The 144,179-nt window shown below is 35.7% G+C and overlaps 5 protein-coding genes, 1 long non-coding RNA gene, 1 other non-coding gene and 1 pseudogene across 12 annotated transcripts; 3 read left to right on the top strand and 5 right to left on the bottom strand.

The window, feature by feature from the left end:
• The first annotated feature begins 28,995 nt into the window (after positions 1-28,995).
• Positions 28,996-29,102, top strand: LOC125608499. Its single transcript, XR_007339389.1, has one exon. It is a non-coding gene; the product is annotated as a small nucleolar RNA R71 (small nucleolar RNA).
• A 21,813-nt stretch (positions 29,103-50,915) lies between these two features.
• LOC106383360 lies at positions 50,916-51,537 on the top strand (annotated as a pseudogene).
• Positions 51,538-52,335: 798 nt separating this feature from the next.
• On the bottom strand, positions 52,336-58,188 carry LOC125608142. The gene is made up of 2 exons (XM_048778088.1): positions 54,145-58,188; positions 52,336-52,412 (listed from the first exon to the last, which is right to left on the bottom strand). Exons 1-2 carry the CDS (start codon positions 57,671-57,673, stop codon positions 52,336-52,338), a joined length of 3,606 nt encoding a protein of 1,201 aa, XP_048634045.1. The 5' UTR covers positions 57,674-58,188.
• Positions 58,189-66,320: 8,132 nt separating this feature from the next.
• On the bottom strand, positions 66,321-69,855 carry LOC125607860. 2 transcript variants are annotated; one of them, XR_007338899.1, is made up of 5 exons: positions 69,414-69,855; positions 69,191-69,336; positions 69,020-69,110; positions 68,892-68,950; positions 66,321-68,467 (listed from the first exon to the last, which is right to left on the bottom strand). It is a non-coding gene; the product is annotated as an uncharacterized LOC125607860 (long non-coding RNA). The 2 variants fall into 2 exon arrangements; XR_007338900.1 differs by having other exon boundaries at positions 69,191-69,276.
• A 1,001-nt stretch (positions 69,856-70,856) lies between these two features.
• On the top strand, positions 70,857-73,409 carry LOC106445802 (3-hydroxyisobutyryl-CoA hydrolase-like protein 3, mitochondrial). Its single transcript, XM_013887444.3, has 10 exons — positions 70,857-71,179; positions 71,405-71,506; positions 71,613-71,677; positions 71,785-71,919; positions 72,001-72,097; positions 72,183-72,312; positions 72,470-72,648; positions 72,753-72,880; positions 72,974-73,075; positions 73,186-73,409. Exons 1-10 carry the CDS (start codon positions 70,951-70,953, stop codon positions 73,285-73,287), a joined length of 1,269 nt encoding a protein of 422 aa, XP_013742898.2. The 5' UTR covers positions 70,857-70,950; the 3' UTR covers positions 73,288-73,409.
• Positions 73,398-76,126, bottom strand: LOC106445801. Of its 2 annotated transcripts, none has more exons than XM_048777305.1 (6): positions 75,824-76,126; positions 74,748-75,611; positions 74,470-74,670; positions 74,304-74,395; positions 73,916-74,211; positions 73,398-73,824 (listed from the first exon to the last, which is right to left on the bottom strand). In XM_048777305.1, exons 1-6 carry the CDS (start codon positions 75,965-75,967, stop codon positions 73,481-73,483), a joined length of 1,941 nt encoding a protein of 646 aa, XP_048633262.1. In that variant the 5' UTR covers positions 75,968-76,126; the 3' UTR covers positions 73,398-73,480. The 2 variants fall into 2 exon arrangements, with proteins under 2 accessions (XP_048633262.1, XP_048633263.1); XM_048777306.1 differs by having other exon boundaries at positions 73,398-73,800; positions 75,824-76,022.
• Positions 76,127-90,705: 14,579 nt separating this feature from the next.
• Positions 90,706-93,544, bottom strand: LOC106449430. Of its 2 annotated transcripts, none has more exons than XM_022718028.2 (14): positions 93,362-93,544; positions 93,163-93,240; positions 93,005-93,054; positions 92,875-92,928; positions 92,743-92,795; positions 92,596-92,668; positions 92,395-92,456; positions 92,165-92,233; positions 91,885-91,990; positions 91,713-91,783; positions 91,483-91,583; positions 91,239-91,334; positions 91,089-91,156; positions 90,706-91,002 (listed from the first exon to the last, which is right to left on the bottom strand). In XM_022718028.2, the coding sequence occupies exons 1-14, from the start codon at positions 93,428-93,430 to the stop codon at positions 90,876-90,878; spliced, it is 1,077 nt and encodes a 358-aa protein (XP_022573749.2). In that variant the 5' UTR covers positions 93,431-93,544; the 3' UTR covers positions 90,706-90,875. The 2 variants fall into 2 exon arrangements, with proteins under 2 accessions (XP_022573749.2, XP_013746644.2); XM_013891190.3 differs by having other exon boundaries at positions 91,713-91,780.
• A 10,518-nt stretch (positions 93,545-104,062) lies between these two features.
• LOC106388414 (probable glucomannan 4-beta-mannosyltransferase 15) lies at positions 104,063-115,785 on the bottom strand. 3 transcript variants are annotated; one of them, XM_048777302.1, is made up of 10 exons: positions 115,615-115,785; positions 114,789-115,094; positions 113,410-113,508; positions 112,639-112,888; positions 112,240-112,350; positions 112,034-112,170; positions 111,008-111,121; positions 105,047-105,246; positions 104,734-104,925; positions 104,063-104,360 (listed from the first exon to the last, which is right to left on the bottom strand). In XM_048777302.1, exons 1-10 carry the CDS (start codon positions 115,678-115,680, stop codon positions 104,213-104,215), a joined length of 1,623 nt encoding a protein of 540 aa, XP_048633259.1. In that variant the 5' UTR covers positions 115,681-115,785; the 3' UTR covers positions 104,063-104,212. The 3 variants fall into 3 exon arrangements, with proteins under 3 accessions (XP_048633259.1, XP_048633260.1, XP_048633261.1); XM_048777303.1 differs by having other exon boundaries at positions 115,621-115,768; XM_048777304.1 differs by lacking the exons at positions 114,789-115,094; positions 115,615-115,785 and adding an exon at positions 114,673-114,693.
• Between the last annotated feature and the right edge of the window lie 28,394 nt (positions 115,786-144,179).

Genomic DNA, 144,179 nt, shown 5'->3' with positions numbered 1-144,179 from the left:
GAAATAAGTGTATAACTAGTAAAAACAGGTGAAAATTACTATAGGAAAATAGTGAAAATTAATGTTACATATAATTGAGAATAAATTAAACATTTAAAAAATTTCCATAGAATTAGTTTTGCCCTTAGATTTAAGGGTAAAATAAAAATATGTTTTATAAGTATTTCAAACAAAAAAAATGTAAGCTCATTGTATTCAATTAATGTTAAAGTTTAAAAATTTATGCACTAAAAATTTTAACTATAATTTCAATGCTAATATGAAAATAATAAATATATTTTTGCATATTCCAATGAAAAACACTATGTAAAATAAATGGAAAACAAAAAAAAAATACAGAAAAGAAATTAGATAATTAATACTAAAAAGAAATATATTAAACTATCTAAACCGACGTAATAAACATTAAACACAATCATATTAGAAAATTTAGTCAATTTTTTTTTTAAAACAAAATAAAATGAAACAAATTCCCGCGCGAAGCGCTGATTTACCCTAGATAAAAGTTAGTTTATATGATTAGAAATCAGATTTATTTATAAATAAATATATATTCCTTACACTAACTTTAAAATATAATATTTTCTACGACATTTATATCATAATATTATTATATAACTATATTTCTAGAACAAATATTTGCCAATAAAAATCATTTTTTATTTAATTTAATGAAAATTAGGAAAACAAACAAATTTTTAACTTAAAAAAAATACCAAATTAGTAGAATGGCTAAAACAGTTGAGAAAAATAAAAAACATAGTTATGCAAAAATGGATCCAAATAATCAGCTAAAGACTTGCATATATATATATTTTCCCTCTCTATACATATAGATATGAATTGTCAAAGACTAACCTCAACTTTAAAATTGTCCTTACTTTATATTCAGCAGTAACTAATATAATGCCACTCCAAGAAAAAAAAAGAAAACCTACCTAATTATCAAACTAACATAGTTTATTTTGCACTTAAAAAAAAAGAAAAACAAGAACAGAATTTAACTACTATTTATATTTTTAACTAATAAAAATTAAAATAATTATTTACTCAAACTATCTTATATATTAAAACAGAAGTCACAACCTTTATTCATGTGTGATTTTTTTTTTAAAAAATGGACCTAATGGATCTTTTCCTAGAAAATCATTTACATTTAATCTCTAATTTTATCATTTAAATTTTGGGCCAACCAGAAATTTTTATTAGGGTATCAATAATTGGATTTAAACAATAGATGATCCATTGGATTTATGGATAATATAAATTAAATAGATATAATTTAATGTTGTAATACTATACCTCCATATGTTAATTATTTAAATATTTGTCGATGTTAACTTTTAAAATTATTAAAAAGTAATTTAAATAACAAAAATCATATTATCTAACAATGATTAATATTTACTACATTAAACCAATGAAAACAAATTTAAAACTATATAGTTTATTTGAAAAACTAAACAAAAACTAAATGTATAATTTTTTACTCGATAATATAAATCTATGAAGCGAAAAGTTTATTTTTTTTTAACTTTCTAAATTTGTGAAATGTTACAATATCTTTGAATATGACAATAAAACAATATTTTACTAATCTTTATATATATAGTTAAAATTTTAATAATGAAATAATAATCCAAAAATATATATATAGAAAAGATACAAATACATGTGAAAGTTTCAAAAAATATCCTCAATGAGAAAAATATACAGTAAACGTATTATGTTTTAAAAATTGGTATACACATATTTATTATAATATATATCAATTTAGAATTGAAAAAAATTATATAAAAATAATTGAAAACAAAAATCTGCGCGGTTGCGCGGGTCGAGATCTAGTCTTATATATTAAAACAGAAGTCACAACCTTGATTCATGCGTGTTTTTCTTTAAAAATGGACCTAATAGACCTATTCCTAAAAAGTCATGTTACATTTAATCTCTAATCTTATCATTTAAATTTTGGGCCTACCAGAAAATTTTATTGGCTATCAGTAATTGGATTTAAACAATATATGATCCATTAGATTTATAGATAGTATAAATTATATAGATATAATTTAATGTTCTAATACTATAACTCCATATGTTAATTATTTAAATATTTGTTGATGTTAACTTTTAAAATTATAAAAAAAAAATTTTGAATAGCAAAAATCATATTATCTAACAATGATTAATCTCTAATACTTTAAACCAATGAAAACAAATTTAAAATTGTATAGTTTTTTTAAAAAATTAAACAAAAAATAAATGTTTAATGGCTGAGTAATCGACTTGCTTAGTCTAGGGTATTAGGGTGTTAGATCCGTGAGTTAAACATAGATAAGTGAATCCCTTGATTATCTTCATTCATAATTATTCTTAATGCTTGCATTAAACTGGACGCTTATTGTTAAGATCCTAGGTTTAACCTGTTCATTAACCGTGTAATAGGTTGCTAGATCTGTTATGAATAAGCATTGCATCCCTAGTCAGCGAGAGTAGATATTACGGTGTATTGTGAACATATCGTACTTGATCTCTAAAGCTTGCTAGCGCGTCTTGATCCAAACAAATTTTTAGGGATCAAGACTGACTTGCAAAGGAATCAATACCACGAGAATGGGTTGATTCAACCTGAGTGATCTGAGTTCTAGACTTATTCTTAATTGAACTTGAATAATTGTTTGGCTCACACTTGTTTAACACCCGATCAAACCACTCTAGGCTAGCATTCTTAATCATCTGAAAATCCTTAAATCAATCTCTTACTTGCTTGTTACGAAATCAACTTTAAAACCCTCATATTGTTTTAGCTTGATATTGATCCTACAGAAATAAAGTGTAATCATTGGTCTCTGTGGATTTGATCCTAAAGTGCTACATCGACATATCATTTGATTGTGGTAGTGTGCACATTAGGTTAATTGGTGTGCGTATACACGTAATATCAATTTTCCTTATTTTTATATTGATTCGGCCAAAAACATTCAGAAATTGTAAACATTTTCGTCTTGTTAAATTTATCTTATCTACTTTTAATCTCTCGTATCATAGATAAACTGAACCTGATAATATGAATTTCTGACAAGAAAAAATATAGGGGGATTATAAAAACAAAAAGATATGAGTGATGAGCCTATGAAGAACATGCGGGAACAAGGTATTAACTCCCACCAACTCTCTCTCTCTCTCTCTCTCCCTACATTTACAATGGAAGCTTGATGCATGTGAAAAACCGATAAAAACCTCAAACCATATAAATAGGAGAGGCTAATGACTGGAATCACGCCCAGGGCTGGACCTGAAAAATATTGGTCCACAAGCAAAAAATATTTTTGGCCCTTTCATTTCATAAAAACAGTGAAAATATTGAAAAACGGTTTGCAGGTTCGATCCCGGGTCCATTTCCGCACTGAGAGTAAAGTTACCAGTAGAGCTACATGGCCTCCTTGTTTATTATTGGCCCCTAAAGCATATATATTATTTTTGGGCCCCATGCTTGATGGGATTCTATTCAGGCCCAGCCCTGATCACACCCCACAAACACCCTCTCTCAGTTTATCTTCACTCGAAAATCCATAAGCCACCTTGGAAAATGTCTACCTGTAGTTGTTGCCAATACAGCGGTCAGCCACTCAGCCTCCAACGCTCTCTGACTTGGCCTCCCTTCTTGTTGTTCGCCTCTTCCGCTTTCGGGATTCACATAACATCAAGAAAGATAATGAATTTATGGGAATAACCCTCCTTTGCCTAGATGAAAAGGTATATGTATCTTCACTCTATCATGCATGATATATTTCATTTGAATCTAATCTGTGTTTAGAAAAATGTTTTCGTTTACTCTTCTGTTTTTTTTTTCAGTTTTCCATTTTGCATTTAAAAAAACAAGAAGCTTGCTTAACATTTTTTCATCCTTTGCTTTGCAATATATAACAGGAGAAAGGCAGGCTGATATCAACATTGCTGTTGGTAAGAAAAGTTCTGTAATCTTGGCATCTGAAGCTGCAAAGATGGACCAAGTGAATCGAGACAGGGTTAGTATACTTCAGAGTAACATGTTGTGTCCATTGTTAAAACACAAATGATTCAAAGCAAAGAAATACCAAACCTGGATTTCTCTTTCCTTTTTGAACGAACCAGACCTAGATTTCTAAAACACAAAACCGAGTGACTCGGCCATCTCAGAGAGATGCAACACCTTATTTGAGCTCAATATTGATTACATTTATGTATTATATACATTTATATTTTAGTAAATGTAGACTTGGAAACAAAACGTCAAATGGGGTTTAATTTTCAGATTTGTCAAAACACGCCATCATAGATGTCAAAATATTAGAAAATATTTCTAAATGAGTACCAAGAAAATTGTTAGAAAGTTATGATAAGGTCAAAGATACAATTGCTACAATAAATGTCATCCTCATACAATTTGCTGTTATTTTTTTTTTTTTTTTTTGTAAAATCATGCTTGTAAACAGAACCTATTTCTGTTATCGTTACCAAATAACAAACCAGTATTTGTGATTGTAAAATCGATCAAAATCAAAGGCCAGTGTGGTTAAGCATGTGCCAGAGCAATAATGTTGTTGGTTAAGAGTGAAATATTATATGGAACAAACCCGATAGCTATAAATCAAGGACTCCAAGTCTCCAAACCCGAGTGACTTCGAGCAAGGAGGCCGGAGGTTTTCAAGTTCAAGGTCCAAGGAATGAGATGAAGAAGCCACCCCTTCGCCATTATATGTGATCACGGACCACACAAACTAAAGCTCCTTTCACGCGAAAAAGAAAGACAAAAGTATAAGGATTAACAAATCCTTCAGCTCACCCCAATTATTGCTATTACAGGTCACAATTCTACCCCAACATACTTCAATCTGGGGAAGACATGAAGATAAAGAGGGCATAACTTAAGTCTGCATAAATTTGATAAGCTCAGATTTATATCTATCTTCACTCATCAGTTGAATATAAAATATGGATTCCTATATGTGTCAAGATCGTGTGAGATTGTAATTCATTAGAAGAATTGAACAAGAATCTCAGAGCCATGAGACTACAGTCTCATTTTTATTATATGAAAATATACATTTAAATTATTAGTGAAATAGCATTTTAAACCAGTATAGGTTAATCTCAATAAAAACTAATATAATAATCATCCTCCCCCACCACACTCTTGTGTCCGTACTTCCTAGGGTATCCACACTTGTTCTTCATAAGTCCGCTGGAAAAATCTTCTGCTCCCGGCCGTGGAACGCTCGTAGCAATGGATTTTTTTGAGGGGGAGCGTTGTAGGTGGATTTGAAGTTTTTGACCCTCGAGCCATATGCTAAGAAGTTGACTCACTCCTCCTGCCTTGTTTCTGAAGTCAATAACAGGTGGAAATCAGAGACGTTTCCGTAGTTGTGTGGTCATGCTCAAACATCAGAGACGCAGGTAGATAAACAGGCACAACCGGTGAAACCGTCTCGTCTTTGTCTGGCTGCGCAAATGGATACTGATCTTCTTGAAAAACAACATTTCTCAAGACAAAAAATTTTTCTATCTCTAAATCAAACACAAGCAATCCCTTCTTTCCCATTGGATAGCCGAGAAACACACAACGGTTACTGCTGCGAGGGTCGAACTTGTCTTTATTACGTGAGATTCGTCGAGCAAAACAGAGTGGCTCTGATACCATGCTAAGAAGTTGTAAACGTTTTTGTGTTGTTATTGACCATCATACAATCGAGTATTTATACAACTATGGCCATATCGTATCTTCCCAAAATATAGGAGATAACAACAAACATAACCAATATTGAGACTTATCTACTAGACTCTTATCATTATCCTAATACCATATGGAAGTCTGACGATGGGTTGGATCTCACCACCGTCGTTTCCGTTGGCTGTCTTGTCATGGCTTTATCTTTTATTGTGGATGTTGTAGATTTCGCTTGAGAGAAACCTTCAGTGAAGTGATCTTAAATAGGATGAGAAAGAATGGGAGGTGACATTATATCATGAAGGAAGGATTGAACTGAATAATTGAATGATGGAGATTTGTTGTGACTTGTGATAACGGTGGTTTCAAGTGACTCCAAACGATGAAGATGAAGGAGAAGAGTCTAAACGATTAACGCTTTCTTAGGTTGTCGTAAGATGGACTTGAATTGGGCCAATGTGAATTATTATAGGCGCATACATTTGTAGACTTTTTTGATGTGGCAATTTGAAGAAAACTTACTTTCCTCTAAAAACACATTTAAAATACAATTTTAAAATCACTGAACCAAAATATAAAAAAACTGTAAAATTTAATTGGTTGAACAGTCAGTCTCCAATAAAATTAAAGTTAACCTTAAAATCTCAAAACATCTTATGTTTTGAAACATCATAACTTTAAAACATCGTATAATTTGAAAAATGGGAATAATATAGACTAAATAAGGAAAGGACATGTGTGTTTGACTCTCAAGGAAAAGCTTTGATTCAGAGCCAAAATAAAATAAAATAAAAGAAGGCCATGGCCATCCTACAATATTTGAGAGATGACAGAGGTTGTAGACCTAACTTCTAACCAAATCACATTCAATAGCTAACGACGATCTAAAACTCGTCCACTTACTAACAACAATGCATAAATGGTTTAATAAAACAATGATCCAAAGCTCTCTAGTGGGTATATTGTCGCTATTGTTATGTTTTGAAGACATTTACAAAGAACATGGACACTCCAAGATATCATATGTTCATGTCCAATCTTTCCAGATCCAAGCGATCATTTATCTGATTTTGTCATCAAGTTGATTGCTTCTACATCTCTATTCTCATTTAGTGCTTCAATTTTTTTCTTATCAGTTTAGCTTTTTAGGATTTGAGATGTTAAATTGTCTATAATGTTGAAATAATTAAGTCGAGATGTCTTTGTAAATATATAAATTGATATTAAGTAGCAACTAGATTTTGATCCGCGCTTAGAAAGCGCGAGTTTATTTTTGGACATAAAAAAAAATGAATGCTATATTCCCTCTTTTTCAATTTAATTATCGTTTTAGAGTAAAATTTTTATTTAAAAATAAGTATCGTTTTAGAATTTTCATTTAAAATTTATTAACAAAAAAATTCTGTTTATTTTTTTATTGGTTGAAATATGTTTAGGTGTATATGTAATTATGTTTTTATTTTGGAAATATACAAAATCATATGTTTTATTAATCTGTGTGCATAAACCTAGACATGTAAAATGAAACGTAAGGTGTATAAGATAGTATATAAGTCTGGAAATACTTATTCAGAGTCGAGGAAACAAACCATACCAAACTGAAAAAATGAAATAAAAAATGAACTGAATTCATAAATAACCGAGCAGATCCTATATCTATGGAACAAAACATTGAAATTGAACCGAGAACCAAATGAGTATTTGAAGTTTTAAAATACAAATTAGTTACCTACAAATATATTATATTTAATTTCTAAATAACCAAATATTTTAAAAATATTATTTATAAACAGAATTACCAAAAATAATATCCAATATTTTTTTATTCAAAATACAAGCAATGTTTTTAAATCCGATCTGGGCCATCTTTCGAACAAGTAAACCCAGTGGCCATATATAATTCGGATATGCTTATGTTATTTATATAGCATTCTTTTAGATGTTCTACCAACTGATATATTTTCACAAAATTCAGATTTATGAAAATTTATTAATTAAAAATATGATAAAACCCAAAAAATTCATTAACCCGTGAACCGATACCGGCTGACCCGGTCAAAACCCAGAAAAAAACTTAATATGTTCTTATAAATTGATTTAACTTCTAATATATTTTAAAATAGTACATAAAACTAAATAAACTATTTGATTTGTCATATAAGGTAAATGCATTGTATTTATGTTATGTATTTTAATTTATAAGATTTTTAGTGATTATCTAAAGTTATATTTATAAATTTTGAAATTAAAATTAGTTACGATTTGGGTTTTCATAAAAAAAAGAACAATGTTATCACACATTTGAACAAAATATGTTACACCATAAAATAGATATGAGAATATAAAATTTATATTGTTGGGGTCAAAACGGTTACGACGAAGTTAACATTCAAAACGTCCAAGGAAGAAAATGAGAACTTTCTCTGATAAATACTTTTTCTAAGTAGATTTTTTCTTACGAAAAGCTTTGCGGAGGAAAAACGAGAAATCCGACGAGAGCTCAAAAAAGGTCGTTACGCAGCGACTAAACGCGCCACGCTCGGTCGCTACGTAGCGACCGAGCTCGGGCAAGCTCGGTCGCTACGTAGCGACCGACCTCTTCTGAAACGTCGATACGACACCAGTCCATGCATTCTCGTCTATCCTTCGATGCTATCTCCCGAAGACCGTAGCAAACTCAGTTCATGTTTTCCGACATTCTAAATCATCGATCAAACTTTACGGTTAAAACCGCGGAAAGTTCGTTCTTTATCGAAAGAAGTCGCAGCAAACGCTTCGAGTCGGAAGACGGCCCAAAGGGACCTAAAACACGACTCGAGGCCCATCCTACGATTTCTTAACCAAAAGCCCGTAAACCGTAGCACGGTTTACGCTTGGCGCGCAAGGAAGGATAAATGTCAAGTTTCCGCGGATAAATACGAAATTTTGAGGATAATTACGAAGATCGGAAAAATGGAATATCTCCATTTTATGCTATGACGGCCTAAGGGCATAAGAGTAAAAGCGTAAACCGACCTTGGAGCGAGTATATAAGGAGTCCTAGGCGAGAGGCGTAAATTAGGAACTTTTCAGAGCAAACTTAGCACTTAGAGCAATTTAGGCATATTTCCGTTTTTGTTATTCGAGCTGCGACTCAATTAGGTTACTGCCGTCTTAGGGTTTTAGAACTAGGAATCTCGCCGACAGCTCTCGTAGCCCAAACTCTTACCTTGTTGTAACGCTCAAACGCGAATTCAGAATAAGATCTACTTTGCTCTCTTTTCGATTTCTTATATTTTATCATTGTCATTCTCGTGTTATGATTGCTTGACGTGTGGTATTAGCAGATATCAGGGACCTCTGGAAAATTAGGGTTTTCCTAGTTTCCTTATTTAAACGAAAATCGACAGTGTGAATTTCGGTTCCCACATATATGGATTTATATTTTCGATATTATAATGTGAAATACTCTGTAAATGGTGTAATATAGAAGAACATGTTAAGATATATTTAGTTTTGAAATTAAGTAAAGCAAACTGAGCACAAATCATAACTGACCGATTTCAATTAATTTGCTTTGATATTATATATTGGATCTATTAAAATTAGGTCTATTAAAAGGAATCATTTATTATGATAAAGTTAGAGAAATATAAAGGAAGAGTAAAAAAAAGGTTAGTCTAATGAAAGGTCCAAACAACTTTCATAGGTAGATTTTTTAGAATTTTTTCCCTTTTAATAGTATAGATAACATGACTGCTAAAAATGAGGTAACGAAATAAAAAATATTGATTTAGAAGTGTACATAATTTTGGAGGATTCATTTCTAATCTTTCACCATATTTTGTTGTAAATCTTTTTTCTTGCCCATAGTTTTATTTTTAAAAGAAGAAAGAGAAGACCTTGATTGAGTAAATCCTCTTTTTGGAATATTCATCTTTAAACTCCAAGAGTATTTTTACTTTTACATTCAGTTAGTTAATTTTTTGAATATATATATTTTTTTCATTTGTCTTTCTTTCCTTGAGGAACATACGGTGTTTTAACTAGGGTCAAATTTGAAAGAATGGTTTGTCATTGTTCTATTTTTTTCTTTAAATCTCCGAAAATTAATCACATGTAGATATTTATTTTTGTGGACAGTAATATTATTTAGCCCTAATATAAAAATAGGTAAACATGACATTAAGTTCAATTGGCCGGAATTAACTAAATAAAATAAAAAGACAAAATTTCAATGTCTTGATTAACATTTATGTTATTCATTATTATAAATAATGCAACAAATCCAATACAACACATATCAATACTTTATTTATATGTCACCTTCAATACTTCATTATAAGGCTCCTAATAAAAATACTATAGTATTTTTTCTATTAAAGAGAATAACATAATAAAAATGTAAAAAATACTTCAAAGACATCATGGTTGAGCACCATATTTATTCACCGTACTTAACCAGAACGTTAACACGGAATTACACACATGCAATTCATATATTTTCCGTTTTTTGACCTAAAACATGTACTCTTCGCTTTAGATCCGCGTTTCTCACGACACTTAGCTTGACATTCAGAATCAACACAAATCCCATTTTTGTTTACAGGGAGTTGTTGTTCATCACAATATTTTCTCTTTTCTTGTGCATTTGTTATCACTCCTGTTGAATATAGAATATTAGATCTTTTAGTCAAAATGAAAAAAAAATATTACTAATTTTCTCTTAAAGTGGAATATAGTTTTTGTAACACAAATATAATTTTTTTTTATGAAAAAAAAGACTGATTTTGAAATTTTTATTTTAAGAATTATTACCAATAGAAAAATAGATGTTGAAAAGTAAAGAAAAAAAAAGAGCATATATGATTTAATCAACAAACTATTTTTTTTGTTTGATGAAGATATACTCTGAATAATTTCTGAATATACTGATAAAGTGAGAGTAACGTATAAATATGTTTTTAATTATTTTTATTTTGAAAAAAGTACTTAAAAGGGCATTAATAGTTATTTAAAACACATGTTACCAAATTTGTATGTTTAAAAAAAAAACTGAAAGATATATGATAAAAAGTGGAAATATGTGGAACCATTTCTATATTATAGTTCTTCATAAAATATGAAGACTATATATATTTATACAAAAACCTCCAAACTTGGTTTTATAGTTTTTATGTATGTTATGAAATTTACATAAAAGAGATACTGAAAATAAAAACTTCTACGCTATATTAATTATGATTTATTTTACACAATATATCCAGAATGATATTTAAAAATATCAAAATCATATATTCAATATCAGTTAAGGTAAACATAAAATATAATTACAAACCTGACACAAGAATGTTGAAGATAATCAAGACTGTAAACGAGAGTTGAGGGGTTTTCCTCATCATATATGACAGAAGTGAATTAATAATAGTTTTAAACTATAAAAGCAAAGGTGATGTATTTTTTTTGGCAACAAACATATATATATAGCTAAAATAGCTAATTTAAGCAATTCACTTTATTATGTTCCGCTTTTACCGAATCTATTTTAAAAAAGTTCTAAACTTTTTGCTCATATAATATGTGAAAGCTTTAGACTCGTTCACTTATGTTTCAATAAATAAATTGAATGGTAAATGTCATATGCGTAAAAAAATTATTTTTATTATTGTAAAAAAAATTGCTATTTTATGGTAGTTTGAAAAAACACATCTTCTAATAAAAACAATGATCCAAAGCTCTTCGGTGGGTATATTGTCACTATTTTTATGTTTAAAAAAAAATTGCAATGAACATGGATACCCCCAAGACGTCATATGTTCATGTCCAATCTTTCCAGATCCAAGCAATCATTTATCTGATTTTGTCATCAAGTTGATTACTTCAACATCTCTATTCTCATTTAGTACTGCAATTTTTTTCCTTATCAGTTAAGCTTTTAAGGATTTGAGCTTTTAAATTGTCTATAATGTTAAAATGATTAAGTCAGAGATGTCTTTGTAAAGATATAATTGATATTAAGCAGCAATGACATGACATGCTGAAAATGAGGTAAATAATCAAAGATATTGAATAAGGGTTTTTTTTCCAAATATAACTCAAAACAAAAAGTTAAATACAAAACTAACCCATAATGTTTTTGGAACTTTCATTTGTTCTATTCATCCTAGAAGTTCGGATTATTCACGAAAATGCCATAACTTTTTTTCCCGAAAATGAGTGTTTTACTGTATCATCCTCATCTTCATCGAGTATTTACAATATTGTCATTGTCATCAATATATCAATCCACCATGAACAAACAATTTGAAGCTCTTAATGCACCAAAGCTTTGATTTTTACTCTTCATATCTCAATACTTATGCACACAAACTACATCTCTTTCACTTTCTCTCTATAATAAGTCAGAGATGTTGATACCACTCAAATTACCCTAAGGAGAGTTACTCTCATCAAAAGAGGTTCAGATGTAGTACTTAGGGATCAAATACACAAGGAGCTAGGGAGCAATTAAATATAGTGTTTATTAATTCTAAGAGTTGTAAATGTCTAAATGAAATAGCAATAGTAACAAGCGAAGTAAATAGTAAATGTAACTTGGTTGGAAATGATATTAGATGCAGTGCCACTATTCAGGTGTTGGAGATTATAATATCTATAGATACCTATTTGTTGCATGCATGATATGTTAGAGCTCAACCGCTTAACTCAGTGATCAGCTGTCGCATGTTTCACTGGTTAACAAGCTAGATCTCGTGTCTCAACGGTTAGTATGTTGACAACGAAAGAGTGTCGACCGATGGTCCTATAGGGACGTCGACCGATACACCTTTACCTACGTCGACCGATAGTCTGTTGAGGACATCGATCGACGGGTTCTAGCCATGCCTATGCGCGAGTATGATATGCCCTATTAAGATACTAAATTGGCGGTTAGCCCTCTCTAGCAATCCTAATATGATAGATAGATGTCAGGATGAGATAACAAGGGTGCTTGAGTATGCAATCCTATGATAAAGTTCTAGTTAGCAAGGCTAAAACAAGCAATGAATACAAATCTATCATGAATATCACAACAAGGCAGATCTATAGTTTGGGGCTAATCCCACAAACCTATCTGAACCCTGGATCTAACAAATGAACTACTCAGACATAGCAAAGCAATTCATGACAATGAAGAAATGGAAATTCATAGTATAGATGAAAAGAAATGAAAACAAGGAGTTCAAATCACAAGTGATCTTCTCTCCAAAACTCTCTCTCTTTCTCTCTCAAAGTAAAACTGTAACAAAAAGCTCTCTTTGCCGTCAAAACACTTAGGCAGTATATAATCTACTAGGTTAAAAACTCGTCAGGGTATTTTCGTAATTTGGCTTGGACTTGGGCTTCAAGTCCGCTGGATCCAAAATGTCGCATGTCCAATGTCTCGACATCGATCGATGGTACTTGTGTACATCGATAGATATTAATCTTCATTTGTCGAGGCATCTCATGGTGTCGATCGACAGCACTGGATGTGCATCGATCGATTGTTCTTCCTCTCGTCGACCTCTACATGGTCAGCTCGGGTGAAATGTCCTTTAAGCTCCAAAATGCTCCAAAGTTATAGCTTTACTCCGAAATGCACCTGAACCTGAAAACATACCTAGAAGAGTAGAAGACATAGATATATATATATATATAGTAAAACACCTATATACCATGGATAAAAATGGGTCAAATCCAAGGTATATCAACTCTCCCAGACTTACCATTTTGCTTGTCCTCAAGCAAAACATACAGGCAGTCTCTCTGAAAGAGGTTTGAAAATATTAGGGACTTACAGATTTTAAACCATAGAAATCTTTTCCTCAACAATTTTTGCAACCACATCTAAAAAGTCCTAATCACAGAAGCACACTATGCAATATCTTAGCTTAACAACCATTTCTAACACAACTTAGCAATTCACGTTTGACATCCCCTCTACTAACTTCATTTCTTAGCATAAATATAAAGTGAATGCTTTACCTTGGGAGTATCGATCATAGGATGCAAGGATTTCAGACAAGTTAGTTCCTAATTTCTCTCTCTCTAATTTTCTCTCTTGAGTCAAAGTCTGCTTCAATTGCAGGATCAGTGACCAAGATTGGACAGGCTTCCATGAATCAAAACTTAATGGTGGTTGCCACCAAGCTCTGTTCACTTCTTTTTGACCTATATCCAAGAATTCTTTGTGAAAGCGAGCCTTGAAGATTGCCGCCTCCAAGTCTCGTTTCTAACTCTTTTATTGGAGTCTTTATGAATCAACCACCAAGTCCTGTTCAGACTCATCCTAATTAAACAATAGATCTTTTTTTTTTTAATCACTAACTATTCTAGGGTCGAAATTTAGAGAGAGAAAATGTGATAAATAATCTACACAAGGCGTTACCTTCCAGACCTGTCTGAAGAATCCGATCCCATGTATACCAAGCCCCAAGACAAGCGGTTATGTCAGGTTTAGTGTTGGAAATCAGCTTTGGTTACTTCATACGTTCAAGGCAAGTGTGTAGTTGATAGGTTGATCTGCTTTAGCATCTATAGTGCTATCTGCAATCAGTAAATCAAAAATGGTACTAAAGATTGGTTGGATATTCAAGTTTAATCAATATAAGATTATAGTCCCTATTTTCAATAGCTAAGCATAATTTATTAAAATTCCTTTTATATAAGAATAAAATAAATTATATCAGTAAATCTCCCTCCAGACCTAAATTACACTGCCCCAGTGTAACTCAGGCGGAGTTATGATGGAATAATTCATAGGTACGAAATGTAACAAGTGAAGAAGATACATCTGACCGGATTAGATATCGATCGATGGGAAAATGTTGCATCGATCGTCGTGTGGTTGTCTATGTCGAGCGATGTCGACGTTTCGTCGGCGGTCGATATTAATGTCCTCCTACTTGGGTCTCCTAAATCTGAAAGAAATAAAACGAAAGTAAATAATTGCTAGCTAATAAAACCAAAATAAAATACCTAATAGTGGGTGTCCTCCCACTCAGCGCTTGGTTATAGTCATTTAGCTTGACTGTGGTAGTGATTGGCTATTTGGTGGAGAAACAGCTGCTTGTTGGAAAACAAGCATCCACGTCATCTCTGCACATTCTGGACCAAGATGCAATGAAACTTCTTGTGGCCTCATCATTTCTTGTCCATTTGTCATCCATCTTCTCAAGTACATTGGAGATGTTTTGTAGCCTATCTTGAACGTTGTCAATGCTGACCTGGTGCCAGCCTATGTTGTTATAAGCGTATGCTGAAAGTTCTGTCAGTTCCTTGTGCATTGACTTTATCATTTTGTGTATCAGCTGTACGCCGGCTGGTGTGGACTTGGCGTTGATCGATGTGATTATGTGTTCGTCGGTCGATCTCGGCGACTTACCATCGAGCGATTTCGCTCGCTTCCTGTCGATCGATGCTGATATCTGGTGTTGGGCTGCGAGTTGCCTCTGAATGGCTTTGACTTCTTTATGTAGCCATTCTGCGTGGCTGTCTAGTCCACTGATTCTGTTGTCGAATGGAAAGTATATGTCATCGCAGCGTTTGTCAAGTCGTTCCTCCATGGTGTCTATAGCACTGTAGATCTTGTATGTGATCTTGTCAACCTCTGGTGCTGTGTAGGGAAGTAACTCCACAGGATTCTTGCCATCGATCCATGGTCCTCGTAGCCTGTCGATCGAAAATGAGTTTGCCTGCAAAAAATTTTGATTAGTAATTTTATCAATATTCCTTTGGACATGAAGTATTTGACTAGACAATTTGTTTAAATCTAGCATGACTGGTGATACGAAGCGGTCATGCATGTCCTCGTAAGTCTGCAGCCTATCATCCACGGCTGAGATCTTAGCGTCGAGCGATGTGATGGTACACACATCGATCGATGTGGCTGGTTGTTGGTCCTTCTTGCGAATGGTGTCCAGATCTTGTTGTAGTAGTTCGATTTTAGTGTTCAGCCAGTCCACGTTGTTTTTGAGAGGGTAGTACACGTCGTTTATCCTTGTGTTAATGTATGAGACTTCCCATTCATCCTTGTGTTCTGCTGAACACCGTGGTTCTGCAGGAATCTGGGCTGTAGGAAGACTGACGTCGATCGATGCTGAGGTCGTGGCTTCCTTCTCAAGTTGATGTCGTAAACTCTCAATTTCTGTCCTCATTTCTACCATACTTCTGAAAAGCTCATTGTAGCCTCTATCCAAAGGTTGATGTGTATCTTCTACCAATGATTTGAGCTCCTCTCCCAGTTTTTCCTGAGCTCCACAAATACCAGTCACCATCTCGTTGATTTCTTCTTTGGTGTAGAGTTCTGGTGCCAGTCTTGTGAGTGTGAAGGAAGTGGCGTGTTCTGGAAGACATATGTGGCCCTCTTCAAAAAGAGATGCTCTTTCCAGTAATTTCATGGTGTCGTCCTTTGTGACAGGTATCATCTCACCAGCTACGCCTCGTGCGTGTCTACACTCATCTCTGTAGACTCCATACTCGTCCCTTCGTTCCCATGTGAATTTTCTGGCTCCGTACATGTCAAAAGCGCGGTGTCCAAATTCGTAACGTCTGTCGGTCGACGTCAGGTCATCCTTATCGATCGACGTTGGTGTTACCCTGTCGATCGTTATCTGAGTTGTCCCGTCGGTTGATGCGTGGACTTTTGGTTGGCATGATAGATCTGGATTGATTTCTGTTGCGGCGACTCCTACGTGTTTGTTTGGATCGGTGTGAAAGACGTCTGGAGTGCCACGTTGCTGTGAGAATAGGTTGTCAGGTCCATTGGCCACTTGAAGGATATCTGCTATGTCCTCTCTGGACACTTGTAAGATCCTTCCATCTATTGCACGTGCGTTGCCATCTGGGTCCCTGAAACTACCAAATTCATCATGAGTTAGAAAACCGTAATCAATGTTTGCATTATAATCAATTTAGAAATAGAAAGATTAGGTTTAAGAGTAGTATTGATCGATGTTGATACAGATGCATCGATCGAGGGCAGAATAATTTCTGCAGAACTTGTGTTCTTGAGATGATTGCTCTTCATGGATTTTCCTGTTGATGTAGACGGAAGAGTGTTCATCTTTTCTGTTTGTGTGTCTGCTCTGGTGTGTGGAAGTGGTTTCAAGGGTGCAAAACGTTTTAAATAGGTATCTATAAACCTAGTTGGAGAGGGAATATTCTCCTGCTCCTGGATTTTCGCTGCGGCGATAATATCGATCGATGTTCTTGTATGGGTGTCGATCGATGTGAGCGGTTGTTTTGCTGGACGAGGGTGGGTATCGACCGATGTGGAGTGCACTTCGTCGAGCGATGTTGGGAACGTGGTGGTGAACTTATGTGTTTCAAATCTTTCATCATGCAAAGATATTTCTATTGCACGTTCCTTCCAATAATCCTCATCGTATTCCTCTGTATGCTCCTCGTTAGGTGAAGTAAGTACAGTGTCAACAGCAATACTTTCATGGAAACCACTGTCTGCCCAACTGCCTATGGAATAATCATCACGTCCTCTCTTGCTTGGAGGTTGGAAGGCAAGGTGTGGGTAACAATGATTTGGTAGAGCAGAATGGTCAACCGGTTGATCATCGTCGAGCGACGTGTTGTTGCGGTCATCGGTCACCGTTGACTCATTGGAATCGATCGATGGAAAAGTGGGGGTGTCGATCGATTCCGAGTACTCTGTTTCGTACTCCGATTCGTACTCTGCTCCACAATGGCATGCGCCAATGAAGCCAAGTTCCTTCCCGCAATCCACAGAATTAATAACCTTTCTCTTAGGTTGGATAGGGTCGTAATGGATGTTGGGGTCTATCAGCGTCAAACACAATTTTCTTTTGTTCATGTCACATACAGCTCCTACTGTAGCTAGGAAAGATCTTCCAAGCAGAATTGAAGAGTTCCAGTTAAGCTTGATGTCCAGGACATGAAAATCTACCGGGACAAGGGCATTACCAATCTGTACCTCCAGATCTCTTATGATACCTCCTGATCGTTTTTCTGAAAGATCCACGAAGGTGAAGGATTCTGTTGAATGTTCGATGGTCAAACCAAGCTGGTCAGCCATGATCCTAGGAAAGATACTAACTGATGCTCATGTGTCACACATTGAATGGGGAAATTTGTGGGAATCGAAATTCACACTGTCGATTTCCGTTTAAATAAGGAAACTAGGAAAACCCTAATTTCCCAGAGGACCCGGATATCTGTTAATTACCACACGTCAAGCAATCAGAACACGAGAATAACAACGATAAAAATAAGAAATCGAAAAGAGAGCAAAGTAGATCTTATTCCGAATCTGCGTATGAGCGTTATAACAAGGTATAAGCCTGGGCTCGAGAGCTGTCGGCGAGATTCCTAGTTCTAGCAACCCTAAGACGGCTAAACCTAATTGAGTCGCAGCTCGAAATAACAAAAACGGAAAATTGCCTAAATTGCTCTAAGTGCTAAGTTTGCTCTGAAAAAGTCCTCCATCTTGCTCCTCGCCTAGGACTCCTTATATACTAGCTCCAAGGTCGGTTTAAGCTTTTACTCTTCTGCCCTTAAGCCGTCATAGCATAAAAATGGAGATATTCCATTTTCCTGATCTTCACAATTATCTTCAAAACTTTCGTATTTATCAGCGGAAACTTGACATTTATCCTTCCTCGTGGGCCAAGCGTGAACCATGCTATGATTCACGGGCTTTTGATTAGGAAAAATCGTAGGATGGGTCTCGAGTCGTGTTTTAGGTCCCTTTGGGCCGTCTTCCGACTCGACACGTTTACTACGAGTTTTCCGCGGTTTCTAATCCGCGAAGTTTGATCGATGAATTAGAATAGCGGGAAACGTGGACTGAGCTTGCCACGGTCTTCGGGAGATAGCATTCGAAGGTTTGACGAGAATGCAAAGACTGGTGTCGTATCGATGTTCGGAAAGGTTCAATCGCTACACAGCGACCGAACTTTGGCTCGAGCCCGGTCGCTACGTAGCGACTGAGCGAGACGAGTGCTCGGTCGCTACGTAGCGACCGAGCTTTGGCTTGAGCTCGGTCTCTACGTAGCGACCGAGCGGGACGATCGCTCGGTTGCTACGTAGCGACCGAGCTTTGGCTCGAGCTCGGTCGCTACGTAGCGACCAAGCTTGGCTGAGCTCGGTCGCTACGTAGCGACCGAGCGGGACGATCGCTTGGTCGCTACGTAGCTACCGAGTTTGGCTGAGATCAGTCGCTACGTAGCGACCGAGCGGGACGATCGCTCGGTCGCTACGTAGCGACCGAGCTTTGGCTCGAGTAGCGACCGAGCGGGACGATCGCTCGGTCGCTACGTAGCGACCGAGCTTTGGCTCGAGCTCGGTCGCTACGTATCGACCGAGCGGGACGATCGCTCGGTCGCTACGTAGTGACCGAGCTTTGGCTCGAGCTCGGTCGCTACGTAGCGACCGAGCGGGACGATCGCTCGGTCGCTACGTAGTGACCGAGCTTTGGCTCGAGCTCGGTCGCTACGTAGCGACCAAGCGGGACGATCGCTCGGTCGCTACGTCGCGACCGAGCTTGGCTGAGCTCGGTCGCTACGTAGCGACCGAGCTTTGGCTCGAGCTCGGTCGCTACGTAGCGACCTGTTTCGAGCCTTCGTCGGACATCTCGATTCTTTCTTCCGTAAAGCTTTTTCGTAAGAAAGAGTCTATTTTCGAAAAGCACTCTTCGGAGAAATTCTTATTTTCTTCCTCGGATGTTTTGGATGTTAAATTTGTTGTAACCGTTTTTGACACCAACAGTTAGCCCCCCAGCCCGTTAGAGTCGTGACTCTAGCGGGCGGATAGGTGATTTTGACAAGGTTAAGTGTATTTAGACAAAACTTACATTTAAAATTCCGCGGAAAAAAGTTGTCGAGACGACATTCCGAACCCATACTTCTATAAGTAGTGAGCTCTTGTCATTCATTTTCTTCACACTTTCCGTTCTTCATTCCTTCAAAAACCTCTCTAGTTTCATAACTTTCCTCTCAATATGTCTTCCTCCCAAGGTGATAAGAAAGATTCCGACGTCGAGATGGGTGAGGCCACTTCTCCGGCTCTGATTCCAACTTCTCCGGCTCCGATTCCAACTTCTCCGGCGGAAATGCCGGCTTGTGTTGCCGATCATCTTTCTTTCCGAGAGAAACTAGTTCGTCGTCAAACCGAGAAAGAACTAGCTCAAACTGGCTCCGAGTTTCCGTCTTCTTCCGCACAGGTCGTTGCCCCGTGTCATGGGACCGACGTCGCAGCTCCTCTTCCGCAAGTTATACCAGCGGGATCTTCCACGACTCCGATCCTCGTCGAGGACAAAGAGAAAGCCGCTGACTCTATGCCTCCGCCTCCAGCCAGAAAAGAAATCGTTCTGGCATTGCGTGCTCCTAGCGCTGTCCTGGCTACTCAGCCTAAGAGTCGGAAGAGGAAACTTGCCAAGAGCGGTGACGGGGAGACTTCACAGCGAGGTGGGTCGAGCCTAGCGTCGGGACTTCGCGGAAAGGTTTGTTTCTTGTTTGAATTCTCGATCGTCTTTCGTGCATTCTTTTCACGGACTTAGTCTGACCAATTTTTACCGTTCGCAGTTCATATCGTTGATCGATGGGATGATCAGCGAATGTGGTTCTGAGACCAGTCGCCTTTCCGGAGAGTTGGTGGAGCTTCAGGGCAGATGGTCCGAAACCAAGGCTATGTTGACGGCTGTCGAGGACTCTCACTCTGCGAAAGTGTCGAAGCTCGAGGTTGCGATAGGAGAGCTTGAGAGGGACCTTGGGAAGACGGCGAGTTCCTTGCTTAAGGAAAAGAAGGTCAAGAAGGCCAAATCCTCGGAGGTGCGTCGACTCCAGCGTCAGATCGAGAGTGATGCTGGACTAGCGCGCCGCGGGATCCAAGAGGCTACGGATGCCCTTCGCGCGGAGTTTCAGGCTCGCTTGGCGAAGATTTCTGCTTCCCTGGGTTCCCTCGAGTGTATCCGGAGCAGGGATTTCGCTTTGGCGACGATTGAGGGCGGGATGGCCGTGGTTCGGTCGTTCCAAAGTGAGACTCCCCCGACCTTGGAGGCCGAAGAGGCCCGACTGTCCGGCTGCAAGGGAGATATGGCGGCCGAGGATGGAGATTTCGGTCTCATCCTGGCCGACCTAAAATCCGCTTGCTTCCTTCCGACGTGTTCAGAAGACCCAGAGGGGAAAGATCCGATGGTAGGAGAGAACGGAAGCGACGCGGCTCCAGGCTCGGACGAGGCGGCGGGTGAAGAGGGGGCGTAAGCTCTGAGGGTGACTTGGGTTAGATCTCTTGCGAGAGATTTTTTTTATGTTTTTATGTTTCGGCCTTGAATGACCTTGTTTGTATTTCGGGACTGGCCATGTGTGGCTTTGAATCCCTGCCGCTCCGCGGCTTTATAATATGATAATCGGATAACGCTTTTTATGAATTTGTGAATAGTGGGGAGGAAGGTGATGAGTTGTCGTCTCATATCCTTCTTCGATTGTGAAATGTTTTATCCGAGACTTGTTTCGAGAGTTCTTCCGCGAGATGTGAACTCTGCGGTGGTGCTGAAGGTATCGAACGTAAACATAGAGGCGTGGTTTAAGAATCTCCTATCTTTCGATATCATGCCTTTGAGATGTTAGAGACCAGTGCGCTGGGTTTAGGGCAAGACCTAGGTTTACTTTCGGTTTAAGGATTGTGCGGTGACTAACCGGCTATCGTTTTTCCTGTCGCGATTTCTTCCTGATTCGTATCGATGTAAAGTCCGCGAAAAGTTCTCGGCTTATACGACTTGTTTGATACGAATCGAGCATCTCTCCGGAGGCCGGAAGTGCTAGACCAAAATTTCGGATTTCTTTTATAGCGCTATTATCCTTGTGTCGGATGTAAGAGAGTCATCTCCGTGAGATGTCTATGTCTGTTTAGGACGTTTGTGAGTTCGATATGATCAGCATCGGACTTGGTGGCGTGTGCCGTTGTTTTGGTTATTTTGCGCAAAATGAATGTTAATGTGTGCATGTATGTGTCTTTTTGCGGAGATTTCGTTTGCTCGGAAGAAACCAATTTTGAGGCATCTTTTGCGATGTCTCGCGATGCTAAAGGTTGATTCTCCCAAGCGGCCGACTAATTTCCGAAGACCTCGTTGCGATTTCGCGGGTGAGGATGTTTTGATAAGTCGAAAATACCAAAAGTGTGGTAAGAAGTTTTTCGATTTTTTGGGAGTATACGAGTATACGTACCCACTCCCCCCCTTTTTTTAATGAGGGGGGACAGCTGAATTTGCCTTTCGGCAAACTGCCTACGTACTCCTTGCGGAGATCAAGCTGTCTCGTAGTTCAGTGATTGCGAGTTGGTTTGTTTAGTGATAGTATTTTTTGAGATGCATCGCATTCCAGGTTCTAGGGATTTTTATGCCCTGCATGTTGGCTATTTCGTAAGAACCTGGTCGGACGACTTTTTCGATTTTATAGGGACCTTCCCAGTTTGCTCCGAGTTTTCCCGCGTTTCGTTCAGCGGTGTTTTGGAAGACTTTGCGAAGGACCAGATCTCCCTGATTGAACCTACGATTCCGTACGTTGGAATTATAGTATCTCGCAGCGGCGTGCTGGTAGTTTTGAATTCGGATGAGCGCTCGATCCCGGCGTTCGTTAACGAGGTCGAGATCGTCCAAGAGCATAGCATTGTTGAGTTCCTCTCGTTCGGGTAAGAACCTTCTTCGAACACCGGGAAATTCTACTTCTGCGGGAATCATGCACTCCGTGCCGTATACCAGGGCGAAGGGAGTTTCTCCCGTTGCTCGCCTTGGGGTGGTACGGTGAGACCAGAGGACTCCCTCGAGTTCGTCGGCCCATCTACCTTTTTTGGCCTCCAAGCGTTTCTTCAGTCCGTCGAGAATGGTCTTGTTGATTGTTTCAGCCTGTCCGTTGCACTGCGGATATCTGGGAGTTGACTTGTTGAGTCGTATCTTCCACTTTTCGCAGAATGCCTCGAATCGGGTGGAAATGAACTGAGACCCGTTATCGGTTACGATTTCGTAAGGAACTCCATGCCTACAGATGATGTTTTTCCATACGAAATTCTCGACTTGGACGTCTTTTATACTTGCGTACGAGTCCGCCTCTACCCATTTTGAGAAAAAATCGGTAAGGACTAGAAGGAAACGCTTTTGCTTTGAATTATGCAGAGGTCCGACAATATCCATGGCCCAGCGCATAAAGGGATAAGGCGATGTGATGGAGGAAAGAACTTCGGCCGGTTGTCGGATAGTTGGCGCATGCCTTTGGCATTTTTCGCATTTTCGTGCGAATTTCTCGCAATCTCCGATCATTGTTGGCCAATAGTATCCGTGGCGTTTGATTTTCACGGCTAGTGATCTTCCGCCGGAATGGTTGCCGCATGAGCCAGAATGTATTTTCTCCATTACTTTCCTCGCCTTTTCTCCTTCCAGGCACGTCAAGAGTGGTCCGGAGAATCTCCATTTGTAGATTTCACCGTCCACTGTTACGTAGCGTGCGGCCTGTGTTCGGATCTTGCGAGCTGCCCATTTTTCGGCGGGCAGTTGCCCGTCGATAATGTAGTCTCGAATCGTCTGAAGCCATGGGGTATCACAACCGTAATCGGATTGCGCCGATGGTGGTGGTATCGTAATTTCTTCTTCCTCGTCGTCTTGACCCTCTATGAGATTGACAACGACTGGCGGTCCGATACTCGGATGTTCGATGAATTCGACCGGAATTACCCTTTTGAGTCCTGGATCGGAGCTTGATGCTAAGGCCGCGAGGGCGTCCGCCTGGACATTCTCGGAACGGGGGATCCGGGTAAGGGCGAAACAGTCGAAGTCTTGAGCTAGACCTTGGACCAGTTTGAGGTACGCGTCCATCCGTTCGTCTCTGGCTTCATATTCTCCGCTGAATTGACTGGCCACTAACTGGGAGTCGCAGTAAGCGTGGAGATTACGTATTTTTAAGCCGTGAGCCAAACGTAGACCTGCGATCAATGCTTCGTATTCGGCCTCGTTGTTTGAGGCATGGAATTCCAGTCTGAACGATTGTTCCAAGATCTCGCTCGTTGGAGATGTGAGACGGATCCCGATACCCGATCCTTGCTTGGATGAGGATCCGTCGACGTGGAGGAGCCAGGTGGAATTTGGTTCCTCGTTGGTTATTGCTCCCGTTGGAAGTTCGACCAAAAAGTCTGCGAGCACTTGTGATTTTGCGCTCGTCCTTGGTCGGTATTCGATGTCATACTCGCTCAACTCGACCGCCCACTTAGCCAATCGGCCTGATTGACTTGGGCTATGCAAAATTGTCCGTAAGGGAAAAATCGTGAGGATAACAATCGTGTGAGATTGGAAATATGGTCTTAGCTTTCGGGCCGATGTTACGACTGCGTATGCCAATTTTTCCATCAACGGATACCTAGATTCGGCATCCAGCAAGGTTTTGCTTATGTAAAAAATAGGTTTCTGCTCCCCGCGTTCTTCCCTGATCAGGACTCCGCTTACGGCTGTTGCCGATACCGCGACGTACAAGAATAAAGGCTCCCCTTCCACGGGTTTTGTGAGGACTGGAGGAGTAGCTAAATAACGCTTCAGCTGTTGGAAGGCGTTTTCGCACTCTTCCGTCCATTCGAATTTTTTATTTCCTCGCAGGACGTCGTAGAAGGGCATGCACTTATCTGTTGATCGCAAAATAAATCGGTTAAGTGCTGCGATTCTGCCGGTCAGTCTTTGGACTTCCCGTTTATTCTTCGGCGAAGCCATCTCGATTAGAGCGTTGATCTGTTTTGGATTTGCTTCGATGCCGCGGTTGGTGACCAAGTAGCCGAGGAATTCTCCTGATGCCACGGCGAATCTACATTTCGTCGGGTTGAGCTTCATGTTATGGGAGTTTAGTTGTGCAAAGCATTCTTCGAGATGTGACACGTGATCTCTTGCTTTGAGGGATTTGACGAGCATGTCGTCGATATAAACTTCCATCGTTTTTCCGAGTTGTTTGGAGAACATTTGGTTCACGAGTCGTTGGTAAGTTGCTCCAGCGTTTTTGAGGCCGAAGGGCATTACCTCATAGCAATAGGTTCCGCGATCGGTAATGAACGCAGTCTTCTCACGATCGTCGGGATTCATCCTAATTTGATTATAGCCTGAGAAAGCATCCATGAAGGATAAGAGTTCGTTGCCCGCCGTTGCTTCTACCAATCGATCGATATGTGGTAGAGGGAAGCTATCCTTTGGACATGCCTTGTTTAGGTCGGTAAAATCTACGCAAACTCGCCACTTCCCGTTTTTCTTTTTGACTACTACGGGGTTGGCGAGCCAGTCCGGGTATCTTACTTCCGTTATCGACCCAACTTTAAGCAATTTTTCGACCTCATCGTTTACTGCGGCAGCACGTTCGGGTCCTAGCTTCCGTCTTTTCTGTTTGACGGGTTTGAATGTTGGGTCGATGTTCAGCTCGTGACCTGTTATGTTAATGTCGATTCCTGGCATATCTTCCGCAGCCCATGCGAAAGTATTAAGGTTCTTTTTAAGACAGGTTATGAGTTCTGTCCTTAAAGGCTCGTGGAGATTGGCTCCAATCTCGACGCAGCGTTCTGGGAAGGCTTCGTCGAGACAGATCGTTACCACGGGTTCACATGTTGGCTCGCGTTTTTCATCTAGAGCTGCGATGATACGAGATTGCCAGAAGAATTCCGCTGAATCCTGACTTCACGTATCTTTGCTGGAGGTCTTTTTTTCCGCTTTCTTAGGAGTAATTTCGAGGATCGGTCTCTTTCGTTTTAGTTCCGCGGCGAAACAAACCTGTGAAACTCTTGGATTTCCCCAGATTACCTCGACTCCGTTAGGGGTCGGGAACTTGAGGCAAAGATGGTAGGTTGATGGGATTTGGCGCATGGTGTTCAGCCATCGCGTCCCCATGATAACGTTGTAAGACGCGGGGCGGTCAACGACTAAAAACTCTGTGATGTTTGTCACGGTTCCGGCTTTGACAGCGAGTCTAATCGATCCATAGGCCATGGTCGTTTCCCCCGAAAGCCCTAGCAGTGGGCTTGGGCATTTTGCGATCTCGGATTGACTGATCCCCATCTTTTCAAGAGTGTCTTTGAAGATGATATCGGCCGAGCTTCCGGTATCGATTAGTACTCTAGCGACGTCGATATCTCGAATCGTCAACTCGATAACAAGGAGATCGTTCCGAGGTTTGGCTCGATCGATCGTTTCTCCCCCCTTGAATGAGATGACATTCGCGCACGTCGAATCTCGCATGTCGTTCCTGATCGTTGAGTGGCTTTTGCGGGTTAGATTGATCCGTAAGTCCCCCTCCTTCTAGCGCCAAACTGTGGGAACCGAAATTCACACTGTCGATTTCCGTTTAAATAAGGAAACTAGGAAAACCCTAATTTCCCAGAGGACCCGGATATCTGTTAATTACCACACGTCAAGCAATCAGAACACGAGAATAACAACGATAAAAATAAGAAATCGAAAAGAGAGCAAAGTAGATCTTATTCCGAATCTGCGTATGAGCGTTACAACAAGGTATAAGCCTGGGCTCGAGAGCTGTCGGCGAGATTCCTAGTTCTAGCAACCCTAAGACGGCTAAACCTAATTGAGTCGCAGCTCGAAATAACAAAAACGGAAAATTGCCTAAATTGCTCTAAGTGCTAAGTTTGCTCTGAAAAAGTCCTCCATCTTGCTCCTCGCCTAGGACTCCTTATATACTAGCTCCAAGGTCGGTTTACGCTTTTACTCTTCTGCCCTTAAGCCGTCATAGCATAAAAATGGAGATATTCCATTTTTCCCGATCTTCACAATTATCTTCAAAACTTCCGTATTTATCCGCGGAAACTTGACATTTATCCTTCCTCGTGGGCCAAGCGTGAACCATGCTGTGATTCACGGGCTTTTGATTAGGATGGGCCTCGAGTCGTGTTTTAGGTTCCTTTGGGCCGTCTTCCGACTCGACACGTTTACTACGAGTTTTCCGCGGTTTCTAATCCGCGAAGTTTGATCGATGAATTAGAATAGCGGGAAACATGGACTGAGCTTGCCACGGTCTTCGGGAGATAGCATTCGAAGGTTTGACGAGAATGCAAAGACTGGTGTCGTATCGATGTTCGGAAAGGTTCAATCGCTACACAGCGACCGAACTTTGGCTCGAGCCCGGTCGCTACGTAGCGACCGAGCGAGACGAGTGCTCGGTCGCTACGTAGCGACCGAGCTTTGGCTTGAGCTCGGTCGCTACGTAGCGACCGAGCGGGACGATCGCTCGGTCGCTACGTAGCGACCGAGCTTTGGCTCGAGCTCGGTCGCTACGTAGCGACCGAGCGGGACGATCGCTCGGTCGCTATGTAGCAACCGAGCTTTGGCTCGAGCTCGGTCGCTACGTAGCGACCGAGCGGGACGATCGCTCGGTCGCTACGTAGCGACCGAGCGGGACGATCGCTCGGTCGCTATGTAGCGACCGAGCTTTGGCTCGAGCTCGGTCGCTACGTAGCGACCAAGCGGGACGATCGCTCGGTCGCTACGTCGCGACCGAGCTTGGCTGAGCTCGGTCGCTACGTAGCGACCGAGCGGGACGATCGCTCAGTCGTTACGTAGCGACCGAGCTTTGGCTCGAGCTTGGTCGCTACGTAGCAACCTGTTTCGAGCCTTCGTCGGACATCTCGATTCTTTCTTCCTTAAAGCTTTTTCGTAAGAAAGAGTCTATTTTCGAAAAGCACTCTTCGGAGAACTTCTTATTTTCTTCCTCGGATGTTTTGGATGTTAAATTTGTCGTAACCGTTTTTGACCCCAACAAAATTCAACACTCTTGACTACGCATGGTATTGTAAACTTCCCAAGATCACTCTTCTTCGTCAATGTGATCCTTTGTCTCATCTTCTTTTTGACTTGATGAAACATTCTCCTAATGTCCTCCTCAATTACTTTTGTTTCTCTGAAGAACATCCACAACCGGTGTGTGAAGTAAGCTTCATCAAAAGCTTTTTTGATTGGGATTATGAAGACTCTTTTAGTGAAACCATCCATCTCCTTCTCGTTAGCTTCCCTCTTAAGGTTCTTAGGAATTTTCTCCTTTCTTTTCCTTAACCTTCTCCCTTCAGTTTCCTGATCTTCTTGAACTGGTTTTGGTGAACTATTTAAAGGGTTGGGTTTTGGTTCGGGTGGATTAGCTAATGGTTTCGGTGGTGGTTTGAGTGCGTTGATATAGTCATTATCGATTGAGGGTAACCGCACTCGGTATGTCAGAGGTGCCGGTCGATCGATGGGAGGTGTGTTGTGACGATCGACGTCGGACTCACTCTATCGATCGATGGTTGGCTCAGCCGATCGATCGATTTTTTCATAGAAAGGGGAGGGTGGGTGAGGATGCTTAGCTGTGAATTCCTCATGAGTTAGAATTTGAACTGCATTGCATTCAGTCGATTTAGCGGACGACGTCGATCGATGACTGGAGTTATCCGTCCATCGATCTTCGTCATGGTCTGTCGATCGATGCGAGTTCATCGACATCGGTCGACACCATTGAGATCCGCCGAGACTCATTGAGCTTTCGATTTTGAAGTCTCCTTCCTCGAGTTTTTCATGTCTCACCACTTGCCAGAAATCATCATCTATGATGGCATTTATGTAGTGTTTTCCCTTGTCAGCTCCTGCCTCTCTAGCGAAAGCTTCTTGCCTCTTTATAGTTTCGCCAGTCTGAATCACTTGCGTTTCAAGTTTTCTCACCTGAGTCCCTAAGGTCTCGATTTTGGTGTTCAGATTGTTGTAGGCGGAGTCTATTTTACCGTTGAAATCCACGGTGATTTGTTGTTGTCCCAACAGTACTCGATCAAGCATTTCTTCGATCTTGCTTTCCTGAGTCTGGGGTGGTGGATTCTGGTAGTTGGAGTTCGAGTAGCTTTTGCTGTTGTTGAAGGGTTTTTAAAATTGTGAACTTTGGTTACTTCTTTGACAATTTCCAAAGAAGTTTCTGTTTCCCCCCTGGTTTCCAAATTTCTGGAATCCGGTACCTCCGATGTAGTTCACATTTTCTTCTCCTTCCGTATCTACTTTTTCTCCTTCAGCTAAACAGATTTACTTTCTAAGAAGCTCGTGCACCACATCTAACTTAGCTCTTACTTCGTCCATCTGTTCCTTCCCGATAGAGGCGACAGACTTCTTCCGTTCAGAGTCAGTGTTTTTGGTGCTGCTGCTGTTAGCAAAGTTTTCGAAAAGTCTCACAGCTTCTAACGGATTCCGAGTAGTGAAGTTTCCTTCACTCGCCGTGTCAAGAGCCATTTGATACTGTAAGGCGAGACCTCGGAAGAAAGTGCTTAGCAGCTGCACTTCGTTAAATCCGTGGTGTGGACAGTCTCGCTGGAAGAATCTAAATCTAATCCACGCATCTTTGAAGGACTCTCCAGCCTCCTGCGAGAATGTGGAAATTTTGTTTCGAAGTTCTTCAGCGCGCGCCTCATCGAAGAAGTTTCGTAAGAAAGCATTCTTGGTGGCCCAGGATGTTAAGGATCCTGTGGGTAGCTGCCTAAGCCAGTGCTTCGCTTCTCCATTCAGCGTGTATCTGAAGAGCTTGCACAGCAGGTAATCTTCGGGGACTCCTTTCATCCGAATAGCAGCGATTAAATCCTCGAACCGTTCTAGATGGTCCATAGGATGCTCGTGCGGTAACCCAGAGTAGGGTATCTGCGACACGAGAGTGTAGTATTGAGGCTTCAGCTCGAAATTCTGCTTCTGGATCTCCGGAAGTCGAATAGCTGATCTGTTGGAATAGTACTCATCTGGGCGATTGTAGTCGGCCAGTGGTTTCGATCGAGCGTCCTCGTCTACAGGTTGAGCAGCTCCTGTAGTATCATCATCAGGGATTACAGTCCCTAGAGCGTCTATTTTCTGACCTGTTGCATTACGCAGATGACCGTCCTGGTCATACAGGTTTTCGTTCTCGTCCTGAGATATAATAATAAAGTTTACCATTTTTGACGACACGGTATCGATCGACGTACGCGGTGTAATTTCGATCGTTGTCGAACGATTAGGATCGACCGACGATGAAGGTCTGGTGTCGGTCGATGGTTGGTTGTGCGTATCGATCGACGACAAAGTTGTTGCGTCGAGCGATGTGGAACGTTGACCTCTACGGATGGTGCGTTCCAAGTGAGCAGGATCGTCTGAGAACAGCAAGTCTTTCTCCTTGTTGCTTCTAGTACCGCTGGGCATGCACCTGAAAAGACAAGAAAAAGATTATGTTAGGGGGTAGAGAAGAGAATAAGAATCAATAAAACTAAATCTAATGGCGATCAAAGCTCCCCGGCAACGGTACCAAATTTGATACCACTCAAATTATCCTAAGGAGTGTTACTCTCATCAAAAGAGGTTCAGATGTAGTACTTAAGGATCGAATCCACAAGGAGCTAGGGAACAATTAAATCTAGTGTTTATTAATTCTAAGAGTTGTAAATGTCTAAATGAAATAGCAATAGTAACAAGCGAAGTAAATAGTAAATGTAATTTGGTTGGAAATGATATTAGATGCAGAGCCACTATTCAGGTGTTAGAGATTATAATATCTATAGATGCCTATTTGTTGCATGCATGATATGTTAGAGCTCAACCGCTTAACTCAGTGATCAGCTGTCGCATGTTTCACTGGTTAACAAGCTAGATCTCGTGTGACACCCCCGATCATAGATAACCGAAAATGACACTGTTGATGTTCCTTGATGGTCAACCCGAGGTTCTCGAAATAAATCCGATTACCTTAGACCAACAACCAAAGAACACAGACGTTCCTATCGGATATTACTCTAGGCTTTTCAACCCAATAAAGCAATATTCGATAGTTAGTTCATCCCGGACAAAGACTAATATCATATGAGAACTCGTGATTTATAAACATCTTTTATACATTATTTATTTACTTTAAACATCTTACAAAGTGTTATAGTTTTATCCAATGGCCTATTGCCCAACAACGTTTTAAGTAAATATACATCAAAAGGTACGTCGACAACAAAATACTACCGCTGGTTGGCCGTTCCTTCCATCCAAAAAGTAAAGTGTCTCTCGTCTAAGGGTTACCTGCACACACACGAATGAGTCATGAGCAACTAATTTACTCAGTGAATCTAGAATCACAATGCAATCAATAATAAACTAAACAGTTATCAAATGCATATACATGATCATGCAAGTACTAGTACTATACTTTAATATCGATCATCATTGTGAATTCTTATTTTAAACATCACTTCTACAACACCCGCCCGTTACCATACTCATATAATATAATATATATACTAGACCCGAGAAACCACTAAGGCTAACCGAGACTAGTGAGTTAGCATCACCATCATTGTCGAATTTCCGGTATGAACAATCCGACACTGCATCGTCGTGCAGTACACAGTCTCCAGGGAGCTACCCATCATCGTGTCTTCATGACCTTGTTCCGTTCGCAGGACCAAGTCACGGTAATGCGGGGGCTTTAGGGATAGTGAATATAACAACACTTCACATGATTTTACTTCCATAATTATTCCATAAGTATTCCAAAATTAATCCATAATTAATCCTTAATTAATCATAATTAACTCTTAATTAATCCTAGATTAATCCTTAATTAATCTCATCTTAATCTTTAATTAATCCAAGATTAGTACTTAATTAATCATGATTACTCCTTAATTAATCTCAGATTAATTCTCAATTAAACCAAGATTAATTCTTAACTAAACCAAGATTAATCCATAATCAAAACCATGATTATTTCATAATTAAGATTAGTACTTGAGAACAAGTACTTGAGAACAAGTACTATGATTATGATTAACCTCACTTTAACCTTTTGATTAATCTTCAAGTGTAAGTGTTTACACTAAGTAAACACCATACACTTCTTAAAAGATTCAAAGACTTTACTATCTAATTGAGATACTACAATTTAAAGTCAATCATGTACTCATTCATGATCTATCTCATCTTCTGTCTAGACTCACCTAAAGAACAGTCTTGAAACTGGTTTGGACAAGACTTGAGTTCCTCTTGAACAAGGCTGAAAGGACAGGATGGGAATAGCAAAGCTCCACACCTTAGCTGATCAAAACAGAGCAAGGTTTGGTTCAGAACATCAACAATCTGACAGTTCAGTTCAGGCTAAACTACTTAAATCAATTCAGTTCAAGCTCGGTTCCTCTCATACCTGATCAGATCAGTTCAGTTATATTCAGTTAACAACAGTCCAGGACAAGATCAGACTGAGTTCAGTTTGGTTTAAGTCAAATCAATCCATAACAGCTTAGCAAACTGTTTTAAGAGATGAATTCAAACCGAAACTAAACAAGAACTGAACTGTATCATAACTTATACAACTGATCCGACCAATATCTAAGGTAGCCATGAACTGTTCTGATCAGATACTGACTGAGGCTAGGAGACCAAAGCTTACCAAGACAAACCAAAGGACTAGATGGCCTCAGCTGATCCTCTTCTCCAAGGTAAGCTTGTGGCTGGACTGATCAAAGAGAAAGATCAAGGTCTGATCATGATCTGAACTCAACTAGGTCTAGGGTTTTATTTAAAAATCTCACCTTCTGATCTTTCTTAAGAACCAAACTGAGTTAGGGTTGAAGATTAGATCACCACCAATTTTTTCTTGATTTATTTTCCTGATTTTTCTCACTGATTTTTCTGTTCTTCTTTCTCTCTGAAATTCTCTAGGTTTTTCTGTAGGTTTAAAAACGTGGGAAGCAGCTGGAGAAGAGTTTAATACAGCCTGAGGTTACTTCATATGAGGGTTTAGCTCATAACCAAGCTTGGCTGAGAGCAGACAGCTGGCAACCTGTTTCATCATCAACACCATACTGTCCTTTCCCTCCCATGAAGCAGTTTCCAGCCAATCATAAATAATTAAAGGAGGAAGCAAGCACACAGGCAGCTTGATTGTCATGTGCCATTTACTGAAGAAGCTAAGTAAGCAGGCAGGTGCAAGTCAAATGACTGAATACTGAACAAGCAGGCTGGTGGAAGACATGAGTCTGGTCTAAAATTAATTAGGCAGTTGGTTGATCATTTAAATAATTTTTCAAAAAAATATTCTTTGTCTTTGGCTCTCGTCTTGCTCTCAGAAAATCTCATCTAGCTTAATAAAAATTCGACCAAAATATTTAAGACTCGGCCAAACTATCAAGTGAAGGTCTCTCGACCACAAGACAATCCTGTCGAGAAATTAATCTATCTGGTCGATTTTTATTTTTATTACTCATGGTCGAACCAACTAAAAACTGGCCGAACGGGATTTTTCTCGACCAAAAATTTATTGGCTCGTGAGGGTTATTACATCTCGTGTCTCAAAGGTTAGTATGTTGACAACGAAAGAGTGTCCACCGATGGTCCTATAGGGACGTCGACCGATACACCTTTACCTACGTCGACCGATAGTCAGTTGAGGACATCGATCGACGGGTTCTAGCCAGGCCTATGCGCGAGTATGATATGCCCTATTAAGATACTAAATTGGCGGTTAGCCCTCTCTAGCAGTCAGGATGGGATAACAAGGGTACTTGAGTATGCAATCCTATGATCAAGTTCTAGTTAGCAAGGCTAAAACAAGCAATGAATACAAATCTATCATGAATATCACAACAAGGCAGATCTATAGTTTGGGGCTAATCCCAAAAACCTATCTGAACCCTGGATCTAATAAATGAACTACTCATACATAGCAAAGCAATTCATGACAATGAAGTAATGGAAATTCATAGTATAGATGAAAAGAAATGAAAACAAGGAGTTCCAATCACAACTGATCTTCTCTCCAAAACTCTCTCTCTCTTTCTCTCTCAAAGTAAAACTGTAACAAAAAGCTCTCCCTGCCGTCAAAACACTTAGGCAGTATATAATCTACTAGGTTAAAAACTCGTCAGGGCATTTTCATAATTTGGCTTGGACTTGGGCTTCAAGTCCGCTGGATCCAAAATGTCGCATGTCCAATGTCTCGACATCGATCGATGGTACTTGTGTACATCGATCAATATTAATCTTCATTTGTCGAGGCATCTCATGGTGTCGATCGACAACACTGGATGTGCATCGATCGATTGTTCTTCCTCTCGTCGACCTCTACATGGTCAGCTCGGGTGAAATGTCCTTTAAGCTCCAAAATGCTCCAAAGTCATAGCTTTACTCCGAAATGCACCTGAACCTGAAAACATACCTAGAAGAGTAGAAAACATAGATATATATATATAGTAAAACACCTATATGCCATGGATGAAAATAGGTCAAATCCAAGGTATATCAGATGTCTTTGTAAAAATATAATTGATATTAAGTAGCAATGACATGGCATGCTGAAAATGAGGTAAATAACAAAAGATATTGAATAAGGGGTTTTTTTCAAATATGACTCAAAACAAAAAGTCAAACACAAAACTAACCCATGATGTTTTTGAAACTTTCATTTGCTATATTCACCCCAGAAGTTCGGATTATTCATGAAAATACTATAATTTTTTTTTCCGAATTAGACGACTTCCATTGCATAATTTTAATTAGAATTAATATACATTAAGTAACAAGTTATGGCATGGATTGTCCAAGGTTATGGGGTTACTTTTGCAATTGAAAAATAAAATTTATATGTTTAATTTTAATTAGACGACATCCATGTAATTAGACGAATTCCATTATTCAAAAATTTCATTCTGTCAGAAGACTTACATGGAAGTCATCTAATTAAAATTAAATATTTAAATTTTATTTTTTAATTGTAAAAATAACCTGAGACGACTTACATGGAAATCGCCTAGTTAAATGTAATATCTAAGTTTTATTTTTCTGGTTGAAGACTTCGATGTAAGTCTTCTAGAAAAATTCAAATTTCTGACACAGTTCGGTAAATTGCAAAACTAACATGTTTATTTTAGAAGGTAAGTCTTCTCTGGTATTTTTGAGATTTTTTCAAAAACAAAAGTAAGCCGATATTTACAAAGGAAGGCTACCAAAAAAGTTTGTTGTAGAGTAGAAGTCTTCCTTTGTAAATTTTCAATTGCAAAAATGATCTAAATGGAAGTCTTCTGGCGGACACATTTCTACGTCAATGTTTAATAAACTTTCATTTTATCTAAAATTATAAATGTTTTTTTTAAGATTTTCTTGTTACTTAATGTATATTAATCGATACTGGGGCTCTGGAATGAAATTCATAACTTAACTGATTTTAATTATAAGGTTAGCAAAATTCATGTTTATTAATTTTTCTAACTAATTCTAGAAAATTTTCACTGAAGTCTTCTACATTAGTTTTTGTAAACTTGTTAAGTAACTTTAAGATATTTTAAAAACATTGAAAATTGTTAAGTAACTTCAAGTTTATCAAGTTATATGGTTTAATATGTTTTCTTAGATCATAATATATACTTTTTAATTTTCATGTGATTTAAAATTTCAACTTTCACTTAAATTTTAAGTTTCTTCCCTAAATTTTAATTTCTGCTTATATTTTATTTTCCCGCTTAAAATTTAAGTCTTCTGTGAAGACTTCTTGGAAGACTTGCGAAGACTTCCCGGAAGACTTTCGAAGACTTCCGAAGACTTCCCAAAAGACTTCTAGTGCAAGTGTTATATGTTTGAACTTATGCAGTGTTTGATATTTTGTGAATTTGACTAAGTTTTCTTAGAAGTCTTCTCCCTTAGTTTTAGTAAATTTGATTAAATATTTGTGTTATTTTGTTTTGCTATTGAAGTTGTATCAATAAATTCAATAAATTCAAGTATTTTTGGCAAGATAATATTGTAAACACGAACATATTTACTAAAACTTTCATTAATATCTCTTCAAATTTACAAAAGAATTCACAACTAAAAGAGTAAACACATAAATCAAAAAACATGCCACAAATTAAACTATTACACATGGAGTTAGAGATTATACCTTCACAAAGATAATCTTGGATTCCACTTGACATGGGAGAAGACTCCGTCAGAAGACTTCCAGAAATTCTTCTAGGGAATTATGTTTTTGAAGGCTCTGTCATGGAAGTATTCTAGAGCATTATATTTTAGAAGACTTCCAAGATGACTTCTAAAATCTTACTCAGATCTGAAAAAACTTGCATATCCAACCCATATCTGAAAAACATGCATATCCAAAAACATTTTAATGGTTTTAAAATAGAGAAAATGAGTGGAAGATTAGATAGATTTACCTTTAAATGAGTGGGAGATGAGAATGAGAATCATGTGATAAAAAAATCTGCAAAAAAAGATAAATTAGTGAGAAAGACATGAGAAAAAAAAAATGAAAAATTATAAAAAAAGGTTTTTTTTTAAGTTCAAAGATATTAGAAAGAGTTTGGAAAGTGTTAGTTTGGGAAAATGTAAGAGCTTTAAGCAACAAGAGGTTACCAAATAGAAAAAATAAGACATAGAGATTTAGCAAAATGCTCAGATCTGTTATATATGAAAGAGGGGACATGGAAGACTTGGCGCATAATATTTTAGAAGACTTCCCAGAAGGATCCAGAGTCTGGCCCAGATCTGAAAAACCTGAATATCCAAAAACTTTCAAATGGGTTCAAAAAGAGAAAATGAGTGAAAGATTAAATATATTTACCTTTACTGAACACAAAAAGATAGATATCCAAAATTTATAGATTTACCTTTAAAGAAGTGGAAGATGAGAACCATGAAAAAATCTGCAAAAACAAGATAAATTAATGAGATGACACAAAAAAAATGAAAAAAAATCATATAAAAGTTTGATGTTTTCAAGTTCAAAGAGATTAGAGAGAGTTTGGAGAGTTTTGGTGAGAATCATTACATATTTGTTGCAGCCATTTGAGAGAAAGAGAGAGAATGTGTACATTTTATTTATATATAGGGAGACAAATTTTTCTTTAAGTTAAATATTTTTAATTCACAAGACTTTCACGGAAGTCTTCAATTAGACGACTTCCAGAAAGTCTTACCTCTAAATATACTATTCGCCCATAAGACTTCCAGGTTTTCGAGTGATTTGGAGGAAAGTGGTGATTTGGTGCATTTTGGAGATAAAATTATAAAGACCCGAAGTTGACCATCGACCACGACTATCGATCGACGGGCGAAGGAAACAATCGATCGACACACTCTATGGTAACGATGGCAGAACGCACAGAAACCATATTGGGTTTCAGCCGACTTAAAGCCCAAGTCCCACAAGAATTACCAGATTATATACCCCTGACGAGTTTTAACCTAATATTTATGTGCTATGACATTGTTCTAGGCAACACACGCTTTCATACTTTCTACCTTTTCATACAGCAAAATATTTAGAGTCTTAGGTTTGGAGAGGAGATCCAAGAACTCCTTCAGAGCTTTGTGATTGGAACTCCAGTTTCTTTACTATATCTTATTTATGCAGTTTATTTATGTTATTGTTATGAATTGCTTAGCCATGTCTGAGTAGTTCATCTTGTTAGATTTAGGGTTCAGATAATCACGAGGGATTAGCCCAAAATATAGAATTTACTAAGTGTCATGATATAAATCAACTAGACTGTTCTTAATGCTTGTGTCTTTGTCTGAGAAGGGATTGGTTCTTTGTCTGAAATAGTTTAGGTTGTGCTAGGATTGCTAGAAACAAGCGGAAGCTGATTTAGTTAACCTAGTGAACACATTCAAACCCGGTCAGCAGCTGGAATGTATGTCGATCGATTGTATTGATTGAGGGGCTTAAAGGTGTATCCATCGACACCCCGTTGTTGGAATCGATCGACACTTTCTCAAGACCAACAAGCGACATCTGAGATCCTAGATCCGGCGATTGATAGCCTTAAAATACGGAAGTTGATCGGCTATTCTAATTGTTTGAGTTCTATAATATCCATATATACTTAGTCTATATCTCTATAATCCTGATTGACTGAATAAAAACCCTAAGTCTAACGTTTCCCTCATCAATGTTAAAACCCAATCAATCAACTGAACAATTGCTTGTTCACCACTTCTTATTTACTGCTTTAAAACCTTTCAATCTAGCTTAACTATGTAACTAGATAGATCTACTGTGTGCCTTAGCTCCATGTGAATTTGATCCCTAGAATACTACAATTGAACCTCTTATTTGAGAGAGTACAAATCACTTATAAGGTAATTTGAGTGATATCAACTTCTTGGAAGTCTTCTCCTCCAAAAGACTTACAAAGCCTCCAGAATATTTCCACGGGTTATATTCGTAAGGTACATTTTGTTTTTTAGTTTGGTCATAAGGGGCTACTTGTAATTTCACTAGCCTTTTGGGTTATTTTCATCTGATTCAAGTTGGGGTATGCTTTTGTGTTTAAAATCAGGTCATGTGTCATATTTGGCAATTTTCCCTTGAATGAGAAGTATACATATTTTTGGAGGATTCATTCCCAATCTTACAGCATATTTTGCTGTGAATCTCTTTTTCTTGCCGATCGTTTTATTTTTTAAAGAAGAAAAAGAAGACCCTGATTGAGTAAATCCTCTTTGTGGAACCTTCATCTTTAAACCCCAAAGAGTAGTTTTACTTTTACATTCAGTTAGTTAGTTTTTTGCAAAAAAAGAAGAAGTTCATTTGTCTTTCTTACCTTGAGGAACATATGGTGTTTTAATTGGGGTCAAATTTGAAAGAATGGTTTGTCATCGTTCTATTTTTTAAAAATCTCAGAAAATTAATTTCACATTTAGATTCTTATTTTTTTGGACAGTAATATTATTTAGCCCTAATTGAAAAAAATAAGTAAACATGATATTAAGTTTAATTGGCTGGAATTCACTAAATACAATAAAAACACAGAAGTTCACTGACTTTACTAACCATTGTGTCTTGATTAACATTTATGTTATTCATCATATATATATATAAGTAATAAAAGGGGAATATAAGCCTCATATAGGCTGTTGGAATATGAAAATCAAACAATCAGAGAGCCCGAAGTTGCCACTCATCTCATTTATTTTTACGTAAAAAATAAAAAAACAATGCGAAGAAAATGATTGAACCCGGGTTAGTATGACATAAATATATGGCAGTTACCACTAAGCCATTGAAACTTTCTTGGACATATATACAAGAATCACTAAGTACGTAATCACAAACTCTTATGTACAGTTACACTAATATGAATTCAACTTTCAAGACTCTGATACTTTGTTTTGTAAAAAAAAAATAAGTAAGTGACTAAGCTAATATATTCTTTGAAAGTGTGAGAACATTGAAAAATATGAAAAAGCATAGATTTTTGTTTTCGTGACAAAGTTAAGAATTTTGTAAAAGTAAGTTTAACATATAAATTTTCATGACAAACATGAAAAAACATAGATTTTTGTACAATTTTGACAAAACAACTCAAAACACAGTTCTGTAATGTCTTAATAAAATATTATTTAAGGATGCAATAATTAAATATATCAATTCAAAAAATTTTGTAATTTATAGACAAAATAATAACACAACAAATTTTGAAACATTTGTTTAACCTATCGATTTCTTTTCATGAGAATCCAATTAAACAAGAGAAAAAAAACAATTATAAATGGGGAATATAAGTAATCAGAGAGGCTGTCCACGTAGGATAGGAAAATCAACCAATCAGACAGCCCGAAGTTGTCACGTCATCTCATTTAGTTTTTTGTAAAAAATAAAAAAATAATGCGAAGGAAAGGATCGAACCTGTGTTAGTATGACATATATATATGACAGTTACCATTAAGCCATTGAAATTTTCTTGGACATCTATACTATACTAAAAGCCACATATACTGAATTTATAGGCTGCCACGTCATCAAATTTAATCAACCAATCAGATTTTTTTTTTTGGGCTTAAAGCCAGTTGTGACCAATATTAAAGTTTACGTTTGGGCTTTAAACTATTAAAACATAAACAATACATTGATCTAACATTGTTCTCTTATTTTAATTATTTTGGCCCAAACCAATTCCTATAAATCTTTTTATTTTGTTTTGGGTGTATTTAAAAAAAAAAAACCTAGCCTCCATCACAAGCGGACGCAGAGAAAAAAGGAAGTCGTCTAGCACCACCGCCTCTTTTCTACGTCGTATCTTATCTTCCTCTCCTCTCCATCAAGCAGGAGTCGTAGCCCAATCCGTTGGAGATCCACTGCTGTTGCAAATTTACGCCGTTAGACTCCGTGAAACGGTTGTTACTTTTCAGACAAGGAAGATCCTTTTCTCCGTTGTCTGATTATATTTTTTTTCCACAAACACAAACGGACAATTCTCTATTAAAAAAGAAGCCTAGGAGATTTTTCAGAATGGCGTACCTGAAAGTTGAACAAAATATTAAAAAAGGAGCGGCAAAGACTAAGATGGTGTGGACACTTGGAGCAGCGTCTAGACCTGTTGAGATGATAGAGAAGCTTCTCGAAGCTGGTATGAACATAGCCTGATTCGATTTCTCTGAGGGGTCTCACGCACACCACCAAGAAACAATCAATAATCTCAGAGCCGCCATACGGAATACTGGTATCCTCTGCGCCGTCATGCTCGACACAAAGGTCCATACTTTTGTCTCTCTCTTTGTTGTGTGTCTATGAAAAGTACTCCCCATCATGGCGAGGAAAGCCACTTACGCCTGTTGGAAGTACCCCAAAGCAAAGGCTATCATTATCACTGCCAAGGCTGCGGTAAAACTTGTGGCCAGGTGCAGGCCGAGCGTTCCTGGTCTCTTGGTTGTTTCGATGTCGGAGTCCTTTAAATGGTCGTCTCATGTGGCCAGTCATGGCTTGGTGTTCCATGGGATCATTCCGCTGATGGGGGCGGATTCGAAAACGATTGGGGACATGATTAGTTTCAGTGTCCAAGTCGCAAAGAAAGAGGGAATCTGTAATTCTGGAGATTTAGTGGTGGCGCTCCACGTCCTCAAAGTTCTCCAGCCTCTGCATGTTCAGTAGGCGCTTTTAGTTTAGTCTATGTTTTAATAATTGATATTTCAGACGCGTTGGAAGCATGTCTGTCTTATCCATCGTGTATAATAAAGTCTAATTCCTATAAATTACATAAGTGTGCTATTATTAATTATTATTATCTCTGTGGTTTACAGATCTTGAACAATGACTTGCAACTGATAAGTGAAATCAGAATCACTTGCATCAGCACCTTATACTAAAGAGGGTTATTGGGCAAAGAATTCTAGAGGAATTATTAAATTTTGAGATTTCATTGTTTTTGGTTTGTGAATTTTTAAAATCTATACTCATAGTACTCAACTTTGAGAATATCATCTTTACCCATAAGATTTTTGAAATAAATGTAATAAAATACACTCACATATAAAAACTCAAATTGAAGAATGAAATAATAATATACAAAGCACAACTTTAACATAATGCAATTCACAACATAAAAAAATAGAAACAAAATATTAAAAATTTAAAATAAAAATTGTAAAAATAGTTTTAAAAAGCACTTTCGAATTAAAAAAAAAACATTTCAAAAATAATAGTTCAAATTTTTTTGGATCACTAAAATTCAGACACATTTTTACGACAATACTCTCTGTCATAGCATAATTGTAAGAATATTAATCTTTAACACTCGACAGAGATAAACAAAAAAAAAACTGATGAATAAAAGTATTTTGAATGCTACGTTTTTTGTTGCTTCTGAGAAGAGAGGATTTTATTTCCGGCCTTCCGGGAGAGGGAAGAACAACAGAGTATATTCCGGTTGCACAGTCCTATGTTTCTGATTTTAAGATAGAAACACACAAAACTATATTCACAAGATGTAAGCTACACTTTTTTATTAAACTTCTAAAACATTATCCAAGTGGCTGCATATAAAATGAGTCAACATTTCATATACTTATTGAGAACCCGTCACGTACTTTCAATGTTTGCCTTAAGTAATTATGCAATGTTTCCCTCTCAACAAAACTGAGTATAGCTCATTTCTACTTAATTTGCACCGCAAATCCTCCAATGATATATCAATCAGCCCCAAAGAAAGAAAGAAGTGCACTTTCTATTACGACTGTCTACTAGAATAAATGGATATACTTTCGGATGTATTACCTTCAACTTAAAATAACAAACAAGATGCTCGATCGTTGGGTGTAGTATTAAGCTCAATGGTTTCAAGATTTCTATAACATTATTTCATCTGATAATGAATATTACTTCTTAAAGTTACACTGCTAACATGCTTTCTTATTATTTTTGTTTTAATAATTCTCCAAATAAAACCATAAACCCCTCAGATTATGTATGGTTTATTTCTTACTCTTTCCAATTAAATTTAAAACGCTACTGTAAACATTAATAAAGAAGACAACAAAATCAGAAACATTCTAAGCTCAAATTCTGTAGGTTTTTTCGAACAAAATTGTCAAACGATATCATATATTTATACTAAATCTTAAAAGAAAATTATATAACCACAAAATCCGCGCGTAGCGCGGACACGGATCTAGTATATATAAGAATCACTATGTATGTAATCACAAACTATTATACACAGTTACAATAATATGAATTCAACTTTCAAGACTCCGATACTTTATTTTGTAAGAAAAAATAAGTAAGTGACTAAGCTAATATATTCTTTGAAAGTGTGAGAACATTGAAAAATATTGAAAATCATAGATTTTTCTTTTCGTGACAAAGTTAAAAATTTTATAACAGTAAGTTTAACATATAAATTTTCGTGACAAATATGAAAAAGAATAGATTTTTGTACAATTTTGACAAAACAACTCAAAACATAGTTCTCTAATGTCTTAATAAAATATTATTTAAGGATGCAATAATTAAATATATCAATTCAATAAAGTTTTTAATTTGTAGACAAAACAATAACACAACAAATTTTGAAACATTTGTTTAACCTATCGATTTCTTTTCATGAGAATCCAATTAAACAAGATAAGAAAACAATTAGATTTACAAATATTTAATTACCATTTTATTCAATTTTGATTAATTTCAAATTGTAATAATATATCTTTTTGAAGTTACAAAAAATTAATTTTCTTTCTTCATTACACTAGCATTATATATAGATTCTATATACATAAATAAATATAATATAACAACATAAGCTTGCTTTCCCCGATTCATATGAAAACTTTTTAAATTATCCACCAAAGCAAATTAATTAAATCAATCAAATTGTTAGAATACAGCAAATTAATATATAATTTTATTTTAAATTAAATTATTTAAAAAATGTATTTTCATTAAAAACAAAATAATAAATAAGTAAAACTGATTTGATGGTAATTTTTATGACATTTATATATCAATTCTGTGAAAGAAATAGAAGCTCAATATGGAAAAAAAATTAAATACAAAAAATCTAAAAATTAATTAAAAAAATTAATAAAAATTAAACTATAATACACTTGAAAGCTTCTTAGACAATATTAATAAAATATTTAAGCGATAATTAGACAAATTTGATATTTTTTTTTGCCAGCCAAAAATTTATTATTAATTAGTATCAGTTCTTTCAAGATGTTTAAGAAAGGATGGACAAAAAAATAGGATGGACATAAATGATATATGAACTATGAATAATACTTTGTAAAGCTGACATAGATAATACATCTGCACATCCATTTCCAGTCCTTTTTGATGTCTAAATTCAATTTTTTTAGAGAAGTTATTCCACAAAGAGATCGTATGAGATATTGTTTTGATATTCAGATTTGTTTCTTGACTGTTAAGAAGATTGATAACTGTAAAAATGTCTCCTTCGAATATGATATGTCTATAACCGAGTCCACAACATGAGACAAGTTTGTTTAAGAAGTAAATAATTTCATTTTTCTTATATTATATAATAAAAATATATATTATTTACTGATAATAGAAATATAGTTATTCATCTATCATAAGATGTTTCAGAGTGCTATTCAACTGAATGAAATATGGAGATATGCACATATGCTTTCTGGTCAAGTGTACAATTCTTTTCTATTTCCCTCTTTGTTATTAGACATATCTACATTAAACAATCAAACCAAAGACTGTACCTTCTCATGTGTATTTATGTTCACATGTAGCGGTTTCGTAGAGGCCAGTATATCCATCTTCTAGGATGGGAATAGATGGGACAAGCTGGAAGCTGAAGTGAAGAAATATGTTGCTCTTTTAGCTCCAGAGGATTTGATTTACTTTATAGTTTATACTATTTCTAATTGTCGTTTTTGAAAGTGTCAAGATAAGGATGAAAAACTAGATGGACATGCAGGTATATATGAACAAGTTTTCCAGTGATATATTCCAGAGTACGGATGAGGACGTGGCGCAAACCATGAACAAATAAGTCATTTTTGTGAGGTGATGAAGCTCTTTTTTATCCTCTTTTTAACAACTTATCCTTTGTCAATCGGCGGCGGTGGTAACAATGTAACATGTGGAATACCAACAAATATATTACATGCCGTCTTACGTTTCTATACTATATATGTTCTATAATAGAATATAACACAGAAAGAAAAATATATATATTAATTTGTAACTTTCTTTCATTTTAAATTAATTTTTTTTTTACAAATTTGAAACAATGATTAATACATAAGAAAATTACAAACTAAAGTATATATACTAATGAACACAACGAAAAACATATACTACATTACATCCTCTTTACCGGATATAGTATAGTCGGGGAGTCATCGTTTACACATTCTATCCTCTTCTCACACGCCAGTACAAACTCACTTGTTCACTGTGGTTAGCATATCACCACAAGAGCTGCAGAACAACAACTATTACATTATGATTGTCAGTTATGTGGCGGTCATAACCCGACTAGATTCGTAACTCACACTATCTTTCAAAACAACTTCCATAACACATATGATACTATTAACATAACAATTACCATACTATATGTACTGCTCCATTTACATACAAAACCATTGTCCACCACCATAGCGTTTATATATTATGCAGACAGACATTTCTATTACTCCATTTACTTATAGGTAATATATTCTATTTAAAAATTTATACAAACAAAGCAAAAGAAGTTCAAATAGTTATCTTCAAATGGTTATCTTCAAAACAGAATGCTAATTTTGCTTAAGTGACGACTTGAGAATCAATTGATAATTTTGTTAGTCCAAAATTAAATTGCTAGGGAATGTTATATTATATAGTATGTCCATTATGGATCATTCATTTATCAAATTAAAATTTTTATATATTTTTTTTCTTTAAATAAGACCTACGGAATTACCTAATGTGATTAAGATATATATGACAATTAATGATTTTAAATAATATAGATTTGCTAACAATTTGTATATTTTCTATCATTTTTATTTAATTATTTATTATTAAAATAAATTACATAATTATATTAATCATATAATAAAAATTAAGATTTTTTTTGTATATGTTGTATTTTGAATTTTTCAAAACGAGTATAAATTACTAAAACTGTTAAAAGTCTCACATAAACTTTTGTGATTAAGGTAAAAAATTTCCTATGATAAGATAAATTGGTTATAAAATCATATTAATAAATAATTTTATTTTAATAAGTGTTTATGTTAATATATATATATATTTCATATCGTTTAAATTAAACTATACATCATATGAAAATCTATACTATTAAAGCAGGATTCTATTGTCTTTTTTACCTTAACCTGCCATTTTCTTTACTAACATTGCATGTTTCATTAATGGCAATCAAGTAAATTTAATAACACATCTATATTGGGTCATTTGTTTTTCCGGATTCAGCCCACATCAGATCTCTCTTGGGCCATTTGGGCCGATTAAGAAATCAGATCCAATTCTCACTTTTTTTTTTCTTTTGGGCCGTTGAGTCCAAGTTCAAATAATTTTTTTTTAACTATTCTTAATTATTATTTTTTTCTTTTCTTAATATAATTTAAGCATTCATAAAAAAATTGAAATTTTTCTTTGAAAAGTATAAATCTTTATTAAAAGTGTATAATTTTTTTAAAAAAAATATTAACCACATAATAAAATTAATTTATCAGGGTTATACCAACCTAATTAATTAAATAAATAAAGTTTAATTTTTTAAACATAAATAGTCATTTAAAATGAAATACGATAAATAAAGATAAAAAATTTAAGTATTTTATAAAATAAAACACAAATATATGAAAATATGACATATACTAAATATTTGTCAATTAAAAAAAAAAAATAACAAAGCGCGAGTCAAAATCTAGTTTTTTTTTTTTTTTGACAGCAAGAAATTTACAGACTCATGTTGACTCTGTAAACCATATTGGTAACTCCGCATCCATGTGAACGACAAAGGACATTTGCTTTCTTGCACTACGTGCTAAGCTATCCCCCCCCCCCGAAGATTCGCCGTCCGAGGTACATGGACGATGTCCGAGTTGAGGAAGCTTCCTTTGAGGAGCTTGATATCTTCCAAATAGCTTTCAAATGCTGGCCATTCTTCTGGTTCCGAAACCATCTTCACCAATTGAGAACAATCCGTTGCAAATGTAACCTGGAACTGTCTTAAATTCTTCATACATTCCATTTCCCAAATCAAAGCCTCTACCTCCGAATGAAGGGGAGAGAGGCATGCCCTTACATTCCTTGCCCCCAGTAGACCATCAAATCCCGGTAAAATACTATACCAGCCTTGTCCTGACATTAAATCCTTATCCTTCCATGAGCCATCAATAAAACACCATCGACCTGGTGTCTCTAAGGGAGGAATAGTTTGTACCGAGAGCCCCCTCGTTGGTTCATTTTCTACATGTGCTTCTGCCCAGAGTGATGATTCTACTTCAGCTAATTTTAGAGTGTCACGCGGATCAATATCCAAATTACTAAAAACTTTGTTATTTCGGGCTTTCCAAATATACCATAAAATCCATGCAAACTGATGGTCATCCATTTTTGGTTGCACTCTCCAAAAAAGATGATCCATATTAGCGAATAAAGAGCTGATAGGAAAGATATTATGCGATGAAGGAATCTTGGATAGTGCCCACACTTGACGTGCAGGGGGACATTCAAAAAATACATGATTTATTGATTCTTCCGGAACTCCACAACGAGCACAGCATATATCTCCACTTATCCCTCTTGCCTTTAAATTTTTCATTACCGATATACATCATGAGACCAGCTGCCACAAGAAATGCTTTATCTTTGGTGGACACCGCACTTTCCAGCAGAAGGCTTTAAGTAAATCCACTGTGGGGCCATAAAAATCAGGAGGTTTTACCCTATCAAGGTAAATGCGTTCAACCTTATAACCTGATTGGACCGAATATTTTCTATTATTAGTAAAATGCCATCCATTCTTATCCTCAATCTAGTACATACTTATATTTTGATATTTGCGTTGAACATATATTGAAAAGTTAATATTTTAATTTTGAAATCTTCATTGTTTTTTAGAAATAATTACAAATCATTGAAACTACTAAACATTCCACATTAAAAAAATCGTTGGTGTAAAATTTTGTTACACATATATGCAAATAATCATAAAATCATATGAGTAGAAATCTCATTTAATAAATATCCATATTAAAAGTATACTATATATCTATGTTAATATCATTTAAATTTAATTATATATCATATACGATAGATAAAGTTGATTGTTTTGATTTTTTTACCCTAAAATGATTGCGGATAAACAAGAGCGGACGTTTGATTTATATGCGCACGCCAATTTATTACATAATAGTAAATGATTTCTTAGTTATTTAATATATAATAATTATTTTATTATTTCATAATATGAAGAAAAACATAAAATAAGTAATAAATATAAAATATTTATTTTGCACAAGGCGCATATCTTAACGTAAGTATGTATCTCTTTAATAATTTTAAATCTTAAAGATTTTCTAAATTTCATGCCAAAACAAAATAAAGAAATGAAAATAAACTCAAAAATCAATATTTATATCGAACAATAACCAAAATGAAAAAAAAACGACACAAAAATGAGAAAAATATTGAAGATAGATAGGATTGACATGTGAACGTAAACTTCTCATAACCATAATTAACTTTTGAATTGCTAAATCATGATATGAAACCGAGCTGACATAGTTTTATTGTAACCAAATAGTAGGCCTGAGATTCTTCGGCCTAAACGTTAGGTTCTTATGCGATAAGTGATTTTTTGACCTAATTTTTTTTAAATGAGATCAGCTCATCAATAAACATATTATGCAATTAACAAAAAAAGTTTTAAAAAAAAATTTTAAAGCCAAAAATATTAATTCGATCAAGAATATAAATTTTAATTTTCCATACGATATTTCTTAAATAATTTTCATATAAATTCACGCAGGTCTTATCCTAGTTCTCTATTATTTTATTTTACTCTTAATTTTTTCCTCCTATTTCCTCTTATTTTCTTTTTCTCTTAATTAAGCTATAACTAACCAATCAAACCCAATCAACTGATGTGTGACTTGTAGTTTTGTATAATTGATTGAAGAGTGGATGGAAAATCATCTTCTCTTTTGGCTCCACTCTCGCCGCTCCATTTCTTTAATTTCTTTTAATATATTCTGATTATCCCATCTCTTTGTTTTCATATTGATTCGGCAATAAACATTTTCGTCTTGTTAAATTTATCTTATCTACTTTTAATCTCTCGTATCATAGATAAACTGAACCTGATAATATGAATTTCCGACAAGAAAAATATAGGGGATTATAAGAAAAAAAGAGATATGAGTGATGAGCCTATGAAGAACATGCAGGAACGAGGTATTAACTCCCACCAACTCTCTCTCTCCCTACATTTACAATCGAAGCTTCATGCATGTGATGATGTGAAAAACCGATAAAAACCTCAAACCGTATAAATAGGAGAGGCTAATGACTGGAATCACGCCCCACAAACACCCTCTCTCAGTTAATTTTCACTCGAAAATCCAGAAGCCACCTTGGAAAATGTCTACCTGTTGTTGTTGCCCATACAGCCGTCAGCCACTCAGCCTCCAACGCTCTCTGACTTGGCCTCCCTTCTTGTTGTTCGCCTCATCTGCTTTTGGGATTCACATAACATCAAGAAAAATAATGAATTTATGGGAATCATCCTCCTTTGCCTAGATGAAAAGGTATATGTATCTTCACTCTATCAGGCATGATATATTCCATCTGAATCTAATCTATTTTTAGAAAAATATTTTCGTTTACTCTTCTGTCTTTTTCTGTCTTTTTTTTTTTAAAGTTTTCCATTTTGCATTTTAAAAAACAAGAAGCTTGCTTAACATTTTTTCATCCTTTACTTTACTATATATAACAGGAGAAAGGCAGGCTGATATCAACATTGATGTTGGTAAGAAAAGTTCTGTAATCTTGGCATCTGAAGCTGCAAAGATGGACCAAGTGAATCGAGCACATGGTTAGTATACTTCAGATTAACATGTTGTGTCCATTGTTAAAACACAAATGATTCAAAGGAAAGAAATACCAAAGCTCGATTTCTTTTTCCTTTTTGAACAAACCAGACCTAGATTTCTAAAACACAAAACCGAGTGATTCGGCCATCTCAGAGAGATGCAGCACCTTATTTGAGCTCAATATTGATCACATTTATGCAATATATATATATATATATATATTTATATATATTTATATTTTAGTAAATGTAGACTTCGAAAGAAAAGGTCAAATGGGGTTTTCAGATTTGTCAAAACACGCCAACATAGATGTCAAAATATTAGAAAACTAGGTGATAACCCGTGCCTTGCGCGGGATGAGATTAAAAATTTGGTTATTTATAAGATAAGAAGACATTAAGTGTGTTTAATGTGGATATCGATTTGGTTCTAGGTTAGATTTTTTAGACTTTTCATTGGCCACAACTTATGTGTAAATGTTTAGGATATATGAGTATCATAGGGTGTCTATTCAGTTTGAACAAAAAAAATATAATCTAACATAATATATATGTATTCAATATTCATTATTGTTATATAGATTATGGACCATCGGTTTTATTTTTTTAATCATTTAGATTTTCACTAATAAAAGGTAATAGATAATATTGATAATGAATCTTGCATTCAGAATTTTGGACGAAATGATGTAAATTTGATTTGGTTGGTTTCTCTTTTATGAGTTAGAGGTTGTTTTTTTAAATTTGAATAATGTGAGGGTTCTTTTTGATATTTTGTTTTGTCTTCGCTTCGGTTTAATCAGACAGAGCTGCTTGGAAAAGAATAACCAAACCGGTTGGAATAGAAAAAGGAGGTTAAAAAAATGTACGTCTAAAAGTTTGGCGTAGGTTTGAAGGCATTTTAAAAAGCTTCTGCCTCCGTTCCGATGGTTAAAAACTTTTACCGGCAGAAAAAAAGTCTCAGAAATAAGGTCGAAGAAAGATGTTGCAGAGCAAGGTTTCCAATAAGAAACAAGAGGAGTGCGAATTCAATTTACGTCTAATAGTTGGCCACAACTTATGTGTAAAGGTTTAGGATATATGAGTATCATAGGATGTCTATTCAGTTTGAACTTATTTTTTGGAGAAAAAAAGGATTGGAAGCATCACAAAAGTGCTCGAGGTTAACGATGAAGAATGTTGTAAAACAAGTCTTATAACTAAAAAGTTCGATTTTATTAAGATGCATAAGTATAAAACTGATATAGTAAATAGATAGCTACCAAAATTCTTAAAGGCAAAACAACATTATTATGTAAGATAAAAATATGGCATTAAGCAAACGAAAAAGACTTCAAGCGTGATCAACTCTCCAAGTCTGAATTCTTATCCTGCTATACGAATCCCGTGACAGCATACAAACACAAGAATATAGAAATTAGCGTAAATTATAATTAGTTTTGAGCTAACCAATAAATACATATGCAATTATTAACCTAGTATACTTACTTCGATTTGAAGTTTTCGATTTCTGCCATGTTAGGATCAAATAAGACTTCAGAACAACCTTGTAGGTTGGTTACAAAAGTGAAACCACATAATTATGAAGCATAAATGTTACGATACTAAAGAAATAAGTAAGAAATTTTTAATCTGCAATATTATATTGCTAACCTTTTCTCTGAAAAGTTGACAGACATGCAGTTTCTTTGGTGTTGCGTTATCATATAATTAAAAAATGTGCTAGGTAATGACTCAAAGCTGTTAGAAAATTATTAACTATTAAATGTAAAAGACGAAAAAGTAATACTCAAATTAAAGATCATGAAGAAAACGTTATTCCGGTTGATAAAAAAACGTTATTCCAAACAAACATGGACGTTGAAAGAATGGAACATATAACTGTTTTTTTTTTGTCATCCACACGACATGGACACACGTAAGATGAATGTATATTACTGTGATCACCATGAAGAGTATTGAGACCGATCCCAAATCTCCTTTAGTTCTCGACATGGCTTGCCAAAAGGCTCATTTCGAGAAGCAAATTCTCGACTTGAATAACAAAATCTCCAATCTCAAGAGCCTTAAACCTTCCAAAAATATCGACAATTTGTTCCAACAGATCATGTCCACGTGCTTCCCCACAGAGACAAATATCGACGTTGAAAAGTTGTGCCCAAAAGTCCAAAACATCAGAACCAATCTCATCAAGCTACGTAGTGAAGCTATAAGGTATTCAGAGCAACACTACTCTACGGTCTTGGGATCTCTCGAAGACAACCCACTTCACCATTTAGATATCTCTACCCCTGCTTACTACACTAACTACCTCAAACTGAGCAAGGTCGAGGTCGAGTCCCAACCAAGATCGCGTTCGTGGGCTCCGGTTCGTTGCCCTTCACATCCATCATCTTAGATACGTCCACCTCCCAAATACGACGTTCCACAACTTTGACATCGACCCTCAAGCCAATTGACTCGCCTCCCAACTTATCTCACGCGATAATGATCTTTTTAGTTTTAACGTATCTCGTGTGTTTTAGAAATGAAGAAAATAAGGAAACAAATTGTGAGAAGGTCTATCTAAGCGACATATGGCTAAGGTGGTGTGAATTCATTAAAGCCAATGCTTCTCCTTCTCTTTTAATATATAAGGGATATTTCTAAGACGAGACCAAAAAAATTGTTAGAAAGTTATGATAAGGTCAAAGATACAATTGCTATGATAAATGTCATCCTCATACAATTTGTTGTTATTTTGTTTTTTTTTTTTGTAAAGTCATGCTTGTAGACAGAACCTATTCCTGTTATCGTTACCAAATACCAAACCAGTATTTTGTAATTGTAAAATCGATCAAAATCAAAGGCCAGTGTGGTTAAGCATGTGCCAGAGCAATAATGTTGTTGGTTAAGAGTGAAGTATTATATGGAACAAACCCGATAGCTATAAATCAAGGACTCCAAGTCTCAAAACCCGAGTGACTTCGAGCTGGGAGGCCGGAGGTTTTCAAGTTCAAGGTCCAAGGAATGAGATGAAGAAGCCACCCCTTCGCCATTATATATGATCACGGACCACACAAACCAAAGCTCATTTCAAGCGAAAAAGAAAGACATGGTATAAGGATTAACAAATCCTTCAGCTCACCCCAATTATTGCTATTACAGGTCACAATTCTACCCCAACATACTTCAATCTGGGGAAGACATAAAGATAAAGTTCAGGGTCATAACTTAAGTCTGCATAAATTTGATAAGCTCAGATTTATATATATCTTCACTCATCAGTTGAATATAAAATAAGGATTCCTATATGAGTCAAGATCGTGTGAGATTGTAATTCATTAGAAGAATTGAACAAGAATCTCAGAGCCATGTGATGAACTCCTAGGATGCGTCTCTGGATGGATCGGGATAGATCCTTGCATAAACGAGTCAAGGACTCAAGTTTATCAAGGTTTGTGGATCGATTGGTGACACAAGAGGCTGCGGAAAGGCTCCTTGATACTCCTAGGCTATAGATCGGATATGACACACCAAACTAAGGCCCTTAACACTGGATACTACACACCAGCAGACTGGATATTACACACCAGACACTTCAACAACTCGCAAAGCAAGAGAGAAGACACCAAAAAGGTTTTAAACAAAAGATAACTTAGATTAGAATGAGGGTTTGTGATACACTTAAGTAGAGAGATCCTTGTACATGCACAAGGTCTCGAAAACATAAGAAATCATAAAGGAAAAGGCTCCACACGGTTTCAAAGTAATAACATAACACTTAGAGTAAAACATAATATAAGATAGATGATGAAGTCGGTCCAAGATGCCTTAGGCCGAGTTGCATCCAAGATACATCAACTAGGAATGTGTAAGTGAACTTGATACCTCATTAAAAACCTTGATTAGAAAACCCATTGGGACAAAACTAATCAAGGGAAAAAGAGTATACCAAGCCACTTGCCTAGATGATGATCAGCTTGATGATAAGATCACCTGAATGGTGATGAGTGTGTCTTGGTGGTTCAAGCTTCTACCAAGACAGTCTTCTTGCTCCTTAGAGATCTTCAGTATGTTTCCAACAGCTTCCTTGAGTTTTCTTGTCATTGCACGAGTTATGGGACCTGTGGGAATGGCTAGGACATCTTCTTCTTCAGCTAGTGTATCCTCAGTCTCTCCTTCTCCATCTTTATCAACTAGCTGGTCCATGATCATATCATCCCCTCCCACTTGAAAAGGATTTGTCCTCAAATCTGGCTCATCTGCAATAAAAGGGATCAAGTCAGTAACATTGAAGCTATTACTCACATCATACTTACCTCGCAAATCCAGCTTGTAGGCATTGTTGCTGATCTTTCTTATGACCTCAAAAGGTCCATCAATACGCGGCATTAGCTTGGACTTCCTTTCATTTGGAAACCTCTCTTTACTTAGGTGAATCCAGACCTGATCACCCACTTCAAAGGCCATCTCACGCCTTCCTTTGTTGGCATGCTTAACATACTGTTTGGTTTTCGCCTCAATGTTGAGCCTAGCCTGCTCGTGGAGTTGCTTCACCATCTCTGCCTTCTTTTTGCCATCAAAGCTGACCCTTTCACACTCAGGTAAAGGGATTAAATCCAAAGGAGAGTTGGGATTGAACCCATAAACAATTTCAAAAGGAGAAAACTTAGAAGTAGAATGCACAGCATGATTGTATGCAAATTCACAATGAGGCAAATAGTCTTCCCATGATTTCAAGTTTTTCTTTATGAATGCACGCAAGAGTGTTCCAAGAGTCCTATTAACTACTTCAGTTTGTCCATCAGTTTGTGGATGACAAGTAGTAGAAAACAAGAGTTTAGTACCTAGCTTAGACCAAAGAGTCTTCCAAAAATAACTAAGAAACTTAGTATCTCTATCAGAAACAATAGTCTTAGGCATGCCATGTATGCGCACAATCTCTTTAAAGAACAAATTAGCAATATGCAATGCATCATCAGTTTTGTGACAAGCTATGAAATGTGCCATCTTTGAGAACCTATCCACAACTACAAAGATAGAATCCTTTCCAGTCCTAGTTCTAGGCAAGCCAACAATGAAATCCATAGATATGTCATTCCAAGGATGATAAGGTATAGGGAGAGGAGTATACAAACCGTGAGACTGAACCTTAGACTTAGCTTGCTTGCAAGTTGCACATCTCTCACATAGTTTCTCCACATCTCTTTTCATCCGAGGCCAAAAGAAGTGATCCTGCAAAGTTTTACGAGTCTTTGCAACACCAAAGTGACCCATGAGACTTCCTCCATGAGATTCCCTAACAAACAAGTCTCTCAAAGAACAGTTAGGCACACACAATCGATTATCATAGAAAAGAAAACCATCATGTCTAAAGTAGTGTCCTACAGCCAATTTCTCACAAGAATTGTAAGCCTCTCTAAAATCAGGATCATTCTCATACATTCCTTTAATCTGCTCAAATCCTAATAGCTTAGCATCAAGAGTGTTCAAGAGAACATACCTTCTGGATAGTGCATCAGCAACTATGTTTTCCTTACCTTGTTTATACTTGATGACATAAGGAAATGTCTCAATGAACTCAACCCACCTTGCGTGTCTCTTGCTGAGCTTGTTCTGTCCTTTGAGGTATTTGAGAGACTCATGATCTGTGTGTATGACGAATTCTTTAGGCCAGAGATAGTGCTGCCAAGTCTGCAAGGCTCTCACCAAGGCATACAGCTCTTTATCATAAGTTGCATAGTTGAGGGTAGCTCCTCCAAGCTTCTCACTGAAGTATGCAATGGGTCTCTTCTCCTGCATCAATACAGCACCAATACCAATTCCTGAGGCATCACATTCTATTTCAAAAGTTTTATGAAAGTCAGGAAGTATAAGAAGAGGGGCATGAGTAAGCTTCTCTTTAAGGCATTGGATAGCAAGTTCTTGTGCTTCTCCCCACTTGAATCCGACTTCTTTCTTGATTACTTCAGTCAAGGGAGATGCAATGGTGCTGAAGTCTTTCACAAAGCGCCTATAGAAGCCAGCAAGTCCATGGAAGCTTCTTACTTCACTCACGGTCTTAGGGATTGGCCATTCTTGTATAGCCCTTACTTTCTCCGGATCAACTTTAACCCCATCTACACCCACAATAAAACCTAAAAAGACCAAGTTATCTGTGCAGAATGTACATTTCTTAAGATTAGCATAAAGTTTTTCTTTTCTCAACACATCAAGAACAGTCTTAAGATGGTCTATATGCTCTTCTAGACTCTGACTGTAGATTAGGATATCATCAAAGTAAACTACCACAAACAAACCTATAAAGGACCTAAGCACATGGTTCATCAATCTCATGAAAGTACTAGGTGCATTAGTCAATCCAAAGGGCATAACTAACCACTCATATAACCCATGCTTAGTCTTAAAGGCAGTTTTCCACTCATCTCCTTCTTTCATCCTAATCTGATGATATCCACTCTTTAGATCTATCTTAGAAAAGATGCATGAACCATGTAATTCATCAAGCATATCATCTAATCTAGGAATAGGATGGCGATACTTCACTGTTATATTGTTGATTGCTCTACAATCAACACACATGCGCCAGCTCCCATCTTTCTTGGGCACAAGCAGTACTGGAACAGCACAAGGGCTCATGCTCTCTCGGATATGCCCTTTCTCCATCAGTTCCTCCACTTGCCTTTGTAGTTCTTTGGTCTCAACCGGATTGGTTCTGTATGCTGGCCTGTTGGGAAGTGTAGAACCAGGCACAAATTCAATTTGGTGTTCAATCCCTCGCACTGGTGGTAGTCCTTTGGGACTATCTTCTGGAAAAACATCTTGATATTCCTGCAAAAGAGATACAAGTTCACTCGGATACTCCGGTGCAATATCAGTAGTAGTCAAGAGTGATTCCTTATAGATAAACAAAAGAATAGGGAGGTTAGAGCAGAGAGATCTTTTAACATCACCAGACTTGGCATAGAAGTTTAGTTGCTTTGTTGAATCAGCGGGTAGATCAATCTCTTTCTTCTTTTGTAGTTGGAGCTGATCAACCTGAACTTCCTTAGGAGTCATAGGCACAAGAACTGTCTTTCTCCCTTTAAACTCAAAGGTGTGCTTGTTGGCATACCCATCATGTATCACACGTCTATCTGATTGCCACGGCCTTCCAAGGATAATGTGTCCAGCTTCCATAGGCAACACATCACATAGAATATCATCTTCATATTTACCAATGGCTAAAGGAACTACAACCTGAGTAGAGACTCTCATTTCGCCCTCTTCATTGAGCCATTGGAGCCTATATGGTTTAGGATGCTTCTGGACCCTCAAACCCAACTTTTTAACCATAGTCTCACTCGCAACGTTGACACAACTGCCTCCATCCACAATAAGACTACAGACCTTTCCTTGTACTAGACATCTAGTATAGAAGAGATTCTCTCTTTGCTCCATCTCTTCGGTCTTGCTTTGAAGACTCAAGGTTCTTCTAGCAACTAGCAACCTTCCAACGACCGGGTTGGCAACATACTCCTCTTCTAAACTGTGATCTTCTTCGGCCTCTGTCTCCTCATCAGTAGATTCATATTCTCCATTGTCATGAAGGATCATCACACGTTTGTTGGTGCATTCATTAGCGTAGTGTCCTCTTCCTTGGCACTTAAAACACTTAACATCTCTTGATCTTGTAGTAGAGGCTTCAGCTTTCCCTTTATCCTTGCTGAAAGAACTAGTAGGTTTGTCCTCATCCTTTTGATATGACTTGCTCTCTTTCTGGTGACTTGGCTTATCTTCCTTAGCACCTTGATATCTAGTTCCATAGTTGCCTCGAGAGTGACCTTTTCTCTTTACTTGTTGTTCCACTAGAATGGCTTTGTGTAGCATCTCCTCCATCTCCAAGTAGTGTTGCATCTCCACACTGTCTTGTATCTCACGGTTGAGTCCTCCAAGAAACCGTGCCATAGTAGCTTCTCTATCCTCAGATATGCAAGCTCTTAACATCAACAACTCCATCTCCTGATAGTATTCTTCGACTGTCCGTGAGCCTTGCGTGAGTTTTCTTAGCTTCTGATGGAGATCCCGGTGGTAATGGCTAGGTACAAATCTCTTGCGCATGAGAGCCTTCATTTCTGCCCAAGTCTCAACAGGAAATTCCCCATTGCGCCTTCTATTGGTGACTAGTTGATCCCACCAACTCAAAGCATAATCATAGAACTCAGTAACAGCAATTTGAATCTTCTTAGCTTCTGAATAACGCCGACAATTGAAGACTAGATCAATCTTCTTCTCCCATTCTAGATAAGCATCAGGATCGGCTTTGCCATGGAAAGGAGGTATCTTGATCTTAACTCCAGCAAGCTCATCTCTTTGATACCTACGCCCTTCATGGTCACGTCTAGATCTTCTACTGCTGTGTCTAGAGGAAGAGCTATGTCTAGAAGCTGAGCTGTGCCGTGCCCTATCTCTTTCATAAAAGTTATCAGTTTCTTGTGAACCAGCATGCTCTTGTCGTTCACGTCCATTCCTCCTAGGTGCTTGCTGATGATCAGTCGTTTGGTCTTGTCTACCAGGGGCTCTCTGATCGTATCTCTCATCCAGCAACTTTACCAAGTCTTCCATTACTTGTTTGGTGATAGCTTCTTGTAGGAGTTTGTTTCTTCTCATATACGTTGCATCATCTTCTTCAGTTCCCATTGTTTTCTGTTACACACAAAAGACTGAAACAAGTAAGTAGTTCCACGGGCAATTTGATTTATGATTCGAGATTCAATGAAAGAAACAATCGGAAACAATCAAACAAATCTCAAGCAACGCGGCAAATCAATACCGTGATCAACAAGTAAGGAATTCAAATCGATTTTATTGAAACAATCAACTCAGATTTATCAGAAAAGGATTCGAGAATCAACAGGTGATGATTTGAGATTAAACAAAACTTGATCTACGGTTCTAGTAACAGATCGAATCACACGAACACAAGGAACTTTCGGATCAAGCAATCTAGTAACGTAATCGACAAGAATGTGAAAAGTTTTGTTCAAAACTTGATCAGAATCCTCAGATCTATCAATATTGAACCACGAAACAATAGATCTATCAATTCTATCAATGATACTAATCAGATCGAGTGAGAAACAACACGCAAATCCCAAATGATCAATGATATAAAACGATAACGAGTAGATCTTATGAACAAACAAAAGAGAAATCGAAACTCCCCTTCCAGAGTGCTCTGATACCACTTGATGAACTCCTAGGATGCGTCTCTGGATGGATCGGGATAGATCCTTGCATAAACGAGTCAAGGACTCAAGTTTATCAAGGTTTGTGGATCGATTGGTGACACAAGAGGCTGCGGAAAGGCTCCTTGATACTCCTAGGCTATAGATCGGATATGACACACCAAACTAAGGCCCTTAACACTGGATACTACACACCAGCAGACTGGATATTACACACCAGACACTTCAACAACTCGCAAAGCAAGAGAGAAGACACCAAAAAGGTTTTAAACAAAAGATAACTTAGATTAGAATGAGGGTTTGTGATACACTTAAGTAGAGAGATCCTTGTACATGCACAAGGTCTCGAAAACATAAGAAATCATAAAGGAAAAGGCTCCACACGGTTTCAAAGTAATAACATAACACTTAGAGTAAAACATAATATAAGATAGATGATGAAGTCGGTCCAAGATGCCTTAGGCCGAGTTGCATCCAAGATACATCAACTAGGAATGTGTAAGTGAACTTGATACCTCATTAAAAACCTTGATTAGAAAACCCATTGGGACAAAACTAATCAAGGGAAAAAGAGTATACCAAGCCACTTGCCTAGATGATGATCAGCTTGATGATAAGATCACCTGAATGGTGATGAGTGTGTCTTGGTGGTTCAAGCTTCTACCAAGACAGTCTTCTTGCTCCTTAGAGATCTTCAGTATGTTTCCAACAGCTTCCTTGAGTTTTCTTGTCATTGCACGAGTTATGGGACCTGTGGGAATGGCTAGGACATCTTCTTCTTCAGCTAGTGTATCCTCAGTCTCTCCTTCTCCATCTTTATCAACTAGCTGGTCCATGATCATATCACCATGAGACTACAGTCTCATTTTTATTATATGAATAATATACATTTACAATTTTAGTGAAATAGCCTTTTAAACCAGTATAAGTTAATCTCGATTAAAACTAATATAATAATCATCCTCCCCCACCGCACTCTTGTGTCCGTACTTCCTAGGGTATCCACACTTTTTCTTCATAAGTCCGCTGGAAAAATCTTCTGCTCCCGGCCGTGGAACGCTCTTAGCAATGGATTTTTTGAGGGGGAGCGTTGTAGGTGGATTTGAAGTTTTTGATCCTTGAGCCATATGAAAGTCTGATGATGGGTTGGATCTCACCACCGTCGTTCCCGTTGGCTGTCTTTCATGGTTTATCTTTTATTGTGGATGTTGTAGATTTCGCTTGAAAGAAACTTTCGGTGAAGTGATCTTAAATAGGATGAGAAAGAATGGGAGGTGACATTATATCATGAAGGAAGGATTGAAGAGAATAATTGAATGATGGAGATTTATTGTGACTTGTGATAACGGTGGTTTGAAGTGACTCCAAACGATGAAGACGGAGGAGAAGAGTCTAAACGATTAACGCTTTCATGGCAGATTAGGTTGTCGTAAGATGGACTTGAATTGGGCCAATGTGAATTATTATAGGCGCAGACATTTGTAGACTTTGTGATGTGGCAGTTTGAAAAAACTTACTTTCCTCTAAAAACACTTTTAAAATACAATTATAAAATCATTGAACCAAAATATAAAAAACTGTAAAATTTAATTGGTTGAACAGTTTCCAATAAAATTAAAATTAACTTTAAAATCTCAAAACATCTTATGTTTTGAAACAACATAACCTTTCTAAAACATCATATAATTTGAAACAAAAAGAATATATAGACTAAATAAGGAAAGGACATGTGTGTTTGACTCCCAAGGAAAAGCTTTGATTTGAGCCAAAATAAAATAAAATAAAAGAAGGCCATGGCCATCCTACAATATTTGAGAGGTGACATAGGTTGTAGACCTAACTCCTAACCAAATCACATTCAATAGCTAACGACGATCTAAAACTCGTCCACTTACTAACAACGATGCATTATGCATATATGGTTTAATAAAACAATGATCCAAAGCTCTCTAGTGGGTATATTGTCGCTATTGTTATGTTTTGAAGACATTTGCAATGAACATTGTCACTCCAAGATATCATATGTTCATGTCCAATCTTTCCAGATCCAAGCGATCATTTATCTGATTTTGTCATCAAGTTGATTGCTTCTACATCTCTATCCTTATTTAGTACTGAAATTTTTTTTTCTTGTCAGTTTAGCTTTTTAGGATTTGAGATGTTAAATTGTCTATAATGTTGAAATGATTAAGTCGAGATGTCTTTGTAAAAATATAAATTGATATTAAGTAGCAATGACATGACCTGCTGAAAATGAGGTAACGAAATAAAAGATATTGAATAAGAAGTGTACATATTTTTGGAGGATTCATTCCCAATCTTTCACCATATTTTGTTGTGAATCTTTTTTCTTGTCGATAGTTTTATTTTCAAAAGAAGAAAAAGAAGACCATGATTGAGTAAATCCTCTTTGTGGAATATTCATTTTTAAACTCCAAAGAGTATTTTTACTTTTACATTCAGTTAGTTAACTTTTTTGAAAAAAAAAATATATATATATATATATATATATATATTTTTTTTTTTTTTTTTTCATTTGTCTTTCTTTCCTTGTGGAACATACGGGGTTTTAATTGGGGTCAAATTTGAAAGACTGGTTTGCCGTCGTTCAATTTTTTAAAAAAAATCTCAGAAAATTAATTTTAGATTCTTATTTTTGTGGACAGTAATATTATTTAGCCCTAGTAGAAAAATAGGTAAACATGATATTAAGTTCAATTGGCCAGAATTAACTAAATACAATAAAAAGACAAAAGTTCACTATCTTGATTAACATTTATGTTATTCATTATTATAAATAATGCAACAAATCCAATACAAACATATCAGTACTTTATTTATATGTCACCTTCAATACTTCATTATAAGGCTCCCAATAAAAAAACTATATTATTTGTTCTATTAAAGAGAATAACAAAATAAAAATGTAAAAAATACTTGAAAGATATCATGGTTGGGCATCATATTTATTCACCAGACTTAACCAGAACGTCAACACGCAATTGCGCAAAAGCAATTCATAGGTTTTCTGTCTTTTGACCCAAAACATGTACTCTTCGCTTTAGCTCCGCGTTTCTCACGACACTTAGCTTGGCATTCAGAATCAACACATAATCCATTTTTGTTTACAGGGAGTTGTTGTTCATCACAATATTTTCTCTTCTCTTGTGCATTTGCTATTATTCCTGTTGAATATAAAATATTAGATTTTTTTTAGTCAAAATGAAAAAATATTACTAATTTTTCCCTTTTTGGAATATAATTTTTGTAACACAAATATAATTTTTTTAAATGGAAAGAAAAAGACTGATTTTGAAATTTTTATTTTAAGAATTATTACCAATAGAAAAATAGATTTGAATAAAGAAAAACAAATGAGCATATATATGATTTAATCAGAAAACTATTTTTTTCTTTGATGAAGATATACTCTGAATAATTTCTGAATATAATGATAAAGTGAGAGTAACATATAAATATGTTTTCAATTATTTAATTTAAAAAATTAACATATTACTACAAAATGTACAAATATAATGTAACATATTATATAAATTTACTTAAAAGGGCATTAATAATTATGAAAAACACATGTTACAAATTTTGTATGTTTTAAAACAAAAAACTGAAAGATAGATGATAAAAAGTGGAAATTTGTGGAACCATTTATATATTATAGTTCTTCATAAATTATGAAGACTATATATATTTTTACAAAAACCTCCAAACTCGGTTTTCTAGTTTTAATGTATGTTATGAAATTTACATAAAAGAGATACTTAAAATAAAAACTTCTACACTATATAAATTATAATGTATTTTACACAATATAGCCAGATTGATATTTTAAAAATATCAAAATTATATATTCAATATCAGTTAAGGTAAACTTAAAATATAAATACAAACCTCACACAAGAATGATGAAGATAATCAAGACTGTAAACGAGAGTTGAGGGGTTTTCCTCATCATATATGAGAGAAGTGAATTGATAATGGTTTTAAACTATAAAAGCAAAGCTGATGTATTTTTGTTTTGCCAACAAACATATATATATATATATAGTTAAAATAGCTAATTTAAGCCATTAACTTTATTATGTTCCGCTTTTGCCGAATCTATTTTGAAAAAGTTTCAAACTTTTTGCTCATCTAATATGTGAAAGCTTTAGACTCGTTCACTTATGTTTCTATAAATAAATAGAATGATAAATTTCATATGCGTTAAAAATTATTTTTAATATTATAAAAAAATTGCTATTTTATGGTAGTTTGAAAAATTGTGGAATGATCTGTATGATATACCATGGATTTTACCAATTATTAGCCATGGTATATAAGTGTTTTAAGATATATTTACTACGATGTAGAGTCTATTTAGAGTATTTACAGGTTCATGGACGATTTGGAGGAAAGTTGTGATTTTGGTGTCTTTTGGAGCCTTTTGAGTGAAGAGTTGCACATACGCATCAGATGTTTTGATATGTATGAAGACCTTCCCACCGTTATACTGAGCCCATCTTTTGACACGAGATCAAGCTATGCGTTAGCTTTCCAATGCCACCAGTCTAAGGTCATTCAGCATCATGTAGCAGAGGTTAAGCCTGTTTTACTGAAGAGTGGTTAGTCTGCCTCGCGAGAGCTAGGAAGCTGTCGAGGAGATGAAAGACTGTCAATCAACGGTGCACCCTTGCCATCGATCGACGGTGATTCCAGAATATGGACCAAACATATTTTATGACCGACTGAAGCCCATAAGCCACACCAAGTTACCAAAATACCCATGGACGACCAAAACCCTATTTAGGTATTTCTAAGCCATTGTTGACGGCTACACGCCTTTTTTATTCTTGTTCTAGGTTAGGAGAGAAATGAGGAACTCCTACAAAGTCCTCCTAGAACTCCATTGGTTTTTATATCTATTCTATTGAAGTTTTATATCTATTCATCTATGATTTCTGTGACAAATTTCATGCTTGAATAGATCCACCTGTTAGGTTTAGGGTTCAAATAGGTTATGAGGGATTAGCCCCAAATATAGAATTTCTAGGTTGTGATATTCATCAATAAGATGTTCTTATTGCTTGTGTTCTAGAATCGCGAACTAGAACCATGATCTTAGAATCACTAGGCACAAATGATAGCTTGGTCTTTTCTTTGAATAGATCCTCATTGAACTAGGATTGCTAGAAACAAGTGATAACTGATCTAGGAACCGTAGTGAGTACTTTATCAACCCGCGCGCAAAGCTTGCTAGAAGCGTGTCGATCGATATTCCAATAGAATAATCGATCGACGTCGTGAAAGGTGTATCCATCGATATTCCTCTAGAATCATCGATCGACACTTTCCAATTGATCGACAAACGATAGTTGAGATCATTAGATCTAGTCAATAGACGAATCTAAGCAAGAGCCAATCGATTTGTTCTTAATTGTTGAGCTCTAATATCTTACATACAACAATTAGTCTCTATATCATTATAATCCTGATTACCTGAATATAAACCATAGATCTAGCAACCATCCTTTCATCAAGCAACTCAATCAATCAACCGAACAACTACCTTGCTCACTACTGCTATTTACATTTAAACTATTAGACTAGCTTAATCATACAACTATTAGATCTTTTGTGTGCCCTAGCGCCATGTGAATTCGATTGGTAAGTACTACAACTCGACCTCTTATTTGAGAGAGTATAAATCACTCCTTAGGGTAATTTGAGTGATATCAAATTTGGCGCCGTTGACGGGGAGCTTTGATCGCCATTAGATCTTGTTTAGTTAGATTTAGTCTAGGTTTTATAATTGTTCGAAAAAACTCATAAAGTTTTTTCTTTTGTTTCAAGTACATACATATGAATACCAGAAGCAGCAAGGAAATATGGCTCTTACTAGTAGAGCCACTGGATTTGGAATGCATTACCATAAGTCTAAGAGGGCAGTCGACACCCTCCAAGCAGCGATTGGCAGCATAGAAATCCAAGCATCGTTCGACACTATTCATCCTGCGTCGATCGACACTATTCACCTGACGTCGATCGACATTGTTCATCTCGCGTCGATCGATACTGTTCATCCGGGTACTGTTCACCACGACATTGTTCATCGGCCGCCGATCAACACTGTTCATCAACCGTCGATCAACATTGTTCATCAACCGTCGATCGACAGTGTTCATCAACCGTCGATATACACTATTCATCCACCGTTGATCGACACTATTTATCGCGACACTGTTCATTGTGACACTGTTCATTGTGACACTATTCATCGAAACACTGTTCATCGAAACACTGTTCATCATGACGTTGTTCATCAAGACACTGTTCACTGTGGCACTGTTCATCATAGTATTGTTCATCATGGTACTGTTCATCCGATGACCGACACCACTTGTGTGGAGACAGAGAAGGTCGAAGTGCTTATACTTAAGGTCAATAAGGATGGGATATTAAGAGACGAAGAAGGTCACCCTTGCTACATCACAGGACAATTGATTAATACATAGGGTGATGTAATCCCTGATGTGATTGCTGTTCTTGAGACAAACGATTTTGATGTGAGCCGAGAATGGTTTGATTGGGTAGGTCAATACCCCTTCCATGGTCTTCTTTGTGAAGATCCCATAAACCACATTCAAAAGCTTGAGGATCTAGTTTCAAGGAGTGAGCAGAATTAAATATATGTAGACCACATACTTTGTAAGATCTTCCCTTATTCTCTCTAGAGATGTATTCCGCTGGTTCAGATAGCTGCAGCCAGGATCTCTAACCTGCTGAGAGGACATTACAAGCGTCACTAAGGCTTTTTAAAAGAGAACACAAAATTTAAAATAAAAATATAAAATTGGTTTATATTTTTTTATTTTTATTTCTTTTCACTTTGATATAGTTGAAGAAATCTAAAGTAAGAATAACTAAAACCTTTTTCTAAAGGTTTCAAATTTTTATAGCTTAAATTCCCATCTTCGTAATTTTCAAAAATGAAGATGTAGTTTAATTTTATTTATTACGAAAGCTGAAACAGAAAGTCGAGACCAATACATATTATGCTAAAATTATGAAAAACCAATTTGGTCATTTGCTTGTGGATCATTACATCCATTAGCATGATATATATATATATATAAAATTTTTTGAGAAAAAGAGATAGTCAAATTATAGTAATAATGCAGGAGTGATAATATTTGTATATTTGTGGCCAGTATAAATGAATTAGATGAATTTAGTTATTTTCTTCTAGGAATAGCAGTGGTCGCACCTTCTACTGATGTTGTTGGGATGACATATGATTGTAGACTCTGTTGCTTGTAAAGTGTTTGAGAGAGATTTGAGTATTTTAAATCTCACTTCATGAAATGTTATTCTTAATGTGACTTCAACATTGATCCGAGTTTATGGTCATGCCTCCAACCAATTTTATCAATGTAGGGTTTTCCTATATTTTTGTAACTTCTGCAAAACATTGGTGTACGGTATAAATAAATTGTATCTAGGTACGAACCATTTGATGATGTTTGTAGATGATGGAGGTTGATGCCAATTTTTCTTTTTGTTAAAATATTCTTGAATGCCTTTAACATAATGAACTTCTAATGATGATCATTTTTTTCATGAGATCGTTATACTTTGTTAGAAAAGGAAGTGGATGGATGGTTAATGATTTAATTGTCATATTCTTGTAAAAATAGTTTTTTTAGTAGTTTTGGCTAGTATTGGGCATAATAATTGCATAACATAACGGGTGATGGTTCTTGATAACAGTGATACTTTAAATATGATATTGCTTTAGAGGTCTTGATGGAATTCTTCAAGTTTTGATAGGGATGTTTATCTCCATTAATTTTGACATTTATATTTGGTAAGAGTTATTTTTTCTATTTGAGCTATATAGAAGCTTTGATTTACACCATTGAAGAAGAATACATAATTTAACTAAAGGTTTCAACTCATGTGTGGGTAGTGTTCTTAATAGTGATTATTCACTTAGTTAATTCTCTGTATGTGACAAAAAAAAAGGTGTTTGTGCAACCTTCAATGAGAGTTTTTCATTGCAGTTCTCAAAAATAATAAATATTAAAGTAATAGAAAAAGTGGAGAGAAGGTGACATTTTTTTTTTTGTCGTCTATGGATTATCACTAACTTAACGGTGTACAAAACCAAGTACACAAAGCCGGCAAAGGAACAAACCTTTCCGGAGACAACAGCCAGCACGATTAACAATATCGTCCGGAGACTAGAAAGACAACTAAAAAGAACACAACCTTACACAACCTAAAAGCAACAAGGTCACTAAGAATTCTGGAGCTAACAAAACATTATCAAGAAAGTGAAGCAATTCGATAAGGACTTCGGGATAAGCGAGAAGGCGATGAGGGTCAAAATTATTGGGGTGATAGAAAGGCTTCAAGACAAGTTCAGATAAGAACTACAAGCAACCGCCACTCACGAACAAACTTCAACTAAAAGAAGCAACGAGAAAACGGATCTCCACCCGAGCAGTAGACGAAGAAACTGATTACAGTCAAACTACTCCATGACCAAACGTGATTGAGCTGAAGCTCCAAAGTCCCTTACCAAGAAATCCGGAAGAACCCGTCGGTTTAAAACCAAGGAACGGCACAACGTCACCAAACCAAAGCTTCACAATGGATAATTCACCAACAAACGCAAAGGTCGAGCACCAAGACCTTACCGAGGATAATTCGGGAAGAAACAAGAGGCTATCGAGAACAGAGGATAGAGCCTTAGAATCCAGCTGGGAGACCCAAACGGAAGATACAAAGAAACCAACACTGCCTCACGACCAACCAACTCCATCACAGAGAGCCGAGCACTCCGCACCACCAAACGCCAACCTGAAATCACCTCTCCAGATCCGATGGAAGAAGTAACTACCCACATCATAGCCGGCTGAGTCCTGCACCGCGCTCCTGAAAACCGATACGAACCTAGAGAAACAATCCAAGCCAGGCGAGATAGAGATACATATCCCCACACTCTCCGGTGAATCCAAGACCATCACAGCCTCGTGACCATGAAGCAACAACAAGGAACTAATAACAACACAACTACAGACATGAAAACCAACCTCGACCTTCAATAGCGACAACCAGAAGAAGAATCCCAAAGAACGCTTGACCGTCTAGCTACAGCGGTGCCAGAATCTGCCAGACTGATTCAGACCACCACACCAAGGCCAAAGAGACCAGCACCCATCGATTCTCCCATCCAGACAAGGGCGACCAGAGACCAACATCAGAGACATCAGAATCTTATCCTGAGCCCAGATCTGATTTCACTACAAGAAAAAATGTCGAGAAGCCGAAGAGAAAACCATAAAAGCCTACACGGAACTGAGACGGAACCGCTCCCGAAGAGAAGGTGACATTAAGGTTCTGAAAATATACTTTCCAAGAATCTCCCCAAAAATCAATTATCTACGTGTAGTGTTGTGAACCAATGATTTCACAAAAAAAAAAAAAAAAAAATTTATTACAAAATGATATTAGAATAAAATATTATTGTTATTTTGGGAGGACCGATTGTGTCATTATAAAATTACCGTTGTCCCCTATAGCAAATTTGTATGTGCCAGTCATACTGTGTTTAGTGTTTACAGAAGTGTGAAGCCAGTTGCCAAAAAAAATAAAAACAGAAGTGTGAATCCCTCACCTCATTTCCTTTCAAATTTTACTTTTATTTTAACCATTTCATAATCAGCTCCTTCAGAAAAGATATTTTTTTACTAACCGGGAAAAGAGACATTAACAAAAGAAGATGGAGAATTTGTGAGACCAGCTGGTCAACTGGATCTGGAAGGACCTTTCTACAAGCTAAGGGTTTAGTGTGGCTTCAACCTTGAAGTAAACATCGAGAACTAACAACCATAATAGATACAATAACCACAATTAGCCGTCTCTATCTATTAAGTTCAAACTTGTTCTCGTAACTGTTTGTATCATGTCCATATGCAATCCTTATATCTATATAAGAGGTATCAGTGAGGGAGTTATTAAAATCTGAGTAAAAGTTGTGAGGAAATAGAGGGGCCTTGATTAAGAAACTATTCAAAGTTGCATTTCATTTATTAGTAATATCAGTATAAAATTTATCTTCGTATTACTCTGTTTGTTGTGCAACTTCCTGATTATTCATTGGCTGGATGGAACATAATGCTACCTCACAACCCTCTCAGAAAATCCTTCGAGGGACCGTCCATGATTCCATAAGCCATTTTGCCTACAAAAGAAAACAACTTAGCTGTGACTGTGAGCATAGAAATCTTGAGGAGATGATAAATGAGAAAATAAGTATATTTTTAACGAACAGATCAAAGTATGTTATCATCAAAAACCACTAAAACAACACGTATGCTAATAACTCCAAATAAGCAGACCTGGTAACTTTGGATCAAGCACACAATGTAAAGTCAAGAAGAAACTGCACTAATAGAAAACTCTAGGCACTACAGTAAAAGTTTAAGCTCCTTAAGCTTAAGGGACCTTTTACAAAAAAAAGAAGGTATGCATAAGGCTCCTTGCAACCCGCCATAAATGAACCAAGGATTAGTGTAACCTTAGGACACTACGGAGAGCAAAATAACACATGGTCAAATTATTCAACATAGTAGCTACGACAACCCTTGTTCAGAACCAAAACCTACCAATTTCTTATGAAACTCGTATGCTAAGCCGTCAAATACACTTAGGCCGACAGAGACACCTGCAAAATACAGAGTGTATTAATGGTAAAACGCTGTGCCTATTCTTATTTCAGAGGCATGAAAATTACCTTTCCATCTATGGTTTTGCCATTGTACGCTGGTTGCCTTAAAAGTCGTCATTAAAAGTGCTCCTGGTGACGGTCAACTCTCCAATAATGTCTGCGGTAAATTAAGTTGACAACTTTCAGAGATTGGATATGTTAGAGTGAGTCTAGTTAGGTAAAAATCAAGAAACAAACCTCGGAGGTGAGTGTTCGTGTTAGCCAATGCTAGTAGTTGTGGCCATAGTTGCAAAACCTGAACAGTTCATCAGTTATTGGAGTAACTGATTCCCTCAACAGATCAAACGCAGCGGATAGCAAGAGGGGAGTTAGAGAGTTTGATGCTGTTGTTGAGACGGTGGGAATTTATAAATAAAAATAATCAGAGAACATTGACAGTCAAAATTGTATCAGGCGTTACCTTCTCATCGACAGATAGCATGTCAACCCATAACTGCATAAGCTCTCCTCCTTTCGGATTCCCAGAATCGGAGCAGACGCACCTCCACTTTCTTAGCACAGCGATCGGCTTTCAATTCAATCAGAAGGAGGGGTGAAGTGGACATCGGAGATAGATGATCTTGAAAGAGAAAGTATGGAATGTTTTGTTGGAAGAGATGATTGTCATGTCCTTCCTCCTTCGGAATTTATAGTCATAGGTTTCATACGTTACCATGGAAGGGTCTGTGAGAAAATCAATGGGAAAGAGTGGAGAGAGTTGTTTAATGGTTGTTATTGCAATCATTACGGGAGGCTATTGAATGGAAAAGGCGTTACTCACTGCCATTGATAGTCGATGAGAAAAAAAACTTTTTTTTGTCAGCTGATGAGAAAAAAACTAATGTCAAGCTTTAGTCCTTTCCGGCGACATAACAAACGGAGTTAAAGGAGGAAGAATATGGCAAAAAATAGACGATTAGTTTTTTTTTTTAACTAAGCCCATCCAATTGCCCAAACGTGACAAAAATTTGCAAAGGGAACCAACTAAACCTTCCAGTCCATTTAAATGCAAATCTATAGGATACAAATTATAAGCTGGCCCATCACGAAATCAATAAGAAATACTGGTTTCGTTTAGTGTTTGATCATGTGACACGTGTCTGAAGAAGCCCCTTCTTCTTGCTGACGTGGCGGCCTGTGAAGAGAGAATAGTCTGTTTTATTAATATAGAACAGACTAATATAGATAGATAGATACATAATAGGGCAATTGTCAATAATAGTACCTTTTGAAGTTTATGTCTCAAAAATAGCATTAGAAGGAGAAAGTCACAAAAATAACATTCATTAAAGGGTAAAATATCCCTAATACCCTTGATTTAAAATTAAATAAATAAACAAAAATTAAAAAAATTAAAAAAATAAAAATTAAAAAAAGAATTTTTTTTATAGTTTCAGATTATATGTTTTCAGATTCGAAATTTTATAAAAAAAAAAATTAAAATTTTTTTTTCGAAATTTTTTTTTATTTTTTTTTTTTCAAATTTTCTTTTTATAATTTAAAAATACTTTTTGAAACAGTTTTTAAAATTTTTATTTTTTATTTTAGTATTTATTTTTTATAAAATTTTAAACCATAATTCCAAAACCCCACTCCTTAACTCTAAACCCTAAGGTTTGGATTAATTAATTCAAGGGGTATAAATGTATATTTACCTCTTTAATGAAACCTATTTTTGTGACTTTGAGCCTTGAGTGCTACTTTGGGAACAAAAACTTTGTTTAGTGCTATCTCAGTCTTTTTCTCTACATAATATACTCTAGCTATTTAAGTTAGCTAATTATTTATTGTAAATGCATTAACTTTTGTGTCAATTTCTCTAAAAAATCCCAATTAAATGGGTCCGGCAAAAAGTATAAGGCGCTGATAGAGAGAGAGTATTTACTATTGCGATCTTTGTCACTGATGACTCGATCTTCGTTTTGTGTGATGTGGAAGTTCCAACACTCGACGAATCGATGATCAAAACCTTTGCGCTAGCTTCTTCTGCCCATCGCATACTTTACCCCAAATACTCATCCACCTTCTCTTCCCATCACATCCTCAGATTCTCACTCTCCGATCGTCGGACCTTCTCAGCAATGGCCGGAGCTGGCGGCGACGAGTTCGTTAAAGGAAACGTTTATCCGAATGGCGTCGCTGTCATCACTCTCGATCGAACCAAAGCTCTTAACGCCATGAATCTAGGTAACGTTTTGGCTGTGTACTAATTTCAAGATCCTATTAAAAAGTTGCAGAATCATTAACATCTGTGAGATTTATAGCCTTGTTCAGTGATGATTGATTACCCTTTTGGGATTTATGTTAGAGAACTCAAATTGTTGAAACTGGCTTTGAAAAGAGGAATCTTTTTTGGGATGGGATGTTTCAGATATGAACTCAACCTGACAATTAAGCTTTATGATGTTACAGAAATGGATTTGAAGTATAAAAGCTTCCTTGACGAATGGGAATCTGATCCAAGAGTCAAATGTGTCATCATTGAAGGCAGCACACCTCGTGCCTTTTGTGCTGGTAAATGCAAATCTTTTGCTCGTGTTTATGTGGAGGCTAGTTTCTAGTTTGTATCATTATCATATAATAGAATTTGTTGTTGCATCATTTATGAAATATGTTGCAGGGATGGATATTAAAGGAGTTGCTGCAGAAATCCAAAAGGACAAAAACACACCTCTTGTGCAAAAGGTTTGTCAATAAATCATGTTTAACCAACTGCAAATGATGATTCGTAATCTTTTCTAAATAAATAAGTCACGACTTACCTCAAAAACTTTGAGATTTTGCTTCCTTAGGTATTTACAGCAGAATATACCCTGATATGCGCAATTGCTGGTTACAAAAAACCATATATCTCATTAATGGATGGAATAACAATGGGATTTGGCCTTGGCCTTTCTGGACATGGTCGATACCGTGTGATAACAGAGGTAAAAAACAAACCAAGACTTGTAGCTGAGTGATTGGAATTACAGTCTGAACTCTCTTTCATGTTTTGTTTTCTATTCCAGAGGACGGTTCTTGCCATGCCGGAAAATGGAATCGGGTTGTTCCCAGATGTCGGGTTTTCATATATAGCAGCTCATAGCCCTGGGGGAGGATCTGTTGGTATGTTCTTATGAAATTCTTTAACTGGCTGCTATTTACGTGTTGATTGCTCAATGAAACTTTTGTTGCCCAATAATATCTGCAGGTGCTTATCTTGGTTTAACTGGAAAAAGAATCTCCACGCCGTCGGATGCATTGTTCGTTGGTCTTGGGACGCATTATGTGCCATCTGAAAAGCTTGCTTCTTTAAAAGAAGCCATTTTGTCAGCCAACCTGTACGTCTTCCCCTTTTCAACTTCCTTTCTGTCAAAAACGGAACCTTTTGTCTCATTGCTCTCATAGTAATAGGCTTCATGGACTCTGCATAACTTCTTTCTTCGCATCAATGTGCATATCTCTGTTTTAGAACTCATACAAAGTCGATCGGTGCAGGTCGGCGGATCCTAATCAAGACATCGAGGCAGCTTTGTCGAAATACAGTGGCAATACTGAATCTGAGGCCCATCTCAAATCGCTTTTGCCTCAAATAGAGTCAGCCTTTAGCTCAAACAAGTCTGTTAAGGAAACAATTGAAGAGCTCAAAAAGTATCAGCAAAGCACTGAGCCATCAGGTATATGATTATTCATGGGCATTGTAAAAATGCTCATAGAGCCTTACTATTCCGTGTTAAAAAAACAAAACAAAATCGCTGCCTTACCTTTTGTTTGGATACAGTTGTAGAATGGGCTAAAGAGGCACTCAAAGGTTTGGAGAAAGGAGCACCGTTTTCTCTTTACTTAACACAGAAGTACTTCTCAAATGTTGCATGTGCCAAGGGTAAAGCTGAGAACGAATTAGCAACAGTGAGTTTCAACTCTATGAGTTCTATTATGTTTTCCCTCATCTATAAGAGACTCTAAGACGAATATCGAATAATATTAATTTCCTTCGTGAAGCTTAATGGTGTGATGAAGACTGAATATCGCATTGCACTAAGATCGGCCTTGCGTGGTGATTTTGCTGAAGGCGTTAGAGCAGTGTTAATCGACAAGGATCAGGTTAGTTCATTTGCCCTCAAATTGATGTCATCCTATTGTGACCAGAACATGTTGTTTTTGCCTATCAAGTTCAAACAAAACTGATACTATTTGAGAAAACTCTATTGCAGAATCCAAAATGGAACCCGGCAAGCGTTGAAGAGGTAGACGAGAGCGAGGTGGAAGCTCTCTTTAAACCATTAAGTTCAGAAGTGGAAGAGTTAAAGGTCTGATTCTCATTTTGCTTTCCGTTCAAAGTGTGTCCACACAATAAACAAATCTTTCTTTTAGCCCATGCGTGTTTGAAGATACTGTATTTGCTTAAATAAGTTAAAAGAACTTATATTTGAACATAGTTGTAGATTTATCTTTAAAAAGCCAATGTATTGAAACGTTGAAGACAAAAGCAAAAGATAGAAAAAAAATTCAAGAAGAGGAAGCCGAGTTGTCATAAGTGGATCCCACGTGGTGGATTACGAATCCATAGATTTTGCGTTTCAGTCGCTCAATCTTGTCGGTTAGAGAAATTGTTGTGATCTGGTTATCTTGGTCCGACACGACCCGGTCCAACCACTCGTTAACTTGTTTCAGATGAGACAGAACAGCAGCTACGGAACTACCGTCTAAAGGCTGCACTGCCGTGTTTTTCTTGTCTAACGACTCTTCCACGAACCCAATGAACCACATTTGCATTTCGGATTTTACACCCACTGCGAACTTAGCCGTCTCCTTCATGCCTTCTACTTCTGTCCACATCCCAACAATATTGTCTGAAACTCGAACGATAGCAGAAACTTAACAGTCTTGTATCTTTCTAAGTTGACTGAAGATGGAAATTTCTTTCAACTGAAGAACACAAACCTGTCTTTGTAGAGCAACCTGGAGAGAGGCGAGTAGGAGTTGATTTCGTCAAAGGTGATTCGTGGTTATTCTGGTTTTTCACCAGTGAGACAACGTCGAGGTTAGTAGCTAATGCAGCTTCAACCCAAAGAGAGATTGGATTTTGTTGATCAGATGACAAACGACAATTGTCTTCCGAAGCTATTGAGTTAACGATCTGACTGTATTTCACAACATCTTCGTAGTTTACCAAGAACTGGCTGATGGTCAGCAGCGGATTCCCAACTTTAGGGGCAGAAGAAAGCTCCGAGAATTTACTGAAATGTTCATCAAAGCGATGGCGCGTCAAAGACCAAATGAAAGTCTAAATAAAACTGATTGACAAAGTTTCTAATCTTTTTGTTTTTACCTTAAACATCTTATGATGCACTCATTGGCATTAGCTTCCTCCAATGCTCGAGCTGCAGCTTTGGCAGCCAAGTTTCTTCTTTGCATTGCCTCCTGTAAAAGAGAACAAACAATGAATGAGGATACTACACTAACTCAAGTGGTTTTTAGTCTCAATGTAGCTATACCTTGACAAGTTTTGCAAGATCTCCTGAGATGCTATCCGGCAATGGGACGCTACCATCTGTCCATTTCCGATCATGATAAGTGATGTCTGAAACTTCTTCTACTAAACTAGTCTCTGACGAACACGACTTCACTTTCTCTTCACACGCGGAGGAAACGCTCTTCCGCCTGTTTGCATCACTAAGACGTCTTGACATAGCAGCCTGCAGCAGCAAGACGTACATTATCAATTTAAGCTCATGATACAGAACAAACCACTAAGGTGAGATTTGCTTGTTACCTGAGTACGCAAAATTGCTAGAAGATGAGGCTTATTCTTAACATCACAACCCTTGTCCTTCTGCTCAGGTTCATCCCAATTCTTCCGGTTAACATGTTTAGCTGAAGATCCCACAAGAGCCTCCGAGACTTTGGGAATCACCCCCATCTTCTTCCTTCTCCCCGGAGAAATCGACATCCTCCTTCCGCTAGGAGATGGATTCACCTTCCTTCCATTAGGTGATGGCTGTCTGTATCTCGAAGGCACAACAATGGATGGCTGCTCTCTAACAACCTTCCTGCTCTCCTCCTCACGCGCCGCCGCAAGACTCGGCACAACGCATTTTGAGGGAACCGGAGACGCAGATCTCCTCGCTTTTCCCGAAACCGCCGGGGATGGATCTCTCTCCACTGAACGTTGCTTAGCCGATGCTGGTGACGAGAATCTTTGCGGCTTAGGTTTCTGGTTGCGTATTTGGCTATTGTTTTGGTTCACCGGAGCAAGCGCTGGCCTCCCATTCGGCGCCACCGCCACGTCATCATCGAACCGTTTATTGTTTAAGTAAACTGCGATAGGGTCAAGCGAGTACTCGGAAGCGGAAACGGGCTGGATAACGAAATCTCGTTTGGATCCGCGCGCGATCAACGGCTCGGGAGTTCCGAGGAAGGCGTGACGGCCAGCGAGGGGGCGGATACCGGCGGCGCGAGGGACGGGGGTGGAGAATTCGAGGCGGTCGAGGTAGATAAACTGGCCGAGCTGAAGACGGTGGATAAAATGTGTGTTGTCGCGTTGGGAGAGGGAGACGTAGGTGGAGTTTAAAGAGTCGGAGATCTGGACGTAGAACCCTTTATCGGACCCGCCCAGGGCTGGTACTATTCCTGTCACTTGAACAGGCCCGGCTCAAAAGAATTTTGGGCCCTTGGCAAAATAATCAAAAATTTTTTTTTTTACATAATTATATGATAACTTAAAAATTTCGGGCCTTATCTTCAATTTTTTTAAAAATATTGGGCCCCTTTTCAATACTATTTATGCAAAAAATCTTTTGGGCCCTAGGCCAATGCCCCTTTGCCCACCCTCCTGAGCCGGGCCTGCACTTGAAGGATTGCGGATCTGTGCTCTCCCGTTGGGCGTGTGTTGGAGTTCATGCATTGGAGGAGCTTCAGCAGGATTCCTCCTGTGAGAGACGCCATGTTTTGGCTGATGTGTGATTTGAAAAATGGGGAGTTGAAGGATGACATGAAGTTATTGAAGATTTCTGCCGTTATCAATTTCAAATTTTGAAATCAAATAGTTATTTTGGGCAATTGTCAATAATAGCACTTTTTGATTTTTTGTTTCAAAAATAACACTAGAAAGAGAAAGTCACAAAAATGAGATATATTAAAGGGTAAAATATCCCTAATACTCTTAGTTTAAAATTAAATAAACAAACAAAAATAAATAAAAATAAATAAATAAATAAAAAAAATGAAAAAAAGAAACTTTTTTATAGTTTCAGATTATATGCTTTCAGATTCAAAATTTTTTATAATCTTTTTTCGAAACTTTTCTTTTTCAAAATTTTTTTTTTATTTTTTTTCAAATTTTCTTTTTATAATTCAAAAATACTTTTTGCAATTGTTTTTAAAATTTTTATTTTTAATTTTTTAGTATTTATTTTTATTTTATAAAATTTTAAACCTTAATTCCAAAACTCCACCCCTTAATTCTAAATCATAAGGTTTGGATTAATTAACTCAATAGGTATGAGTGTATATTTACCTCTTTAATGAAACTTATTTTTGTGACTTTGAAACTTAAGTGCTAGTTTGGGAATAAAAACTTGGTTTGGTGCTATCCTAGTCTTTTTCTCTAGTTTTTTTCTATTTAAATTTGTTATTTGGAATTATCCCCTCCTCATATCAAAGCGACTATAAGAGCAACATTATCTTAGCTAATATAATACTATCTTGTTCATCAAAAAAAATATAATACTATCTTTTTTTTGTGGCAACATTTTTTTAGGATGCAAAAAGGAGTCTTTCCAGGAGGTCACTAATCCTAGTATTATTCTTGACCAAACACGTTTAACTGCAGAATTCTGATGGATTTTGGTGCATTAATGATGGTATATCTAGCTAATATAATACTATTTAATGTTGAATATCTAGCTAATACTCTCTCTATTCCTAAAAGTAGGATGTTTTACAGAATTTTGATGTTCTAATATATAAGATATTTTCATTTTTCTAGGTAACTTTTACTTTATTAAAAACTGTGTACTCAATCATATTTTAATAGTTTATTTTGTAATTGGTTGTACACCATTAATTTATAGTTTTAATGATAATTTTCTAGACAAAAAATAGTTTTCTTAATATGTGTGTTTCTACCTAAATATTTTATATTTAAGAACAGAGGAAGTATAATACTATCAAAAGTAATATAATTATTTCACTAATTAAAACATAAAAAGTGAACCAATGAATGAGATACAAATGGCAGTAGAGTATATTAAATGATTCTTAAAAGTTGTATGCACCGAACATATCATCATTGTTTCACTCCAATTTTTCTTTTTTAAAACATTAAATAATTATTAGGAACTTGTCTTCATTTCTCTTTTGGAGGAGCTATAATGATTTTTTTTTTAAAAATATCAAAGCGACAACAAGGGTTGGACTCGTTTTGTAGGTACGACTCGTAAATATAGTGTTTGCAAGTAATACTGTATCTTGTAACATTCATAAAAAATACTATAAATTGTTTCAAACTATTCCAATTTTTTTTAAATTCAAAAATTGGTTCTTATTAGCGTTTGCATGGTTCCAAGTGAATACAAAATAATTTAAAATTATCTTAAATTTTTAATTAATATTTTAATATAGATATATTATAAATAAAAATATAAAATAATTTTTCGCTATTGTCACAAGTTTTACCCAAAACTCGAAGTTATTGCACCATAAGTCTCTGGCGCATATTAGACTATTTATTAGAATTTTGAATCATTTTAGAGGCATACTTTCTTGAAACTACTTCCACCAGTGTTACACACTTGAAGATGATGCACACTTGATAGCTTGGAGAGTTTAGGAGAGGAGAGAGATATTTGAATTTCATAACAGAGAAGATCTTGAACTCCCTTGTTTCTTTGCTTTGTCTTGTTACTTTTCATACTCATTTCATTTAAGTATTATTCAGATCATCATGACCATGTTTCTTATGAATATGTCTGAGTAGTCTTATTGTTAGATTAGGGTTTTTCAAAAGGTGATCAATGTATTGCTAATATGAATTGTTGTTATGATTTTTTAAATAGTTCTTCATTTAATTGCTCTTAATGCTAACTCTAGGATTGATCACCCTAAATTTAGATCTTAGGTTTAACTAGCGCAAGCGGAAGCTTGGTTAATTGCCTGAAACTAACTAGTATGATCTAATTGACTGGATACACATGAAAGTTGGTCCAGAAGATTACAGAACCTATTCAATCTTGTTGGCAAAGCGTGCTAGAAGGAACGTCGATCGACAACTCAATAGTTGTATCGATCGATGGGCTGAAAGGTGTATCGATTGACATTCTTATAAGATCGTCGATCGACACTTTCTCAAGATCAACAAGCGACGGCTGAGATCTTAGATCTAGACATTAGAAAATCTAAACAAATGGAAGTTGATAGATTATACTTAAGTTTGAGTTCGAGAACATATAATTTATAATTTCTAATTAACTTAATTAAGTTTGCATACTTGTCACACCTGAGAATTATCCCGAATCTAGCTCTTTCCCAAACAGTTTACAACCTAAAACAATTCAATCGAACAACTACTTTGTTCAACTGATTTACCACTTAAATAATAATCGTCTAGCTTTATTTCGAAAACTACAAATCTGTTGTGTAATCTTAGAGTCTCCGTGAATTTGATCCCTAAGTATTACAACTGAACCGCTTATTTGAGAGAGTACAAATCACTACTTAGGGTAATTTGACTGATAAATATCATATATGCTGGAACTACTTGATCCACAGCTTTTATTTTCACCTCCTTGCCACTCTTTGAAATTAGTCTCGCCGACCACGAGTTAACACATGCATTGAATTGATCTTGAAAAAAAAAGAGAAAGTTTTCATTTTAGAACCACATATTTTTTTCTGGTAGTCCTAAGTACATCCACATGCCTCATTCAGTCATAATCCCAAGAGTGTCTTTTATATCGTGCCATGCAATGTGGCCGCATTTAATCTTTGACGCAAAGATTTTCCATAAGATTTCAAAATATTTAGTATATCTATACATTGTCCCACTTCTGCTTTATAGAAGAACAAACTATCATTTGAAAAGAGAAGATGTGAAATATGTGGGCTAGCCCAGGCCACCCTCAGTCCCATAATGTAATTCTCTACTTCTGATCCATTTAGAAGGATAATCAAAGCTTCAGTGCATAAAATGAACAGAAACGGAGAGAGTGGATCACCTTCCCTCATGCCTCTCGTGGGAGTAATCCTTCCCATGGGTTCTCCATTAATGACCATTTAATAGGATATCAAAGTCACACAAAACATCAATAGATCAGCCAATTTTTCTGCAAAACCCAAGTGTAGCATCAAAGTTTTTACGAAGCTCCTTTCCCTTGGTTTCATTGTTTTAATGCCACGAAAATGAATTTCCTTTATATGGGAACTCTAGCATCCTACAATTTGCTAGCATGATTCGAAAGAGAAGAAATGAGCTTTCCGGTCTCCTCCTTCCTCAAGCAAGAAATAATCAAATTTCTTGTTCAAACATGAAAGAATCGGAAAAACGTTCGTGCAAAAGATTCATGCGATAAATAACAAGTCTTTACGGGACAACCTTCCAACAAGTCTTTACGAAATAACCTTCCATAAAATGAAAGAAAGGTTTCCACGGAAGAATGTCATAGGAAAGCCTAAAAGATAATCTTCCGTAAAATAACTTTCAGGAAATCTTTGCGGAAAAACTTGCGAAAAAGCAAACAAAATATTTAAGAAGGTTTACGAAGCAATCAATGGAAGAAATGAGAACAGAATAAAGGCAACAAAACACTCACCTCACCACACTCCCTCTCTCTTTCACCTCGCCACACTCCCTTCTCTCTACACCATCTCGCCACACCCTCTCTCCCTCACCTCCATGTCGCCACACTCACTCTCCATCATCTCCATGTTGCCACTCTCACCTCCCTGTCTCCACACTCACTCTCTCTCACTTCTATGTCGCCACATTCACCTCCATGTTGCCACACTCACTCTCCCTCACTTCCATGTCGCCACACTCCCTTACTTCCATGTCGCCACACTCACCTCCATGTCGCCAAACTCCCTCTTTAGATGGACCATGTTGCCAAACTCCCTCTCTAGATGGACCATGTCGCCAAACTCAATCTCTCATCAAGTCAATGTCGCCAAACTCCATTCATCATTGGTAAATGTTGCGCAGTGAGGCTCTCATCATGTTTTCTTCCGAATCTCGTCGAAATTGGTGTATCGTTGGTACTAAGAAAAACAAGCAAGACGTTGTTTTCTCAAAAAAGTTCATGTCAAATGTAAAGACATTACTGGTTAACTTTACACCATAGTATCCTCGACTAAATGGATTGATTGTCATCAGTCCATAGGACCAACGATTTAAAAATGAACATTGGACAAATCGATGATTTCTCCGAAAATAATCGTAAAATTTCTTAAGTTCAAAATAGCCTAAAATATGACGAAAGCCCACTTATGGTTTAAAACAAGAACAAACCCAAGTGCAATGACATTTTATCCGACTTGGATAAAGAAAGATGGGAAAATATGATAAATGGTGAAGTTTCCAAGATAATCATGGAATTTGAGAAGATAAAGAAATATCTCTACAAAAGGATAAACTCAAATCTCGAAGGGATAAGGAAAGGTGGCCGACTCTAGAGACATATATAAGCACATCTGAGGGAGAGAAGAATGGGGGTGATTTTTTGACTTTTAGAAGTCTTTCTCTTAGAAACTTTAGGCATTATTCTTGACATACTTAGTTTCTATGACTAGCACTTGATTACGAGACAAAATCGCAAAGACAGTCCGATTTCTTTTCGACTCTTTTTCAATTGAACTACATTCGGCTTGATCCTCGAAAGGGGTACGTATATAGCTTTTTATAAGGTTAAGTTCGAAATCAACAAAATCTATTTTGGATCTCTTTTCGTCTTTTGTTACCAAGCGACTCAACTAGGTTTAAGGCTTTATTTCATTTGAACTACAAAAACTCGCTGACAACTTTTACGGCCAAATATTTTATAATCTGTTGTAACAATCGCTACGCTCTTACGCAAATTCTAAATAAAGATTTACTTTTTAGATAAATTTTTTTTGTTGTCTTTTCATATTTTCCGCATTTGACCACTTGTTGTTGGCTCTTGTAGAGAATCCGAACCTCAAGGAAAGTTATCATTTCTTCCGCTAACAAATTTGACAGTGCGAATTTTGGTTCCCACATTAATCTTTTATTTGCCGTTGTATGATCTCTCCTAGAGTATCTTCTCTTGCTACGAGGTAGATAATCTTCCTCTATTTTCCTACCACACTCCCTAAACTGGTTAAGCATATAGTGTTCTTTAATTTCAGTCTGCCTTTTGTAAGCTTTGATATCAAAAAGAAGCTCTGATGGATCCATACCAAAAAAGAAATTTTGATGAATCCATTGTGGTATTGGTACATAAATGGAAGAATGAGTCATATCTATAAGAAAATGGAACCAATGGATTGAGTGGCTGGAGGATAAGATTTTCTATTAAAATCTGAAATTCACGGAGAACATTGACGGAAAATTCACCGATCACAATGAAGAATAAGTCACATGCACTTGACAGCATAATTAAATCATGTTGAGCGGTTGGAAGATAAGATTATGCCATTAAAAGCCAAAATTCAACATTGACGGAGAAATAACAGATCACATTGAAGAATAAGTCACAGGCACTTGACATCATTATTAAATAATGTTGAGTGGTTCAAAGATAAGATTTTCCCCTGTTCGGAACTACGCTAGGCGTTAGTCGGACAGTAACATAGCGCCTAGCGAGTTACCAAAAAATCAGGGATTAAGCGGGGTATATGCGGGGACTAGTTTAATTATTATTTTATTATAATATTAAATTAAAATGTAAATATATTAGAAATGTAATAGCTTTGTATCTTATTATTAAAATTTATATTTATTGGTTTAACAAAGTTAATTGTTAGCATACCTGAATGTTATACAATTGAAACACAAATTAAATTGACTTCACAACCATATTATATAATATGTGATATCACCACAACCATGCGTTTTACATTCATTAAACTTTATTTATAATATTAGGCTTATTAGCAAAAGTAGACTAATAAGAAACGTGTTAGAATTTATTTTAACGTAAGAGAAAAGTCAAAAAGTTTTAAAAGCTAAAAAAAGTAAAAATCAACGTCCCACATCGGTTAGGAAGAAGGGAAGTTGTATATAAATACTCTATAAATAACACACTCTCTTTGTTATTAGTCAGCAAATTGGGCTTCCTTCCGGCCCAGAAAATTTGTGATGCAAGTTCAAAAATTTGTATATTAATCGGTTAAATATTGGTTAATAATCGGCTTGAGACCGATTAATTACGTTAGACAGTCGATTTTATAATGACCCGCCTAAGCAAACCGATTTAGGCTAACTCGCCTCAGAGCTCTTGCGTCGAGCGCCTAGGCAGCCGACTTTGCGGCTAGGCGCCCGCATTTTTGAGCAGAGAATTCTTCCATTAAAAGCCAAAATTCATGGATAACATTAACGGAAAAGTCACAGATCATACTGAAAAATAAGTCACATGCACTTGACATCATTATTCAATCATGTTAAGTGGTTGGAAGATAAGATTTTCTATTATTAAAGTATAACGTGACAATCTAACATTATTAAAGCATCAAGTGACAACAACATTATTAAAAGAGAAAGTGACAAACAAACATAATGAAAACATGAAGTAACATAACACATACAAACATGGAGTTGTATGATGCAGACAACCAATTGTGACTACAATTAATTCATGGCTCAACTATTGGAACATCTCTCTGCTTTGGTCATTGATATGTTCATTTTAACTTAACTTCAGCCACATCTTCATCTTCTTAGCCCAAAATTTTTCTTTCATCAATTTGTTTGTCTCTTCTTGCCTTTAGTTTGTCTCCTTTCGCCTTGGTTTGCCTTCTTTCGCCTATGATTTACCTCCTCTTACAACATAGCTAATTTTTCCAGCGTTCAAACTCTTGCGCTTTGATTTGTTTCAATTCATTAAAATCTTTGCTGAGCACTTCCAAGGTTGCGTCCTTACCTTTCTTTTCAACTTTTTTCTTTGTTGTATCCCTCTCCATTGGATGAGCACTGGATCCAACAAAGTTGAAGTCACTATCATCACTCTCGAGGGCTCTCTTAGACCTAATGCTTCCAGAGACAATATTTCTTTTACCTGACTACCATTACGTGGTTAAAGTGTTTCATTCTTTCATTAATTGAATTTTTCATTACCACCACCTGAATAGATTTTTTGTTCTTTCGCCAATACATCTTGCTCTGACCACCCACTTTGTTGCATACACTTAGATTCATCTAATTGTAATGATTTCTGCACAAAACTATACCACACGAAGGATCAAATGAGGAATGCTCACTACAATACTCAACAATTTTACTCTAAATTGATTCGCTCTTCTGGTTTCTTCCAATAACGATGTATGTTCCATATTTGATTCAGCCACTCAGTAGAACCAAATTTTTCTCAGTGGTCCTTTTTGCGCTTTTCTGGATAGCATGGGTTGGATTTTCAGCACCATGAGTGGCTATATTATCACCACTTATACCATCAAGAGACATTTGTGTAGAAAATGAAAATTCAATTGCTCCAACATCCGAAAAAATTACATTACTCATCAGAGAAGAAGAATAGTAGATGGTTGAGATGAATAAAACAACGCTGAAGTGTAATATGGATGATAGTTTGGAATAGTTAACTACATGAAAAAACTTGGTAGAAAACCATAATTTGGTATGTTTTGGGGTTCGTTGGAAGATTGAAATTGAAATGGATAGTTGTTGGATTTTGATAAGTGTTGGGATAGGGATAGTTGAAAGGAAAGTTAGAAGATCTTTGGGAATTATTAGAATAATTATTGTTGGGATCCATTTTCTCCGATGATAGAAAAACGATTAAAACGAAAGTTTATGAAACACAAATTAGAAAATTCTTATTGAAAAATTAATTTTTCTACGTTAAAATCTAATGAAATAAATTTCTATTTATAGAGTATGAAAATGATAAATTTTATATATTTTTTTTTAAATACATAATTTAATATACAATAATTGAATTAAATAATATAGATAAAAAAAACTAATCATCATTAAATAAAAAGATCTCACCACCGAAACCTTTTTCTTTATCAATGGTTTGGTGCCATGTTGAACACTTCTCTCTCTTCCGCCAAAATTCAACTAGTTCAATTTATTTAACATGTTTAGTTCAACCTCATTTTCAACCAATTATTCAACACCCCATTGCATTCAATCAACTACTGAAAATAGAAATTCAACACCTCATTGTGTCTACTAACAATCCACATCATCTTCATTTATCCACTTATTAATACAACATCTATATAAATTTTACTTATACAATAACATTTGACCCCATTATTTTTATACTTATATATTTATATACTAAAATTAATAAAATGTAATTCGATTAAAATAAATAATTTTTTAAATAAAATATATATTTTTAAATAGTAAAAAATATTAAAATAATTATTATTGAAATATGTTTTACTAAAATAATATTTTTAGTGTCCAGATAAAATAAAACAAATATTCATTTATAGAGTTTATAAAATGATACATTTTGATATTAAAATAATTTTTGAAAAAATTATTTTACAATAAAATAATTGATTTTATATAAGTAGAGTGAACAAATAAATATGAAAAAGTTATAGATAACCAATACAAAAAAATATCATATATTCAATTTATATTTAAATAAAAAATTCAATGTTTGACATGTGTCTTTGTGATCTCACTTATTCTGTTTTCAACTAATTGAATACTTTCGATATAATTGAATCCATGTAAGCAATTTTGAGTTTTCAACTCGATCATTGCAAAGATTCAACTGTGGAACTAAAAATTCAACAAACACACTGTTAGACTATACATTGAATTTCAATTTTCAATAGTTGATTAAATGTAATGGGGTGTTGAATAATTAGTTGAAAATAAAGTAGAATTAAAAATGTTGAGTAAATTGACCTAGATGAATTTTGGTGGAGAAGAGAGATGTTGTCCACATAACACCAATCCATTGGTTAAGAAAATAGGTTTAAGTGGTGAAATTTTTTAATTAATAGTGATGAGTGTTTTTCTCATCTACATTATTTGATTGAGTTATTGTATATTAAATTATGTTTTTAAAAAAATTACTAACCACCATGGTTGTCCACATTGAATCAAGCCACACTCACTCTCCTTCACTTCCACATGAAACTTTTTTCTCAACCAATGCCTTGGTGCCATGTGGACAACATCTCTCTTTTCCACCAAAATTCAACTAGTTTAATTGATTCAACATGTTTAATTCTTTCATTTTCAACTAATTATTCAACACCCCCACTGCATTTAATAAATTATTGAAAATAGAAATTCAACACCCCATTGTGTCTCGTCTAAAAATGGGTTTATTGAATTTTTATTTCAATAGTTGAATCTTTGCGTTGACCCAGTTGATAACTCAAAATTGTTTACATGGATTCAATTATGCATGTTAAAAGCATTCAACTAGTTGAAAACAGAAAAAAAGTAGGATCACAAAGACACAAGTCAAACATTGTATTTACTTATTTAAATATAAATTAAATATAGAAACAAGAGATCACCTCTTTTTCGAGTGCAGCTACTCTTTGGAAATCTGGTCCCTTCTTATGTGTGGACTTCTGCAGTCAACATATACGACTAAATGGTCGGAGCTTATGGCTATTATTATGGATGATAGTGGAAATTTTCTCAGAAACTTCCTTATTTCGTATTCGTTGCAGGCAACATTACATGCCCGCTGGAGAAAAAGAAACGAAAGAAGGCATGACACGATCGCAAGACAAGCAAAAGACATCAACAAGATTTTGGATCGTCAGGTCAGAAACCGCTGCCTCTCTTTCCGCCAGCTGGGAGATCAGAAGTATGCAGGAGGACTATCTTTGTGGTTTGCCACAAGATGATGGAGAAGTTTCAATATTTGTATTGTTTCCATAGGCAATCAGAACATGTCACGCTTGTGTAAAAAAATATCTTTTGAATAAATTTAACATATATTCAGAAAAAATATAAATTAAATATATAATATTTTTATTGGTTATCTATAAATATTTGGTATTTACTTTTTCACCCTACCTATATAAATTCAATTATTGATTGTAAAATAGTTCTTTCATATATTATTTATATATCAAAATTTATATTTTATAAAATTTATAAATAGAAATTTGTTTTATTTTATTTGGACACTGCAAATATTATTTTTATAAAACATATTTTAAAAAGTAACCTAAAAGGCTAGTGAAATTACAACTAACCCCTTCTAACCAAATAAAAGACCAGAATTCATTTTACAAATATAACCTCGAAAAGTCTTTCGAGGTTCTGTAAGTCTTCTAGAAAATCTTAGAAAAAATTGATTGATTTTATAAAAATATATTTCGTTTGGAGAAAAATAAAATCATGTAATTATAAACATTTGTATATGATATAAATCAAGATTTAGTAAAATTGAATTGTTTTCAACATTGATGAGTGGATGTAGTGAGTCATGGTATTCTTTGGTTTAGAGTTTGATAACATTTGTTGTAGTATTGTATGTATTCTTAGGGTTATATTTTGGAAGCTTACCATTTTTTTTGGATAGTTAAATTTTGACCTATATATGTTTATTTTTGTGTATATTAAACACTTTTAAGTTGAATTTAAATTTAAGGAAGTGTTTGTTTCTATTCAGTTAGTTAATTGAGTTTATGATTTATATTTAGGATCTATACGACTTCCTAGAAGGTTTTCACGAATCTTCCAAACCGTACGAACCTTTAATTTTACCAAAGTACACTAAACTTGATCATATAATTTACCAAACATGTAAATAGTATTTTTCACTATTTTTGAAAAATGCACGAAACCCTAGTTGTTTCTCTCTGAATCAATTTTGAAGGCGATTTCTCGCGAATCTCTCTTTTCCATCATTTTCAGTTCTGAGAATCTCGTTTTTACAACAACTCGCGTTTATCCTTCATGATGTAGAGTATTTTAGTAGATTAAACTAACCACCCGCTTCCTTTTCTTCAGATCTGGAACCGCATTTCGTTGAACTCCGCCACCGGTAAGTTCTTCCTCTTTGCTGTCGAGTTCAATGTTTGACTTAGGGCGTTTAGTCGCCGTCAAACCCTAAAAGTTGTAGTATGACTTTTTCTTTCCCGTCGACTTTTGCAAACCTGTAACCGCTGGTGTCGTTGGCGACCATAACTTCTCCGACTGTAAGTCAACTATTTTTTCTATTTATTTAGTTTTTATATTCATTCAGGTCTTTTTCTTAGGCTTAACACGATTTTCAGATCTGTAAGAGGTCGATTTTGTTCTTTTTAGTATATAAATATATAAGTATAAAAAAATAGTTGGGTAGTGTTATTGTAAAGATTAGATTTATGTAGATGTTGTATTAATAAATGGAAAAAAGGAAGATGATGTTGTGAATAAGTGTAAACTGGATCAGACGAGTCTTTGTTTTTACGATATATATAAACATTTCAAAAATTATAATTTAATGGTTCCAGTTTTATTAATTTAGTATACTGTTTAAACTATGTATTTCATAACTATATTGTGTACCAGGGGCGTCGGTGAAATGTTGTGAGTCGTAAACACTTTCGTAAGAGTTTTACAAAGTTATATACCTTTACCAATTTAGTAATATTTCTGAGTGATTTTTTTTATGAAGAATTGGGAGGCTAGTATATCACTGTTAAGAACTCTTAACAATACAAAATATAAAATTATATAAATAAGTTATATAGTATTCTTGATTTACATGAGTGTAGCACCTTGACATGCACTCTCTAATTGTCTTTGTAGGGTTTCACTTCGTGAAGGAAAACAAAAGTTTGCTTGTTAGACATTTTATTCTTTGCTTAAGGTTCTGAGTATGACACGAATAAGAGCTGAACGGTGATTTTTATATAGGGTAATACGTATATATTGGCAATAATATTAATTTGAAATTTAATACCTAGATTTTGTGGAAACTATCATGCAAAAAATATTCATAAGATTTACATTATAGGCGAATTTAGGTAAATTAGTTATGATACTTGAGAGTATTCACTCAATATCACGCATAAGATATACATTATATGCAAAGATAGGTAAATTAGTTATGATACTTCGAATTTTCTATTTTTTAAATATTTATATACTTTATTGGATAAGGAAGGTGAAAATATGAGTGAACCAAGTAATGATGATTAGTAGGAGATACGTGAGTTATTAAGATCGCAATATATGAGTAGATTTTGTCAAGTAGTTGACTAATATATTTGGTGCCATTAATTCAAACTTGGTGAGCAATTCATGTGGTATACTGAAATAGATCGTGTTATAAATCCGTTTTAATAGATTTTGGTCCTCTATTTACACTTTGATCATCAATAATATAATATACTAATAAAACTTCACTATAATCAGTTGATAATTTTGTGTAAACATCATCTGAACAGTTATAGATTTGTATTAATCTGGATTAATAATTACACATTGTGGTTGCTGAGTACTGATGTTTGTTGATGCACTCTGATTATCAAATTAGTTCATCTTTAATTAGTTCGGATTGACATGGCATTTTTATGATCAAACAGGATTGTTCAAGCACAATGTGTTTGTGAGGAGTTGTTTTCTAAAAAGAAATAGAGACATCATTTTAATTGGATAAAGATCGATTGACAAATCATATATAAAACACAAACAAATGTATTTGAAACAACACTTTAATGACAAACAAGATTGTTTCAGCTCTGTCTTTTGGTTCATCATGTTATGAAGCTCTTTTTTTTTTTGTTATATTAAGACGATCAAGAAGAGTGAGATATCATAGTCAAGTTTTGTATAGGGAAGAATTTAATTAGATTAGTTTATTTGTAAATTAACGGTGTGCATCTTTTTAATAAAAAAATAATGATAATATTAATTAGATTACTATTCATGTTTTCAAATAATTCTTTTTATCTTTTGATCTATGTTTCCAAAAAATTCTCATTTGTATTTACCTTTAATAGTTTTTTTTGATAAAGTTAACAAACACATCAATTCAGGAGATAATAGTATGATCTCATTGAAGTTACATATGACTCATCAATACAAATCACATTTTCGCCTAATTAATTATTCGGTAAACAATCACTTAATCATGTTCGCAAATAATAGTATGATACTTTTATAATAACAACAGAAATTATTTTCTTAAAAAGCACAAAAGTTTTGAATCCAAAAAATAATATTCATTGAAAAAAAGACTAATATACCCTTAAGTTTTAAAGTTTTAACATTTAGAATCTAGATTAGACGATTTATAGTTTAGTTTTATGGTTTATAGTTTAGGATTTAGGATAATGAAATATTTTTTTATTAAATATTTATTAAAAATTTTACAATAGTATTTTTATATTAGATTTATTATTGATAAGAATATAATTTAAATTTTTTAATGAATGTTATTTTGTAATTTTAGTGATATTTTGTAAAAAAAAAAATCTGCTGTTGAGATTTTTTCATGCTTTTGACTGTTTTTAACAAGACAGTTGAAAACATTCAAATTGATATTAAAAATATCCAATAAATATCTGTTATACAATTTATCATAGGTTAGTGTACATTATTACAATTGAATGGAATTACTTTAATGATATTTTTTATAAATAGGGATTACTTTTTTTATCAACAAATGGAATAGCAATGAAATAGCAACATAATCCAATAAAATTACGAGACGGTTTTTTTCTATAAAAAAATTAAAATACAACAAAATTCAAGATCTTCTATATATCTCATCTATGAGTTACTGATTAACTTTAATAGTAGTTAATTACAACATAACCATATTACTCTTCAAAATATTGTCAAAAAGTGTTGTTGTGAATCATTTTTGGAAACTTTCATTAGATATTAGTTTTGTACCAGTTGTATCATTCTTTTTGTCATTCAACATATATTTTAGAAAATCTCCACTTATTCCGGCCTTGATCCACTCATTTAGAACCTGTTCTGAGCCATGAAGTGTGTAAGCTCAAGAACTTGAAGCTTGATAGATTGATGCAGTGGTGGAGTTTTGGTTTGTGTACATGTGTTACACATGAAGAGTAATATGTGACACATGCTTCGGAGAATAAAAAGGAAACCTCAAGATGCGATGATGCGTGATATTTTCATATGCTTGGTTGGTGAAATAAGCAATAAATGAATGTTATTAGATCACAAATTGGAAGATTTGGTGATGATAAAATATAGAAAATATTATATTAAATAATAAGAAAAGATTATTTAATATATATTGTGGCTTTACCTAAAATGAGGGTTAGAGTTTTTACATAACACAAAAGGTTTTAGGCTTACATAGCTGAGTGAATTGGTAGACTTGAATCAAGTCACTTGATCAACAGGTGTTGAGTCAAGTAAGTTGGGTGTGTTAAAAATTAATCTGTGTCGAGTTGTATAATTTGGATCAAACAAATCTGTAAAAGATTGTGTAAATGATTTCTAATAAAAGATATGTGAGTTCTTGAAATTACTTAGTGTTTTGTATTTTTGCTGTATCTCGATTTTACAAAGTGTCTTTTAAAGAAAAGCACATACCTATATAATAAGCTTTCCGACATAACATAACGCAAACCAATTATTGTGTAGTTTCTGTAAATTTCTATATGGCCAACCTGAACCCAAATATCAAATATCAAGTTTCACTTCCAACGACCTAAATACTAATTTGGTGAGATTTGTTTATGTTTTGTATCTCACACCAATGGAAACGATCATATACACAGCGACTTAAAAGGTTCCCATCCCCTATGGTTTTGTATCGTAGTATATGTTGAGCAGCTTCTCTGTATACTCTCCAAACGTCAAGACGCCATTAGAAAGAGGTACATGTTCATGGATTGTCACTTCCTTTGGGAATGTAAGCTTTTGATCCCTGATACACCAGAAAAAAAAAACACTTTTTTATTGATCTTCAAATGTGTTTACTAAAACGCATCTAGTTATCATAAGGAATAATACCAGTCAGGTTGCATGAACAGTGCAAATGTCGATCGCTCTAGACCACGAGCCTCCTCTCCTTGTGGTGCCTTAAACACACAAACAAGAAATCACGTGTCTATTTTTTCAAAGAAAGATCCAAAAGTAACCATGATAAACAAAATTCCTTACCCGTACACAATGAGGTGTAGCACAAAGATAACCCCTTGACAGAATCGCTGTTGTCTCGCCTATTTGGTATGCTATTTCATCTTCCCCATACACAACCTTAATCAAATGCAAAGTAAACAATTCTTAATAGTATTAATTATAACACATAAAAAAAGATGCATAGTGGACAGAGTATAGCTCGCTCATATTCCATAAGAGCATGAAATCAAAATATGCCAGTTATCAGAAAGGACTAGTACTGTACCTTAACGACTTGACCCGACCGTGTTCTTATGTATAAGCCAGAAGCAGGATCAGGGCAAGGTACTTCCACTGAATTTCTTGAAAATATTGCACGAGTAAGACCTGTGGATAACCGTTGAGGGATAAGATGAGAGTTTTGTATTAAATAAACCGTCTTAAAATAGGAGCCAACCACACTTTAGGTGAACATTAACAACTCAGGAAAACAAGAGAAAAAGAATAATCTGCAACCTGTGAGTGAACCATGGTCTGTATGCCATCCACACCAAGATGAGATGGAATCGCTGTTCTGCGCAGTGCTGCACCAAGACAATATGTAAATATATCCAAATGAAATTCTACTTTTACTGAGGCATGTAACATAAGCAGATAAAAGGCTTGTGAAGGGCAGATATAATCCTACGTATCCTGTGCCGGAAAATAGTAAAGCAGACGTCCTTTGTGACACCGAGAGCCAAGTAGTATATTTTCAAGATTTTGCATTTCATGTTGTTTTGTGCCCTTTGACACTGATAGAAAATGGCGCAAAACAGGGAAACTTTTTAGCACCATGACAAACCGATGAAAGAATAACAAGTAAACATTACAAATCAGATGATGCTGATACACTTCACCGATGATGAACAATGCACAGCCAAACAGTAAAATAGATAATATGGATCCACCAATACGAAATTACTTACCATATAGATCACAGTGGTAAGCTACCATCAGCCCAACTTCGAACATCAGTTTACCAAGAGCTTTGAAAGCTATCAAGTATGAAAGCAAAACTCAGTTATTTGGAGGAACATAACAAGGGAAAAGTGAAAAGAAGAGCAAAAACAAGCTAAGGTTGCAAACACAAGCATTGATATGTCATTACAAAAAAAAAGCACTTCATTTTCAAAGGTGAGACAATAAAGTACTTTACCTCCTTCGAGTTCAGGCAAAGAATTTCTTGGCCATATGTTTGATCCACAATACCATGGATACCTACATGATAAATCGAGCTAAAAAAACAAGAAGAAAAATAACGAATAATAGAAGACAAGAACAGATCGTTCATGTATACATAACACCGAATAAGCCAAATAACTGGTAAACACAAACTATGAACATTGGTGTTATGTACCGTTGCATTTCAGAGGAATCACTTGTGGGTACATCTTGTAAAGGATTAGCATAATAAGAACCCTTCAACATGTCTGCACAAACGTTATATTCAAGTACATCAGAGCAAGCAAATATTTGCAGCAGTAAAAAAGTCTATGAAACTCACCAAGCTTCCCAGATTCAAGCTTCTCCTTGCCATGACTCCAACCAAAATTGTACCTAGGAAGAGAAACAAACAAAAAGAAAAGAAATTAAAAAGAAAAAAAAACACTTAAAGCAAGATCATAGTATTATTTACCTACTATGAGAATCTTCAAGCTCCCTCTTCACCTCTTCAGGAAGACCAGCTAACCTTTTACAGTGAGAACAAATATTGAAAGATTCAACCTTTAACTGAATCAAACAGTGACACAAACTCAAGAACTTACTTAGGTGCAAGACGAAGTAGACTCTGACGTAAAACAGAATACCCTGGAACCTAAGAAAAGAAATAATAATTGTTGAATTTTTAAACTGGTTACAACTGAAAAAAAAAAGGATCTTTAAAGCGTGTACGCAAACTATAGTGTAAGAAGTGATCTCATACATCTTTAACCGTAAGAATTCCAAGTCCATTGGGTCCGAATCCTTGTTCAATCTTTGCAGACAAATCTATGCTGCTGTCCTAAAAACACAATCAATTGGAAGATAAAATAAGAGTTTTAGAAAAAAAAAAAAAAGAGTTTTACAAGACAAAAACCCAACGCAGAGAAGACTTTATGGGTCAAAGAGAATTTTGGATTTACCTTGAGCTCGGAGTAGGATACGGTGACGGTTCTAACCGTAGGAACGGATGATTCCGACGAGAGAGACATATGGCGACGAGTAATCAGTTTTACGAGGAAAAGAGCGGTAGTAGGGACGGTGTTGGGAAGCGAGAACTGGTGGCACGCAAGAAAATTTAAGACTAGTTTTGGTTATTTAGGCTTGATTGTGGGCTTATTTATATCTTTTGACTTTTTAACTGTAAAGTTTTTGTTTTTCTTTTCCTGATAATAATTAGGGTTCTTAGTGATTTAAACTATTTTTAAATCAGATACAAAACTTTCAACTAAAATTTATATTTTTTAACCATCAACTATTAAACCGTTAATACCGTTAATCATCTGCTAACAAAACCGACTTTTTTTAACGGAGATTCGTTAAATTGAAACGCAGTATTTCATATAATCACAAAAACAACACAAGATACTTATAATCAATGGATATTTTAGTGATTTAAACTTTCAACTATTTTTTAGAAAACCTTTAACTAAAACTTTATGTTTTTACACCCCTAACTATTAAACTTTTAATGTCTTTAACCCTCCGTAAACAATGTTGTTGTTTTCTGAATATTGACTCGTTAAATTAAAATGCAGCGTTTCATTTAATCACATAAGCAATACGAAATGCTTAAAGTCTCTTTTATCAATGGGCAGAGACAGTCACGTTTCATCTCCAAATCAAAAAAATTAAAGTTCTTCCTTTTCAAAAACCATCTAAAGAGATATAAATCAAAAACTTACTAATATACTAAATTAATATATTAATTAATCCCAAAAATGGGTAGCCGGAACAGTTACAGTGGATCCATTTACCAGAGAAACAGTGACTTCTAACAATACTGAAACAAACAAAAGACATAACACAATAAAATAGTTAAGAGAGAAATGAATTCGGCGTTGGTGAGAAGATGGAGAGAGCACGAAGTTCCCTACTCCGAGGAAACATAGGCAGCCATACAGTGAACTCAGTGGACTTCACGGAGAGTGGCGTGTCCGAGACCAGCACACCGTTCCGCCTACAACAAACCGGCCGACCACCTTCGGATGTGTTCCACGGCCACCAAACGCCAGACTCTATCAAGGGTCGTCAACCGAAACAATACCTCCGCCATTATCATGAAGCCTCGCAGTCGCAAGAATCCAAAAGTCGTGCCCATCACCATAGTCGATCCGGTCGAGAGAAGTGTCCGCTTTAAGAGGAGAGAGCCTAGGAGAACCGCCACCCCCATAGGTTAACCCGCAGTCGTCGGATTCCTTCACAACTGTTGGAGATTGAAACCCTAGTTCTCGATGTGACATCATTACCTACTTCACCATCTATCTTTACCTTTTACTACTTTACTGCAAATTAATAATGGTCACGGGTTGCATCCCGTTTACAGGTCACATGTTTGACCGTTAAGCATATTTTCCCTATTTGTACAACTTTGGCATTTTGCTGAAAAGCAATCATATCAGTACTATCTATCTTCTTCTTCATTTCTCTCTCATTACGCCATTGTTATCGTATTGCTCAGATCTATTACTTGAAGGTGACATTTCTCAGCTTAGCTCACCTTTTAGTCCTTGATTCTTTTCCTCCTTTAAGTCTACGAAAAATTTACAGGGGAACTTATCCTTTTTAGTGTCTCATTTTGGTATCAGAGCCATCTCGAACCTTAGGGATTTCGCCATGGTTGAAACACGATACCAAGAGAAGACGATGATTGAGCTGATTGAGGAGATCTGTACCGGTCAAGAGCGCCAACCCACCGAGTTTTGTCAGCATGTCGACTCTCTATACGAACGCTACAACAAACATGAAAGACTTGTCCTTTGAGAACATTTCTCACACACAAACCAAAGGCGAACAACAGTTCAACGACGCTGGTGGTTCTCAGATGATTGATCCGACCTCAGCTGAGTCAAACAGACCTCCAGATCCACCGGATCTTCAAGGTTTTCGACATCACACGAACAGAGACCCTTCCCCTATCCCTCCGACAGGCTAACCAAAGCGTGTTTTACGGCGTTTGATGGAACATAGATACGCTACTGGATATGTCGTTGTGAACAGTTCTTCGATATGGACAACACATTACCGGAGATGAAAGTCCGTCTCGCTGTGATGCACCTCTTTGGCAAAGCTCTCCAGTGGCACCGCAACTACATGGCCGAGCAGTTTGGGATCTTTCCATCTTGGACTGATTACATCATCGCCATTTCAGGTAGATTCAATGGACTCTTTGATGACCCTCTTGCATATTTGGTTTCATTAAAACACGGACCAGACACTATTGAAGAGTTCCTTGAGAAGTTTGAAAACGCAAGAACTCGACTTTCCTTGCACAAAGCTCACGCTCTCAGTATCTTCATGACAAACATGAATCCACATCTCTCACTTCATGTTCATCAGTTTGGTGTGACAACCCTATCACCTGCAGCGAGAATAGCCATTTTCCATGAGTCTTCCTTGGCTGCAACAGCACAACGCTCCCACAGAGCTTCCTTCAATCCTTCCCAACAACATAAATAGTTTAGTGGATCTTCATAAAAACAGTCCAATGCACCACCGCTGTAACCATCTCCTGACAGTTCAAAAACCTCGCCTGCTAAACCCACATTTATTCCTCGGAATGTTAATGATAAACATGCAAGGAAGTTCTCTTACCAGGAGATGCATGAACGTCAAGCCAAGGGAATGTGTATGTTTTGTGATGAATTTTCTCTCTAGGACACCAACTCAAACACAAACGTTCACAGATTTTTGTAATGGAATGCAACAAAGAAAAAAATTGAAGATGAATCCATCGAAAAGAATGGTTAAGTCGCTGACTTTACCAGTGAGAAACCCCAAGTTGAACCCACACCAGTTATCTCAGTTAACGCTCACAGTGGGTCCACAACATTCAACTACATGAGAGTCATTGGTCAGTATGGAAATCGGAAGCTCTACATCCTCATTGATCCAGGAAGCACACATAACTTCTTCGACCTCAAGGTCGCTAATAAACTGGGTTATCGCCTCGAAGCTTTCAGCCCAATGTCTGTAGCAGCTGTTAATGGAAACAACTTGATCACCAAATACAAATGCAACAACTTTCCAAGGACAGTTGAAGGTTATTCTTTCACGTCGAAAATCATGACTCATCCACTTGACTCTTGTGAGTTAGTGCTTGGTGTACAATGGTTGTCCAGTTTAGGACCTATCCTAAGGGATTTCTTGAATTTATAATGGAATTCAACTTCAAAAACTTGAAGCATGTCATGCGAGGTGTTACTAAGTCCGGTTGCAAATTAATCAAATGAGCGAGTCTTAATAAGTTGATGTTGAAACAACCACTGATTGCGATGTTGCAGATAATATAAATTGAAGCTTCAAATACCTCATCTTCACTCACTCCAGAATCCCTTTTCTCCCACATCTCTGCTCCTCAGAGTATGCTATCCGATGACCAATGTTGAAGTCACTACTGGTTTCATATGCTGGCATGTTTGAAGAACCCAAGTAGCTACCTCCATTCCGGGAAGGTTTTGAGCACACCATTCCTCTGAAAGCGGGATTCAACCCGGTTAACCTCCGACCATACCAGTACTCTTCATTTCAGAAGGATGCAGTTGACGAAATACTGAAAGACACGTTACAACAAGGGATTACTCAGTGCAGTTCAAGCCCCTATGCATCTCCCATTGTCCTAGTCAAGAAAAAGGATGGTGGTTGGCGCCTTTGTGTGGATTACATAGGGCTTAACAACCAAACTGTAAAGGATAAATACCCTATCCCTCTCTTGGAAGACTTACTTGATGAACTTGGCGGAGCAGTTTATTTCTCCAAGCTAGATCTTCGGGCCAGTCTCCATCAACTCAGAATGTCTCCAAGTGATATGTACAAGACAGCATTCAAGTCCCATGCAGGCCACTACGAATATTTGGTTATGCCCTTCGGACAATCTAATGCTCCTTGTACCTTTCAAAGCTTGATGAATCATGTGGTCCAAGACATCACACGAAAATTTCTCCTTCTCTTTTCCGACGATATATTGGTCTACAGTTAAAACTGGGACACTCACTTGATTCATCTTCAAGAAGAGTTCTCTATTATGCGCTAACAACAACTATACCATAAAGCCTCGAAGTGTTCCTTTTGTGCCACGAAAATTGAATTCATGGGACTTCTCATTGAAGCCAAAGGCGTAGCACTGATCCTGCTAAAGTAGAAGCAATCAAACGGTGGCCTATTCCAGTCTCCACCAAGCAGTTGAGGAGCTTTCTCGGTTTGACGAATTACTACAGACGGTTTGTGAAAGGCTACATCATACCCTCTTGACCTCTCATTGTTCTACTACAGAAAGATGGTTTTATATGGGAACCAGAAGCTGAGGTTGCATTCAATAACCTGAAAGAAGCTCTATGTTCTACACTTGTTCTTTCACTTCTGGACTTCAACAAAACCTTCATCGTTGAAACGGATGCCTGCAACACATGCATAGGAGCTGTACTTATACAAGAGAGACACCCTATCTGCTATATAAGTTGTGCATTAGGACCTAGACAGCAATATTTGTCTGTGCATGAGAAGGAACTTATGGTTGTGGTCCACATTGTCCAAGTCTGGAATGCTTACCTTGCCCATCGTCCCTTCATCATCAAAACCGATCAAAAGAGCCTTAAATACATTGTAGAACAGAAAGAAATCACTCCTTTCCAACACATGTGGCTCTCGAAACTCATGGGCTATGACTTTGAGATCCACTACGAGCTGGGTAAAGAAAACGTTGCTGCGGATGCCTTATCATGCATCTCTGGTTCTCAACTGCTTCATATATCACTCTCTCAAGCTCACCAAGGTTTCTTCGACTCCTTGAAACTCCTCTGGTAGACATACCCTATTCTTTCAAAGTTGATTATTGAGCTGAAAATGAACAAATCATCTCACCCTTAGTATACCTACACTAATGAGGATTTCAGAAGGAAATACAAACTGGTTGTTGTAAACAGCACATAGGTCAAGACTCACATACTTCGCTGGTACACGATTCTGCAGTGGATGGTCACTCTGGCCGAGACGCTACTCTTCACAGGATCAAGTCCTTATTTTTCTGGCCAAAGATGTCCCTGGAGGTACATAATTATGTCAGAAACTGCAGCGTTGGTCAGAAAAAAATGAGAACGTGGCAAAATCGGGTCTGCTTAATCCTTTACCTGTTCCACAATGAGTTTGGGAATCAGTCAGAATGGATTTTATAGAGGGGCTCCTTCCTCCGTCTGGAAACCATTTCATAATGATTGTCATTGATAGACTGAGTAAGAACGCACACTTCCTTGCTCTATCTCATCCATATACAGCTATTGAAGTTGCACAAGCCTATCTGGATAATATCTTCAAGCTACATGGCCTCCCTAAACACATAGTGAGCGACAGAGACCCTACTTTTCTCAATGAAGTGTGGAAAGAGCTGTTTCGAGTACATGGAGTAGACTTGTGCTATTTTACTTCCTATCACCCTCAAACCGACGGACAGCCTTAGGTCACTAACAAGACTCTCGAAACATATCTTCATTGTATGACTGCTGAGGCTCCTCACACCTGGAGTAAATGGCTCACGCTTGCAGAATGGTGGTATAACACTACTTACCAGTCAGCTATTAAGAAACACCCTTTGAGATCATGTATAGACAACCTCCTCCACTACACCTACCATACCTTTCGGGTGAAAGTTCTTCTACGCTAGTAGATTGAAGCTTACGCAAGCGTGAATAGGTCATATCTATGCTGAAGTTCCATTTGTTGCAAGCTCAGAACAGTAACAAACAAGATGCTGATTTTCACTGATCACAGAGGGCATTTTTCATTGGAAACTATGTCTATCTCAAGCTCCAACCATACCGACAGAAAACACTCAAGAACATGAAGATTTTTTACACGTTATCTCCTACCGATACTGTTGGGTCATCAGCCTACCGTCTGGAACTTTCACCTGAAGCAGCTATGCACAATGTATTCCACGTAAACCAGCTCAAACTCTGTCCTAACCCACCCACTAGCGCACCATCTTTATCTCAGTTCTGGTCTGATTTGGGAGCCTCTAAAGAACCTGAAGTGATCCTTGAGATGAAGATGGCAGAGCGTCGGAATTTGGCTGTCACTAAAGTCTTGGTTCAGTGGAAAGGGGAAAGCCTAGAAGAAGCTACTTGGGAGTTCTACAAGGACTTCATTGCCAAATATCCACTTTCATCCTTGAGGACAAGAATGATCTTGAGCAAGGGGGTACTGTGACATCATTTACCTGCTTCACCACTTATCTTTACCTTTTACTACTTTATTGCAAGTTAATAATGAGTCACGGATTGCATCCCATTTACAGGTCACATGTTTGACTGTTAAGCATCTTTTCCCTATTTGTACAACTTTGGCATTTTGCTTGAAAGCAATCATATCAATACTATCTATCTTCTTCCTCATTTCTATCTCATTACGCCATTGTTACCATATTACTCAGATCTCGTACTTGGAGATGACATTTCTCAGCTTAGCTCACCTTTTAGTCTTTGATTCTTTTTCTCCTTTAAGTCTACGAAAGATTTACAGGGAAACTTATCCTTTCATCCTTTCACCCTATGATTAAATTGAGGCTTCTTAACGTCGCCTCCATCGCCCTCTAACAGAGAAGCCAGCCGTCGACCCCAACGAACCACCAGGACCCCGGATCTGCCAAAGAGGTCCACTGCACATGGACATGTCCGATGCTCGGAGAAGATGAAGACGAGCCTCCGCGACCACCAGATCTTGTCTCTTCCGCAGATAAGCACATATCCGGAAGCTAAAAGCGAGAGGAGCACTCGATCTCGGCGCGACGAGTGATGCCGGTGGTGTGTGAGCCTCTCCTCGACACGAAGAAAGTGAAAACAAAAGAGAAAAGAGAGAGAGGGGTGTGTGGGTACACTTGCCATTCATAAGCCATGATAAACGTTCTACTGTAAAGTTATACCTGCAAACTTTACAGTAAATTGATATAGCTGCAGACCAGCCGAAATTTTATAGAAATGAAATCTAAAAATATAGTTTATAAAGTTATAGCTGCAAACTATTTTATTAGATTTTACTTCTACAAAATTTTGGCTGGTCGCAACTTTTAAAAGATGGTGTATATAAGGTGTAAATAAATATTAGATATATACATTGAAATATTTATATTTATAAATAAGAAAATAAATTTTATAATAATTTTAATATATTTTACAAAGTAAATAATATATATGTGAGATGTTCGGTCCTTGCATTTGGACATATTTGTTTCTTTTTTGGTACTTACTAATATATTATTATAATTCAAAAACCATCAGTATAATAATTATTGTAATACTTTTAATCATTTTTCATTTTGTCCAATTTTTCTTCTTCTTTTTTTCCATCTCGTTTTCATCTTCTTAAATATACACTAAAGCTATAAAACTACAAAAATGTAACAACATATCAAATATTTTATACAATAAAGTAAAATAAAAAAGTTAAATTTTATCTTTTTAACACGTTTACCTCTTAAAACAACAAACATATATGAAACAACCAATATTATCGAAAACTGAAAAATAAAACAAGAAAAATGTAAGTAAAAAATTAAATTAAAATTTAAAAATTTATGATAATTTAAAAGGAAAACATTTACAAATTAATATACCGATAATATTTCTTGGATATCATCGTCGTCTGTAGCATCTATTTGTACGGGTTCTTTTGGATTCTCACTTGCTCCCTCCGGATGATTTTCCTTCACTTTGACCTCCACACATAGTCTAATGTTTTCAACTTTGCAAAGACACAAGAGGCTGTGATATTGCCTGTCGTTTCCTACTTTCACAGGTGGTGTATTGAGGTTTTGTTTGCGGAGACTCCGCTTCGGTAAAAGGTATCTCAGCTCTAAATCATGCTATCCGAATCAATTCCATAATCCTCATATATGATTTTCACAAAATCCTCAAATCTATTTTCCTCATAATCTGCAACTAATTTGTTACCTTGATCATTTACAACTTTAAATAACTACTTCCTTTTGTCAAGTTTCCACTTCCCACAGACGTCAATAATCTGTTGCATTATTCTCAAATCAATAAGGCTTTGAACAAGGATGAATCCACCATGAAAGTGGACTACGTGATTTGTAAGAAAGATGGCGAAGGGGATGACGACAGTTACACTATTAAAAACCTAATCTGGGTCTTAATTCCACTTGAAATAAACTTGTTCACGAAATTGATTAAACCGGATTTAATTGGAATAATTATGATCAGTTTTCAAAAACCAGATTTTCGGCTAAATGTCTTCTGTCAAATTAATGGAAAATATATCGTAAATTTAAATCGGGTACACAAATCTCCTTTGAAATTAAATCTATCAAAAAAATCTGTAACTTTTAATATATTTGCTACCTCAATCGATAGATATACACTATAAAAATGTTTTCTAATAAAAACGGATTGTAAACTCTGCCAGAGCAAAAAGATATGTCGTTCACCATAAATTATGTCGTCTCGTTTTTAGCAGATTTTAGTTTATGCAACCGATTTCCAAAACAGACTTAAAATATGAGAGATTTTTTTTTGATAAATTAATATGCCAAGGACGATTTTGAACAAAATTTAAATGGCATATTCATAATTCATTTTTTGATATAACTATACATAAGGGAATTCTAGGCCAAAAAAAAATTTCTAATATTTTTTTTTATAAAATATGAGTCGTTCTAGTAATACGCAAATACTAGGTTGAGATCCACGCTTTGCGTGGAGTGAGATTGGTGTAAAAAAAATCTAAAGTAGGGTTGTTCAATACGGATTTAGATCTAGTTTCAGTTCAGTTTTTTAATATTTTGGTTTATAAAAATTAGATACCATATCTACTTTGGTTTGGTTCAGGTTATATATTGTTGGTTTTTTGTTTATTTGTTTTTATACAAAAAAACTTAAATTATATTTATCTTTTATAACATTTTAATTTTTATAAAAGATTAGATATTTATCCTTTTGTTTGGTTTATTTGGTTCAGGTTAGATATTTATCCTTTTGTTGTTTCTAACTCACCGTGCATGGTTATCATTCCTTCTCCTTTGCTTCTAACATGTGCTTATCTACTCAGCCTCCAATACAAAGTCTTCACTACACGTGACGCACAGGCACGGGACGTGAGCACGTATAATCAGTGCCAAAGCCAAGTGTCCAGACCATGCCGAGATTCTTAGACTGGACCAAGCACGCGTAAACTCGAAACATTCGAAACTATCGAAGAAGCTCACAGATCGAGTCAGGCAAAGCAAGTCAACGGATCTAGCTTCTAAAGACGGAAGCACATACGGATCAGGAAACTATGTAGTAACTGTCGGAATCGGAACACCAAAAGTCCGATTTGTCTCTGATCTTCGACACAGGAAGCGATCTGACGTGGATTCAATGCAAGCCATGTGTTCGAACTTGCTATTCCCAAAAGGAACCAATCTTCAATCCGTCTTCGTCTTCCTCATACAACAACGTCTCTTGCTCATCGGCGGAATGCATGCTCAGCTTCAAACAGCGTTTACGGTATTCAATACGGCGATCAATCGTTCTCCGTTGGTTTTCTCGCTAAAGAAAAGTTTACTCTAACGGCTTCTAAAGTTTTCGACGGTGTTAAATTCGGCTGCGGCGAGAACAACCAAGGGCTTTTCACCGGAGTCGCCGGACTTCTCGGCCTCGGACGCGATAAGCTCTCTTTCCCGTTGCAGACGGCGTCAGCCTACAATAAGATCTTCTCCTACTGCCTCCCTTCCTCCGCTAGCTACACCGGACATCTCACCTTCGGATCCCCGGAGTTATTAATAAAACGATGCGACTCAAGCTATTAATAAAATGATGTGATGTTTAGTATGATATATACGACTGTCCATATGCATGCGAATTTGTATTTTCCTAGGGAGTTTCTTTTTACACCATGCTCACCGAAAGGCTCTATAATAGCGCCACATCAGCATTTTCAAGTCATAAACAACTGCCACGTAGGAAGGGGTCTTTTTTTAATTATTACAAAATTCAGGTTATAACTATTTAAAAGATCCTCAATTAATATATAAGAGATATTTGAGTCATTCAAATAAAGTTCCCTATAATAAATTCAAACTGAACCCGAGTAAACGAAAACAGAAACCGAACTGAACTTTATAATACCCCAATAAAGCTTAATATTGTACGCCCAAAAACCTGAATCCGATTTTACCCTGACTCGAACCCGGTAGGACACCCGAACGTAATGCCTAATTCAAACATAATTATTCATCTTAGTTCCCCCAAATTAATCTTCTAGATGATATATATATATATATATATATATATATATATATATAACTTCATTTTTCTTATCCAATTTGAAGAGAAACAATGAAGAAAGATAAAAAAAAAAAGTCAGTCATTATTTATACATCTTTTAGAAAAGATTTGTTTTTTATTTTTTAATATTGTTATTCTTAAAATTAATTCATCTTACAATCATGATTAGTCACTACGAATTATTTGTTTGTCACAGGTTCATATAAACTCTTCAAAAGTCACTATGAATATCTATTCACAAAAATTCAGATTTATTCCTCAATTTTCTTTATTCTTTTGTTTAATTCACTTCATTTATTTTTATTCATTTATTGTTTATTTCGATAGTCATCAGTTGGAACTTGAAAATGTTGTTGAAAACCAAATAATAATATTATACATTATCATCATTTTAGACAAATTATTACACATATATCAGTACATGAGAATGACTATCACGTTCTTTCTTTACTATGAGTGTCTAGCAGTTAAGCAGTAGACTATTTTCAAATGAGACCGTTAAGATCCAACAAAACCAACTCCGGAGATGAGAAAGGCTGCAGCTTGCATCAAGAGATATATATATAAAAATGCGTTTCCGAAGAAAAAGTCGTAGCATGCACAACACAATATATATATACCCATCACCATCTCTTTTGAATTTACTCTGCAACAACACAAAACACACCATATTTATTAAGAAAAATGTATACAATTCTTAAAAATAAAAATGTAAACAATAATCTAATACCGAACTTTAATCATTAAACACTAAAATCCAAATCGGAAATTCTTAACCTCAAAAGAAAACTCTAAAGCCCACAATTGGGATAAGTTTTTAACTTTAAATTAGGCTTTTTTATCTTAATTGTTCAATATATTTTGTTTACCGGCATCAAGTATGTGGATGGCACTGCCCGAATAAATTTAATAGGTTGCTAATCCATTGCGACAAATAACAAAGATGGAAACCATGGAGAATAGTTATGTAAGAATTTAAGTACGTTAATAGAATCTTTCTTTTCTTTCGATTGAATTACCTTTCGAGAAATCCGTAGCGAGGCTTTCGCGACTGAGGGAGTAGCTCAATGGTAACAGAATCTCCTAATTTCTCGGTGACAACCCATTCATTAACTCTCCCACCTTCGAATAAGCCAATGAGTGTTCCCTTGGCCCGGTGCATAGCCATTACATTTTCGAATAAGACCCAAAAAATCAAGAGGTAGAATGATCTGTGGGCATATACCGATACTTTATTTTAGAAAAGGTAATTAAGGTCATATATAGAGTGAATAAATTGTGTGGTTGAGCTGACAAAAACAAATTGTGGTGATTGTAAGAAATAGTACTAACCTCAGGGTGGCAATGGCACTGAGAAGGGTGATGACAGAAGGAACGTATATAGTTGCCCAATTTGGAATTTTGACTTCGGGAACAAATACACTTATAGGAAGAATGACACAGTAGAAGAAGAAAGTGAAGGAATGAATCATGATCTTCCTTAGGAAAAAAAAGCTGTAGATCACATAAAACTTCTTCCAGGTCTTTACTCTCTGTGTATCATCAATGTTAGTTAGCAAGACTCACTCGAAGGTAAAGCTGATATAACATCAGTTTTAAGTGTCAAAAAGTATTAAGAGCATCAAAATCTTGTAGTGTATTCATTCATTTTGAGCAATTTGTTTTTCATATTTTACGAGAGACCAATTACGTAGAGGGCCAGACGCGTTAATTGAAAAGTTAATTTTTATAAATCGTACACTTTTCTTACTTGAATACTAATATTTTTCCATGTTCATGGATGGATTTAAATATTTACAAAATAATAAAATTCTATTAACTGATTAATATTTTGCAAAGATTTGTGTGTGTTTAATATATTAAAAATGAATAAAATGGTTAAATATCATTTTTATCTTAATTGAATATTTGATTTTAGGTATAATGATCCATATGGTCAGTTAAAATATTGGGTATATTTTAAGTTACATCTACTCGTAACAAATGAACCATAATTTGTTGGTTATAATTAGATAATATCTGATTATTTTTAATTTTGGTTCATCAACTTAGATTTACAAATATTTTTTAGAAACTTTACTGCAAATAGATATATGTTAATTTACAAAAAAAATGTATAGTGTTAATGACTTTAGAGTTGCATTAGCATACATAACCAGTAATATTCTGAAAATGTATGCACATTATGGATATTTATTTTACGCATATTGAATTCCAAATATTGTCTTAAAAATTGAACTACAATTTTTTATGGGTTCCACTTTTATACATTTTTGATAAAAATTGAACTGAATTTTTAAAATATTTTATTTTCAAAAATACATATAATTTAATATATGTTGTTCTGGGGTTAAAATTGAACTAAATTTTTGAATATTTTATTTTTAAAAATACATATAATTCAATATATATTGTTTTGGGGTTAAAATTTCGTTCACATTACATAAACGAATCTAACTTGTAGACTATTGAAAATCCATCAGTCAGTTAGAATTTTAAAATGTAATAACAATTAATAACTTATAATTTTGTTACATCAGTTTGGAAATGTATACAGTCAATATCACATCCAATATTTTAAATTTTGTTACTTAATAATAAATTAGTCTTAATATTAAATACATACTTTTATTGAAAAATGATATTGAATGTTACTAATTAAACAATAAAATAGAAATATTAATAGTGAAAATTAGTCATAATACTTTTAATTCATTATAGATACATTGATTATCGTAAGAATAAATATGAACCCAACACATAAAAAACTAACTTTTCAAATTATATTATAAAAATATATAAGAAAATCAATGAATAGTTCAATTTATCTTAATTAACAACCCTGAATTCATAATTGACTCAACAATAGTAAGAACTATTTCTTAAATTGGTCAATATTTTGAATTTTGTCCTTAATAAAAGCTAAATCAATACTTTTAAAATATAAGCAATTTTATCTACTAAATATTCTAGGTTGGACCATTACAATTAACTACATTTCCTATTATTTATATTTATAAATAATTTAATTATTATTAAATATATACCCTAGACTAAGATTAAGGAACTAAATAACTAATCCATTATTTTAAAAATAACGAACTAAATTTATATTAGCACTAAATAACTAATCTATATAATCTATTAAATTTATATTAACAAATAATGTTTTATGTTTTGTTATTAAATTTATATATACATATATTTGATAAAATAAATATTAATAATTAGCTATTATTAATATTTAATGATAAGATGGAACATTTTATGATATTTATTTTTATAAATATAGTTTATGGGTTATTACAACAAACATGTAAAATATTTATCAAATATAAAGCTATCTGAACAAAACATAAAACACACTTTAAGTTAGGCTTGGGCGTTCAGGTAACCGTTCGGATACGGATTGGGTATTTTGAATTTTGGTTCTAATTTATATCACATCCTAGGGTTCATTCAAGTAAATTTGTAAGTACGGATTGGGTTCAGATATAACACATCGGTTTTGGATCTGATTTGTATCACATCCTAAAAACCATAAAGTAACCATATACCATACAGAGTTGGGTTATATTGGTTCGATTTGGATATATCCAAAATTAAATCCAAATTTTAAAAGCAAAACCTAAGAAATAAATACATATTTATATAGAATTGGGTATTTAAGGTACTTATTTAAAATTTAAATGCTTATTTTAGTTATCATTTCAAAATAAATATAGAATTGAATATTTTAAATAAATATTTATGTTTTAAATATTTACATTTGTGATTAATTTTGACATTTAAATCAGTTATAGGGTTTTTCGGGTTATCTTTTCAGATTCGGCTAATAATACTTCGGGTTCGAATATGTTTTGTACAACCCTTCAAAATCCATTCTAGTATTTCTTACATTTCGGACCGGATACTGATAGGTATTTTGGTTCGGATTTCGATTACAAATTGTATGCTATGCTCACTTCAAATAAATAGAAAATGACATTATATTAAGTTTTCACCAAAAAATTATCATGTCCTTTGAAATTGCGTATCACAATCTACTAATATTTTAAAATTGTTGTCCAAAAATATAAAAATCCGTTTTTTGTGTCCCAAACCGTTTACAAAAATATGTCATACATATGCCCAAAACAGGCTACACATGAACCCAACACTACTGAGTCATAATCTCAGATATTCTTAATGAGACAAAATTTATTCTGGCATACTCTTACGAATTCTAACATACTCTCTACTCTTAATGAAATAAGAGATTTCAATAAGAGATTTCTTATTTTGTCCTTACGTTTTCCCTCCTCAATTGAAACTTTAAATTTTGAATATTGGGTATCAAATTCAAAATTTGAATTTTGAATTTTAGTAAAACTAAAAACCAAGTTGAACAAAGTTACACCATTGCCGAAGTATAAATTTGGTATAACTATGTCCTAGTTTTACCGAGTTATACATTTGTCAAGGTACAACTTGGTAAAACTATAACCTAGTTATACAGTTTTACCAAGTTACACGCTAGTTTAACTTGGTAAAACTGTTTTTCTGGATTTGTAGTTTTACTTTCGTGTTCTATTTTGATATCTGCTTTTCTGGATTTTAAAAATCGAAAATACAAAAAAGTAGATCGAAGATGACACAAAGAACAGATGGAGGAATATGCAGAGAAAAAAGAAGATGAGGCAGAGGAGGAGAAGGAGGAAGAAGCGGAGATGAAGGAGGAGGAAAAGGCGGCAGAAAAGGAAGATGAAGAGAAAGCAGAAGAGGAACACGAAGAAGAAGCATAAACAGAGGAGAATAAAGAGGAAGAGAAATAGGCGGAGAAGGAGGAAAAATAAGAAGAAGAGAAAAATGAGAAGAAAAAGAAGAACACTAGAGAAAGAATAAAGTTGAAGAAGATAAAAGAGAATGAGAAAAATAAACGTGGATATATAATTTAGGAAAACGAAGTTGAATTAGGTTAAATAGTATGTTCCAAAAATAAGTGAATTCATCAAGGGTCAATTGGAATTCTACATATTTTTTGAACTAAAAATAAATGAAAAAAAAAGAATTAAAAAAGATGAGTATATAAGAATAGAATTTTTAGATCAATAGTATATCAGCAATTGATTCAACACTATTAGACGATATCAAACTAATTCAACTATTAATAGCTTTTAAAACCAGACCATATAAAACCGAATAAACGTAACCTTGTCATTGGTTTGGTTATATCTCATAATCCTAAATAGAATATAATGACGGAGATAACCCTATGTATCCTCAGTGACATTAATGTGACCAATCATTTTTATCTTTTACCTTAATTTAATTTTCGTGGATAAAAATACCATACCCGTTCCTTCTAAAATTGTCCAGTGTATAAATTTTTGGGTAATTTTCTCAATAGTATTTTTTTGGTTTTTGTCACAAAAATAAATCTAAAACAAAGACCAAAATAGTTTATTTTTATTTTAAAATTTTTAATATATTTGTTTTTCAAAATTTGAAACCTTATCCCCAAAACCATATCCTTTAACTCTAAACCCTAAGTCTATATTAGTTAATCATAAAAAATACATTTTTACTTTTTAATAAAATTTATTTTGGTCATTTTTTTATTAAATACTATCTTAAAGAATTACTCTAAAACTTTTCCACTAAACATACATAAACATGCGGATATAAATCTATATTTTAAAGGGTAATTACAGTAGATGACTATAGAAATAAAATATATTAGGTAAATAGAAAGTGCACTGTTAATATTTTCAATTCTCGATAATAACCCTACTACCTAGACTGTAGACTTGTCACATACATCACGTTTCGGTGTCCCACTATCTCTCACTCTCTCTGGTCTTCTTGATTTTGTCGTTCAAAAAAAAAGTCATTTTGATTTTTTTTCTTTAAAATTCGCTTTTTTTTTTATCAAATTCAACATACTATTAATCGAAACCTTTTCTATTATTCCCTTTTTATTGTAACCTGTGCGTTCACTATTAAAAAAATAATTAATAAAATATGCTAAACTTTATTTATAAAAAATAATTATAAAATAGTTATCGAAAAAATTGACGTTGTTAACGACGTTGACGTTAGTTAAACCGTAAATCCTAAGTTCTAAACTGTAAATCCTAAGGTTTACCTCCTAGAGTTTAGGGTTTAAAGTTTAGGATTTAGGATTCACCTCCTAGGTTTAGGGTTTATAGTTTAGAGTTTACGATTTTGCTGACGGTGTTTAAATTTTAGGATTTTGTAGATTGAGTTAACAATACCAAAAAAAAAATTCTTTCTTCGAGAATTAATTTTCTGATTAGTTTTTATTGTTTTCATAAACAAAATAAGAGTTGAAATTTTTTTATTGGCTATTAGTTTAGTGGTAGATGAACTGGTGCACTATAGGAGGTGAACATAAAACAAATTCAAAATAAAATAAAACATTTTCTCGTTCACTATTAAAATGATAGTCAATAAAAAATTGTCATACCGTATTTGTTTATATAAAATATAAAATATAAAATAAAGAAACATTAAGTATTATTAATTATCAAAAAAAAGAAAAAAGAGTTTGGCGTTGTTACCTCCATCAGCTGAATCCTAAGCATCAATTCCTAAATCTTAGGGTTTATCTTCAAGGATTTATGGTTTACAATATTTGTTAACGGCGTTTAGAATTTAGTGTTTATGGTTTTGTTGACAGTTTTAACAACATCATATTTTTTTCCGCAATTATTTTTTAGTTATTTTTTTACTTTCTGATAAATAAATATGATTTGTCAAAATTTTATTGGTATCATTTTAGCAGTGATTGCACGTAAGGAAAACTTAGAAAACATACAAAATATATCTCCAAAATCTTGACAATTTGTTAATAGATATTAATAAAAAATGACATAGCCTCACAATTGCAAACCTGCCTATCCTATGTGCTAAGTGACTTGGGTCAAGAGGATAACTTCGCGTTGCTCCGTTTATCCAGCTACCTAAATAACTATTTTATTGCATATATTCTTAAATATTTTTTTATTCGTGGTTTTTTAGCTAATTAGGCCTATTTTAAACCTCATTTATATATTCGAAAAAATGTCAATGCGTAAATTTCACCTCTATTTTGGGATCAGTCTAGACTTTTTCCTAAATTTGATATATTTCTAGATTAATAAAAAAATTGTTCTGGTGGCAAGCCAGCAAAAAACACACAAAGGGTAGTTGGGAGTTGTGCCAAAACGTACACCCAAAGATAAAATAAAGTAAGTTGCAAAAACCTGGTTGTGGTTTTTGACGTAGTTTTTCAGATAAAAAGAAAAATACCTGGTTGTGAATAATTTCCATCGTCATTTTCCGGAAGAGATTTGCTGGACCACAAGACCACCGGTGTTGCTGGAATCTAAAGGCCTTGAATTGGCTTGGTAGCTCGCTTTTCACCTACAACCGCAGTTATTTTTGTTTTACAATGATTATAAGCATTTTATTTAATAGCGATATGCAAATGGACACAATATAAACAAAACTTAATTATCTACTAACGAGTAACTTATTGGCGTTCTATAACAAATATCAATTTAAAAATCTGTTCAGCATCTGAGTTTTCCTTGTTTCATTGATTCTACCGTTTCATTATTCAGCTATTATTATTGTAATATGTTATGTTTCCTAAACTGATTATTATTCAGCTATTATCTTATCTTGTTTGATTTACAATAATTCAAAAGGTTCTCACAATACAAAAATCAAAGACTTCTTATTATAATTCAATTTCATGTTTTTTTTTTCATTTCATAAAAACTATCCATAAAAATAATTAGATAAAATGGGTTCGACCTTGTCATTTGCTAATGAGAACACAAAATGGGATAAATTCCAATACTAATTATGGGTAGAAGAATAGAGATCGAAAGAAATAACTTTCGAGATCCAGAATAAAAAAAAAAAATTGTGGCATTAATTAACTTGTATCTACAGAATGATAAATTAAAATATTATATAGATAATATAATTGGTAGTAAGTGAATTGACTCTAACTTTTTATATATTACTTAAGGTTCATTTGAATTTTTAACGTAGGTTACTTATCCCTAATAATTATTAAAATTTTAATATTTTCTGAAACGTATTAGCATATAATTTTAATGAATATTTTAACCAAGACTTAAATTCTTTTGTTTTTTAAATGTTAAATGTTATATAAAATCTGTGACATGTAAACGCAAAACTGTAAACACCAAACTTTGGCGTTTTAAACAAATGCATTGAAGTAAAAATATATTTATTTATTTTTAAAGAGATTCCAGTAAAAATATTGCAGCAATAAAAATTAAAAGAGAAAAAATAAAGTACCTCGACATCATTTATGAAAACAAACTTCCAGCCAAGAAGACCAACACGAACTGCCAAGTCCATGTCCTCTACTGTCGTCCGGTCTTTCCATCCTCCGGCTTCTTCCATCGCTGCGATTCTCCATACTCCCGCCGTTCCTGCATATACAAATACGCTTGTATAATATATTTTAAGCAAAATTGTTTTTGGGTACAATTTTTATTTACCATTAAAGCCAAAGAAAGCATGTCTTGTGGATCCAGATTGTTGCTCTGCCATGAAATGGTAGTTGAGCGACATCTCTTGCATCCTTGTCAACAAACATGTGTTCGCGTTCACTGCATGACCGAATCATGTATCACGATCTTCATTCACGTTAAGGTTTATCTCAATTTTGAAGGGTAAAATTTTCTTTATCAGGGGAAAATTCCAAACGGAAGTCAAGTGACTCAAGTCCAATGCCTGGAATCTATGGATGATCTTTTAACCACTGGGCCACTATGATCATGTGCATATAATTGATGTAATTGATATAAACAATTATGCGCCATAAATTTTTCTTTCCTTATCAAATTAATAATACTAGAAGTTTGTTGTAGTTGCTATTGTCATATATGTGTGCATACCAAATTTCCACCGGGCTTGGACGAGAGCGAGCTCAGGGTTGTGGATAAGAAATGGGATAGTGCGCTGAAGGTAATCCGTCTCCGGCTGGAAATCAGCATCAAAGATGACTACATAGTTGCATTGCTTGACGTAACTGTGCCTCATGCCATGTTTCAGAGCTCCAGCTTTATAGCCATTTCTGTTGTCTCGCCTCTCATATTTTATGTTTATGTCTTTTGCCCATTTTGCACACTCCGTGCTTATCAGTTCCTGATATTTTTCCACATATACAATGGAAAGAGTTGACTCAATAATATTTAACTATGGAATAATTCATGATCTATAATTTAAAATGTAGGTTTCATTTTTATGTTAATATCATATATCCAAAGAAATGTGTTTTTCTCATTATACAAGGGATTCTTCAGACATTTCCTTTATTTTATGACAAATTTAGGAATTTATTTTAAGCAATCTAAAGCTAACGATAAACCCTCATAACAAAACCATAAACCTGATATCCTAGCTAAAAATACAAGAAAAATAAATTGGAAATGAGGTTAGTTCTTCCCAAATTTTGAGAATCATTTTTTTTAACTCAGATAAGACGAGTTAAAACCTGACAAATTCCAAGGTGTACAAGGTTATTGGGTACAGGCGTATATCACACATCATATGAAAGACTCATGCCAAATTATACCCCCCGAAGCACCCTATATCAAGTACACCGGTTCGCAAACAATAGATGAGATATATCATATACTTTTGTTGGAAAGTGATAAAGAACGAACCATGATGTCCGGGTCAGTGGAATCGTCTAAAACTTGAACGATTAGTCGATCCGATGGCCACATTAATCTGCATGCAGCACCTATAGATAATTCAAATACCTGCAGATTCAAAAATAAGTTTCTTCATAACAAAATAATTTAATTTTTTTTGTTACAAAATAATTTGTTATAAAACATAGTTAATATGTCACATATTGAAAACATTTGAAAACGACGATCCACTTATATTGTAAAAGACATGAGAGAACATCTAGTGTTGGATCTATATGTTGATAAGACATAGCTAGAGAGTAACGAGTGGACTCAATGAGATTTGCACAAAGAAAACATTTGAAAACGACGATCCACATATATTATAAAAGACATGAGAGAACATCTAGTGTTGGATCTATATGTTTGATAAGACATAGCTAGAGAGTAACGAGTGGACTCAATGAGATTTGCACAAAGAATAAGATTATAAAAAAGGACACATGATACTGACTGATCACGTGTGAAATTTATTTATGAGGTGTATTCTGGATCTAAATCGTAACAAACGATGTTTAACCCCTTCTAGATGATAACTAAGCATTTGATAAAGGTCGACGGACTAATAGAGTCTAGGCGGTAACTTAGACCATATATCTCTAATAAAACTCTACTTTCTCTTCTATATTTTTCTAATTCTATTTTAGAATAATTTTTTTCTCTTTAGAGTAAAAAGAGAACATTCCTATATATTCGTTTCTAAACAATAATATCTGTAAATAATATACTTAGACACAATCTCTAAAACATGGAATACTTAAAACCGAATGGTTATATGACATTTTTACGAATTTAAAAATATGGTGCAATAACCTAACTGAAATTTATTACTGGAATGTATGGAAAAAATTTATCTAACCAACAAAATACTGAACCTTGTGAAATTAGTATATTCAAAATTAATTTAATTGACTTTTATAAAAAATATTAGCTGTCGTATGCAGTCCAGGCTGATTCATTGTCGCCTTAGTCATCAAGAATCTTTGGAAAAAATACCCGACAGTTTGGAAAGATTATGCTGGTCCACTCAAATGGTGGAGCCAACGTTTTCATCATTGCTACTTTTTAATCTTAGTTTTTTACCGAAACTCTGGTCCGGACTCCTAAGTTAATGCATGTTATATTGTTACATAGGAATATATATATATATATATATATATTTATTTATTTTGGTTCAACATATATAATATATATCATCATAAAGTAATAGTTGGGTATTGGTAAATTATGAACCTCTCGTTCGTTGTACATTGGGATTTTGATAAGAGCCACTGGGTAGTTTATAATATATATATATATATATATATATCAGTCATAAAGTAATAGATGGGTATTGGTACATTACGAACCTCTCGTTCGTTGTACATTGGGATTTGGATAAGAACCACTGGGTACTTTTGGTGACCTAGCTCCATATCTTTCTGCATTTCCTCCCATTTGTAGACTTTCTCTGGTTTGCGGTCAAACAACTTGACGTAGAGGATTACGAGATTCATGTAAACACTTTCTATGGAAACTAAGAGTGAGATGATCAAACACAAAGCCACTAAACACCTGAACACTGGAACTATGAGTGTACTCCTCATAGAATTCCACATAGTGTACATGCTCAGCCCCACACCATCCACGGATGCTTTAAGACCTTCTTCGTGGAACTACATATAGATAGACAAATAATATTAACAAGAAAGGAACAATCTCAGCGTAAAATTTGTATGAAATGTATGAGAATTTTTTTTTTGCTATGTTCCAATGAGAACGAGATTCACATTATATATCATCACTTTTGACTGTTTAAAGGATATTCTTAAACTGCGTTTATATGGGGAAAAAAGTTAAAAATTATCTGTTTAAAGTATAATTGTCAAATGCAAATGAGAACTTCTTAGTTCATTTCGCATTTGACTTGTACGTTTAAGTTTAAAGAAAAACGATGTTTAAGGTGTTGAGTTTGATTTAAGAACAATACATTTACTTAATATGAACTTCAATTTATAAACTAAACACCATGGCTGAAAAACCAAACCGGCAGGAGCGTGCTTCATAGTATATATATAAACGAAAATGAAAAAGACAATTGATGCGTATAAAATAAAAAGATATATTGGGAGATATATGCCTTGTTACAAGGAAACAGAGAGCGAGAGAGACAAAGATAGAGAGATGCTGGTGTACCATTACCGTGAGGAGGGCAAGAGATGAATCGTGTAGGAAAATGAGAGGCTTCGGAAGCAGAACCATCTCTCTTTTTTTATTCAGTGACTTGACTACTTTATTGTATTGTCTTCTTTGGTAATGAATTGAATTTTCTCTGTTTTATAACTTCCTCCTTTTATCTATATGAATTATGAATATTAAAACGTGCGAATATAATGTTGGTAGTTTAAGTACCTAACACAGATGCAGAAGAGGAAAAAAACAAAACTACGACAATTATGGTCTAAGCTCAAACACCAAAATAAACATAGCGTACTCATTTATTTTTGAATTCATGTTTCAAGCCGATGGCCGGAGGTTTCTATAACTCTGATATCGGCTTGTTTGATTCGCTTTGCTTTTTTTTTCTTTGATTTGTTTTACTTTCTATCACTTGGTTTATTTAATTGTCAATTTATTTTAAATCTGGCGACATTTTTATTGTTTTTTGTATGTTTTTCCAATGGATTTGGTAAGACAAAAACTTCGGTTTAATTGAACCGTTTAGAAAAGGTAATTGACAGATCTACTGCGGATGATAGCGACGGGTCTTACCGTCTTCAATTGTTGATGGTTCTTTATTTGATGGTGATGGAGTTCTTGCTGCAAACTATGATTACTTCGAAAGACAGCATGAAGTTCTATGGAATGGTAATCTCTTGACTCTATTATTTTCAATAGAGTAATATAAAGAGTTGTCTCGTCTCAGTGACTCCTACTGGAGTATTAAAAAGAGAGTGGCAATCGTTCCCAATTCAGTTTGTAACGTGGTGTTCTTGGATTAATATGAAGATTATCTCTCTTGAGATTCAAATATTCCAAAAGAAAACATGGACCTTTTATATGAAAAATCTTTGGTCATCCACACGCAAGATAGATTTGTGTTAGTTTACTTTGGATCCCTACTGGTGTATCCCTTTCCTATATTTGTTTTGCTAGTTCTCATTGTTTAGAATTTCTTGCCTAAAAACCTTAGTAATACAATCAACAAAAAAAAGAAAGATGTACACTTTAAAATTAACATTTGTTTTATGTGGGATACTACAAAATATGCCATTGAAAATTTGTAAATTTTGTATTAGTTTATTAAATTTATTTTTGCTATTAAATGTTGGGGGTTTTAGAATATATTCTAAAACTTGAAGTTAACCCCAAAAGCAACATATTTTTTTTTGGAATTTTTATTTGTCCTATTCAATCTAGAAGTTCAAATTGTTCACGAAAATATCATTTTTCGAAAATAGTTATCTTACTCCATCATCTTTGTATTCTTGTTTTATTTATAACATTATCATTATCATCAATACACCAATCTCCATGAACAACCAATTTGAAGCTCTAAATGTACCTAAAACCGACATCTACATCTTCATATCCTCATTTCTTATACACACATTCACCCACGTCGCCTCTGTCCCGAAACAAACCATTTCTCTTTCACTTTCTGTCTCATTTCATTTCAAAATCCCAACTTTTTTATTTCAAAATTTATAAGCTTATTGGAGTTACTCAAGTTCATGTTTCTTCGTCACTAACGAATGGATAACTTTCATTAAGAAGTTATGTGTGCTTGAAGAAGCTAAACATGAATCGTACTGGATCTAAGAATGATATTTGAATTTTTCAGATTTGTTTTGCGAAGAAGACTTCTCTCTTCTGGTTAATGCATATGTTAGTTTTGTAACTGACTATTTTGTGTATTTCTTATATAAGACTTCTAGAGTAGTCTTCTAACTTTTCTTGGTAACAAAAGAAAAGAAAACGATTTCTCTGATAAGTAGTTCAGTTTTTCAATTGATGAAGTTTTGCATATATTTGACTTTTCATAGAATACTTTCAGACAAGTCTTCTGCCAAAAGACTTCTGGAGAAGTGTCTTACACTTCATTCGAAATCTGTCAAGAAGTTTCAGTGGGTTAGTTTTGCAATTGACAATAAAGAATTAAATATGCAATAGTAATTAGAGGACTTCTTGAAAAGTTTTCCGCCAAAAGACTACTTAAAAAGTCTGCACTACTAGCAGACTTCTGAAAAGTATTCCTTTATAAATATAGGTTTGCTTTTGTATTTGAATTTTTTTGATAATACAAAAGAAGACTTCTTGAGAAGTTATGGCGGAAAGCTTCTCAAGAAATCTACTTGAGTCTTATTTAATGATTATGGTCAAACCTTTGGTTATAAAAGCAGACTTCTATAGAAGTCTTCCACCAAAACTTCTCTAAAAGTCTCCTTTAGGATTATCAAAAAAAATTTAAATTTAAAAGTAAGGCAATATTTATAAACGAAGACTTCTCGTAAGTCTGCTAGTAGAGCAGACTTCTTAAAAAGTCTCTATTCGTAAATTTGCAATTGCAAAATGACCTAAATTAAAGACTTCTGTACTTTTTGTAAAGCTTGACATTTCTCAAAATTTAAATTGATTTTCTTTAAGATTTCTTGTGAATTCGTATGTATCTGTTAATATTAGAGTTCCTAAATGAAATTCATAAGTTAATTGCTTATAATTATTTGGTTAGCAATATTCATGTTCATTAATTTTTCTAGCTAATGATAAAAGACTTCTTGAGAAATTTGTTGAGAAGTCTTCTCCGTTAGTTTTAGCAGAATTTCTAAGTCTTTCAACATAAACTTGTCATGCATGGCCCATGCCAAAATGCCTTTAAAGAAGATAGTCTCTCCTGAACCATCGCGATAAGACATCTACTACCAGACTTATAAATGGACTAGGCCAGGATAACCCGGGATAAATATCCAAGAAGCGATTTCTTGCTCATACTATCCATTAACCTGCTGAGAAGGTATGACTCCATTTGACCATAGTTCACAGGTTATCTCCCGAATTCACCCATAAAATCAAAAAAATAAGAGGAAAACTATTGGTGATAATTAATCCAGGAAGTCATTCCTCGTGCCCAGAGCTGGGTGCCGACCTTCTTCTCCTGCCTAGATGACTTCCGGCCTCATGGTATCGTTTTCCTCGTTACTCTGGGTAAAATGGAAAACTTCTTCTAAAGATGGATTGTTTCATATTTCAGGATATGGAAGGATCTAACCTAGATTTCTACTACAAACACCTATAAAAGGAACTTCTAAACCTTAGAAGAGGGGGATCGACTATTATACAATTCGACTACATATATAGGCAACTATAACTAGGACTCTGGACCTATTGTAAGTCCTGCTATATTAATCAATAAAACACTACATTTGATCCTTGTTCCTTATTCCTTATTCAACTTCTTAACTTCATGTTTCCGTAGTATCATGAAGAGCTCTATTTTATTTTACCCTAAAAATATGTATGGACAAGTATTTCAGCTGCGAGGCCATTACTGGCGTTGAGATCTAGACAGAAAATTCATTTTAGATATGATGTCAAGGCTTGAGAGGAACCTTGGATTCCGACTACATGTGATGCCCGCCATGCCCAAAGTTCCAGTTGTACATCCCATAATAATAGTTAGCGACTTCATCATAGAGGAAACAAAGGAAATGGATGTGAAGATGCTTGTAAATTTTGTTGATCCAGATGACATACCTCTAATTATGAGCTTGGCCACAAGCCGAAAAAAGTATTGAGATAGTTATTGCCATAGCTTTACTTAGAATTATCAGTATCAAACACCCTGATACGAGATCCCAAAATTTGTCTCTTTGACAATATTCGAGCGTCTTCAGAAATCCCGAAATTTTATACACTGCGGAAAACTCTCGAAACAGATCACGGATATAGCAGTTCACACAGAATTAGATTACGAGATGACAACTCGTAGTCTTCCTTCTACACCCATATAAAATGCCATCGGCAGAAACACGCGTAATAACCTCTACATATAAACTAGACTGTAAAGGTCTCGCTGGAAAACTAGTCATAAGAACCTTAACTGCAAGACGAACTACGAAAGGCTTGATCCCTTCAACAAGGGTACGTAGGCAGTCATAAGGCGCAGCCCCAATCTTATCGCGTTCTACTTTTAGAAAAGCGAGAAGACCACTTACCACAAACCTTTTCAACCATTAATTCCGTCTAACTCACCTAACTTGCCTAACTTGGCAAGCCACTCGCTAGAACCTCACGCTAGAAGCTCATGGTTCTAACGAGCTGGGGGGCTAACTGTTGGGGTCAAAATCGGTCACGACGGAATCAATGTCTGAAAGTCCGTAAAAATCAGCATCAACGTTTTTACGAAAAGTAATCTTCTTAAAGAAATCTTTACGAAGAGCCTTGCGGTATAATATTATTCAAATTTCAATCGAAGAACTAAATACCTGTTGGGGTCAAAAACGGTTACGACGAAGTTAACATTCAAATGTCCGAAGAAGTAAGTGAGAATATTTCTACGACAAATATTCTTTCGAAAAAGATTTGTTTTTTACAAAGAGCCTTGCGGAGAAAACACCATCGAGAAACATCGGAGAAAAACCCGAATAAGGTCGCTGCGTAACGACCGAACACAGATAATGCTCGGTCGCTACGTAGCGACTGAGCGCGCGTCCCGCTCGGTTAGTATGTAGCGACTGAGCGCGCGTCCCGCTCGGTCGCTACGTAGCGACCGAGCACATGCACGTTTCGATAGTTACGAAAAATTGATAAGACACGAATCCATGCATTCTCGTCTACTCTTTATTGCTATCTCCCGAAAACCGTAGCAAACCCATTTCATATTTCTCATCATGTGAAATCATCAATCGAACTTTACGATAAAAACTGCGGAAAGTTCGTTTTTATCGATAGAAGCCGTAATAAACGTTTCGAGTCAAAAGGCGGCCCAAAGAGACCTAAGACGTGACTCTAAGTCCACTTACGATTTCTGATATCACTCAATTTACCCTAAGGAGTGATTTATACTCTCTCAAATAAAATGTCAAGTTGTAGTTCTTAGGAATCAAATTCACAAGGAGCTAGGAAACCAATTAGATAGTTTATGATTAAGCTAGACTAATAGTTTATAAAGCAGTAAATATAGATAGCAAAGCAGTAAACAGTAAACAAGCTGAACAAGATTATTGTTCAGCTTGGCAGAGAGTTGTTAACAGTAAGGAGAAATAGCTAGATATAGAGATTTATCAATCAAGAGATTCAAAACTACAATTCAAGGATGCTAAAGGTTTATGGATTCAATTTTAGAACTCGATTTTAATAAGCAAGTAATCCAGCCTTCACATGCAATTACTAATCAGATGCCTAAGTCTTTGTCCCGGTTGTCGTACGTGAACAAGGAGTGAGCATTGATCGATGCTATGGCCTGAGCGTCGATTGATACTACCTCAGACAAGCATTAACGACCTAATCGACTATGTTAAACTAGACTCCTAGACCAAATATCGTATTCGCCTAGGTATCTAATCCATTAGAGCTTGGATTCCGTTAATTGATGGTACTTTTGTGCCTCTCAATTATCCTATGATTCTAGGTTCAAACAATTAGTCACACTATCGTGCTATTCTAACTATTCCAGATCCTAGTATTACAAATCACTCTGGTGTAGAGATCTATAGATAACCTAGCAATCCTAATTGATTATCGGTTTGACATTAAGCTCATGAAATCCTTAAACCTAACAAGAGAATTACTCAGACATGGAAGCAATAATACAAATCATAGTCTAAATAATATAATAAATAATAAATCAGTGATAAAACCAATGGAGTTCCAAGAGGACTCTCAAGGAGTTCCTCCCTTCTCTCCTAACTAAGAACAATCAATAAAATAATGTGTAGCCGTCAATAATGGCTTAGAAATAACATAAATAAGGTTTCTTGTCGTCTAAGGGTATTCTGGTAATTTGGGGTTACTTCTAGGCTTCAGTCGGTCATAAAATATGCTCGGCCCACATTCTGGGATCCCTGTCGATCGATATGCACAGTGCTGCATCGATCGACACTCTTTTATGTTCTCGACAGCTTCCTCTCGCGAGACAGACTGACCACTCCTCAGTAAAACGAGCATAACTTCTGCTATAAGATGCTGATTGACCTCAAACCGGTGGCATTGGAAAGCTAACGCAAAGCTCTTTCTTGTGTCAAAAGATAATCTCAATCTTACGGTGAAAAGATCTCCATCCATTGCTAGACATCTGACACGTCTGTGCAGTTCTGCACCTCAAAAGACTCCAAAATCACCATATTTCTCCAGAACGTACCTGAACCTGTAAATACTCTAAATAGACTATATAGTAGTAAATATATATTAAAACCCTTATAGACCATGGCTAAAAGTGGGTAAAATCCATGGTCTATCAACTCCCCCAGACTTACTCTTTTGCTTGTTTTCAAGCAAAACAAACGGACAGTCTCTCTGAAAGAAGTTTGAAAACAGCAGGGACTCACATGATTTAAAACTTAGAGTCATCACCTCTACAATATTGCAATCCACATCTAAGAAGTCCTAATCACAAAAGCACATTATACCATATCCTATCTTAGCTACCAAATTCACCTTGCCAACAACTTAGCAAATCATGTCTAACATTCTCCTCTACCAACCTCATTTCTTAACATTAATAAAAGTGCAGATTTTACCTTGGGAGTGTCGATCACAGGATGCAAGGATTTCAAACAAGTATCTGGATCTGCATGTAAGAGTTAGTTCCTATCTTTTCTCTCTACTAATTTCTCTCTTTAGTCAAAGTCTGCTTATATTGCAAGATCATTGACCAAGATTGGACACGCTTCCATGAATCAAGCCTTAATGATGGTTGCCACTAAGTCATGTTCACTTCTTTTTGACCTATATCCAAGAATTCATATAAAGCGAACCTTAATGATTGCCGCCACCAAGTCCCGTTCAAATTCTTTTTGTTGGAATCCTTTATGAAGCAAGCATTAATGGTTGTAGCCACTAAGTCATGTTCGGATTCCACCTAACTAACACCTATTATATATATATTTTTCTTTTTATTTCTTTTTCTTTCTTTTTCTTTCTTTTTCTTTCTTCTTCGTTTTTTTTTAAAATAAATATCTATACCTATAAATCTAGGGTCGAAATAGAGAGAGAAAAGGTGATAAATCTACACAAGACTTTACCTTCCAGACTTGTTTGAAGAATCCGATCCCATGTATACCAAGCCCCAAGACAAGGAGTTGTGTCAAGTTTAGTGTTGGAGGTCAGCTTTGGTTCCTTCAAACAATCTCAACAAGTGTGAATAGTTGACATGTTGATCCACTTTAGTATTTTTACTACTATCTGCAATTAGTAAGTCTAGAATGGTGCTAAAGAGTGGTTAGATAACAAATAAAAATCTAATAAGTTCATTATCCCCTTCTTGACTCAATAAAACTCTTTTGAAAACATTTTGATAAGACTCATGAACACACTAATATCAGTAAACATCCCGCCAGACTTAAATTACACTGTTCCAGTGTATATACAGTCAGAGTTATGGTAATAACATAAATATAAGTACATAATTTAACGAGTAAGAACGATAACCTGCTCGTTGATGTCAGTGTCGATCGACACAATGAAGTGACAATCGATTGTTGTTGATGAAGTGCTGTCGACTGATAGCGACATGGTCTCATCGGTCGATGACTAGAGCAATCATTCGACACAATGAAGAGAATCGATCGATGGATCTGAAGTGCTGTCGATTGATATCGAGCTGGTCCCATCGGTCGATGTGCTGAGGAATTCTCTACTCGGATCTATTATTATTATTATTTTTTTTTTCTAAATATCTAATTAAAAAACAATATTAGTAGAACCTCACTTAAACAACATTGTGACCAGTGTTATACAGTCTAAGATTGGTGGAGAAATAAATCATAAGGACAATATGTAACAAGGAAAAACGGTGTACCTGACTTTGATGTTAGTGTCGACCAACACAGTTAAGTGGCGATCAACACTCTTGAAGCTCTGTCGATCGACACAGTTAAGTGGCGATTGATCGATGCTAGTGATGCTCTGTCAATCAATGCGATTGATGCTCTGTCGATCAATGCTGCGCAGCCATCGTCGATCCTCTTGCAAACTCGTCTTCCTCAGATATTTTCCTTTTACCTAACATAAATAAAACACTACAAGTTAGTAATAGATAACTAATAAATATGATTCAATTTTTTTTCTCGATGAACAGTGACTGCTACAGTGCTGCTGCTACAGTAACTCCCAATTTTCTGCTACAGTGTCGATCGATTTGTTTGCTACAGTGTCAATCGATGCTACAGTGCCTCTGCTACAGTGCGGTTGCTACAGAACTGTCGTTACTGTTCATCCGTTTTTTTTTTTACCTGAAATCATTAGAAAACAAAGAATCAATAATAAATGAAAATAAAACTAAATTGAAAACAAACCTAATAGTGGGTTGCCTCCCACTCAGCATTTTGTTACAGTCATTTAGCTTGACTTTGGAGATCTGATTTAATCCGGATGATAATGAGAACATGCTCCAATCAAGTCTCAATGTTTACTCTCTAACGCTTTATGATTCTTGTGTGAAAGCCTCCTCCATGGACTTCTCTTCTTTGTCTATCATCTCAGCAAGAAGGAGTGCTCGAAGCTTTGCAAATGGATGTGAGAAGCATCTGCTGCGCACTCTGGATCTCCTAACACAATCTGAGAAGTGAGGGGTCAATGATACCTGAAGACCATCCTTGATCATTTTTCTCTTCTCCCAATTCCTCCTCTTCTTTCCCCCTGACTTGTCTGATCGCGTGGTGGTATCTACATCCCTAAGATTTCCACACACATCGAACTCCTTATGCTCTGATACGCGTTCAGTGTCGATCGACGATGAAGCGGTTGTGTCAATCGATGGTGAAATGGTAGTGTCAATCGATATTTGTTCGTTGGTGTTGATCGATGGTATTCGGTTGGTGTCGATCGATATTGGTTCTGTTGGTCCCTTATAGACTTCATCTCGAAATCGCAACCCTCTCTGGGAAGCTTTTATGTGCTGATGATCATTCAATATCCCACTGTAGGAATCTAGATGCACACTTCTATCTGGTGGAATAGGAGATTCATCTTCAAATACAACAGCTTCGATGCTGTTACACAAATGGAATGTGTTCATCTCTTGATTCTTCTTCAAGTACGATTGATCTTGATCATTCTCTTCCTTCTCTCAATCTTAAAATACATTGGAAGATTTAAAATTTAAATATTATGTTATAAACTGATTACTGGAATGAGAATTTACATCTCAGTTTTTATTTTTCTGCATATAAACATAATATAAATTTAATTTCTAAAGAACTACTATAATGTAAACCATGTTGGAGCAAATAGCCGTTAGTCTCTTGCTTTAGGGTCTTTGAGCTTATTTCGGAGTCCAATAGTGACCAACTGTCTCGGTCAATTCTGTTTTCTGGTATCAGTATTTTTAGGATTATATCGTTAGAGTTGTAAGCCTAATTACAAATACAGAGAATTATTAATTACATATTAATATCAGAGTTCTGTTTTTTTTTCTGATCAACTCAAGTCAGAGAAGATGTAGCTTCAAAAACGATCATGAGAAGAGATGGGGGACTACAAAATGAAGTTACCGTAGTTGAACGGGAACTGGGATCATTGGAGTAACGTTATGGAGAACTTCTTCTGAGCTAAGGGTCTGTGGAGTATAATCGAGATCGGCTTCGGGGAACCTCCAACTACAACGGTGCTGACAGCAGAGCAAAGAATTCAGCCCGATAATGGCATAACCAATGACAACAAGATGAAACCTTTTCTCTATCAGAGCATCAATAGATTGACTCTCGAGCTGATCCTGCTCCAAAATCATATGAGGGAAATGTTTATAGGGAATGCTGGAGTGAAGAGAGCATTACTCCAAAAGATGAGAAAAGATTTTTAAGTGCTGGAAATGAAAAAGACTGAGAACATTGAAGAGTATTTCACTCGTGTGCTAGCCATTAAAAATCAAATTGGAAGCACTGTGGAAGTAATGGTTGATTCAAAGGTGGTGCAGTAACTTCTCAGATCTCTCAGTGAGAAGTTCATGTATGTGGTGGTCCATGGAAGAATGAAAGGATATTGAAAGCATGTCTCTGGATAAAATGCAAAGCACTCTTGTGGTTCATGGACGGAAGTCCAATAAATCAGATAGAGGAGATGATTGGGGGAACCGAAATTCGCACTGTCGATTTCCGTTGAAATTAGAAAAATAGGAGAACCTTAGTTTCCCAGAGGTCCCGGATATCTGCTAATACCACACGCCAAGTAATCAGAATACGAAATAACAACGATGAAAATATAAGAAATCGTAAAAAGAGCAAAAGGTGTCTTATTCTGAATTCACGTATGAGCGTTACAATAAGGTAGAAGCCTAGGCTATGAGAGCTGTCAGCGATATCCCTAGTTCTAACAACCAAGACTGCAAAACTTAGTTGAGTCGCAGCTCGAAATAACAAAAACGAAAAGTTGCCTAATTGCTCTAAGTGCTAAGTTTGCTCTCTCCAAAGTTCCTTCTGGTGCCTCTCGCCTAGGACTCCTTATATTCTCGCTCCTAGGTCGGCTTACGCTTTTCCCCTTCTGCCCTTAAGCCGTCATAGCTTAAAAATGGAGACATTCCATTTTTCCCGATCTTCGTAATTATCTTCCAAAACTGTGTATTTATCCGCGGAAACTTGACATTTATCTTTCCTTGCGAACCAACCATAAACCGTCCTACGGTTTACTGGCTTTTGGTTAAGAAATTGATAGACTATGGATTTTACCCACTTTTAGCCATGGTCTATAAGTGTTTTAATATATATTTACTACTATATAGAGTCTATTTAGAGTATTTACAGGTTCAGGTACGTTCCGGAGAAATATGGTGATTTTGGAGTCTTTTGAGGTGCAGAACCACACAGACGTGTCAAATGTCTAGCTATGAATGGAGATATTCCCACCGTTAGATTGAGCTCATCTTTTAACACACGATAGAGCTTTGAGTTAGATTTCCAATGCGACCAGTTTGAGTTCAATCAGCATCCTGTAGCAGAAGGTATGCCCGTTTTACTGAGGAGTGGTCAGTCTGCCTAGAGAAAGCTGTCGGGAATATAAAGGAGTGTCGATCGATGCAGCACTGTGTATATCGAATGACAGGGATCCCAGAATGTGGGCCGAGCATATTTTATGACCGACTGAAACCCAGAAGTAACCCCAAATTACCAGAATACCCTTGGACGACCAGAAATCTTATTTATGTTATTTCTAAACCATTGTTGACGGCTACGCATTATTTTATTGATTGTTCTTAGTTAGGAGAGAAGGGAGGAACTCCTTGAGAGTCCTCTTGGAACTCCATTGGTTTTATCACTGATTTCTTATTTATTATATTATTCAGACTATGTTTGTGTTATTGCTTCCATGTCTGAGTAATTCTCCTCTTAGGTTTAGGGATTTCATGAGCTTAATGTCAAACAGATAACCAATTAGGATTGCTAGGTTATCTATAGATCTCTACACCAGGATGATTTGTAATACTAGGATCTGGAATAGTTAGAATAGCACGACAGTGTGACTAATTGTTTGAACCTAGAATCATAGGATAATTGAGAGGCACGAAAGTACCATCAATTAACAGAACCCGAGCTCTGATGGATTAGATACCTAGGCGCATACAATAGTTGGTCTAGGAGTCTAGTTGAACATAATCGATTAGGTCGCTAATGCTTGTCTGAGGTAGTATCGATCGACGCTCAGGCCATAGCATTGATCGATGCTCACTCCTTGTTCGCGTGCGACAGCCGGGACAAAGACTTAGGCATCTGATTAGTAATTGCATGTGAAGGCTGGATTACTTGCTTATTAAAATCGAGTTCTAGAATTGAATCTATAAACCTTTAGCATCCTTGAATTGTAGTTTTGAATCTCTTGATTGATAAATCTCTAGATCTAGCTATTTCTCCTTACTGTTAACAACTCCCTGCCAAGCTGAACAATAGTCTTGTTCAACTTGTTTACTGTTTACTGCTTAGCTATCTATATTTATTGCTTTATAAACTATTAGCCTAGATTATTCATAAACTATTATATCTAATTGGTTCCCTAGCTTCATGTGAATTCGATCCCTCAGTACTACAACTCGACCTCTTATTTGAGAGAGTATAAATCACTTTTTAGGGTAATTTGAGTGATATCAAATTTGCCGCCGTTGCTAGGGAGCTTTGATCGTCATTAGATCTTATTTAGTTAGATTTAGTCTAGGTTTTACTATTGTTCGAAAAACTGATAAATTTTTTTTCTTCTATTTCAGGTACATACATATGAGTACCAGAAGCAGCAAGGGAATATGGCTCTTACTATTAGAGCCACTGGATTTAGAACGCGTGATCCATAAGTCTAAGAGGGCAGTCGACACCCTCCAAGTAGCGATTGGCAGCGTAGAAATCCAAGCGTCGATCAACACTATTCATCTGCGTCGATCGATACTATACACCCGATGTCAATCGACACTGTTCAACCTACGTCGATCGACACTATTCAACCTATGTCGAAAACACTGTTCATCCCGATACTGTTCATCGAGGTACTGTTTATAATGGTACTGTTCATCGAGGTACTGTTCACCTCGACACTGATCATCTGATGTCGATCGACACTGTTCATCTGATGTCGATCGACACGGTTCATTCCCCATCGATCAACACTGTTCATCCTGCGTCGATCGACACTGTTCATCGTGACAATGTTCATCCGAGCACTGTTCATTCAAACACTGTTCACCCTGATACTGTTCATCCGGTGAAAAACAACACCACTTGCGGGGAGACAGAGAAGATCGAAGTGCTCATACTTAAAGTTGATAAGAATGGGATGTTAAGAGACGAAGAAGGTCACACTCGCAACAGCGCATGACAGTTGATTAATGCTCAGGGTGCTGTGATCCCTGATGTGATTGTTGTTGCTGAGATGAATGACTTTGACCTGAGTCGAGAGTGGTATGATTGGGTAGGTCAAGACCCCTTTCAGGGTCTTCCTCACAAGGATCCCAGAAAACACATCGAAGACCTGGAGGATCTCGTGTTAAGGAGTGAGCAGAATGAAGTGTCTGAATACCACATGCTCTGCAAGATCTTCCCTTATTCTATCTCTGGGGATGCATTCAGATGGTTCAATCAACTGCAACCAGGATCTCTAACCAGCTGGGATGACACTGAAAGAGCCTTCCTTTACAAATTTCTTGATGATGCTGAAGCAACTCGAGAAAAGGAGAAAAATGATAGATGGGACAGGTTCTTGGCATCGTTAGATGATGAGTATATGATTCCAGTACAGCTGCTCAACGATTTTATTGCAAAAAGGGATGAACAACATGTGTCTGGAGAGCTGAGCAGAGTAGAGGAAGCTGGTACTGAAGTTACGACCTCAACGTCGATCGATATCACGACCTCAACGTTGATCGACAGGATGACAACAACGTCGACCGATGACAAGACCTCTACATCGATCGATGGGTCGCCACAGAAGAGCTCCGATGTATCAAGTTGTGATCTTGTCCTAGATTTAGACAGAGAGAGCACTATGGAAGATTTCTCGGAGCTAGAGGATGAGGCACAACCTGAGAATCTGGATCACAACTTGGAGAAGAAGCTTGATGACTATCAGCACACTTCAGAAAAGGATCTGGAAACTTCAAAGGCTAGCATCGATCGACACCAACCTGATGAGATCGATCGATAACCACTCCACATCATCGATCTACACCCACCCGACATAGATCGACACCGCCAACTACTTATCGAACGACACCACTCACCTAATATCGATCGATGCCCACTGCTAGACGTTCCGCCAGGTTGCATAATTGAGATGGAACCGATTGAGGAGAGGATGTACATGTCTAAGGCCTCAAACCTTGTTGTCCCCAAACATCACAGACCACCTATCTGGACTGAAGAAGCTGTCAGGTTTCATATTATGCGCTTTAGAAAATACTTTTGTGTTATGGACATCCAAGGGGAATTGTTATGAATTATTGTGTGGATGTCCATATAGGCCCATAGGCCCATGTTCTAGACAGTTCTAAACCCCTAATGTTGTATTTATATATATATATATATATTATATATATATATTATATATATATATATATATATTGTTTTCTGTGGAATATAATAAGAACAATCGATTCTCTCTTTCTCTTGCTTCACAGCAATTTGTGATAAACATGTTTACACACTAATTTATATGTGACAGCCTTACAATTATTAAAAAATTAGAATGCTGATGTGACAGATTTACAATCATTTAAAAATTAAGTGTTCACACACTAATTTACTTAACTCCAATGCAAACATACACTAATATTTATCAACTCATTTTTAGTTCCTGCATTTTTAACTTTTGTATTAATGAATTGAAGTTCTATTCGAGCAACTACTAAATAATATCATTGTTGAAAGAAAGAAATTACAAATCATTAAGATTCACATCAACTAAAATGATGGAATGAGATTGTTTTTAGAAATTGAAAGTTTTGTACCTTGCCAAACTTGGCCATGATTGAGGCTTTCTATACACAAAGGCAACACATAATTAGGATTAGTTATGAATTAAGGAAACTGAGGTGACGAACACCACACACAAAATCGAATCTTTAGTTTAGTCAAGTATTGTTTTTCTTTACTTAGTTTTCATATTAGACCAAGAATTACAAAAAAAATAATCAAATTCCTGAAAAAAAATCAGAATTCAGAAAAACTTTATAAGAAAAGAAAATTCTCGAAATCGACTGAAAAACAGAATTCAGGTGCTGAGTGAAGAGTGAAGAGATCACATTATTTTCGACGCAACCCTAACCCCCTTTCACTTTAATGTATTGTGTTTTATTATATTTACCAATAAATTTTTATAAGAGAGTACAAGTTATTGGTTATAGACTACGTCAATTTTGCAACATATCCACAAAATATTGACACGACCCCCAACCATTTTTATTGATATTCTTAAAGTATAGTCCAATAATTATGAATTTAAAATAAGCCCAAAATATTTGCTTTATATTTATTTTATTTTGCTTTGTATTAGTAGAATAAAGTAAGTTTGGGTAAAATATCAAGATCCAAAAAACCAAACTAAACTTGATTTGCAGTAATACTAAACACAAACTAAAACTGATTAAGTACTTAGATTGATCTAAAACTTTAATATCCAGATAACAATACCCGAATCCAATCCAATATGAAATATTTTGGATACTAAAATATCTAAATCACAATTATATACTTAAATTCATAAATTATTTTAAAATTTAGATCTATTAGATATTAAAAATATGAAAATATCTAAAAATTGTCAAAGTAGTCACAAGTAAATATCTAAAGAAATCTGGATTTAGCTTTGCAGAGTCGAAGCCTTTGGGAAGATGATGAAAATATTTCGATTATGCCACTCATTAAAAAAATGAAATAAAAAAAGCTCAAAAGGAACTTTGGTCAAGTCGAACCCAGCAACTGGTGAATCAATCCAATGCCCCTTACCACTAGGACAATGAAAATTAATTTTAAATCTCCCAAATACTAAATTATATTACATATAATATCCAAAAACTGAAAACAATACCAAAAACAATCCCACGTAAACCCCGATTTTTTTGCTTAGGTCCGAACTAACCACCTGACTAACGCCTAACGTAGTTTCAAACGGAGTACCAAAGTAACTAACAAAGACGCAGAAGGAAACAACTCCTATTTGTGTATGCAGTATGCACACATAATTATAACATTAGTATTCCTAAAATCGATGCTTCTGACTTTTTGTATGGTCTGTGGTTTCTGCCTTGCCAGAGTTGAATATATGTATGACCCCGTTAAGATGTAACTTATAGGTTGTGACTGTATAGTCACTTTGGCGCTACTTTTTACTCCAAAAAAATTATTTACTCTGTGTTTCACTTCACCAGTCAAGCAGTCAAGTAGAAATTAATTTTTTTTCGTTTTTACTCGACTCCCTATTCAAAGAAAGAGAAATATACACTCAATTTTACTCTAAGTTTTGGTAGAGTAATACCATTTTCCTCTTTTCTTTTTACTTTTTTTGATTCTCACCATTTTAGTTTTACTCCATTTTCCACCTTTAATTTTTACTCCATTCTAAAGTTACCAGTGAGACTCATAGTGTTACATTCGTCCTGTGATTGGTAAATTTGCAATATCAACGTTTTAACATCTGTTGAAGTAGGTCTGGGTATATTACCTGATATCTGAATTTGTATCCGAACGTGACCCGAAAAATCCGAACCGAAATAGGAAATTACTTGAAAGATATTGAATTACAAGAAATTGGATATCCGAACACGAACGGGTAATATCTGAACTCGGATGAATATCCGAAGATAACCCAACATATGAATATTTGACCATATATTTCTAGTTTATTTTTGTAATTTTATTAAAATATTTATATTGATTCTGCATAGGGCTTAAAATTAGATAATATACATATAATTATAGAAAATATAATTTTCTACTCATATAAAATACCTATTATTTGATGTGAGCTAGATTCAGAGAAATGAGAGGTTTTGGTTTCAGATTATCGATCGAATGGAGGAAATAGGGGAGACGCAAACGAAAGATGGGAGAACCCTAATTTTTGGGGTTTCTATTTTATTATTTGGAGCCGAATTGATTTTAGGAGCTAAAAATTTTTTAAGTGTCGCGGGCATTACCGCGCTAACTAAAGATAACAGTTTTTATGTTTCTTTGCTATAATACATAAGCGTCTCCTTCAAAACCGTACGCTTATTTTAATTTTTTTAAGTCGACATTCGAACATAGCGTCTCGTAAAAGGCAAATGCTATGTTTAAAACACGGGTATAAAAAACATAGCATAATCGTAAAAAACGCTATTCTGGTATGCTATTAAAACCCATTATTCTTGTAGTGAATATGTAGATGTGTATGATATCATGCATAGTATATTATTTATACTACTAAAATTAAAGTACTTTTTATAAATAATTAAATATTTTTTCATCTTAATAAATACAACTTGTGTTATTGAATTAATAATTATTAATTAATTAACCACAAAAATAAATGTTAGATTATTCTCTATTCAAACTTCCCAAACTTAATTAACTAATTACAAATCATTTATTTTGTTAGATTCTTCTTTAACCAAACGTACCAAACTTACAATTATTTTGTAACCGGTTTTTCTCTTTTGGTTAAAAGACATGTAATAGTGTTATAAAAGCTAGTGTGAATGACAATCTTAGAACTCGATATTTAATGCAAAAAACAACCAGCTCTCGCTGTGAGTCGAATCTATTGACTAAGTACTGTGTTTCAGCTGTCGTTTGTGAACACGGATCGAGTGTCTATCGACATCAATGTTTGGGTGTCCGATATACCATATATTTTACCAGTTTTCTGCTATGGTATATAAGTGTTTTAGAATCTATTTATTATGTTTTGGAGTCTTTATAGAGTCTTTACAGGTTTAGATGTGTTTTGGAGCAATGTGGTGATTATGGAGCATTTTGGAGATAAAGACAGAAGAAACTCGTAGTTGTTCATTGAATCAGCAGAGTCAACCGTCAATTGACAAACACCACTTGTCGTCGATTGACAGCGATGCGCGAAAAAGGGCCGGCTACTTTTGATCTCTTTCTGCCATTCTTGGCTTGCTTATACGTTTATGTAGTACCACAAACGCACTTGCACAAATTTGCCGTAACAATTCATGTTTATCCTTTACGAAAATCTTCCATTATCCTCTCCAAGCAAGATAAACCGTCATTGACATTGACCATCTTCATTTCCTAAGTCATAAGTGGGTGGATTGTGTTTTAGGCTGTTTTTGGATTGTTTTACAACTTATGCGTTTTTTTATAATTTTTTCTCGGAAAAATCGTCAATTTGCTCGAAGTTAATATAAAAATGATAAAAATCGCTTCCTTTAGTCAAAACTATTCTCGTTTTCAAATAAACTGTTTTCGACTCAACGTTTTGGCTATATTTTAGGAGAAAACAAAGTTTTTCTTGTTTTCAAATCTCAATGGCAACTCTGACTGCGACGAAGCATGACAATGAGGTAAAGGCGATGGAAAGAGTGGACACATAACGGCGATGAGGGAAGGGAGAGAGGTCACGGCGATGAGGAGTGGTCGATAAGGGATGGGGAAATGTAGAACTGGCGATAGGAAAAAGAGAGTGTAGCGATGAGGCATGGTCTATGAGGGAGTGGAGAGAGATGATGTGGGCGGTGAAGAGTGAAGGGGGAGGAGACAGAGGCGATGAGGACTAGAGAGGGAAGATGATAACGATGAAGCCGTTCTCCTGCCTTGTCTCGTCTCTTCCTTTTTCCGTTGATGGTTTCATATGCTTTAAGAATTTGTTTTTTTTTGTTATTTTTTACGAAAATGCGTTTTTTACGGAAGATTGTTTCGTAAAATTTATATTATTTGTTTCATGAAAGTTTTTCCGAAAGAAACTTTATGAAGTTTGTTTTTACGAATATTGTTTTCGTAAACTATGTTTTTCCATAAAAAAAACCTTTTGGGAAGCGTTTTTCCGGTTATCTCTGTTTTGGATAGAACTTTTATTTATTTTTTTCGAGAAGAAAGATACGGAGTTTGTTATATGTATTTTTATTCAAGTGTGTATTGTGAAAGAACAGATTTAGAGCTGAATGTTTATGTGTATTATTAATGATCAATGAGGGTTCCTTTATATAAGGATTACAAGATAGAGATAAATGGAAAGTATACAAATCCTAATCCATCCAGATTTAGGATAACTACAAATATAAGGAAAAGGAAATAAGGTTTCCTTTTCTCCTAATCTAGTAGCCGCCTCTCTCTCTCTCTCATCTCTCTAGGGTTTCGGCCATCTCTCTCTTCTAGGGTTTGGGCCGGTTATGGGACGGACCGGTTATGGACATCCACCAATGGATTTATAACACTCCCCCTTGGATGCCATAACCATACATGATTGTAATACGCTTAATGTTGCCTCATTAAAACCTTATCAGGAAAACCCAGTGGGACAAAACCATGATGAAAGAAAAAAAGTACAACATGTACTATTCCCCCTGATGTGAACCTCAGTGGAAGTTCTTTAGTCTACGCATCTGATGCGTGAGCTGTCCTAAACATGCAGGTGGGAAGTAAACAAATCGGCTAAGTTTATTACTGAACCGTAATTGAACCACTTCGACCTTTCTGGTCTTTTCACATCGTGTGTGCATGGTCAAGAAGTGAACCTTTGCTGTCGACCACTCTATACTCTGGTCGGACATGTTGGACTATGGTCCTCGACCAAAAACACCCTCACGGATACTACCTTTGGCTATTCTGATTGGTGACGATGATAAAGTGCGGACTGTATGAGTTTCCTCTTTACTACCATCGACTATGCACTAATCTGATCTATCCATGTTGAGTCATAGACTTCTTTTATACATGTTCATAACTTGTCTCATGAGTGTCCAAGATCATGACTTGATCAATGATAATTGTTGTAATGAGTTTTATAATCTCATCAAACTATGGCTCTTCGGCCGAACACACTCATGGATCTTGATCAGTAATCTCTCTTGCATTAGATAATGCTATATACATCAGACATTGCAGTCCTTTATCCATACCTTGATGGTGTCCCATGACCTCTGTCGCCGTGGATCATACCACGCACCAGAAGATATATTAGGTCATGGACCTCAACTACACGAGCTTATGGACGGCAATCATGGTGGCTAATCTTTCTTTTTCACTAGCCATAATCAAAGAAGAAAGGCCGGACATCTCTAGCCGGACACCCATACAGATTTAATGGACAATCTGTATCAGTCAACACAAAGCATTTCGAATTTCTTTGTAAGTATATGGACTGAATTGGATTGTCTTTATACAACTCCTTTTCATAATATATGCAGCTGCTTTGTTTCAGTCCATGAACAGCTTAGGAACAATGTTGTTCTTTATCCAGTGATCCATATGCTGCTTACTACATCATTGTATGTCAATCTAATTTCTTTCTTATGACCAGACCTTTGTCAATTTCGAAAATATGTAGCAGCACCCACCACATAGGAGTTTATCTCCTTATAATCTGTTCCATGGTCTCTGTGAGTATCTTTGTGTAACAAGCTATGATCTAATGCTGTTAGTAGGAAACATGAACACCTTTAGACCATGTGATCATGTACCATATCTCACGGTTTCTTTTCCCTCACAAGACCCATCTATTTCACTGGTTTATATCAGATGGTGTTTCTGTATATGTGTATGGCCAATACGCCTATCTCTTTTTTAGATACTTTAAACCCCACGTTTACCTTTTCAATCTGATCTTTAATCTTTATGAGTACTCTTTCGTGGGCTCATGATCCTTGCTTATATCTTTAAACTCAAGTGCTACTACTTTATGTATCCTTATACAAAATAACTCTCTTGTGTCGACACTTATATATATATGTATGGTTCCATTTTGTTCCAGACATGATCTAGTCGATTTGAGATTTCATTATCCAGGACCTTTGTTACCTAGTAGCTTGGCGTCCCAATCTACATGGTTTGGTACCTTATATGTTTAGCTGCACAACCTTTTCTCAATGTCTGGTATGGTTTCTATTATGACCTCGGATCTGTATTCTATGCACATTTTCTTTCCGAGGTTCCTTATCTTATGGAACACTTTGGTCTCTCTTGTATAGACTCTGTAGCAACTTGACTGTGTCTCTAGGACATCTGATTTCGTTTGGTGCTAAGCTGGTTATGACTTAGTCATTCTTTTCTTTTCTTTTCGGGTCAGTGTCTGGCATCTAGATTAGCTAGCTTTGTATAATCTCTCTTTTCTTTGAACGTCTTAAATCATACTTTTAGTCTGAGGATCTTTCCAAGACAATGATGGTTGATACCATTCTATTTCTCTTATCATTCTTTTGATCTTTATCATTCTTTACCAGCTTATAACTTTCTCATTTTAATGTTGGATAGACAGATTAATTTGATCATGCAATCCGTGTACCTGGCCTCAATCTGATCACCCATGTTTGGCTCAAGGTCTCTTTAAAACTCGTGGGAGAAAGACATGCTTATATCCAACATATATTCCCAATCCTCTTCTGAGGTTCTATCTTAGACGGAACATATGTATGTGGTGGTTTATTCAAAGTCTCTTAAGATGGTGTATGTCTGGTTTATTACCCGTATTCAATCTGAGATGGGAATATCTATGCTCACTTATAGGGCCTGATGCATCTTAACTTTATATACATGTAATTCATGATGTCCCTAAGCTTTATAGACTTTAGAGTCTGAGCCTTATAGATAATGGCTTATACGGCCGAACCTTTGGCCTTTGCGGCCGAGCCGTTTATAGTATGGTCATAGACCATAGTAGTACACGAATTTGTAGTATTGATCATGTGTGATCATGGATCACGGGTTTATCCTCTCTCCCCCTCATGAACATACTATAATTTCGTGATGCTTAGGACAATAAAATCTAATGAGTTTCCCTTTTGTGTACATGTTACACAATGTGAGATCTTTATGGGATAACTCTATGTGCCTCTTGCAATGTCAATCTTTTACATCAAGTTTAGACTAGGATGGCTAATCCAGTCGTGCCATAAAAGTGTATAATATCGTGGTGTATATCAATCTGGTTACCATGGCTCTTGCCTCTTATCATACTGATCTTTAGCATAGTTTAGATCAGTAGAGTATGCAGGTATAGTCTTGACCACTTTCTGATAAGGCCTTAGGCGATTTTTTTTTTTAAATCTGAAGGAACTTTGGTTTCCTTTTGCCCATTGTTTCTATTCGGAAACTATTTTATTATAACTCAATGGGTCACACATTATTGGGTGTATATAATGCCCTTTAGGCAATGCCCTGGCCATAGATTTCTTACTAGGCTACTATACCCACACCATTGCCTTATATATTGGTGTTTTCTTAGTCATATCTAAAATCATTCATTCATCTTATAATATAAATTCTTAATTAAATCACAAACATAAAGCAAAGCAAACACAGAAGTCGAAATCAACATTATTCTTTTAGACAATCAGATGTTTTAGCCTAATGATTCCCCATTGCATATCTTATGTCACACTGACTTGGTCGAGTGTGGTGGCTTAGAAATGCCACAGCCTCCTCTCCCTTAACCATGGCCAAACTAGGTCCACAACCACGGTTATAGTGATTCCCATGTCCATGGTCGTATAAGATAGTTTTGCTATGCCCACGTCCTTTCCATCTGTAATAACCCTCACGAGCCAGTTAATTTTTGGTCGAGAAAAACTCCGCTCGACCAGTTTGGAGTTGGTCGATCAGATTTAAAAATAAAGTCAACCCGGTGAATTAATACCTCGACGGGACTGTCTTATGGTCGAAAGGCCTCTCATTGATAGTTCTGGTAGAGTGTTAATAATGGTGGTCGAATTTTATTTAAGCTAGGCAAGCTTAGTTGAAAGCAAGACGAGATTCGAAAGATGAGAAATTTTAGTCGAAAACTGTCCGAAATTGTCGTTAAGTTTCTTAACTAAATTCCGACCAGTCTAATACCTTCACCAGCTATTGTTCTTGCTTTCTCAGTAAATCAGTCACATGAGCTGCACCTACCTGCTTGCTTGCTTCACTAAAGTCACATGAAAGTTTTTACTAAAAACAAAATAATCTTTCTTCAAAGGAGGGAAAGGACAGCAACTTGCTTTGGTTTAAGTAAACCCTCACCTGAAGCAACTTCTTATGTTATAAAACACCATCTTCTCTCCTCTGAACGTTCATAACCTGCAAGAAAAACCAGAGAAAAATTCAGAGAGAAAGAGAGAAAGAAGAGAGAAAAATTTGTGAGAAAAACTAGTTGAAAAATTCAGAAACAAAATTCAGAGAAGAGAATTGAGCATGGACAAACCTTTCTCACCATCCTGTGACTTTATCCAGTGTGTTCTGGTGTGGTTAAGAGCTGAAGGTTTGGTGTCCAAGAGTTTAGAATTACCCATATTCTTCAGCCTTTGATTTTGATCGGTAAGATGGTTGTGGATCAGTTTCTGTGAGAAGTTTTGTTAGTTTGCCTACACTGGAGATAAATTCTGAATAAATCCAACCATGGATTCTTGTGGTGTTGATCAGGTTAATTCGTGGTTAGCTTGAAGAGAGACAACCAGTCAAGTTTAATTAGTTGAGTAAAACCGGTAAGCTTCAACTTCTTGATTCAGCCATGTTTTGATGAGAACCAATTGCTCTATGTTGGTTAACCTGTCAGGATCAGTTGTCTAAGGTCTTGTTCTCTTCAGTCTTGGTTGGTTTATGATTTAATCAGTCTCATAGAACCAGTAGACGAACTGATAAGAATTATGGGCATTAAACCGAACTGATTTGATCTTGTTTAGAACTGAATTGAGCTGAGTATGTTCTGATCTGATCTGAGCCGAGCTGTCTATGGTCTGAAATTGTCTTGAACTGATGTCGTCTGAGTATAACCGAGTTAAGCTGTTGGGAACTGATTAGAACCAGAGTTAGCTGAGCATGAACTAAGCTGATATGAACCGAGTTAAATTGTTAAAGCTTGAACCGAGCTGAACATGGTATCAATCTGTCTTGAACTGAACTGATATGAACTGAACTGAAATGTTATGAACTGAGTTGAGTTTCTTGTTGAACCAGACTAGTGAACCTTATGTTCCAACTGATATGTTTTGAATTCAGATGGCCAAGGAGAGTATTCGGACCAGCCGGATCTTTGTGATGTTTCTGAACCGAGAATGATCCAGAAGTGAAGTGTGATTAGCTTGAGCTCGAGTCTAGTCTTCCTTAGCCAATCTCATGGATTTAAAGGTGAGTCTAGATAGATGATGAATGAATTATGAATGAGTATGTATGATTGCATATTGAATATGGTTGATTAATTAAGAATTAATCATGAATTAATTAAGGGATAATCATTGAGTAATTAAGGATTAATCATGGATTAATTAAGGAGTAATTATGGTTAATTGATTAAGTATTATCCCTTGATCTATATTTATATATGAAGTATTTATATAGTTTAAATACTTAAGAATTAATAAGAATAATTCTTTGAGGTCATCCCGAGCCTTAGTATTTGTTCTCAAGTACTAATCTATAAGTATTCTATTAATAAATGTGAATCATGTGAAGTCTTATTATATACTCACTCTCCCGAAAGTCCCGCATTGCCGTGAATTGGTCATGCGATATGGATCAAGGTCATGAAGACACGATGATGGGGTCGCACCCTGGAGGCCGTGTAACTGCATGCAGCGTTGGATGTTCAATCTTGGAATATCTGATGGAGATGATGGTTATATTTATTCCTGTTAGGCTCGGATAGCCTTGGTGGTTTTCCGGGTTTAGCATATATATATATTAAGAGTATGAGTGATTGGCGGGTATCGTGGAGGTGATGTTTAAGATAGATTCACATGGATGGATTGAGAGGCCTTATAATAATATTAATTATGGAATATAATTCCACTTCATTCAAATGGTGTCGCTTGCTCGGGATACTATTGATATGTGTTTGGGTGGTGATCCGGTTCAGAATATCCGACTTCATATGACTTATTCTTTCGGTTGCTCATTTCAATCCAGCTTATGCCCAAACGTACCAGAACCAGAGACGTACAAGCCTGATTGATTCAGCACTTGTTTCAAGCTTAACGTTGGTGGCAGAGATAGTTCAGCAGTAGTACAAGACGATGGACGCACCAGCACCATTCCATTGCAGCAAGACATCTTGAAGTTTGTGAACAAGATAAAGAAGTTGGGACAACACCGACAAGTACTAAACCATTCGATGTAGATATTGTATAGAGGAAGATTTCGAATGCAACACTAGGAGCAGAACAACTAACGTGGCCCATTGTTCAGAAGATTGCAAGAAGGATAGGGAACCATACATCATCAAGAATGATACAGTAAGTTGGTGATTAAGCGTCAAGCATCGTTTGGGAAATGTTAGTCCAAGTTAGGCGGATTTTTTTCAAGAGTTCAAGATGGAGTGTTTTCTACCCAAAACATGGGACCAATATGGAGTTCGCACAGTGAGATGATTCCGCCAAGATTTCAAAGTCAAGTTAATCTGATTCATCCATTATGGTTTGGAGGATGAGCTAAAGATCATGAAGATGTACTATTGTGACTTAGCCATTAATCTCAGAGTAACCCAAACTATAAAGCTTAAGAGCTATGAGGAGTTGGTGGAGGATCACATGAATTCTATAGAAGCCGTTTTTACTGAAGAAGTTTACCAAGTCATGCAGATTATTTAACTATCAACCTATCCAGATAGAAGGTCAGTTTCAAGTAATGAATCAAGAAAGTCGATGGAGATAATTTTTGTTGGACGTTTCATCAGATCAAAACCGAGGACCCTGAGTTGTTTTGGTTTTGGCTAGCAAGGAGAGTAAGGTGATGATTGTTCAAGTATATAAAATCCTCGATCGCTTACGTCATTCACGCTTCGGTGGTGCCAGTAATGAGTACAGAGGTTATCCTACCATGGCCCATGAAGTTACCCGATCTTTTTACCTATACCTAGGGTACCGCTTGTTAAACTTGTTCGCTTTCCTTACCATTAGTCACTAACTAAGTGTTTGGCTATTTGGGTAGAGCCTACACTTTATAGTTGCCTGGACCGTCAAAACCTCTGAAAAGGTCCAATCACAGGTTTGCTTCTTATCCCATTGCGTGTTGTGTGCATTTTAAAAATTTATGAATGATTAAATAAATAAGTGAAGGAGTGATCAAGGTGTCGTATGAGACCTTGCCTATGGACGGAATTTTCCGCCCTTATTGTGTTTGATGCGGGAACAACACATAGATGTAGTTCTCGGGTAGTGTCATTGTTTTAGGAAGGATTCACTTTAGTGAATTCAGGTACACTGTTCTTATTCGTGGAAGTACTGGCTGCCATTTAGAGTTATGGTATGCCTTCGTACCCCATCCCCATTCTTTAGTACTTCCATTAGAGCGGTTTGTTTCTATCTAGAGTGAGATTGGCTATCTAGTTATCGAGCTCAATTAGGATGTTGTTGAGGAAGGAAGTCTTTGAGAGAAGACCAGTTACCGTTGGCCGGCAGTCGTATTCTACTAAGTGTTGGAGCCTCGCTCATATCAGTCTGGAGAGAATAGATAACCTTCAAGATTGCAAGTAGAAAATCAAGATGGCTTATTCATTCGTATTTGAGGAACTCAGTTAAAGGATGAGAATCTAAGGAATTCATAGAAGGAACTGGGTGAAGAGAATTTCGAAGAATAGTATGAGGACTGTGTCATGTACAAGTTCATAAAGTGGAGATGTGGAAGAAGGAACCCAAATTCAACCTAAAATTAAGCAGATGTGAAGTAAATCCCAAGGAAGATTGAAGAGTGCAAGGAAAAAGGTATAACCATAAGGCATATGGGAATGCTCAAGTTGTTAAGAGATCAGAAGATGTATTAACAGAGAAACTGTGAAGTCATCATACAAGAGTACTTCGTTGGTAAATCAAGTTTGGTATAGACGGACTTGTTGATTCCTCAGTTACTAGACAGAAGAAGGAAATCAGAAAGTAATAGAACAAGACTTGGATATGCGAAACTTCAGTGAGATTGAGTCGTTCAGAAGTTTTTGAAGAGTATCTCAGATAGATAAGAAGGGTATGGAATACTGTAAGGGAAATCATTCCTGGAATAAGTGTGTGTGTGTGTGTATTTGAGAGTGGCACCCTTGGTCTGAATCATGTTAGCGTGATTGATCGTGCATGTTCTTGTTTGATTGTTGCACGGTTAATCAAGTTGACATTGACCAGACTGAAGATGTTACCTTCACGTATGGCACATCACCTGACGTTCCATATTTCCATGTTATTGAACTGGAGGAAAGCAGATAGAAAGGTTTCAAAAGTAATGGTATTCAGAGATTCAACGATGTCAAAGGAAGTATGTAGACCGCAGTATATGAAAGTTATGTGCGATGAAGAATTGGTTATCATGAAAGTGTTTGTTCAGAAACGAAAGAAATTTTTTAGAAAAGTTGGGGAAATTCACAAATCTGTTATTTGGTATGTACCGAGTTGTTCAGAGTTGAAATGGTTATCTGTTGACCGGAACTTCTTTTAGTTATCCTATCTGTTGATTTTGCATAATCTTATATTAGACCCAGTATGATAGAACTACTGAGACCAGAAAACTTGTAACCCTATTTAGCCTATCCTAAAGGTCCTTTGCGGATAGGTGAGCACCATATCAGAAGATTGGAGAAAAGAAAAAATTTGTAAAAGTTCAAGTATTTGGGGAAGCATAAGTTGTTTTGACACGGGCAGATGAGTATAAGTTCAGAGTTGGTTATCTTAAACTTCTTGCAGAGACTCCAGTGTTCAGTAAAAGTCTGTACAGCTATGTTTTGAGAATTCGGGGACGAATTCTTTTAAGGGGGGAAGAATGTAATAACCCTCACGAGCCAGTTAATTTTTGGTCGAGAAAAACTCCGCTCGACCAGTTTGGAGTTGGTCGATCAGATTTAAAAATAAAGTCGACCCGGTGAATTAATACCTCGACGGGACTGTCTTGTGGTCGAAAGGCCTCTCATTGATAGTTCTGGTAGAGTGTTAATAATGGTGGTCGAATTTTATTTAAGCTAGGCAAGCTTAGTTGAAAGCAAGACGAGATTCGAAGGATGAGAAATTTTAGTCGAAAACTGTCCGAAATTGTCGTTAAGTTTCTTAACTAAATTCCGACCAGTCTAATACATTCACCAGCTATTTTTCTTGCTTTCTCAGTAAATCAGTCACATGAGCTGCACTTACCTGCTTGCTTGCTTCATTAAAGTCACATGAAAGTCACAAGCTGGTTGCTTGTTTACTAAAAACAAAATAATCTTTCTTCAAAGGAGGGAAAGGACAGCAACTTGCTTTTGTTTAAGTAAACCCTCACCTGAAGCAACTTCTTATGTTATAAAACACCATCTTCTCCCCTCTGGACGTTCATAACTTGCAAGAAAAACCAGAGAAAAAATTCAGAGAGAAAGAGAGAAAGAAGAGAGAAAAATTTGTGAGAAAAACTAGTTGAAAAATTCAGAAACAAAATTCAGAGAAGAGAATTGAGCATGGACAAACCTTTCTCACCATCCTGTGACTTTATCCAGTGTGTTCTGGTGTGGTTAAGAGCTGAAGGTTTGGTGTCCAAGAGTTTAGAATTACCCATATTCTTCAGCCTTTGATTTTGATCGGTAAGATGGTTGTGGATCAGTTTCTGTGAGAAGTTTTGTTGGTTTGCCTACACTGGAGATAAATTCTGAATAAATCCAACCATGGATTCTTGTGGTGTTGATCAGGTTAATTCGTGGTTAGCTTGAAGAGAGACAACCAGTCAAGTTTAATTAGTTGAGTAAAACCGGTAAGCTTCAGCTTCTTGATTCAGCCATGTTTTGATGAGAACCAATTTCTCTATGTTGGTTAACCTGTCAGGATCAGTTGTCTAAGGTCTTGTTCTCTTCAGTCTTGGTTGGTTTATGATTTAATCAGTCTCATAGAACCAGTAGACGAACTGATAAGAATTATGGGAATTAAACCGAACTGATTTGATCTGGTTTAGAACTGAATTGAGCTGAGTATGTTCTGATCTGATCTGAGCCGAGCTGTCTAT

Source organism: Brassica napus, chromosome A4, assembly GCF_020379485.1.
Source record: "Brassica napus cultivar Da-Ae chromosome A4, Da-Ae, whole genome shotgun sequence".
Taxonomy (NCBI): Eukaryota; Viridiplantae; Streptophyta; class Magnoliopsida; order Brassicales; family Brassicaceae; genus Brassica; species Brassica napus.
Note: the sequence above shows the minus strand (reverse complement) of the source record. Positions and strands in the feature narration are given on the sequence as shown.

Coding starts and splice junctions, on each gene's coding strand:
- LOC106388414 (XM_048777302.1), bottom strand. CDS start 115,680: ATGGTTCTGCTTCCGAAGCCTCTCATTTTCCTACACGATTCATCTCTT. Junction 112,351..112,638: donor CCAAGCCCGGTGGAAATTTG/GTATGCACACAT, acceptor TCGGTCATGCAG/TGAACGCGAACACATGTTTG. Junction 104,926..105,046: donor AGTGCCATTGCCACCCTGAG/GTTAGTACTATT, acceptor ATATGCCCACAG/ATCATTCTACCTCTTGATTT.
- LOC125608142 (XM_048778088.1), bottom strand. CDS start 57,673: ATGGGAACTGAAGAAGATGATGCAACGTATATGAGAAGAAACAAACTC. Junction 52,413..54,144: donor CAAGCAAGCTAAGTCTAAGG/TTCAGTCTCACG, acceptor CGTTTATGCAAG/GATCTATCCCGATCCATCCA.
- LOC106445802 (XM_013887444.3), top strand. CDS start 70,951: ATGATCAAAACCTTTGCGCTAGCTTCTTCTGCCCATCGCATACTTTAC. Junction 71,507..71,612: donor ACCTCGTGCCTTTTGTGCTG/GTAAATGCAAAT, acceptor AATATGTTGCAG/GGATGGATATTAAAGGAGTT. Junction 73,076..73,185: donor TGTTAATCGACAAGGATCAG/GTTAGTTCATTT, acceptor ACTCTATTGCAG/AATCCAAAATGGAACCCGGC.
- LOC106445801 (XM_048777305.1), bottom strand. CDS start 75,967: ATGTCATCCTTCAACTCCCCATTTTTCAAATCACACATCAGCCAAAAC. Junction 74,671..74,747: donor TAGCAATTTTGCGTACTCAG/GTAACAAGCAAA, acceptor TTGCTGCTGCAG/GCTGCTATGTCAAGACGTCT. Junction 74,212..74,303: donor TGCATCATAAGATGTTTAAG/GTAAAAACAAAA, acceptor TGAACATTTCAG/TAAATTCTCGGAGCTTTCTT.
- LOC106449430 (XM_022718028.2), bottom strand. CDS start 93,430: ATGTCTCTCTCGTCGGAATCATCCGTTCCTACGGTTAGAACCGTCACC. Junction 92,796..92,874: donor CTTGAAGATTCTCATAGTAG/GTAAATAATACT, acceptor TTCTCTTCCTAG/GTACAATTTTGGTTGGAGTC. Junction 91,157..91,238: donor CTACACCTCATTGTGTACGG/GTAAGGAATTTT, acceptor TGTGTGTTTAAG/GCACCACAAGGAGAGGAGGC.